Below are 144179 nucleotides of genomic sequence, written 5' to 3'. Positions count from 1 at the left end.
AAGTGACGGTTGCTATTTTGTCATGTTTGTCCTCCTCGTTGCAGCTTATACAACCCGTGTAGCGCACACACACACACACACACACACACATCTGTTGTTTCCTAATAAGATACAAATCATGTGAGTCTCCATGTCATTAAAAGGAAACAGAAACCCCAGTGTATCATTTTTAGTGGTTTTGGTCACATTGTAGCTCATATTAATACAAACCCTGTTTCCATGTGAATTGTGAAATTGTGTTTGATGTAAATATAAACGGAATATAATGATTTGCAAATCATATTCAGTTTAATATGCTAGAAAGACAACATATTTGATGTTCAAACTGATAAACATTTTTTTTTTGCAAATAACCATTAACTTTTGAATTTGATGCCAAATAAATACTGATATAGTTGAGGAATGCTCATCAAACAGTTATTTGGAACATCCCACAGGTGTGCAGGCTAATCGGGAACAGGTGAGTGCCATGATTGGGTATAAAAACAGCTTCCCAAAAAATGCTCAGTCTTTCACAAGAAAGGATGGGGCGAGGTACACCCCTTTGTCCACAACTGCGTGAGCAAATAGTCAAACAGTTTAAGAACAACGTTTCTCAAAGTGCAATTGTAAGAAATTTAGGGATTTCAACATCTACGGTCCATAATATCATCAAAAGGTTCAGAGAATCTGGAGAAATCACTCCACGTAAGCGACATGGCCGGAAACCAACATTGAATGACCGTGACCTTCGATCCCTCAGACGGCACTGTATCAAAAACCGACATCAATCTCTAAAGGATATCACCACATGGGCTCAGGAACACTTCAGGAAACCACTGTCACTAAATACAGTTCGTCGCTACATCTGTAAGTGCAAGTTAAAGCTCTACTATGCAAAGCGAAAGCCATTTATCAACAACATCCAGAAACGCCGCCGGCTTCTATGGGCCCGAGATCATCTAAGATGGACTGATGCAAAGTGGAAAAATGTTCTGTGGTCTGACTAGTCCACATTTCAAATTGTTTTTAGAAATATTCGACATTGTATCATCCGGACCAAAGGGGAAGCGAACAATCCAGAATGTTATCGACGCAAAGTTCAAAAGCCAGCATCTGTGATGGTATGGGGGTGCATTAGTAACCAAGGCATGGGTAACTTACACATCCGTGAAGGCACATGCTGAAAGGTACATACAGGTTTTGGAACAACATATGCTACCATCTAAGTGCCGTCTTTTTCAAGTACGCCCCTGCTTATTTCAGCAAGACAATGCCAAGCCACATCCAGCACATATTACAACAGCGTGGCTTCGTAAAAAAAGAGTGCGGGTACTTTCCTGGCCCACCTGCAGTCCAGACTTGTCTCCATTAAAAAAGTGTGGCGCATTATGAAGCGTAAAATACGACAACGGCAAACCCCGGACTGTTGAACGAGTGAAGCTCTACATAAAACAAGATTGGGAAAAAAATTCCACTTTCAAAGCTTCAACAATTAGCTTCCTCAGTTCCCAAACGTTTATTGAGTGTTGTTAAAAAAATAGGTGATGTAACACAGTGGTGGACATGCCCTTTCCCAACTACTTTGGCACATGTTGCAGCCATGAAATTCTAAATTAAGTATTATTTGCAAACAAAAATAAAGTTTAGGAGTTTGAACATCAAATATCTTGTCCATGTAGTGCATTCAATCGAATATGGGTTGAAAATGATTTGCAAATCATTGTATTCCGTTTATATTTACATCTAACACAAATTCCCAACTCATATGGAAACAGGGTTTGTATAAATATGCATATATATATACATACATACATACACTTATAAAAGTCTTTAAATTTTTTTGCGGCTCCAGACCAATTAGTTTTTTGTATTAGTGGTCCAATATGGCTCTTTTAACCTCTTGGGTTGCCGACCCCTGCGTCAGTGTGATATTAAAGTTCCCTGAATCTCTATGTAGGCTGATATAGTCTATGGTGCTGATCTATACTGACATCTAGTGGTTGCATGTGTTTATTTGCTTAATGTCTGCAAGGTTTATTTAATTTTTACAGCACAGACTGTCAGAGAGGAGGGTGAAGTCAAGTCCCTGCTTAGGATGCATCTTAAGTCTGGGGAAAGGTCAACATAAACGGGTGGATCCTGGTCATCCAAGGAGAACTTTAGAGCAGATCATCCTACCGCCAAGTTCTACTGGACCTTTGATGACTTAGCAGTGTTAGAATATTTGCCAGAGGAAGGTTTATATATATATATATATATATATATATATATATATATATATATATATATACACATAAATGTACTACTTCTCTCGACCGCATGTAACCATGTATTAGATCAGACTCGTGTTTACAATTTTACATTTCAACATATTTGAAAATGAGTAGGAAGAAGCAAATCCCATATTTAATCCTCCCCCTTCTTCATATATTTCACTATTTACAGAACTTCTCCATTTTTAAAATTAAGTTCACTTCCTGTTTGAAAGAAGGGAAGGTGTTGGGAAAAGAAAATATTCGTAATAACTTATTGGCGATATCCTGCTAGGTTTTGAAAATTAATTTGTAACGATAATGTGTTGCTGTGATGGTTTTTGTAATATAATATGTAATATTGTGATTTTTTTGTTTTTACAAAATGTGTCAAAATGTAGGGCTTCACGGTGGCAGAAGGGTTAGTGCGTCTGCCTCACAATACGAAGGTCCTGCAGTCCTGGGTTCAAATCCAGGCTCTCGATCTTTCTGTGTGGAGTTTGCATGTTCTCCCCGTGAATGCGTGGGTTCCCTCTGGGTACTCCGGCTTCCTCCCACTTCCAAAGACATGCACCTGGGGATAGGTTGATTGGCAACACTAAATTGGCTCTAGTGTGTGAATGTGAGTGTGAATGTTGTCTGTCTATCTGTGTTGGCCCTGCGATGAGGTGGTGACTTGTCCAGGGTGTACCCCGCCTTCCGCCCGATTGTAGCTGAGATAGGCGCCAGGGCCCCCCGCGACCCCAAAAGGGAATAAGCGGTAGAAAATGGATGGATGGATGGTGTCAAAATGTATCCAAACATGTGGCAGATTATTAAAAAATGCAGAGTTATTACACAATAACGTGAACATGCATTACATTACATGCAAAACATTTTCCAAACACCCATTACTTATTTCATTATTATTGATGCACACATGTCAATATGTATATTATTCTTGGCCCCATTCAATGCAACTTTTTTGGCCTCCTCTAGGTGGTGCTACAGGTCCATGACTAAGACATCTAACCAGGTTCTTCCTCCTCTCCACATCTCTGGCTCACATGTGCACTTCCATACTTCCTTTCTGTTTGCCACAGAAATGAAGATAAACTATTATTAATCACCTTGAGAGCCCCTCCTTAAAAGATAATGATCAGGTTAAAAACTTGGGGATAATAATGAACTCAAACTACAACTTTAACAGCCACATTCAGTCAATGATATCATCATCTTGTTACCACCTGAAAAACATTGCCAGAATCAGACAAATATTGTCTAAATCACAGTCATGCAGTGACCGATTGTGCCTGATTAGCACTACATAACAAGTCAACATCAAAAAAGGCGACTTTTGTGCTTTCATGCACAGTATAAAATGTTTGGTGGACAAAATTAGACAAAGGTGCGGCATAAAACGCGTCTATGTGGCAACGTCGGAGTAAGTTACACATGTAAACAAACTGTTGAGTCACAGTCCACACAACGGTGAGTTCAAGGGCCGCTGAGATTAGTAGGACAAGACGGCGCTCGCCAAATAGTCATCAGTAAAGCAAAAACACAAACAAATTAAACAGTGGGCTTTCTAAGGAAGGTTTGTGTCGTGTTTGTCCTCCTAAGAAACCATAAAATATATTTTTCACCCCATTTTTTTTTCTATTTCCACACTAGAGATGCGCGGATCTGATTATATCATCCGCAACCACATCACTAAAGTTGTCATCCACCCGCCATCCATCCAAACCAACATTTTAACAAAACCGCAACCGCCCGCCCGTTGTTATATTTCAGGGGTCGGCAACTTTTATCACTCAAAGAGCTATTCTGACCCGTTTCACAGAGTAAAGAAGACAATAGGGGCCGCAACCATTCTCGCGAATATCTACTGGTGCTCATCCAGATAACGAAAATAAGGGCAGGCTATGAAGCCATTGCCTTTGACGCTTTCTACAACATGTACAAACTGCTTGTCAGTCCAGGAACATGTTGTATGCTGCATCCGCAGATACACGTACACGATTGAAAGGCATACTGGGTGATACAGAGTACACTGATGGTTGTGATATAAACAACTTTAACACTCTTACTAATATGCGCCACACTGTGAAGCCACACCAAACAAGAATGACAAACACATTTTAGGAGAACATCCTCACAGTAACACAACATAAACGCAACACAACAAATACCCAGAATCCTTTGCTTCCATGTCTTCTCCTGACTATATTTTACACCGCCGCGCCCCTAACCCCGCCCACCTTACCGACGCACGGGGGGTGCTAGGGGGGTGTATATAATTGCCTATCCGCGCATCTCTAGTATGGAAATAGAAAAAAAAATGGGGTGAAAAATATATTTCTTGGGAATTGTGTGCTTTACTTCAACAATTCTAAAAAAAAAAATCCAGGATTTCAGTTCAACCTCAGCATCGGAGCATTCACATGCAATTCCTTCAGGAATTGCCTCATCACGTTGTTGTTTTGCAAAACCTATTTATTTCTCTATTATTCTGAAATATTTCAACTGAAATACTCTTATTGTTTTATAATGTGCAACACCTCGCTATATAAGTGAAGTGGATTTGGATCAATTAAGGAAAGGCCCTCTGTCACGTCTATGGGATCATGTTTTGTTTTGGTCATGTTCGGTTTTGTTTTTTGGACAATCAGTTCCTGTTTTCCCACTTCCTGGTTTGTTTGGTTACCATAGCAACTCAGTTTTCACCTTGTCCTCATGTCACGCCCCTGTCCTCATGTCTCACACCTGTTTGCACTAATCACCTGTATTATTTAAACCTGTAGTTGCCAAATGGTCAGCCTGGCGACTTTACCTCAACTCCCTTCATGCCATGCCATGCCTGTTAATCATTCTGTCCATACCACATACGTTTTTGGTTTATTTAATGCCACAGTTAGTGTCTTTTGTTTTTTTTTGTCCATAGTTCTGCCTTTGTGCTTTGTTTGTTTTCATAGTCTAGTTTTGTACCGCCATTGTGCGCGCCTTTTGTTTGCCTTTTTGTAGTTTGTTAGTGTAATAAATTAATTTGTACCTTCATTCACGCCTTGCTCGTGCCAACTTTCCTTTGCCTCGGAAAAAAAACAAACATCCTATAGTCTAAGTCTTGACACCATCCACAGACTCTGAAACTGTGAAAGCATGCATCATAGATGAGGTGATAAACTAAGACAAAATGTAAACAGAAAACTAAGACACTTGTTTTAAAAATGCAGAAGACTGCCTTGAGAATATTATACAACGGGTAAATAGTTGAACGTGTCCGTCAGATCTATAGATTTTAAAGAGAAACAATGAAAAAGCTTTGTTTGCTTTCTCATTCCTTTCCATTGTGTTCATTTATTGTTTTTCATTAACCCCCCAGTTACTGAAAGCGTCTGGCCCAGCCGGTGTTTTTCATTTTCAATTTGTGATTGAATAGCCCTGTTTCACATCATGCAGGCCAGGCCAAAAATTAAAATCCAATTAGCTTTTATCACAGCCATAAAATGAGTCATATTGAGTCCAGTGCTGTTTAAGTTCTGTACCCATGAGGACTATGAACATTTGACACTGAGAACAGTCTGGATCTAAATGTAAGGCCATAGAGTGTTTGCATTCCTTAAAATGCAGTATCTCCTAAAAAATGCGTTTTGTGTATTTTCCCAGCTGTAATTTCCTTCATAATAACATTGTTGCCCTTGTGTGGATACACACTGTATTAATTGTAAGTCCAACTAGAAAGAAGTGCGGAAAAGTAATAACAATAATAATAATAATAATAATAATAGACTAGATTTAACATATTTTTCGGACTATAAAGCTCACTTAAAATCCCATCATTTTCGCAAAAACCCACAGTGCGCCTTATAACCCACATAATATACGGAAACATTTTGGTTGTGCTTGCCTACCTCCAAACTAGTTTATTTGGTAGATGATGATCTATTAGTGTTTCCACATATGTGTTTGACACAACATTCAACACCGATTTGGAGTTGTTGTTTTTTTAAGTGTTACCAGTAGATGGCAGTCACACATAAGGAATATGTGTAGACTGCAATATGTGACGCCAGTAAACAAAATTAAAAGTTAACATACAAACCCCGTTTCCATATGAGTTGGGAAATTGTGTTAGATGTAAATATAAACGGAATACAATGATATGCAAATCATTTTCAACCAATATTCAATTGAGTGCACTACAAAGACAAGATATTTGATGTTCAAACTCATAAACAATTTTTTTTTTTTTGCAAATAATAATTAACTTAGAATTTCATGGCTGCAACACGTGCCAAAGTAGTTGGGAAAGGGCATGTTCACCACTGTGTCACATCACCTTTTCTTTTAACAACACTCAATAAATGTTTGGGAACCTACTCAGTGGCCTAGTGGTTAGAGTGTCCGCCCTGAGATCGGTAGGTTGGGAGTTCAAACCCCGGCCGAGTCATACCAAAGACTATAAAAAAAAATGGGAACCATTGCCTCCCTGCTTGACACTCAGCATCAAGGGTTGGAATTGGGGGTTAAATCACCATAAATGATTCCCGGGCGCGGCACCGCTGCTGCCCACTGCTCCCCTCACTTCGCCAGGGGGTGATCAAGGGGATGGGTCAAATGCAGAGGACAAATTTCACCACACCTAGTGTGTGTGTGACAATCATTGGTACTTTAATTTTAACTGAGGAAACTAATTGTTGAAGCTTTGAAAGTGGAATTATTTCCCTTTCTTGTTTTATGTAGAGCTTCACTCGTTCAACAGTCCGGGGTCTCTGATGTCGTATTTTACGCTTCATAATGCGCCACACATTTTCGATGGGGGACAGGTCTGGAATGCAGGCGAGCCAGGAAAGTACCCGCACTCTTTTTTTGTGAAACCACGCTGTTGTAACACGTGCTGAATGTGGCTTGGCATAGTTTTGCTGAAATAAGCAGGGGCGTCCATGAAAAAGACGGCGCTTAGATGGCAGAATATGTTGTTCAAAAAGCTGTATGTACCTTTCAGCATTAATGGTGCCTTCACAGATGTGTAAGTTACCCATGCCTTGGGCACTAATGCACCCCCATACCATTACACATGCTGGCTTTTTAACTTTGCGTCAATAACAGTCTGGATGGTTCGCTTCCCCTTTGGTCCGGATGACACAATGTCGAATATTTCCAAAAACAATTTAAAATGTGGACTCGTCAGACCACAGAACACTTTTCCACTTTGCATCAGTCCATTTTAGATGACCTCGGGCCCAGAGAAGCCGGCGGCGTTTCTGGATGTTGTTGATAAATGCTTAAATGTTTAAGCTCTACTTTGCAAAGTAGAGCTTAAACTTGCACTTGCAGATGTAGCGACGAACTATATTTAGAGACAGTGGTTTTCTGAAGTGGTGATATCCTTTAAAGATTAATGTAGGTTCTTGATACAGTGCCGTCTGAGGGATCGAAGGTCACGGTAATTCAATGTTGTTTTCCGGCCATGCCGCTTACGTGGAGTGATTTCTCCAGATTCTCTGAACCTTTTGAGGGTATTATGGACCGTAGATAATATTATGGACCGTAGATGTTGAAATCCCTATATTTCTTGCAATTACACTTTGAGAAACGTTGTTCTTAAACTGTTTGACTATTTGCTCACGCAGTTGTGGACAAAGGGGTGTACCTCGCCCCATTCTTTCTTGTGAAAGACTGAGCATTTTTTGGGAAGCTGTTTTTATACCTGATCATGGCACCCACTTGTTCCCAATTATCCTGCACACCTGTGGAATGTTCCCAAAAAATGTTTTTCCAATATTATGTAAAACCATTTTTTTTTACCTTCTGGTACCTGCTGATCTGTATTTCGGATCTGCATAAATTCTGAAAATGTGCGCGAGTCCACCCTTGTAGTCCGTGTCGACACCGTATCTGATATACTTCTTGTTATGGGACATTCATCCTTCGCTGTTTCTATTTCTAATGAAAATTACGTAAAGTTCTAACTTATATCTGTCAGTAGACTCGCTATGGAAGCACTAAAAACTACCGGTGTAGTGAGTTTACATTATTCACCCAAGGAACTTCGGTCGGTCGGAGACTCTACTCCGTTATTGATTTAAGTAAAGTCTGAATGTCATGAAAATAGTTAGCTCCATCTTTTGACACTTCTGCCACTCCCGTCCTTGCACGCTACACCGTTACGACAAAGATGACGGGGAGAAGACGCTGTCGAAGGTGAGCCACGTGAATAAGACCGCCCACAAAACGGCGCATCCTGAAGCGACTGTCAGAAAATGACTTGAAGACGATCTGTAAAACATAATCCATGCAACATTTTGACTAAAGAACCAACATTACATGTTATGTAAACCACAAGGAAGTGTTTTACAATGAGAAAAATAATAACAATAATATGACACCTTTAATAAGCCTTATAATCCAGTGCACCTTTGGTTTGAAAATAGACCTGACTAGACCAGTGCGCCTTACGGTCTGGAAAATACGGTATGTAAATCGCTTTACAGTGACAACCCATAATTCATTCACTCGATGATGGTGGTAAGCTACATTTATAGCCACAGCTGCTGTTCTGGGAAAGTTAAGTTAAAGTACCAATGATTGTCACACACACACTAGGTGTGGCAAAATTATTCTCTGCATTTAACCCATCACCCTTGATGACCCCCTGGGAGGTGAGGGGAGCAGTGGGCAGCAGCAGTGCCGCGACCGGGAATAATTTATGGTGAATTAACCCCCAATTCCAACCCTTAATGCTAAGTGCCAAGAAAGACTGACAAACATAGCACCAAACATTCATACCCAAGTGGTGGCAATGGGCGCAAGGTGGGTAAAATACCCTAGATTGCCAAAAGTATTTTGGCCACCTTCCCTGACTCACATATAAACTTGAAGTGCCAACCCATTCCTAACCCATAGGGTTCAATATAATGTCAGTTTAACATTTGCAGCTATTACAGCTCCAACTCTTCTGGGAAGGCTGTCCACAAGGTTGCGGAGTGTGTTTATTGGATTTTTCCACCATTCTTCCAAAAGCGCATTGGTGAGGTCACACACTGACGTTGGTCGAGAAGGCCTGGCTCTCAGTCTCCGTTCTGATTCATCCCAAAGGTGTTCTAAAGGGAGCAGGTCAGGACTTTGTGCAGGCCAGTCAAGTTCATCGACACCAGACTCTGTCATCCATGTCTTTCAATCAATCAATCAATGTTTACTTATATAGCCCTAAATCACTAGTGTCTCAAAGGGCTGCACAAACCACCACGACATCCTCGGTAGGCCCACATAAGGGCAAGGAAAACTCACACCCAGTGGGACGTCGGTGACAATGATGACTATGAGAACCTTGGAGAGGAGGAAAGCAATGGATGTCGAGCGGGTCTAACATGATACTGTGAAAGTTCAATCCACAATGGATCCAACACAGTCGCGAGAGTCCAGTCCAAAGCGGATCCAACACAGCAGCGAGAGTCCCGTTCACAGCGGAGCCAGCAGGAAACCATCCCAAGTGGAGGCGGATCAGCAGCGCAGAGATGTCCCCAGCCGATACACAGGCAAGCAGTACATGGCTACCGGATCGGACCGGACCCCTCCACAAGGGAGAGTGGGACATAGAAGAAAAAGAAAAGAAACGGCAGATCAACTGGTCTAAAAAGGGAGTCTATTTAAAGGCTAGAGTATACAAATGAGTTTTAAGGTGAGACTTAAATGCTTCTACTGAGGTGGCATCTCGAACTGTTACCGGGAGGGCTTTCCAGAGTACTGGAGCCCGAACGGAAAACGCTCTATAGCCCGCAGACTTTTTTTGGGCTTTGGGAATCACTAATAAGCCGGAGTCCTTTGAAGGCAGATTTCTTGCCGGGACATATGGTACAATACAATCGGCAAGATAGGATGGAGCTAGACCGTGTAGTATTTTATACGTAAGTAGTAACACCTTAAAGTCACATCTTAAGTGCACAGGAAGCCAGTGCAGGTGAGCCAGTACAGGTGTAATGTGATCAAACTTTCTTGTTCTTTATGGACCTTGCTCTGTGCACTGGTGCACAGTCATGTTGAAAGAGGAAGGGGCCCGCTCAAAACTGTTCCCACATCGTTGGGAGCATGGAATTGTCCAAAATGTTTTGGTATCCTGGAGCATTCAAGGGGGCCAAGCCCAACCCCTGAAAAATAACCCCCACACCATAATTCTTCCTCCACCAAATTTTATACTCGACACAATGCAGTCCAAAATGTACCGTTCCCCTGGCAACCTCCAAACCCAGACTCATCACTCAGATTTCCAGATGGAAAGGCGTGATTCATCACTCCAGAGAACACCTCTCTACTGCTCTAGAGTCCAGTGGCGACGTGCTTTACACCACTGCATCCCACGCTTTGAATTGGACTTGGTGATGTATGGCTTGGATGCAGCTGATCGGCCATGGAAACCCATTCCGTGAAGCTCTCTGCGTACTGTACGTGGGCTAATTGGAAGGTCACATAATGTTTGGAGCTCTGTAGCAACTGACTATGCAGAAACTCGGCGATCTCTTTGCACTATGCGCTTCAGCATTCGCTGACCTCTGTCCGTCCTACCACTTCATGGCTTAGTTGCTGTTGTTCCCAAACTTTTCACTTTTCTTATATTAAAGCCGACAGTTGACTTTGGAATATTTAGGACCGAGGAAATTCCACGACTGAATTTGTTGCACAGGTGGCATCCGGAGACAGTTCCACGCTGGAAATCACTGAGCTCCTGAGAGCGGCCCATTCTTTCACCATTGTTTGTAGAAACAGTCTCCATGCCTAAGTGCTTGATCTTATACACCTGTGCCCGGGCCAAGTGATTAGGACACCTGATTTTGATCATTTGGATGGGTGGCCAAACACTTTTGGCAATATAGTGTATCTTGCCCAAGTCCACAACGAAGGATGGTAGCTAGATTCGAACTAAAAGCCCTCAAGTTTCTGGACAACCAGTCTACTATATGAGCCACTGCGGCATCATAGGCGTAGTGCTATTTAAATCCTTGTTGTAATACATATAGGAAATATGTATGTTCAAGCGAAGGATGAATGGCAATGTACAAACTGTTTAGGATATAAACAACATTGTGGGGGGGAGGGTGTGATCAGCGCGCATGCAGGAGCAAAGGTCACCGCCTCTGTCAATGGTGTGGAAGTCGTTTCCTATCCGTTCCACGTTTACCACGTCACAGATTAGATCACCACGTACCACCTGTGAAATCTAATCACCTGCCAGCTGTGTCTCGCCGTTCAGCACATGACCCGCCCCTGGCCAATGGTGCTCCGCTCTCAACACCATTGACAGAGGCGGTGACCTTTGCTCCTGCAGGCGCCCCGATCACACCCTCCCCCCACAGACATACTGTTCGACGTTTATCCAGGAACACATACATGTCTAGGAGGCATTAAGCAGGGAAACAGAACAGTGTTGTACAGTAAGTACAGTAATGTTTCGAGCAGAACATGTCACAAAATAGGCTGCAGAAAATGTAGTTTTCTGGGATGAGGGGAGGACAGAAAAGATGACGTTCTATGCGGAGAGGCTCGCTGTGCAACACTTGGTGTAAGGAGGGGGCTGAGCAGAATATGACACTTAAAGCATGGGAAATGTCTGCACGGTCCCTGGTGTAAGGCCACTGTCGAAACATCTTGGAACTCCAGAGTTCCTACAAGGTCACATCCTCTGTCTTTATTAGGATCATATGACCCACTGTATTTTTTTAATTACTATTCAAAGAAAGTTAAAAAAATACATAAAAATTTGATTTTTTTTTTTAAATATTATATATGTATTTGTAATAATTTATAATAATATGTTGTCTGATTTTTGGGTATTTCCTCCATTAAGATGAATACTGTAGTTGGTGATATATTTATTGACTTCAATATTGCTGTTTAGCAATCCTTTTGTTGTTGAATGTTGATGATTTTATTTTAATGACATCTTCAATACAGTACCGTATTTTTCGGACCATAAAGCGCACTTAAAATCCTTTCATTTTCTCAACACTCGACAGTGCGCCTTAGAACCAGGTGCGCCTAATGTACGGAATAATTTTGGTTGTGCTTACCGACCTCAAAGCTATTTCATTTGGTACGTGGTGTAATGATAAGTGTGATCAGTAGATGACAGTCACACATAAGAGATACGTGTAGACTGCAATATGACTCAAGTAAACAACATTTTATATGTTCCATGGAAAATATAAAACATTACTCACGGCGCTCAATAATCCAGATTCTTCTTTCTCTTGTATTACCACTCGCACCGCTCCGTTAGCTCCACTGCTAATGTTACCCTGTGGAGAGGCACAGCCGGCGAACGAGCAGCGGGGCAGGGCACGCTGGAGCCCGGCCCAAGATGGCGGCAAGGAGGCGGAGAATGCAGCCGAGCAGAGAGGCGGGGCGTGCCGGGATAAGAGGGGAGAAGGAGGAGAGATCGGGGCAGAAGGAGGAGGAGAGCCCGCAGCAGAAACTGAGTACCGAAAGCAACAAAGAGCAGACGAGGACGACGACGGCGGCTGAAAAGCGGACCGTGAGCGAGCAGTGAATAGGAGCAGCTGAAAAGCGATCCGACCTGAAGACAAAGCATGATTGAAAAGTAAAGCAAGTCAAACCTGCTCGAAAGCAATGTCCTTCCTTGATGGTCCGTGGAACCCGCACGACGACGGCAAGAGTCAGTCACACACCCGTATCGCTACCTCTCTGCTCGGAGAGGGCGTGTGACGTGGCACGCACAATAGTATGTGACGAATGTAAGAAGGTGCGCTTGTTTTAACTCTCTGTCGAAAGCAGAGACAAGAAAGAGTTAGAAGAGCCTGTACTGTAATGCCCGGAGCTAAAAGCAACTGCGTGAGGACGTATACTCGAATATACCGATATCGCCTTTTTCTATATTGCACAGAGACAAAACCGCGATATATCGACCACATCGATATATCGCCCTGCCCTACGTCAAAATAACATCTCGTGACAACCTCTGAGGAAGGCAACAGTTGTAGCCGAAACCATCAGGTATGGAAAAACAAATTGCATAATTATTTTAAGACCTAATGAACCTATTTGGAATAAGTCAACAGTTCATAAAAAAAAAAAAAAAGTTGCCAGTTCATTGTAAAGCAACGGTGTGACTGCATGGGCCAATCAGAGGCTATATTGAATTGTTGTCACGACGACTCCGGACGAAAGCGTGAGGTAGGAACATGATTTAGTCCTCAAGAAATCAAAGTAGTACAAAAACAGTAAGCGAGCCGACAGAACAACGTGCCTGATCGCACTCGAAGCTAAACCAACACTTAGCATAGACTATGGACCAGGATCATTCATGAAACTGTGACATGAAACAGGGTTTACATAGCAAGGCCTGAAGCAAACAACTAGAGACAAGGCAAAACTCACGTAACAGGGGCATACAGACTTAGTGTGGCGAACAAGGTGAATAAATAGCTCTCTGATTAGTGGTTGACAGCAGGACCACTAATCAGAGGCAGGTGAACCCAATTAATGCCCCCTGGTGACCAAAATACTGTAAACCCAGGTTTGCACAAAACAGGAACTAAGGAAGTCTAAAACTAAGAGAACATAATCAAAACATGATCCGGACCACGGATCATGACAACACATTCACGTTATATTCAGTAATTAATAATAATTACCGAGTAACTGAATAATGTCCTTTGTCAGATGCTCATAATTACTAATCATGCTACATGCTCACCCTAATTTTGGCAAAACAAACAAGCACCGCAAAACATTTGTGCTTATTCTGATCATTTTGAGCATCTGACAAAGGTCAGTTACGTTTAAATGATGTGTTCAATGTGGTGTTGTAAAATGTGTTTAGTGTAAAATTTGAATAGCCTAAATACAAAAAAGTTAAAAGGAAAACAAATAATACATTGTGGAGATTTCTGTCTTCCGGGTTCCTCGGACCACCAATCACCGACATGACAGCTCCTTTTCAGGGTTTAGAACACCAACACAATCAAGTCTTTTTGTTTCGGCTTTTCGGCAAGTGTCTCTTCCTCTGTCTCTCTCTCGTTCGCGCACTAGCTCCACCTCCCACTCCTCTCTCCTCCCCAGCTGTTGCCTTTTAACAGAGCGGCAGGTGATTAGATAAGCAGGCCCAGGTGGGCCCTGTCGCCGATCTCGCTGCAGGTCCACAGGCCACGCCCCCTCCACATACATAATTTATATAATAATACTCCGACGTCCTACGTGGTTAATCGTTAAAAAGGAAACAAATTGGTTTTATTAAACCAGGCATCGTCTAAAACATTGGTTCCCAACCTTTTTTCAGGGATGTACCCCCTGAGAACATTTTTTCAAGTACCCCCTAATCAGAGCAAAGCATTTTTGGTTGAAAAAAAGAGATAAAGAAGTAAAAAACAGCACTATGTCATCAGTTTCTGATTTATTGAATTATATAACAGTGCAAAATATTGCTCATTTGAAGTGGTCTTTCTTGAACTATTTGGAAAAAAAGATGACAATTCGGCATATTTGCCAACATTAACACCTACGAATTTGGGAGATGGGTGGGTGTGGGGGGAGGAGTTATGGTGGGCGGGGTTTGGTGGTAACGGGGGTGTATATAGTAGCGTCCCGGAAGAGTTAGGGCTGCAAGGCATTCTGGTTATTTGTTCTGTTGTGTTTATGTTGTGTTACGGTGCGGATGTTCTCCTGAAATGTGTTAGTCATTCTTGTTTGGTGTGGGTTCACAGTGTGGTGCATATTTGTAACAGTGTTAAAGTTGTTTATACCAGTAGTGCTCAACCTGTTTTCAGTGGTGTACCCCCTGTGAACATGTTTTTAATTCAAGTACCCCCTAATCAGAGCAAAGTATTTTTGGTTGGAAAAAAAGAGATTAAGAAGTAAAAAACAGTTCTATGTCATCAGTTTCTGATTTAATAAATTGTATAACAGTGCAAAATATTGCTCATTTGTAGTGGTCTTTCTTGAACTATTTGGAAAAAAAGATGACAATTCGGCATATTTGCCAACATTAACACCTACGAATTTGGGAGATGGGTGGGTGTGGGGGGAGGAGTTATGGTGGGCGGGGTTTGGTGGTAACGGGGGTGTATATTGTAGCGTACTGTTGTATTTATGTTGTGTTACAGTGCGGATGTTCTCCCAAAATGTGTTTAGTCATTCTTGTTTGGTGTGGGTTCACAGTGTGGTGCATATTTGTAACAGTGTTAAAGTTGTTTATACCAGTAGTTCTCAATCTGTTTTCAGTGATGTACCCCCTGTGAACATCTTTTTAATTGAAGTACCCCCTAATCAGAGCAAAGCATTTTTGGTTGGAAAAAAAGAGATAAAGAAGTAAAAAACAGCACTATGTCATCAGTTTCTGATTTATTGAATTATATAACAGTGCAAAATATTGCTCATTTGTAGTGGTCTTTCTTGAACTATTTGGAAAAAAAGATGACAATTCGGCATATTTGCCAACATTAACACCTACGAATTTGGGAGATGGGTGGGTGTAGGGGAGGAGTTATGGTGGGCGGAGTTTGGTGGTAACGGGGGTGTATATTGTAGCGTTCTGTTGTGTTTATGTTGTGTTACGGTGCGGATGTTCTCCCGAAATGTGTTAGTCATTCTTGTGTGGTGTGGGTTCACAGTGTGGTGCATATTTCTAACAGTGTTAAAGTTGTTTATACCAGTAGTGCTCAACCTGTTTTCAGTGGTGTACCCCCTGTGAACATGTTTTTAATTCAAGTACCCCCTAATCAGAGCAAATAATTTTTGGTTGGAAAAAAAAGAGATTAAGAAGTAAAAAACAGTTCTATGTCATCAGTTTCTGATTTATTAAATTGTATAACAGTGCAAAATATTGCTCATTTGTAGTGGTCTTTCTTGAACTATTTGGAAAAAAAGATGACAATTCGGCATATTTGCCAACATTAACACCTACAAATTTGGGAGATGGGTAGGTGTGGGGGGTGAAGTTATGGTGGGCGGGGTTTGGTGGTAACGGGGGTGTATATTGTAGCGTTCTGTTGTGTTTATGTTGTGTTACAGTTCGGATGTTCTCCCGAAATGTGTTAGTCATTCTTGTTTGGTGTGGGTTCACAGTGTGGTTTATTAAATTGTATAACAGTGCAAAATATTGCTCATTTGTAGTGGTCTTTCATGAACTATTTGGAAAAAAAGATGACAATTCGGCATATTTGCCAACATTAACACCTACGAATTTGGGAGATGGGTGGGTGTGGGGGGAGGAGTTATGGTGGGCGGGGTTTGGTGGTAACGGGGGTGTATATTGTAGCGTTCTGTTGTGTTTATGTTGTGTTACAGTTCGGATGTTCTCCCGAAATGTGTTAGTCATTCTTGTTTGGTGTGGGTTCACAGTGTGGTGCATATTTGTAACAGTGTTAAAGTTGTTTATACCAGTAGTTCTCAACCTGTTTTCAGTGGTGTACCCCCTGTGAACATGTTTTTAATTCAAGTACCCCCTAATCAGAGCAAAGCATTTTTGGTTGGAAAAAAAGAGATAAAGAAGAAAAAATCAGCACTATGTCATCAGTTTCTGATCTATTAAATTATATAACGGTGCAAAATATTGCTCATTTGTAGTGGTCTTTCTTGAACTATTTGGAAAAAAAGATGACAATTCGGCATATTTGCCAACATTAACACCTACGAATTTGGGAGATGGGTGGGTGTGGGGGGAGGAGTTATGGTGGGCGGGGTTTGGTGGTAACGGGGGTGTATATTGTAGCGTTCTGTTGTGTTACAGTGCGGATGTTCTCCCGAAATGTGTTAGTCATTCTTGTTTGGTGTGGGTTCACAGTGTGGTTTATTAAATTGTATAACAGTGCAAAATATTGCTCATTTGTAGTGGTCTTTCTTGAACTACTGGGGGAAAAAGACAGAAAAATAAGTGAAAACTTGTTGAAAAATAAACAAGTGATTCAATCATTAATAAAGATTTCTACACATAGAAGTAATCATCAATTTAAAGTGCCCTCTTTAGGGATCGTAATAGAGATCCTTCTGGATTCATCAACTTAATTCTAAAGATTTCTTTACAAAAAATAAATCTTTAACATCAATATTTATGGAACATGTCCACAAAAAATCTAGCTGTCAGCACTGAATATTGCATTGTTGCATTTCTTTTCACAGTTTATGAACTCACATTCATATTTTGTTGAAATATTATTGAATAAATATATTTATAAAGGATTTTTGAATTGTTGCTATTTTTAGAATATTTAAAAAAAAAATCTCACGTACCCTTTGGCATACCTTCAAGTACCCCCAGGGGTACACGTACCCCCATTTGAGAACCACTGGTCTAGAACACTAAAAAACAAAAACATTGACGTTGGCAATGAAAACTACTAATACTTTTTTAAGGGGGGGCCCAGAATTCCTGGCACCGGCCCTGTCTAGACCACAGGAAAGTATTTTAAATGTAGATTATAATCATTTTAGGTCCCTTCTAATGACAACTGATAATAACCTTTTTTATTCAACAGTGGCCAGGAAATGCTCACTCGTTGTATTTTACAGTGATTACTGATGGAAAATCTCTCAGAAATGATAGAATGCAATTTATTTCTCTAAGGCAGCAAGAATACAAATGAATACATAATGTTTTTTTTCGACAATTGTTGCCACTGATTAGATCTTGAAACCGCAAGAGACGAATGGGCCGTAAGTATATGCACATTACACGACCTGTAAATCTTCCTTTTCCCGCTGTGTTAAGAACTGTAAAGCCTTTGCAAATAAACATCTCAGTGGAAACAATTCCTGGTGCTGTGGGAAGAGCCATTTAATTTCCTCTTGCATTACCGTGGGCTGCGAGCGCTGAGAAACCAGACACTTCTTAGTCACCCGACCTTGTGTCAGCAGGTCATTGAAGCCAAATTGATAAGAAAGCATAACGGAAGTCTTGTGTAATATTTGACGATTTGAGTAGGTAACATAGCAAATCTGAGACATTTAATCCAAAACCATTTAAATTACGGTGTTGCATGTTGACACACACAGTACCGTATTTTTCCGGACCATAGGGCGCACCGGATGATAAGGCGCAGTGCCGATGAATGGTCTATTTTTTATCTTTTTTTCATATATATAGGGCATGAAATGCAATGGTGGTTCTTTGGTCAAAATGTTGCATTGATTACTTTTTATAGATCATTGATGTACAAACCCCGTTTCCATATGAGTTGGGAAATTGTGTTAGATGTAAATATAAACGGAATACAATGATTTGCAAATCCTTTTCAACCCATATTCAATTGAATGCACTACAAAGACAAGATATTTGATGTTCAAACTCATAAACTACATTTTTTTTTGCATATAATAACTAACTTAGAATTGCATGGCTGCAACACGTGCCAAAGTAGTTGGGAAAGGGCATGTTCACCACTGTGTTAAATCACCTTTTCTGTTAACAACACTCAATAAACGTTTGGGAACTGAGGAAACTAATTGTTGAAGCTTTGAAAGTGGAATTCTTTCCCGTTCTTTTTTTAAGTAGCGCTTCATTCGTTCAACTGGGTTAAACGCTTCATAATGCGCCACACATTTTCCATGTGAGAAAGGTCTGGACTGCAGAGGGGCCAGGAAAGTACCCGCACTCTATTTTTACGAAGCCACGCTGTTGTAACACGTGCTGAATGTGGCGTGGCATAGTCTTGCTGAAATAAGCAGGGGCGTCCATGAAAAAGACGGCGCTTAGATGGCAGGATATGTTGTTCCAAAAACCTGAATGTACCTTTCAGCATTAATGGTGCCTTCACAGATGTGTAAATTACCCATGCCTTGGGCAGATGCCAGCTTTTGAACTTTGCGTCGATAACAGTCTGGATGGTTCGCTTACCCTTTGGACACGATGTCAAATATTTCCAAAAACAATTTGAAATGTGGACTCGTCAGACCACAGAACACATTTCCACTTCAGTCCATCTTATATGATCTCGGGCCCAGAGAAGCCGGCGGCGTTTCTGGATGTTGTTGATAAAAGGCTTTCACTTTGCATAATAGAGCTTTATCAGTATTTATTGACACCTTTTCCAACTTATTGGTCACGTGTTGCTGGTATCAAATTCGAAAGTTAATGATTATTTGCACACAAAGAAAAAAAAAGTGTATCAGTTTTAAAATCAAATATGTTGTCCTTGTAGCATATTCAACTGAATAGGGCAGGGGTAGGGAACCAATGGCTCTAGAGCCAGATGCGGCTCTTTTGATGATTGCATCTGGCGCTCCGTAAATCTTAGCTGACATTGCTTAACACGATAAGTAATGATTAATTCCGCTGGTAATCACAGTGTTAAAAATAACATTCAGAATATAAAACATTCTCATACATTTAAATCCACCCATCTGTTTTCTACCGCATCTGTTCAAGCAGTCGGATTAATGGTAAGAAGCATTTTATTTATCAACAGTGAGCTTTCGAATAAAACACCTGCTGCCAATCAGCATGTTTATATTTATGGGCTCGAAGATTGACTATTGTTTAGAACTGTACATGCAAGACTGCTTCATTCTCCTCTCTCGGTGATATTAAAATCATCTTACCTGCTCGTTGCTCTCCTGGTTCCTGCATCTTGGGGTCGCTACGACTGCTGCCATGCGAGTTTGTGACATATTATACTCTATAAATGTTGGTCTTACTTAAAAATGCCGTTGTATTCAGTGTTAAAAAATATTGTATGGCTCTTGCGGAAATACATTTTAAATAATTTGCTTAAATGCCTCTCTCAGTCCAAAAGGTTCCCGACCCTTGCCCTAGGGTAACAACGTTAACTTATGTTTCAAAATTCTTCACAAGGAACTTTAGTTATTAGAGTTCCGGTCAGAAAGTTTTTCATCACAGTGCAGCCTACACATATCTCTTATGTGTGACTGCCATCTACTGGTTACACTTATTTCAACATGTACCAAAAAAACCAAAAAAAAACCTTTGAGGTCGGTAAGGACAACCAAAATTATTCCGTACATTGGGCGCAGCGGGTTATAAGGTGCTCTGTTCGAGTTTTGAGTAAATGAAAGGATTTTAAGTGCACCTTATAGTCCGAAAAATACGGCAACTAAAGAAGTCGAACAAATGACGACTGTGTAAAGTTCTTACTTATATCTGCCATGAAAGCGCTAAAACATACCCGTGTAGTGAGTTTACATGATTCACGCAAGGAACTTAAGTGATTAGAGTTCCGGTCAGACGGTTTTTCATCATAGCGCAACCTACATGTCTCTCTTATGTTTGACTGCCATCTACTGGTCAGACTTATTTCAACAAGTACCAAAAAAAACAACCTTTTGAGGTCGGTAAGCACAACCAAAAGTATTCCATACATTTGGCGCACCAGTTTATAAGGTGCATTGTCGAGTTTTGAGAAAATGAAAGGATTTTAAGTGCGCCTTATAGTCCGAAAAATATGACAACTAAAGAAGTTGAACAAATGACGACTGAGTAAAGTTCTTACTTATATCTGCCGTGAAAGCGCTAAAACATACCCTTGTAGTGAGTTTACATGATTCACCCAAGGAACTTTAGTTATTAGAGTTCCGGTCAGACGGTTTTTCATCATAATGCAGCCTACACGTATCTCTAATGTGTGACTGCCATCTACTGGTCACACTTATTTCAACATGTACCAAAAAAAAAAAAAAAAACCTCTGAGGTCGGTAAGCACAACCAAAATTATTCCGTACATTGGGCGCACCGGGTTATAAGGTGCACTGTGGAGTTTTGAAAAAATGGAAGGATTTTAAGTGCGCCTTATAGTCCGAAAAATATGACAACTAAAGAAGTTGAACAAATGACGACTGAGTAAAGTTCTTACTTATATCTATCATGAAAGCGCTAAAACATACCGCGCTAAAACATACCTGTGTAGTGAGTTTACATGATTCACCCAAGGAACTTTAGTTATTAGAGTTCCGGTCGGACGGTTTTTCATCATAGTGCAGTACATGTCTCTCTTATGTTTGACTGCCATCTACTGGTCACACTTATTTCAACATGTACCAAAAAAAAAACAAAAAAAAACTTTGATGTCGGTAAGCACAACCAAAATTATTCTGTACATTGGGCGCATTGGGTTATAGGGCACATTGTGGAGTTTTGAGAAAATGAAAGGATTTTAACTGCGCCTTATAGTCCGAAAAAAGAAGTTGAACAAATAACGACTGTGTAAAGTTCTTACTTATATCTGCCATGAAAGCGCTAAAACATACCCGTGTAGTGAGTTTACTTGATTCACGCAAGGAACTTTAGTTATTAGAGTTCTGGTCAGACGGTATTTCATCATAGTGCAGCCTACATGTCTCTCTTATGTTTGACTGCCATCTACCGGTCAGACTTATTCCAACATGTACCAAAAAAAAAAAACCTTTTGAGGTCGGTAAGCACAACCAAAATGATTCCATACATTTGGCGCACCAGTTTATAAGGTGCACTGTCGAGTTTTGAGGAAATGAGAGGATTTTAAGTGCGCCTTATAGTCCGAAAAATATGACAACCAAAGAAGTTGAACAAATGACGACTGAGTAAAGTTCTTACTTGTATCTATCATGAAAGCGCTAAAACATACCTGTGTAGTGAGTTTACATGATTCACCCAAGGAACTTTAGTTATTAGAGTTCTGGTCAGACGGTTTTTCATCATAGTGCAGCTTACATGTCTCTCTCATGTTTGACTGCCATCTACTGGTCACACTTATTTCAACATGTACCAAAAAAAAAAAAAACTTTGCTGTCGGTAAGCACAACCAAAATTATTCCGTACATTGGGCGCACCGGTGTACAAGGTGCACTGTCAAGTTTTGAAAAAATGAAAGGATTTTGGGTGCGCTTTATAGTCCGAAAAATACGGCAACTAAAGAAGTTGAACAAAAGACGACTGTGTAAAGTTCTTACTTATATCTGCCATAAAAGCGCTAAAACATACCCATGTAGTGAGTTTACATGATTCACGCAAGGAACTTTAGTCATTAGAGTTCCGGTCAGACGGTTTTTCATCATAGTGCAGCCTACATGTCTCTCTTATGTTTGACTGCCATCTACTGGTCACACTTATTTCAACACGTACCAAAACAAAAAAAAACCCTTTGAGTTCGGTAAGCACAACCAAAATTGTTCCGTACATTGGGCGCACCGGGTTATAAGGCGCACTTTGGAGTTTTGAGGGGAAAAAAAATATTTTAAGTGCACTTTATAGTCCGTAAAATACGGCAACTAATGAAGTTGAACAAATGACGACTATGTACGGTTCTTACTTATATCTATCATGAAAGCGCTAAAACACACCCGTGTTGTGAGTTTACATGATTCACCCAAGGAACTTTAGTTATTAGGGTTCTGGTCAGACGGTTTTTCATCATAGCGCAGCCCACATTTCTCTTATGTTTGACTGCCATCTACTGGTCAGACTTGTTTCAACATGTACCAAAAAAAAAAAAAAAACCTTTTGAGGTCGGTAAGCACAACCAAAATTATTCCATACATTTGGCGCACCAGTTTATAAGGTGCATTGTCGAGTTTTGAGAAAATGAAAGGATTTTAAGTGCACCTTAAAGTCCGAAAAATATGACAACTAAAGAAGTTGAACAAATGACGACTGAGTAAAGTTCTTACTTATATCTATCATGAAAGCGCTAAAACATACCTGTGTAGTGAGTTTACATGATTCACCCAAGGAACTTCAGTTATTAGAGTTCTGGTCAGACGGTTTTTCATCATAGTGCAATCTACATGTCTCTCTTATGTTTGACTGCCATCTACTGGTCACACTTATTTCAACATGTACCAAAAAAAAACTTTGATGTCGGTAAGCACAACCAAAATTATTCTGTACATTGGGCGCACTGGGTTATAGGGCACATTGTGGAGTTTTGAGAAAATGAAAGGATTTTAACTGCGCCTTATAGTCCGAAAAAAGAAGTTGAACAAATAACGACTGTGTAAAGTTCTTACTTATATCTGCCATGAAAGCGCTAAAACATACCCGTGTAGTGAGTTTACTTGATTCACGCAAGGAAATTTAGTCATTAGAGTTCCGGTCAAGCTTTTCTTTTCATCATAGTGTAGCCTACACTTATCTCTTATGTTTGACTGCCATCTACTGGTCAGACTTATCATTACACCATGTACCAGACAAAATAGCTTCGAGGTGGGTCAGCTTAACCAAACGTATTACTTAAATTAGGTGCACTGTCAAAATATGAGGAAAAAAGGATTTTAAGTGCGCTTTATAGTCCGTAAAAAATACAGTAGTTTTGTCATTCTGTGAATCTGGACGGACATCGTTCGCAATCTATGTCTTTTGAAAACTAAGAGACTTTTCTTTTTATTAGTGTTCCTGCAAAAGGATAACTATTCAGCGAAAATACCTGAGAAAATACAAAAAAAGCCAGGACATTTATAGTTTTTGGCCTAACCGTGCCTTAGTAATTCTTGTAAGCGTCAGTAAATGCGGCATAAATGAGGAAACACTTAGCACATGTTGACGGTTCATTACTCTTCCTCGTATTCCACATGTTCAATGGCCTGCAAGCTGCACGCACACACATTTGTAACAGTTGTTGACGTGTAGGTCACAGTAACCGTTGTCATGGCTGCAGGGGGCAAGACCTTAATGCCCCATTAAGGGGTCAATGTTTTTGTATCTGGACTATTTAAATGCAGGGTAAAGTGTGTTATTAGCTGTCACTTTAGTGATGGATGCAGACATGGGAAATCTGCAATCTGAGTCCAGTTTCACTGCAGCTGTGCTCAAAAAAATAATCCAAAGCATGTTTTATTATGTACTTTCATTCATACGGTGGGGCAAAAAAGTATTTAGTCAGCCAGCGATTGTGCAAGTTCTCCCACTTAAAATGATAACAGAGGTCTGTAATGTTCATCATAGGTACACTTCAACTGTGAGAGACAGAATGTGAAAAAAAAATCCAGGAATTCACATTGTAGGAATTTTAAAGAATTTATTTGTAAATTATGGTGGAAAATAAGTATTTGGTCAACCATTCAAAGCTCTCACTGATGGAAGGAGGTTTTGGCTCAAAATCTCACGATACATGGCCCCATTCATTCTTTCCTTAACATGGATCAATCGTCCTGTCCCCTTAGCAGAAAAACAGCCCCAAAGCATGATGTTTCCACCCCCATGCTTCACAGTAGGTATGGTGTTCTTGGAATGCAACTCAGTATGCTTCTTCCTCCAAACACGACGAGTTGAGTTTAAACCAAAAAGTTCTATTTTGGTTTCATCTGACCACATGACATTCTCCCAATCCTCTGCTGTATCATCCATGTATCCATTTTGGTATAAACTCAACTCGCATTTTTGGGGGAAATATATATGATAAAATCCAACACCAAGAATAGACATTTGAAAGGCAGGTTGTCGACCCCCAATGTAGTGAATGGGCGCTCTCTATTTCTCCCACAAAACTTTAACCATCCAAAACCCGCCCAACAATATTCTTTATACATATTGTGACCTGTATATTAACGGTTGTTAGGGATTTTATTATAAGCGCCAACACAGACATACTATTTTTTATTTTACAAACAGCTAAGTGGCCCTCTACTGCTTTAACTGTGAGCCAGTAGCGATGTCCTGCTGACCCCCCGCCTCATCCCGTCTCAGCTCATCAAAGTTATTGTTATGATCCGCTGCGTGGATCATATTCTGTTTGGGTTTTTCGGGTCACAGTGCGACATATATATGTTTTTTTCCTTCTTCATTATGCATTTTTGGCTGGTGCGACGTACACTCCAGAGTGATTTATAATCCGAAAAATACGATATATTTGACAGAAACAAAAGCAAAAGAAATAAAAAATATTCCATCTTTGACGCGAGATCAGGGTTTGCTTAAAGGGGAACATTATCACAATTTCAAAAGGGTTGAAAACAATAAAAATCAGTTCCCAGTGGTTTGTTGTCTTTTTTGAAGTTTTTTTTTGAAGTCCCCGAATATCCCTTAAAAAAGCTTTAAAGTGCTTGATTTTCGCTATTTGCGATGCGACTATCCATTTCCTTGTGACGTCATACAGTGCTGCCAATGTAAACAAACAACAGCGAATACCACAGCAAGATATAGCGACATTAGCTCGGATTCATACTCGGATTTCAGCGGTTTAAGCGATTCAACAGATTACGCATGTATTGAAACGGACGGTTGGAGTATGAAAATATTGAAGAAGATACTGAAGCTATTGAGCGAATAGCTATTGATGCTATTCATAGCCATAGCATGGCCGAATAGCTGCGTTAGCATTGCCGGTAAAATGTGCGGACCAAACGATCAGGACTTTCGCATCTTGTGACACTGGAGCAACTTAAATCCTTCGATTGGTAAGTGTTTTTTTCGCATTAAATGTGGGTGGAAGGAAACGTAATATAGTTGCAAATGCATCTGCAGGTTATCCATACATCTCTGTGCCATGTCTACTTCAGCACAGCCGGTAAATAGCATGTTAGCATCGATTAGCTGGCAGTCAACATCAACAAAACTCACCTTTGTGATTTCGTTGACTTTATAGTTGCAAATACATCTGTAGGTTATCCATACATCTCTGTGCCATGTCTGTTTTAGCACCGCCGGTAAATAGCATGTTAGCGTCGATTAGCGTAGCATGTTAGCATCGATTAGCTGGCAGTCACGCCGCGACCAAATATGTCTGATTAGCACATAAGTCAACATCAACAAAACTCACCTTTGTGATTTCTTTGACTTTATTGTTGCAAATGCATCTGCAGGTTATCCATACATCTCTGTGCCATGTCTGTCATCCCCGGTAAAATGTGGAGACACTCTGGTACATTCAATGGGGGTCTGGCGGCAGACACTTTCGCATCTTCGGGCCTGTGGTGCAACTTGAATCCCTCCCTGTTAGTGTTGTTACACCCTCCGACAACACACCGACAAGGCATGATGTCTCCAAAGTTCCTAAAAATTGTTGAAAAAACGGAAAATAACAGAGCTGAGACCCGGTGTTTGTAATGTTTTGAAAATGAAAATGGCGATAAACAGGAAGGCGTTTAATTCGCCAAAATTCACCCATTTAGAGTTCGGAAATCAGTTAAAAAAACACATGGTCTTTTTTCTGCACCATCAAGGTATATATTGACGCTTACATAGGTCTGGTGATAATGTTCCACTTTAAAAGGGTGAAGATAATGCAAACGGTTTTTCATCAGGCCGTTCTCAAGCTTCACTTACATAAAGAGGTGTTCAAATGTAAACATTGCCTCTCCTTTGTCCAGACTGCTGCACACATTCCAGTCTGATTGGCTTAACTTTTGGCTCACCGCCCAGAGAGTCGCTCCTTAAAAGCCCCCCGTGTGTTGAAAGCCGGGGTTAGAAAGCAAGATCAACTTTCAGGCTCACATTGGACTTAAACGCTGAATATTAAACCACCGTGTCTGAAGGTTCTGCAAAATGTGTAAAGGATTAGCTGCCCTGCCCCAAACCTGCCTTGTAAGGTGAGACCCACTGCTTTTTTTTTTTTTTTTTAATCCGACTTGATTTGTTATTTCATCATATTTATCTGACATGGAACCTGATTCTAGAAATATATTTGTTATAATTAAGATTTTTTGGATTAGAACACCTGATATCAATATTTCATGACTGAAAATGCAGATTGCGTGATTAAACTAAAGCGCTATATTTCATGTTGCTGCTTGTATTTTTTATTGCAAATACTTCTCGGTGTTTTAGGCTGTTCAAGGTAGAAATAGTCGCCAATATTACTAAGGGCTGTCAAAAATAAGGAGTAAACTCATGTGATTTATCCCAAAAAATAAGTAACGCATTAGTCATGTGTACACGCAGTTTAAACACGTAATTTTCACCATGCATGCGCTTTTGAAGACAAAACGGTTACCAAATTTGAAAAAACGACGAGCATTCGGGTTAAGTTACGTTAGCTACCTCTCTTTGTTTATAATGTACATTTTATACTGGCATTTTTTTTTTATTTTTTTGCTGCAGCTGTTACATATACTGTAATACTGTACATGGTAATTGGGATTTGGATATATTATGGAAAAATATAATACATTATATTATATTATATAAAACTATAATATAACATTTTTATTATCCATCCATCCATCCATTTTCTACCGCTTATTCCCTTTTGGGGTCGCGGGGGGCGCTGGCGCCTATCTCAGCTACAATCGGGCGGAAGGCAGGGTACACCCTGGACAAGTCGCCACCTCATCGCAGGGCCAACACAGATAGACAGACAACATTCACACTCACATTCACACACTAGGGCCAATTTAGTGTTGCCAATCAACCTATCCCCAGGTGCATGTTTTTATAATTTAATATAATATTTTGTTATAGAAAAATATATAATAATAATAATAATAAAATGTATTTTTTTATTGCTACTATGGTAAAAAAAAATGTTGTCTACTTAACACCTTCATTATCCTTTCTATCCTTTGAAACTGAGCTATTGTGTGGAACAATTTCCTTTGTGGATTAATAAAGTTTTTCTTTGTCTAAAAGTAAAGTGTATTCAAATAAAAAAAAAATCCTGAATGACATTCCGACAGCGTCGAATTTGTGTCCAAATATTGGAGTTTTTAAAAAAAATTTTAAAGGATATTTTAATTATGCTTGGGAGAAATAACTTCAGATTATTCATGATTAATGATTTATCTGATTAAGAAAATGTGTCATTCAACAGCAATAATGCATTAAGTTTACTTTGATTTGCAAAAATTTTAATGACACTATTTTGGAAAAAATTGGGGATGTTTATTTTTGTATTTTCCAGGTAGGTGAGATTTATTGCATGAAACATAGATTACATAAACAGACTGGAGTCTTCAGGACAGTTTCTAGGACTTCTCGTGAGAGAGAAAAGAAGCTATTATCTTTCTCCCCCCCCCCCCCCCCCCCCCCGCTCTGCTTCGTGTCTTGCAGGGCAAAAGAAGAGATCAAGTCAAAATTGGGAGTTCTGCTGCAAAAGCCCGAAAATGCCATTGACCTCATCATCCCCTATCCGGAGAAAACCGAGAAGAAGCCGGAGAAGCTGCAGAAGTAAGTCTGTCTTGCATGGCGAAAAGAAAACACAGCGGTTTTACCGTGTGGTAAATTTAGTCATTTATGGCAAGGTAGCCAGCAACAACAACAGATAAAAAAATCATATAAAAAATGTAAATAAAATAAAAATGAGGGAAGGGATTATTATTGTTTTTATTTACTTGGCATTAAATAGAACTACATGATTATGATAGAAGAGCTGAAAATGTAGGAAGGCTTACTTTATTTTATTAATATGCTTTATTGAGTGTTGTCAAACCCAACGCATTGATAGAGATGTCCGATAATATCGGGCTCCCGATATTATCGGACTATAAATGCTTTAAAATGTAATATCGGAAATTATCGGTATCAGCTTCAAAAAGTAAAATTTAAGACTTTTTAAAACGCCGCTGTACGGAGTCGTACGCGGACGTAGGGGAGGAGTACTGAGCGCCAAAAAACCTTAAAGGCACCGCCAATCACATAATATCTACGGCTTTTCTTCACACACACAAGTGAATGCAAGGCATACTTGGTCAACAGCCATACAGGTCACACTGAGGGTGGCCGTATAAACAACTTTAACACTGTTACAAATATGCGCCACACTGTGAACCCACACCAAACAAGAATGACAAACACATTTCGGGAGAACATCCGCACCGTAACACAACATAAACACAACAAAACAAGTACCCAGAATCCGTTGCAGCATTAACTCTTCTGGGACGCTACAATATACACCCCCTACTCCCAATTCCGCCCACCTCAACCTCCTCATGCTCTCTCAGGGAGAGCATGTACCAAATTCCAAGCTGCTGTTTTGAGGCGTGTTAAAAGAAAATAATGCACTTTGTGACTTCAATAATAAATATGGCAGTGCCATGTTGGCATTTTTTTTTCCATAACTTGAGTTGATTTATTTTGGAAAACCTTGTTACATTGTTTAATGCATCCAGCGGGGGCATCACAACAAAATTAGGCAAAATAGTGTGTTAATTCCACGACTGTACGTATTGGTATCGGTTGATATCGGAATCGGTAATTAGGAATTGGCCAATAACTTTAAATTTTCCTGAAGGAATCAATAAAGTACTATCTATCTATCTATCTATCTATATCGGATATCGGCAAAAAAGCCAATATCTGACATCTCTAATTCAAAGTTATTTCTCATATTATTGTTCCATCCTTAAGTATATATCTAGGGATTTCTCCCCCCCCCCCCCAAAAAAGGGCATTATTTTTTAGTTAATTTTGAAAGAATGTAAATAAACAATTTTTGGTTTTCCAGTGAAAAAAGAAGCAATTGTAAAAAATGGGAAAGTTGAAAAAAAACAAAACTGTGAAACACAAAAAAAATAACGTTTTACGCAAATATGAAGACTGGCATTGAAAATATGTCCATCCATCCATTGTCTACCGCTTATTCCCTTTGTGTTCGCTGGTGCCTATCTCAGCCACAATTGGGCCGAAGGCGGTGTACATCCTGGACAAGTCGCCACCTCATCGCGGGGCCAACACAGATAGACGGACAAGTGAAGTATATTTATATAGCGCTTTTTCTCTAGTGACTCAAAGCGCTTTACATAGTGAAACCCAATATCTAAGTTACATTTAAACCAGTGTGGGTGGCACTGGGAGCAGGTGGGTAAAGTGTCTTGCCCAAGGACACAACAGAAGTGACAAGGATGGCGGAAGCGGGTTTCGAACCCGCAACCCTCAAGTTGCCGGCACGGCCGCTCTACCAACCGAGCTACACCGACAACATTCATGAACATATGTCATGATACAAAAAATATCCATCCATTTTATACCGCTTGTCCCTTTTGGGGTCGCCGGAGCCTATCTCAGCTGCTTTTGGACGGAAGGCGGGGTACACCCTGGACAAGTCGCCACCTCATCGCAGACCACCATGTATATATATTTTTTCTATTTTTCTATTCGTTGGTTGACAAAACAACTTTTTCGACGATTCAAATTTTTCTTCCCCATTCCAAATCTTACTACCAGTGTTTAGGCTCCATAAAGACTGAGTGGTTGGGGAAAAAAAGATTAAAAAAGATTGGCTGGCAGATATCACCCAAAAATTAACATAAAGAAGGGGGTATGGCTCGGTTGGTAGAGTGGCCGTGCCAGCAACTTGAGGGTTGCAGGTTCGATTCCCGCTTCCGCCCTCCTGGTCACTGCCGTTGTGTCCTTGGGCAAGACACTTTACCCACCTGCTCCCAATGCCACCCACGCTGGTTTAAATGTGATTTAGATATTGGGTTTCACTATGTAAAGCGCTTTGAGTCACTAGAGAAAAGCGCTATATAAATATAATTCACTTCACTTCACAAGATAAACAAAAAGCCTTTAATAAGTTCTGAGGAAAAAATAAGTAGTAACTACGAAAAATGGAACAAGACAGTCTCCAGGAGGGAAAACAAATAACAACAAAGGGTGAAAAGACAAGGCAGTCTAGTCAAAATATCAGACTCAGAAATACGTTAAAGGCCTACAGAAACCCACTACTACCGACCACCCAGTCTGATAGTTTATATATCAATGATGAAATATTAACATTGCAACACATGCCAATACGGCCTTTTTAGTTGACTAAATTACCATTTTAAATTTCCCGCAGAGTTTCTTGTTGTGGTGGTGCTGGACATATTAGCCCAGCACCACTTACGGCTAAAAGTCGTCTCTTTTTATCGCACAATTACACAAATTATCTCAGGATTCTAAGAACATTATTGTCATATTGAGTGAAAAAATACATTTTGCATTTGCAAGATTTAAAAAAGCATATGTTTCGAGTAAAACTCCCAAAGATGCATTATTTCAGGCATTATTAGCCATTTTTCATGTGTGGTGTAGGAGTTATGTTTAAATAACTGTCATATTGAGTGTTACAGTATACAGTCATATCGAGTAAAACCTAAATTTTGTATTTGCAAACCGTAGAAAAACAACTGTATCTAGTGAAACTCACATTTATTCAATATCACAGGCATTTTTAGACATTTTGTACGTTTGGATAAGGAATTATGTTGGAATACATTTTTATTCTAAGCACATTACTGTCAAACTTAGTAGAACAATTACTTTTGTTTTTGCAAACCTTACCAAATGTTTTGATTTTCAGGAAAACTTTCAAAGATACATTTCTTCAGGCATTATTAGACATGTTGCATGTATATTTTTGGAGTTATGTTATGTTGCTGAATCCTTTGCAATTTGTTCAATTAATAATGGAGAAGTCAAAGGAGAAAGATGGAGGTGGGAAGCTTTTAGCCTTTAGCCACACAAACACACGGTGATTCCTTGTTTGAAATTCCCGGAGGTGACGCTTTACTATGGATCAGAGCGGTCAAGCGAACATGGATCAGGACTACATGTCAACCGGTGAGAAAATTGTGGAAATAAGTCGTCTCTTACCGGAGATCAGCGGAGCCAGCGTCCTCCTGCTGCCGTGACTTCTCTCAGAGACTCTGGCGTCAAAACACCCGTGGGCACACCCCTCCAACTTTATTATATACTTTAACTCACTAAAACACTAGCAACACAATAGGCAGATAAAAGATTTCCCAGAATTATCCTAGTAAATGTGTTTAAAAACATCTGAATCGCTCTGATTTTTTTTTTTCTATTTTCTAGACCTTCACTCTAAATTTCCTCATCCACGAATCTTTCCTCCTCGCTCAAATTAATGGGGAAATTGTCGCTTCCTCGGTCCGAATAGCTCTTGCTGCTGGAGGCTCACATTATAAACAATGTTCAGACGTGAGGAGCCTTCACGCCGGTGACGTCATCGTCTGCTACTTTCAGTAAAGGCAAGGCTTTTTTATCAGCGACCAAAAGTTGCGAACTTTATCGTCGATGTTTTCTACTAAATCCTTTCAGCAAAAATATGGCAATATCGCGAAATGATCAAGTATGACACATAGAATGGAACTGCTATCCCCGTTTAAATAAGAAAATCTCATTTCGGTAGGCCTTTAATGATCCCTTAGGGCAGTGGTCCCCAACCACCGGCCGTGGCCCGATTGGTACCGGGCCGCAGAATAATTTTTTATTCATTTTTATTAAATAAAAAAAAATATTATTATTTTTTTAATTAAATCAACAAAAAAAACAATATACTCTTACAATTTGTGCACCAACCACAATAACCTCCCTTTTTCATGACAAAAACGTCCCTTTTTCATGACAAAGAAAGAAAAAAAATAATAATAAAATTGCCCCCCAACCAACCCCCCCGGGCCGCAGGACAAATTATTAAGCCTTGACCGGTCCGCGGATACAAAAAGGTTGGGGACCACTGCCTTAGGGGAAATTAAGATTTTCAGCACAATCGCATTCAAGATCAGGCAAACATTACAGGGAAACAGAACAGGATCACTGACGGGTCTGCCAACTGAGGCCAAGAAAAAAAAACCGCATAGCCATAGCACACATAAACATGTGTAAGAGGGAAACATCAAAGAACACAAAGGACATAAAAGACATTAAAAGAGCAAAGCTGATGCAACTAGCCACTTCTACATACAGCCACAAAAGTAAAACAATACAATAAAACAAACATATACACGCCATCCTCTGCTGGGGTGGGGGGAGCATAGCTAGAAACAGGAGCAGACCCAACAAAGCAACCAACTCCAGCCTCGGTCGCCCACCAACTCTCAGCCAATTTCCAGTCGGCATGGATGAGCTAGGATACGTCCAAGGAGACCGAGGTGTCCGTTACCTTCTCATTAAGCCAAGACGCCGTGAAACTTGTCCGTCCCGGCGCTCACCGCCAGCTCGGCAGTCATGTCTCCTCCAGTCTCTCCAAACGGACTCTGGACCCAGCAGCTGGTGTCCATGGTCAAAAAGCTCCCGGGAGGCAGATCCAGAAGTTCCCAAAAAAGCACTGCAGAAGTCATGAAAGTGCCACTCCAAAGGGTCCCGAACCAAAAGGCAAAAAAAAAACACATAAAAACAAGAAACATGAAATCCTACGTGGATTAATGAGCAAAAAAAGGCAAGAATAGTCACCTTAAATACGAAAAATAACATATTTGCTATTATTCTTCTATCCCCACTTGCCAGTAAGAGAAGTAGCCCACTTTTATCTTTTGTTAAAGGGGAACATTATCACCAGACCTATGTAAGCGTCAATATATACCTTGATGGTGCAGAAAAAAGACCATATATTTTTTGAACCGATTTCCGAACTCTAAATGGGTGAATTTTGGCGAATTAAACGCCTTTCTGTTTATCGCGCTGGAGTGGATGACGTCAGAATGTGACGTCGCTGAGGTTATACAGCCGCCATTTTAATTTTCAACCCATTGTAAACATTGGGTCTCAGCTCTGTTATTTTCCGTTTTTTCGACTATTTTTTGGAACCTTGGAGACATCGTGCCTTGCCGGTGTGTTGTCGGAGGGTGTAACAACACTAACAGGGAGGGATTCAAGTTGCACCACTGGCCCGAAGATGTGAAAGTGTCTGCCGCCAGACCCCCATTGAATGTACCAAAGTGTCTCCACATTTGACCGGCGATGACAGACATGGCACAGAGATGTATGGATAACCTGCAGATGTATTTGCAACGATAAAGTCAACGAAATCACAAGGGTGAGTTTTGTTGATGTTGACTTATTTGCTAATCAGACATATTTGGTCACGGCGTGACTGTCAGCTAATCGATGCTAACATGCTACGCTAATCGACGCTAACATGCTATTTACCGGCGGTGCTAAAGCAGACATGGCACAGAGATGTATGGATAACCTGCAGATGCATTTGCAATGATAAAGTCACAGAAATGACAAAGGTGAGTTTTGTTGATGTTGACTGCCAGCTAATCGATGTTAACATGCTATTTACCGGCGGTGCTAAAGCAGACATGGCACAGAGATGTATGGATAACCTGCAGATGCATTTGCAACTATATTACGTTTCCTCGAACTCACATTTAATGCGAAAAAAACACTTACCAATCGACGGATTTAAGTTGCTCTAGTGTCACGAGATGCGAAAGTCCTGATCGTTTGGTCCGCACATTTTACCGGTGATGCTAACGCAGCTATTCGGCCATGCTATGGCTATGAATAGCGTCAATAGCTATTCGCTCAATAGCTTCAGTTTGTTTTTCAATACTTTCATACTCCAACCATCCGTTTCAATACATGCGTAATCTGTTGAATCGCTTAAGCCGCTGAAATCCGAGTCTGAATCCGAGCTAATGTCGCTATATCTTGCTGTGCTATTCGCCATTGTTTGTTTACATTGGCAGCACTGTATGACGTCACAGGGAATAGGATAGTCGCATCGCAAATAGCGAAAATCAAGCACTTTAAAGCTTTTTTTAGGGATATTCGGGGACCGGTATAATTTTGAAAAAAAATTCAAAAAATACAACATGCCACTGGGAACTGATTTTTATTGTTTTTAACCCTTTTGAAATTGTGATAATGTTCCCCTTTAATTAAATCTGTACAGCGGATATGGGCCGTTTACATCAACAATAGGATTTGCCTGAGTGGCTGGACAGAAGAAAAAAAATAAAAAAAACAGGCCAAAGACAGGGAACTGAGCGAAGCAAGCGATGTGTCTGGTGAGCTTTAAGAATGGCACTAATTGCTGATTGTCTCCACCTGCCTGGCTGCTCTGGTCCCAGCTGCAGGGCAAGCTGCCTGAAAAAAAAAAAAAAAAAAAAAACAGGAAATCAACTAAATAAGACAGAGAAAAATATTTAAAAAATATAACATGTAAGTCATGTGAGATGTGAGTGGAAAAAACAATTCAAAGAAGGCAAAAATCACAAGAATGTGTTTGAACCCACTGACTGAAACTGTACTGAACAGGAGCAGATGTAATCAGTTGTGAGCAGCTGACTTCCAGGCAAAAAGAATCTCAGATTAAATGGTTCAAAGGTTTGATTTAGCAAGGCTCTGAAGATGAGATTTGCAGCAACACGAGCTCCTTTTTGATTGTTCTGATCGATTGTCACTTCTCTGCTCTGGTAGGACTAATCAACCTTTTTCACAACCTTACAGCAATATATATATATATTGGGGGAAAGATCGATTTGAATACGATGTGCGATTCAGAATCGATTCTCATTATTAAAAAATCTATTTTTTTATTGTTTATAAATCCAACAAACTATTACACAGCAATACCATAACAATGCAATCCAATTCCAAAACCAAACCTGAGCCAGCAACACTCAGAAATGCAATAAGCAGAGCAATTGAGAGAAGACACAAACACGACACAGAACAAAACAAAAGTAGTGAAACAAAAATGAATATTATCAACAACAGTATCAATATTACTTATAATTTCAGCATAGCAGTGATTAAAAATCCCTCATTGACATTATCATTAGATATTTATAAAAATAATAAAAAAAGAACAATAGTGTCACAGTGGCTTACACTTGCATCACATCTCATAAGCTTGACAACACACGGTGTCCAATGTTTTCACAAAGATAAAATAAGTCATATTTTTGGTTCGTTTAATAGTTAAAACAAATTTACATTATTGCAATCAGTTGATAAAACATTGTCCTTTACTATTATAAAAGCTTTTTTTTAAAAAATCTAATACTCTGCTTGCGTGTCAGCAGACTGGGGTAGATCCTGCTGAAATCCTATGTATTGAATGAATACAGAATCGTTTAGAATCAGAAAAATATCGTTTTTGAATCGAGAATCGAGTCGAATCGGAAAAAATCGATATATAATCGAATCGTGACCCCAAGAATCGATATCGAATCAAATCGTGGATCACCCAAAGATTCACAGCCCTATATATATATATATATATATATATATACTTTTTCAATTATTTTTTTTTACTTTTAATTAGTAAATTAAAATGCGTCAAACATGTTTTATATCCTTGTTTCTTCAAAATAGCCGCCCTTTACTCTTGATTACTGCTTTGCACACTCTTGGCATTCTCTCGATGAGCTTCAAACACACCTGTGAAGGGAAAACCATTTCAGGTGACTACCTCTTGAAGCTCATCGAGAGAATCCCAAGAGTGCGCGAAAAAGTAATCAGAGCAAATGGTGGCTGTTTTGAAGAAACCAGAATATAAAACATGTTTTCATTTATTTCTCCTTTTTTTTGGGTTAAGTACATAACTCCACATGTGTTCATACATAGTTTTGATGCCTTCAGTGACAATATACAATGTAAATCAGGGGTCTCAGACACGCGGCCCGCGAGATGTTATTTTGCGGCCCCCACCTTATTATGAAAGTTTAATGTTAGGGCGGCCCGCAAGTTTTATATGAATGGCACTTCCAACGTTCTGGATTGCCTACCCCTGCATTAGTGGAAAAGCGGCAAATGAGTGAAAGCGACAGACACGTTGCCATGGAGACGAGGGGTTTTCTTACGTGCCTGGCTGCAGTTACACTGCAACACCTGTCCGGCAGTAATAACAGTCCCCGATAACCTGGACCAATTCAAACCGTTATTTGTTTTTTATATAATGTTTATTTTGCATTTCCTCACACTGTGAACACCACATACAAACCCCGTTTCCATATGAGTTGGGAAATTGTGTTAGATGTAAATATAAACGGAATACAATGATTTGCAAATCATTTTCAACCCATATTCAGTTGAATATGCTACAAAGACAACATATTTGATGTTCAAACTGATAAAAAAAATTTTTTTGCAAATAATCATTAACTTTAGAATTTGATGCCAGTAACACGTGACAAAGAAGTTGGGAAAGGTGGCAATAAATACTGATAAAGTTGAGGAATACTCATCAAACACTTATATGGAACATCCCACAGGTGTGCAGGCTAATTGGGAACAGGTGGGTGCCATGATTGGGTATAAAAACAGCTTCCATGAAATGCTTAGTCATTCACAAACAAGGATGGGGTGAGGGTCACCAATTTGTAAGCAAATTGTCGGACAGTTTTAGAACAACATTTCTCAACGAGCTATTGCAAGGAATTTAGGGATTTTACCATCTACGGTGCGTAAAATCATCAAAAGTTCAGAGAATCTGGAGAAATCACTACAGGTAAGCGATGATATTACGGACCTTTGATCCCTCAGGCGGTACTGCATCAAAATCCAACATACGTGTGTAAAGGATATCACCACATGGGCTCAGGAACACTTCATAAAACCACTGTCAGTAACCACAGTTGGTCGCTACATCTGTAAGTGCAAGTTAAAACTCTACTATGCAAAGCGAAAGCCATTTATCAACAACACAAAGGAACACCGCCGGCTTCGCTGGGCCCGAGCTCATCTAAGATGGACTGATGCAAAGTGGAAAAGTGTTCTGTGGTCTGACGAGTGCACATTTCAAATTATATTTGGAAACAGAGGATGTGGTTTCCTCCAGAACAAAGAGGAAAATAACCATCCGGATTGTTATTGACGCAAAGTTCAAAAGCCAGCATCTGTGATGGTATGGGGGTGTATTAGTGCCCAAGACATGGGTAACTTACACATCTGTGAAGGCACCATTAATGCTGAATGGTCCATGCAGGTTTTGGAGCAACATATGTTGTCATCCAAGCAATGTTATCATGGGGTTCTGTCAATCATCAGGAGAAAATCTCCTGATGATTGAGGGAGTCCTTCATGAAACAGTTCTGTAGAGATGAAGTAGTCTTGTGATTTTTCCCACACATACATATATATATATATATATAGCAATAAATATTGTCTTACAATACATGAAAAGTACTTCATAGCCTTTATTTTGCTTAACTAAAAAATATCAAAATACCCATTGCAATTTTGATTTGTCTTTGGGCCCTCAGTAGAAGACCCCTGTTCTGAACCTTTTTTGACACAAACTGAAAACAGAATGATGCATAACCTTTGACATTAAAAACAAAATTCTCTGTTCAGATGATTTCCTGCAGTGTGGTTGACATGAAGTATTTTGTGTACAGGCCTTCACCTGAAGAAGCTGCTCAGTGGCGTGAGGGTCTTGACCAAGTCCTGAACAACAACTGTAGGTCTACTTCCTTTGCTATTTTACTCACAATTTGTCTTTGCTTAAGTTATAAATTTAGTCTTTATTTGAAGGAACAATGCAAAGAAACTTTTAGCTCAAAGACATACACTGTATTGCCAAAAGTATTTGGCCACCCATCCAAATGATGAGAATCAGGTGTCCTAACCACTTGGCCTGGTGTATAAAATTAAGCACTTAGGCATGAAGTCTTTCTACGAAAATTTGTGAAAGAATGTGTGATTTCCAGCGTGGGACTGTCGTGGGATGCCACCTGTGCAACAAATCCAGTCGTGAAATTTCCTCGCTCCTAAATATTCCAAAGTCAACTTTATTACAAGAAAAGTGAAGAGTTTGGGAACAACAGCAACTCAGCCACCAAGTGGTCGTCCACGTAAACTGACAGAGAGGGGTCAGCGGATGCTGAAACGCGTAGTGCAAAGACTTTCTGCACAGTTTCTACAGAGCTCCAAACTTCATGTGACCTTCAATTAGCCCACGTACAGTACGCAGAGTTTTATAAAATGTGTTTCCATGACCGTGCAACTGCATCTAAGCCATAAATCACCAAGTCCAATGCAAAGTGTCGGATGCAGTGCTGTAAAGCAAGTCACAACTGGACTCTAGAGCAGTGGAGACGCCTTCTTTGGAGTGATGAATCACACTTTTCAATCAATCAATCAATGTTTACTTATATAGCCCTAAATCACTAGTGTCTCAAAGGGCTGCACAAACCACCACGACATCCTCGGTAGGCCCACATAAGGGCAAGGAAAACTCACACCCAGTGGGACATTGGTGACAATAATGACCCAGTGGGACGTCAGTGACAATGATGACTATGGATAACACAAGGACAATACATGCTCTTGTTCACATCTTTCATCATTTGTAAAAACAACCATCACAGCTTACAACAACATTTTTCTCATGCATAAATATGATGATCATCATCATCGTCGGCGATCACTCGAGACGAGTAAGATTGTCCTCCTGTCGGTGGGTCTGGTCATCTGTGGGTCCTCAGGTGGCTGTAGAGGCCGATCCTGGATGCGTGGGTGGTTGACTGGGTAGTGGTTGTGGTGTGAGGAGCTGTGTTGGTGGTGGATCTCTCCTTTCTCTCCGCCTCTTGGTTTCTGCGGCACGGTGGAGGTCCTTCTCTAGGTGAGTTGTGCCTTCCTGGACCATCTTGCTCCACATGTTCCTCTGGTGGGCTACCCCCTCCCAGTTGCTGAGGCTGAAGTGACACTTTCTCAGGTGGATTTTGATGTTATCCTTGTACCTCTTCTTCTGCTCTCTCTGGGTACGTTTTCCTTCCTTTAGCTGGCCATACAGCATTTGCTTTGGAAGGCGGTTGTCAGGCATGCGTATGACATGGCCTGTCCATCTCAGTTGATGTCGGATGATGGTTGTGGTGATGGTGGAGATGTTGGCTTCTTTCAGAACACTGATGTTTGTACGCCTCTCCTCCCAACCGATCCTGAGGATCTTCCGGAGACATCGTCGGTGGTACTGCTCCAGGGCCTTCAGATGTCTGCTGTTGGTGGTCCAGCTGTCGGCTCCATAGAGCAGCGTGGGCAGAACTACTGCTTGATAGACAAGTAGCTTTGTCTTTGTCTGGATGTCTCGGTTTTCAAAAACCCTCTTCCGCAGCCTGGCAAAGGCTGCGCTGGCACACCCGATGCGGTGGTGAATAGAGAGAAGGCTGCCGAGGTAGGCAAATTGATCCACATTATCCAGGATGTTGTCTCCCACATGAATTGTGGGGGGTTGTCGGAGTGTGTCAGGAGCTGGTTGGTATAGGATTTGGGTCTTTTTTATGTTTATGTCAAGTCCCAGGAGTCTGTAAGCTCTGGCAAAGGCGTTTAAGATGTCCTGGAGGTCCGCTTCGGAGTGTGCAACTAGGGCATTGTCATTGGCATACTGGAGCTCCATGATGGAGGATGTGAACACCTTGCTTTTTGCCCTGAATCTGTTTATGTTAAATAGCCCTCCCTCAGTCCTGTATATGAGCTTGACTCCCTCAGGTAGGTTCTGGCTGGTGAGGTGGAGGGTACACATTAAGTGGACATGTCAAACATAGTGGCCACCTTAGTGACCGTGTGAGCAGCTTTGATTGCTCCAAAGCCACTTTTCAACTTCAATTGTGAATAGAGATGTCCGATAATGGCTTTTTTGCCGATATCCGATATTGTCCAAGTCTTTTGATTACCGATTCCGATATCAACCGATACCGATATGTACAGTCGTGGAATTAACACATTATTATGCCTAATTTTATTGCGATGCCTCGCTGGATGCATTAAACACTGTGACAAGTTTTTCCAAAATAAATCAACTCAAGTTATGGAACATATTGCCAACATGGCACTGCCATATTTATTATTGAAGTCACAAAGTGCATTTTTTTTTTTTTAACATGCCTCAAAACAGCAGCTTGGAATTTGGGACATGCTCTCCCTGAGAGAGAATGAGGAGGTTGAGGTGGGCAGGGTTGGAAGTATGGGAGGTGTATATTGTAGCATCCCATAAGAGTTAGTGCTCCAAGGGATTCTGGTTTGTTCTGTTGTGTTTATGTTTTGTTACGGTGTGGATGTTCTCCCGAAATGTGTTTGTCATTCTTGTTTGGTGTGGGGTCACGGTGGGGCGCATATTTGTAACATTGTTAAAGTTGTTTATACGGCCACCCTCAGTGTGACCTGTATGACTGTTGACCAAGTATGCATTGTATTTACTTGTGTGTGTGAAGAAAAGGTGTAGATATTATGTGATTGGGCCGGCACGCAAAGGCAGTGCCTTTAAGGTTTATTGGCGCTCTGTACTTCTCCCTACGTCCTTATACACAATGGCGTTTTAAAAGGTCATAAATTTAACTTTTTGAAACTGATACCAATAATTTTGAAACATTATTGGTAATTTTTAAAGCATTTATCGGCCGATATTATCGGACATCTCTAATTGTGAATGAACACTAATATGTTTGACTTTTCAAGTTTGTTGTGAGGTCATTCCATTCCTTTATCGCTTTATATGAAAAGGCTGATTGCACAAAATAGTACGCTACACTGCCCCCTGGTGGAGGCTTGTGTGTTTCTAGTTGTCACAGCAGATGTAAACCGGACAAAGTGCTTAAGTGGCGCTGGTGCAGTGTTATTTAGGATTCAATGGGCCATTCGTATTGATTCTAATCTTTGAATGCTGGTAAAATTCACCAATCTATATTTTTGGAGAACTAAACAGTGATGGTGGTGTTGTGATTTTCGGTCAAGGCTTTTTGAGCGATTGTTTGTGCAAGGATTCAAGTGGCCGCAGTGTCATTTTGCTTGCCTGGGACAAACATGTTATACAATAATAAAAAATTTGAGATCTCCAATAATATCGATAAATGCTCAAAAATGTAATATCGGAAATTATCGGTATCGGTTTTATAAAGTAAATTGTATGATTTTTTAAAACGCCGCTGTACGGAGTGGTACACGGACGTAGAGAGAAGTACAGAGCGCCAATAAACCTTAAAGGCACTGCCTTTGCGTGCCGGCCCAATCACATAATATCTACGTCTTTTCATCACACACACAAGTAAATGCAATCATACTTGGTCAACAGCCATACAGGTCACACTGAGGGTGGCCGTATAAACAACTTTAACACTGTTAGAAATATGCGCTACACTGTGAACCTACACCAAACAAGAATGACAAACACATTTCGGGAGAACATCCACACCGTAACACAACATAAACACAACAGAAGAAATGCCCACAACCCCTTACAGCACTAACTCTTCCCGGACGCTACAATATAAATGATAAATGGGTTGTACTTGTATAGCGCTTTTCTACCTTCAAAGTACTCAAAGCGCTTTGACACTACTTCCACATTTACCCATTGACACACACATTCACACACTGATGGAGGGAGCTGCCATGCAAGGCGCTAACCAGCACCAATCAGGAGCAAGGGTGAAGTGTCTTGCTCAAGGACACAACCGACGTGACGGGGTTGGTACTAGGTGGGGATTGAAGCAGGAACCCTCGGGTGGCGCATGGCCACTCTTCCACTGCGCCACGCCGTCCCAATATACACCCCCTAATACCCCCCCAACTCAACCTCCTCATGCTCTCTCAGGGAGAGCATTTCCCAAATTCCAAGCTGTTTTGAGGCATGTTAAAAAAAAAAAAAGCACTTTGTGACTTCAATAATAAATATGGCAGTGCCGTGTTGGCATTTTTTTCCATAACTTGAGTTGATTTATTTTGGAAAAACCTTGTTAGATTGTTTAATGCATCCAGCGGGGCATCACAACAAAATTAGGCATAATAGTATGTTAAAGGGGAACATTATCACCAAACCTATGCAAGCGTCAATACATACCTTGATGTTGCAGAAAAAAGACCATGTATTTTTTAACCGATTTACGAACTCTAAATGGGTGAATTTTGGCAAATTAAACGCCTTTCTGTTTATCGGTCTTGTAGCGATGACGTCAGAATGCGACGTCACCGAGGTAACACAGCCGCCATTTTCATTTTCACATTACAAACACCGGGTCTCAGCTCTGTTATTTTCCGTTTTTTTCGACTATTTTTCGGAACCTTGGAGACATCATGCCTCGTCGGTGTGTTGTCGGAGGGTGTAACAACACTAACAGGGAGGGATTCAAGTTGCACCACTGGCAAGAAATCTTCCGCCAGACCCCCATTGAATGTGCCAGAGTGTCTCCACATTTTACCGGCAGTGCTAAGACAGACATGGCACAGAGATGTATGGATAACCTGCAGATGCATTTGCAACGATAAAGTCAACAAAATCACAAAGGTGAGTTTTGTTGATGTTGTTGACTTATGTGCTAATCAGACATATTTGGTCACGGCATGACTGCCAGCTAATCGATGCTAACATGCTACGCTAATTGATGCTAACATGCTATTTACGCTAGCTGTATGTACATTTGAAAGTAGATACCCACATTTAATGCAAAACAAACACTTACCAATCGACGGATTTAAGTTGCTCCAGTGTCACAAGATGCGAAAGTCCTGATCGTTTGGTCCGCACATTTTACCACCGATGCTAATAAGGCAGCCATGCTATGGGCCACTTCATTAGGTACACCCACGCTATGGCCGAATAGCGTCAATAGCTTCAATTTCTTCTTCTATTTCGTTTTCGCTATCTGCCTCCATACTCCGACCATCTGTTTCAATACAAGCGTAATCTGTTGAATCGCTTAAGCCGCTGAGATCCGAGTCTGAATCCAAGCTAATGTCGCTATATCTTGCTGTGGTAACCGCCATCTTGTTTGTATTGACAGCCCTGCATGACGTCACAGGGAAATGGAAAGTGGTTTTGAAGAAAGCGAAAATAAGGCACTTTAAAGCTTTATTTAGGGATATTCCGGGAGGTGTAAAATTTTGAAAAAAAACTTCGAAAAATAAAACAAAGCACTGCGAACTGATTTTTATTGTTTTTAACCCTTTTGAAATTGTGATAATGTTCCCCTTTAATACCACGACTGTACATATCGGTATCGGTTGATATCGGAATCGGTAATTAAGAGTTGGACAATATCGGAATATCAGCAAAAAAGCCATTATCGGACAGTTCTAACAAAAACGAGACATAATAATTCCTTTAACATTGCCTTTAAGTCTAGTTTATTACCATAGGTGTCATAAGAAAATAAAAACATTTGAAAGTTTGTTCAAGTGTTCCATTTAACTCATTTTTTTCATGCCACTTTTATATCGTTTATTAAACTTTTTTATCCCCTTAATCTTATGGATTTTACAGTCCCCCCCCCCCAAAAAAAATGCTGACAGCAATGACACTGATGATCGATAATGTTTTGCAGCAGCAGTAAACACTCCTGCTAGTACTTCACTTAAGTGCTCCCTGTGCATCAATCCATCCATCCATCCATTTTCTACCGCTTATTCCCTAAACAAGCTAAATGCAGACAGTGGAACTCTGCGGGTGGCGGAAGAATGTTCAGTCTGCACTGACCGCAGCGGCGAGAAGAATGTTTCCTCCATGTTTGCATGCTTAAATGCATTTGTATACGCACTTTTATTTATGAGCCCGCTTTTGTTTCTATTAACCACATTTTTCAAAGTCGTGACTCTCTAAAACGTACTGGAATTTGCAGAAATTCAAGTTGACGTAAAGGCATTCCGGCCCCAAAAGTGTTTGTGCATGTAGGAAAGCTGAGTCAGAGTATATGAGTCCTCCAACAGGACATTGACCCGAAACACAAGACCAAAAAATATTCAAGACTCTCGCCTCCTTATGGACTTAACCCCACTTACACAATTTTTTACAACATATCTCTGAATCGTATACAGTGCCGATTTTAGTATGATTAAACACACAGTCACTCAATCTAGGTGCTTTTATCCGCTAGTAGTGTTTCAAAATAAAATAAAACATTCAAACCTAGTTGTCGCATATCAGAATCCGAATTTCTTTAATAATCTTCAAGGGGAAATTAAGATTTTTAGTACAATCCCATTCAAGAGCAGACAAACATTACAAGGAGGCAGAACAGGATCGCTGACGGATCTGCCCCTTACAAAAAAAGGGAGAAACAGGTTGTGAGGAGGCGTGGCCTGCACCCCTGCAGCGAGGCGACAGGTGCGTAAACGGCCCACCTGGGCGCAGTTGTCTGATAACCTGTCACTCTACAAAAGGACGTTGTGGGAGAAGTTGGAGCTAATGAGAGAGAGAACCCGAGAACGAGCGAAAGCAAAAGCGAGACGGAGACGTGGAAGGCTGAAAAGCAACCCAAAGAGCGCGACTTTCATCAGAAAAGCGGAAGGGCACGAAAAGAAGAGTTTATTGCAAAATAAACAACATCTCCAAACTGTCATGTTTGTCATCGGTGGTCCGAGAAACCCGGAGGTGCGAGTCCTCCACACAGGTGAACAATGTTGGGGTGAGAAAAAAAAAAAATCATTCTAAGGCTGGGTCCTTGAAGAAGGGGTCCAGACTGAGGCCAAGGGGAAAAAAACTCATGGCCATAGCACACATAAACATGTGTGTATGAGGGAAACATCATATAACACAAAGGACATTAAAGGCATTACTGAAACCCACAACTACCGACCACGCAGTCTGATAGTTTATATATCAATGATGAAATATTAACATTGCAACACATGCCAATACGGCCTTTTTAGTTTACTAAATTGCAATTTTAAATTTCCCGCGGAGTTTCCTGTTGAAAACGTCGCGGAATGATGACACGTGTTTGTGACGTTATTGGTTGGAGGGAAGATATTAGCCCAGCACCACTTAGGGCTAAAAGTCGTCTCTTTTCATCGCATAATTACACAGTAATTTGGACATCTGTGTTGTTGAATCTTTTGCTATTTGTTCAATTAATAATGGAGAAGTCAAAGTAGAAAGATGGAGGTGGGAAGCTTTTAGCCTTTAGCCACACAAACACACGGTATTTCCTTGTTTAAAATTCCCGGAGGTGAAGCTTTACTATGGATCAGAGCGGTCAAGCGAACATGGATTTTGACTACTCGTCAACCGTTAGTTTTCGGTGAGAAAATTCTGGTAATAAGTCGCCTCTTACCGGAGATCAGCAGAGCTTCTGTCTGATTGCAGCTTCGTGAGAGACTGGCGTCAACACACCTGTGGCCGCACCCCTCTGGCTATCAGGTGCTCTTTAACATACTAAAACACTAGCAACACAATAGAGAAGGGATTTCCCAGAATTATCCTAGTATATGTGTCTAAAAACATCTGAATCACTCCCAGAGCAATCGCCTTTTTTCTTTTTTTTTCTTGTCCTTCACTCTAAATTTCCTCATCCACGAATCTTTCATCCTCGCTCAAATTAATGGGGAAATTGTCGCTTTCTCGGTCCGAATAGCTCTTGCTGCTGGAGGCTCACATTATAAACAATGTGAGGAGCGAGGAGCCCTACAACTCGTGACGTCACGCGCATATCGTCTGCTACATCCGGTAAAGGCAAGGCTTTTTTATTAGCGACCAAAAGTTGCGAACTTTATCGTCGATGTTCTTTACTAAATCATTTCAGCAAAAATATGGCAATATCGCGAAATGATCAAGTATGACACATAGAATGGACCTGCTATCCCCGTTTAAATAAGAAAATCTCATTTCAGTAGGCCTTTAAAGTCATTAAAAGAGCAGAGCTTTTTTGGGGGGGGGTTGTACTTGTATAGTGCTTTTCTACCCCTTTTTAAGGAGCCCAATGCGTATTTCCACATTCGCCCATTCATGCAAGGCGCTCATCAGGACCCATCAGGAGCAAGGGTGAAGTGTCTTCCCCAAGACACAACGGACGTGACTAGGATGGTAGATTGTGGGGATTGAACCAATAACCCTGATATTGCTGTCACAGCCACTCTACCAACTTCGCCACGCCGTCCCAGAGCTGATGCAACCTGCCACTTCTACACACAGCCACAAAAGTAAAACAACACGAAAATTATATAAACTGTGGTGGCCTCTGCGGTGTTCCACGCCATCGTCTGCTGGTGTGGAGGGAGCATAGCCAGAGACAGGAGCAGACCCAACAAAGCAACCAAGAGAGCCGACTCCAGCCTTGGCCGCCCACACAATATACACTTACAATTAGCGCACCAACCCCATAAACCTCCCTTTTTCATGACAAAAACGTCCCTTTTTCATGACAAAGAAAAAAAAAAAGAAAAAAGGTTGGGAACCACTGGTTTAGGGAACTAAGAGTTCCTGCTTTGTTCGCCGAAGAAAGAAAACATACTTTTTGATTAGGCAGTTACGGTGGAAGAGGGGTTAGTGCGTCTGCCTCACAATACGAAGGTCCTGCAGTCCTGGGTTCAAATCCAGGCTGGGGATCTTTCTGTGTAGAGTTTGCATGTTCTCCCCGTGAATGCGTGGGTTCCCTCCGGGTACTCCGGCTTCCTCCCACTTCCAAAGACATGCACCTGGGGATAGGTTGATTGGCAACACTAAATTGGCCCTAGTGTGTGAATGTGAGTGTGAAGGTTGTCTGTCTATCTGTGTTGGCCCTGCGATGAAGTGGCGACTTGTCCAGGGTGTACCCCGCCTTCCGCCCGATTGTAGCTGAGATAGGCGCCAGCGCCCCCCGCGACCCCGCAAGGGAATAAGCGGTAGAAAATGGATGGATGGAGTTAAAGGGATCTTAAGTTTTCGTGGAATTTTGCCTATAATTCGCAATCTTTAAGGGACAAACACTTTTAATGCATTCTAACTCGAAAGGTAAATAAAAGTCTACTAACAAAGTTAAAATTTTGATGATTACGGTTTATGAAAACTTTGCATCGAAAATGGAAGGTTACAAATACGGTATGCTATGATGATCAAAATTATAACAATTTTATTTTTGAGGACCAGTCAGACAATTTAAATAAATAAATGATAAATGGGTTGTACTTGTATAGCGCTTTTCTACCTTCAAGGTACTCAAAGCGCTTTGACACTACTTCCACATTTACCCATTCACACACACATTCACACACTGATGGAGGGAGCTGCCATGCAAGGCACTAACCAGCACCCATCAGGAGCAAGGGTGAAGTGCCTTGCTCAGGACACAACGGACGTGACGAGGTTGGTACTAGGTGGGATTTGAACCAGGGACCCTCGGGTTGCGCACGGCCACTCTCCCACTGCGCCACGCCGTCCCTTTAGAGTAATTTAGAGTGAAAAGCAAATTTTATGAGGCGGCGACTTGTCCAGGGTGATCCCCGCTTTCCGCCTAATTGTAGCTGAGGTAGAAACCAGCGCTCCAAAGGGAATATGCGGTAGAAAATGAATGGATAAATGGATAAGTTTTTGGGGAATTTTGCCTATAAATCACAATCTTTCTGAGGGATGAACACATATGTCTCTTTTAATGCATTCTAACTCGAAACGTAAATAAAAGTCTGCCAACAATGTTAAAATGGTTAAAATTTTGATGATTACGGCTTATGAAAACTTTGCATTGAAAATCTCAGAAATTGTAAGGTTTCAAAAACGGTATGCTATGATGATCAAAATTATAACAATTTTATTTTTGAGGACCAGTCAGACAATTTAGATTGAAAAGCAAATTTTATGAGGTGGCGACTTGTCCAGGGTGTACCCCGCTTTCCGCCCGATTGTAGCTGAGATAGAAACCAGCGCCCCCCGCGACCCCAAAGGTAGAAATTGGATGGATGGATTTTCACTTGCATACAAAATATTCGAACTTGGATTGTTTCCCTGGCTTCGAGACTCTCCTGAAGGACAGTGCGGTGAAGACACAACAAACTCCCTTCTTGTTTCTCATGGACACACACCTGTTGTTGTTGACTTTGGACTTATCGGCTGCACGACATCAAGGCCGCGGAACAGAGACACACTGCAGGCTTACACACACACGTGCATCCACAAAACAAATATACGTTGTTGCAAAGTTTGGGCCGTCGAGCCGTTTAATTTTGCCTTATTAAGGCAAGGCTTTTTCATGTTTTTGGACTTCAGGCTCTTGTATCCAGTTTTAAAACCAGGGAGGAGGAAACAAAATTTTAATTGATCATTTAATTGATTGATGTATTGACTATCGGCTAAATCCTACAATTGTATCCATTTTTAATCCCTAAGGACATCACATTGAATGTGTTTTAAATGACATTCGATACTTTTTAATGCCCCGTGGAAGCCCTGATACTGACTGAGACAAAATCTGGTTGCAGGAAAACATGCCACTTTTCTCTGACTACAATTGAACATTCGCCAACCAAAAATGCAAACTTTTGACCACTGTTAGAACAATTATGTGTAAGTTGTCACACAACTCTCATGCTTAAAGGCAGTTGCTATAGTTATCATCAATTGTGCTGAAGTTGTACTTTTCTATCTGCGCAAAGGGACAATTTGCAATCTTGGATTGCAGTCGTCTCTTATCAGTGTTTGTGTCCAGAACATCGAATAATCATATGTTGTGTCTAACTGGTGCTGCTGAAATTACCTCCCTTCCTTCAGAAGCAGCCTCAGTGATGTAACCAGGGACCTCTCAAATAAATAGAGGAACACGTAGGTCTGGACCTTAGACCGTGCTGGGAGATTGTAACTGAGTGTGCAGTCCCAAACGTATCTCCTCATTGAGCCAAAGTAAACTCTGTCCCTGCACTATTCCTTGCTTGAACCCGGATTTCTGGGTACAACTCTGTTTTATTTGCACAAAGATTGATCGGCTTTTGCTTTCCAGCAAAAGGCCCTTCTTTTCAGAGTCCGTATCTCTCTTTCTCTCTGGCTCCCACTCTAATTCCAACTCCGTGTCTCAACCCGGCTGCTGCTAATAAAGGCGATAGGTGATTAGGCAAGAAGGCCCACCTGGGCCATCTACTCACCTGTCCCTGTCTTCGAGGCCGGTCCTGACACACCCCATTCCTCGGCAGGCCCGCAGGCCATGCCCCCTCCACGGTCACGATATGTAGGTGTTCTTAAGCCCATTAATCTATCCATCAATATTCTACTGCTTCCTATTAATTTATGATTAATTATAATAATTATATTAAATATTCTATCCATACATTTTCTACCGCTTGTCCCTCTCGGGGTTCGCTGGGGGCGCTGGAGCCTATCTCAGCTGCATTCGGGCGTAAGGCAGGGTGCGACTTTTAATATTAACATTAATAAATAATTTTCTACAGGTCTTCTACATCCACTTCAGAAGAGAATGCAGATGTTTTCCCCTTTTTTTTGGGGTGTGTCATCATTGCATGTGTGTATGTGCTTCTCTTTGTGGATCCTTGGTTGGAAATCCAAGCTATTTTAACCCAAGCCAGCCATTTAAGATTGGCTGATTAAAGCCCAAGGGCATAACAGTAGGCCTGTCATCTATCTACTGCACAAATTTGATCGGACAATGGAACCTTTTATGGGCAATACAGCGGTCCCTCATTTATCGCAGTTAACCGGTACCAGACATGGTGTGGGATTATCAATAATAAATCCCCAAAATAGTTTGAGCATAAAATGACTGTTTAAAAAATATATTTAGAAGGTGGTAAACATTATTAGAGCCCTCTAAACATGAAATAACATCCATATAGACACTCCCGTCACCAGATAAAAGCAGCCTTGAGAGTGTTCCACTGTAGATTACAGTATTGTATTTTTCGGACTATAAGGCGCACTTAAAATCCTTTCATTTCTCCAAAATAAACAGTGCGCCTTACAACCCGGGGCGCCTAATGCACGGCATAATTCCGGTTGTGCTTACCAACCTCGAAGCAATTTTATTTGGTAAATAGTGTAATGATAAGTGTGACCAGTAGATGGCAGTCATACATAAGAGATACGTGTAAACCGCAAGATGACGCCAGTAAACAACACCAACACTTTTAAATGTTCCGTTGAGAATATAGAACATTACACACGGCGCTCAAAAATCTGTCAAAATGGTTTTAGTACGACTTCGGTAGGCTATGAAGCCGCACCGCTTGATGGATTGGAGTATTATTGTGGTGCGTGCAAAAGGAACATAAAATGGCACGTATTATCTGGCGTTTTGTTTTGCGATAATATGCAAAACCAACTTTTCTTATCTTCTGGTACCTGTTGATGTGTATTTGGAATCTGCATAAGTACTAAAAATGTGCGCGCTTCCGCCATTGTAGTCCGTGTCGACCCAGTTGTCTTCTTCTTTTTCTCTATCTTCTTTATGTGGTATTCATCTTCCGTTGTTGCCATTTCTAATATAACGTAGTGAAAAGTTCTTACTTATATCTGTCAGTAGACTAGCTATCAAAGTGCTAAAAACTGTAGTGGGTTTATATAATTCACCCACGGAACTTTAGATACACTTAATAATGTGAGAGTCCAGTCCATAGTGGGGACCGCCAATGAATCCCCTTGCATGTAGACACATCAGTAGCACAGAGACATCACCAACTAGTGCATAGAGCAGTGGTCCATCCCGGGTCCCAACTTGGAACAGCTCTTTGGAAAAAGATCTATGGCCACCTGATAACCTCTCCATGCAGGAGTGGGAGGCAGAGACAGAACAGAAAATCAATATTGTAATCAATGTCTATTTATATAGCCCTAAATCACAAGTGTCTCAAAGGGCTGCACAAGCCACAAGGACATCCTCGGTTCAGATCCCACATCAGGGCAAGGAAATAATCAACCCGGAGGGATGACAATGAGAAACCTTGGAGAGGACCGCCGTTGGGGGCGACCCCCACAGCCCCTCTAGGGTGACCGGTGCAATGGACGTTGAGTGGATCTAGCATAATATTATGAAAGCCCAGTCCATAGTAGCTCTAACATAATAGTGAGAGTCCAGTCCATAGTGGGGCCAGCAGGAGACCATCCCGAGTGGAGACAGGTCAGTGAGACGTCCCATACCGATGCACAGGCGAGCGGTCCACACCTTCATCCATGGCCACCGAAAGTGTGACTACAATCTGGCGAGTTTTTCGGATTTAGGGGCATGTAAACAGTGAAAGCTAGCACCGTATTTGCGTATGATGCCGCCTAGAGGTAGCATGTAGATGCTGAACTGCGCAGGGCCAAGAATCGAACCCCGTGGAACTACTGTGTGACTCTGAGGTCACATTGTTATGAGAAACGCACTGCATCCTGTCAGTAAGATAGGAGTTAAACCAAGAAAAGTCTGACATACCAATACATGTTTTGATACGTTCTAATAAAATATTACGATGCAGCAACATGGCTGACGCATCAGCATCCATACTATACTATCAATGGGGGCATCGTTAAGATTTTGGTGAGGTTATTGATAAAGCCCACATAATTTGGGAATGGTGCCATTACCGAAGGTCAGCAAGAGTCGTAGTTGTGACAGCATTAATGTGGCGAATGCTAAAGCAGTGGTTATTAATAGTTTGTTGGCGCTCAGTCAGAACATCGAATTTTATAAGGTAGTTATCAGACATTACTTTAGTATACAGGAGTACCATAACTTTGGAGGTGGTGAAAGATCTATCGTATTACTGTTGCGATGCGTGTGTTAAGTTATTATTTGTGTAAGACCACAGCTATCAATTATAGTCTGGAGCGCCACGCACGGAGGATCTGACGGGGTATTCGTATGGAAATTAAAATCCATCCATTTACTTCCGCTTGTCTCTTTCAGGGTTGCGGGGGGTGCTGCAGTCTATCCCAGTTGTACTGGGCGGTATAGCTCGGTTGATAGAGTGGCCGTGCCAGCAACTTCAGGGTTGCCGGTTCGATTACGGCTTCCGCCATCCTAGTCACTGCCGTTGTGTCCTTGGGCAGTGACTTTACCCACCTGCTCCCAGTACCACCCACACTGGTTTAAATGTAACGTAGATATTGGGTTTAACTATGTAAAGCGCTTTGAGTCACTATAGATAAGTGCTATATAAATATAATTCACTTCACTACTCGAGCGGAAGGCGGGATACACCCTAAATCCCCCATTATAATTATATTATCTGCGTGCTTTACTAGATCAACAACAAACTGTAAATTTGCTTATAAAGTCCGAATAGGGCCCAGTGGGGGGTTAGATAGTTGATGTTTTGTTATGCTGTGTAGTATACATATACTGTGTGTTTACACACACCTGTAGGACCGAGGATTCGCTCTCCATTTTCTGTCTTTGCAGCGCGATTGCCTCTTTGCTCATATTTGTACATAACTGCAAGTTTGCACACCCATTTTGAACACGCTAAATATAAATGCCTGCGATGAGGTGGCGGCTTGTCCAGGGTGTAATCCACTTTCCGCCCGATTGGAGCTGAGATAGGCCACAGCGCCCCCCGCGACCCTGAAGGGAATATGCGGTAGAAAATGGATGGATGGATAAACATAAATGGAAACCAGGGGTCGCAGAGCAGTTTCATTATTGATTAATCGCATTGCGAGCGCTAAATGATTATATTTACAAAACTGTGAACAGTTGTGAATGAAAGCATTCACACTGACCGATTGTATATGGAAAATAACTTCTCATTGTACCCAAAGATTTCATACTGGACTTGATATTGATCTGCAGGAAACGACTTGTACATCTCTAATGTCTCTTTGATCTCTCCATCAGATGGTCTCGCTACCTTCCGTAGCTTTCTGCGATCTGAGTTCAGCGATGAGAACATCGAGTTCTGGATGGCCTGTGAGGACTTCAAGAAGACAAAGAACCCAGTGAAAATGGCGGCCAAGGCCAAAATGATCTATGAAGACTACATCCAGTTTGAGGGACCCAAAGAGGTCAGAGTCTCGAATTTTTCATGGGAGGTCATTGAAAACAATGCAGATGCAGGTTGCATTAAGCAACAAGTAACACAACGTATTTTAACTTTTATATATAATTAGCATAAATTTGAAAGCCATATTAGTGAGTGGTAACAACTGACAATGTTTGGAATAGAAAGGTAAATCCCATACATTTGGTTGAAAAAAGGGTTAACAAACTGTCAATTCCCCTTAACCAGACCGCAGTTTGCTATGAAACCATCTGTTTTCAGCATTAAGTTTCATAAACAGAACATTTTACAGACCGGAATCATGTCAAACAGGTGATTAGAACCATCACCGTACGTGTAGACACATGGGGATTTTTTAACCAAAGCTTTTCATTTGGCCTGTCGAACATCGCCCAAATAGACCTAATGAAACCATTGAAACTACGCCTGATTACGTCTGCAGTACTCCAACCACCCTGTAGGGGGCAACAGCGAGGCATATGTGCCACAATGAAGTAGCAGTTGGGTGAGTAGAAGAAGAAGAAGACTACTCATTTAACCCTGGATAAAAAATCTAAATAATTGGCAAAAATCAGACTTTTAACAACGACTGGACGACAAAGTATGAATGTTCTGCCCTGAGTAAGTGATCGAGTCATTGTTTCCTGGCGGAACTTTTAAGGGACGGACACAATAGTAGAAATCCCTACTCAGTGGCCTAGTGGTTAGAGTGTCCGCCCTGAGATCGGTAGGTCGTGAGTTCAAACTCTGGCAGAGTCGTACCAAAGACTATAAAAAATGGGACCCATTACTTCCCTGCTTGGCAGTCAGCATCAAAAGTTGGAATTGGGGGTTAAATCACCAAAAATGATTCCCGGGCGTGGCACTGCTGCGGCTCACTGCTCCCCTCACCTCCCAGGGGGTGAACAAGGGGATGGGTCAAATTTCACCACGCCTAGTGTGTGTGTGACCATCATTGGTTCTTCAACTTTTAACATCGACTTTGTGATGTCTTTTGTATTTTTGGTCATGTACTTATTTGTCTGTGAGTAACTCTGGACGATCCAGATATCGTTTAATACACGTAGCGTTAATTTGGCCAGTGGAGGGCGATAATGCTACACCCTAGGTTTTGATTCATTGATTGAAACTTGTATTAGTAGATTGCACAGTACAGTACATGTTCCGTACAATTGACCAATAAATGGTAACACCCGAATAAGTTTTTCAACTTGTTTAAGTCGGGGTCCACGTAAATGAATTCATGGTACAAATATATACTATCAGCATAACACAGTCATCAGGCAAGTTAATCATCAGAGTATGAATTATTTACATTATTTACAATTCGGGGGAGGGGTGTGGATGGGGGAGGATGTTAGTCTAGGGCAGGGGGTCGGCAACCCGCGGCTCTTTGATCACTCTGATGTGGCTCAGCTGCTAAATTGCCGACCCCAACAACTATTCCGTGAGGTTTCCGGATTTTAGTGCCTCTCTCAGAAATCACCCGGGGATAACATTCTCCAATTTTCACCTGGACTACAATACTGAGGGTGTGCAGTGATGGCAATGTCTTTAACCTCCTCTACAACATGTCGTTGCGCCCGCTTTTACATCACGCCATCTGCGTGTCGACTGGTCAGCCTCTGTTAACACACGAAAGCGACTGCATCGCATACTTAGTCAACAGCCATACAGGTTACACTGAGGGTTGTAATATAAACCACTTAACACTCTTACTAAAATGCGCCACACTGTGAACTCACATCAAACAAGAATGACAAACACATATCGGGAGAACATCGGCAACACAACATAAACGCAAAAGAACAAATACCCAGAATTGCATGCATCCCTATTCTTCCGGGCTACATTAGCTCCAAACCCCGACCCCTCCAACCCCGCCGACCTCAACCGACGCACAGAGGGGGGTTTGGTGCTAGCGGGTGTATAATGTAGCCCGGAAGAGTGGGATGCATGGGATTCTGGGTATTTGTTCTTTTGTGTTTATGTTGTGTTACGGTGCCGATGTTCTCTCAAAATGTGTTTGTCATTCTTTTTTGGTGTGGGTTCACGGTGTGGCGCATATTAGTAAGAGTGTTAAAGTTGTTTATATCACAACCCTCAGTGTAACTTGTATAGCTGTTGAACAAGTATGTGTTGCAATCGTTTGCGTGTCAGCAGAAGCCACGTACGACATGTGACTGGGCTGGCAATGTGTTTATTTTGCAATGAAGTGGACAGTTTCAGAGGAATAGAACCCACTTAAGCACTTTCAGACATTTTTATCACTTGAATGACCGACTGGTTGTGCGTGAGCTGTGCTGCTGTCAACAATCATACTAGTTTGCTACTTTTATGTGCTTTTTAAATTGTTTTAAGGGTTTTTACAGTCACCTTTTTTTAGTCTTTTTACACCACTTATTTATATTTGTATTGTTTCATTGTTTCATTCTGGATCCATAGCACAAAGTGATCTCAGGTCTCTCACAGTGCTAAGCTAACGATCCGCTTAAGTCCTGCCTCCACTCAACTCCACATAAAGTTGAAAAACTGGCCAGAAAGTGATCGAGCTCGATGGGAGAATTTTACCGCTATATAGAAAACCCAAAACCAGTGAAGCTGGCACGTTGTGGAAATCATAAATAAAAACAGAATACAATGATTTGCAAATCCTTTTTTAACTTATACTCAATTGAATAGACTTCAAAGACAAGGTACTTAATGTTTGGAACTGAAAAACTTAGATATTTTTTGCAAATATTAGCTTATCTGGAATTAGATGCATGCAACATGTTTCAAAAATTCTGCCACAAGTGACAAAAAAGACTGAGGAAGTTGAGGAACGCTCATCAAACACTTATTTGGAACATCCCACAGGTGAACAGGCTAATTGGGAAATGGTGGGTGCCATGATTGGGTATAAATGCAGCTTCCATGAAATGCTCAGTCGTTCACAAACAAGGATGGGGCAAGGGTCACCACTTTGTGAACAAATGTGTGAGCAAAGTGTCGACCGGTTTAAGAACAACATGTCTCAACGAGCTATTGCAACACATTTATTGATTTCACTATCTACAGTCTGTACTATCATCAAAAGGTTCAGAGAATCTGGAAAAATCATTGCAAAAACCAACATTGTACGCCCCCTCCAGCTCCATGCGGACCTGACTCAGCAATGTTGTGACCCTCTTAAACAGGACAATACTGTCATCTACTGTACATAGAATAGAATAGAATGTATTTTATTGATCCCTGGGGGAAATTCAGCACCACAGTTCTCTTACAATAAACAATGCTAATAATAAATAATATAATATATATAATATATTATACATATAATATATAATATATGAATACTATAAATATATTCTACATTTAAGTGCAGTCAAGGAACATGCATTAGGGAGTCTATTCTGAAGCCCACAATAAAGAGACGTAACTTAATCACGTCGCCTGGTTGGACTCCAACCCAATATATTCCACCGTCGACGAGCATAATTAAGAAATACGCTTGCAATTTCCAAAACGAATGGAAACAAGAATTTCAGTTTATCCAGGAGAGTTCGAAGGCGGTACTGCATCAACAACCAACATCAGTGTGTAAAGGATATCACCACATGGACTCAGGAACACTTCATAAAACCACTGTCAGCAACTGCAGTTTGTCGCTACATCTGTAAGTGCAAGTTAAAACTCTACTATGCAAAGCCAAAGCCATTTATCAACAACACCCAGAAACGCTGCCGGCTTCGCTGGGCCAGAGCTCATCTACAATGGATGATGCAAACTAGAAACGTCCAGTCCACATTTCAAATTGTTTTTGGAAACTATGGACGCCGTGTCCTCTGGACTAAAGAGGAAAAAAACCAGGCGGAGGCGTGGTTGGGGGGGCGTGGTTGGGGCGGGGAACGTGGTTAAGAGGGGAGGGGTATAATTCACCAACTTGAGTATTTCATTAATATTTTATATATATATATATATATATATATATATATATATATATATATAATGTATGAAATACTTGACTTTCAGTGAATTCTAGCAACAAATATTAATTCTATTGTATATCTAAATAAAATAAATAGTTGAATTTCCGACGGCACCTATCAAATACACAGTAATCAATCAATCAATCAATCAATGTTTATTTATATAGCCCCAAATCACAAATGTCTCAAAGGACTGCACAAATCATTACGACTACAACATCCTCGGAAGAACCCACAAAAGGGCAAGGAAAACTCACACCCAGTGGGCAGGGAGAATTCACATTCAGTGGGACGCCAGCGACAATGCTGACTATGAGAAACCTTGGAGAGGACCTCAGATGTGGGCAACCCCCCCCCTCTAGGGGACCGAAAGCAATGGATGTCGAGCGGGTCTAACATGATACTGTGAAAGATCAATCCATAGTGGCTCCAAGACAGCAGTGAGAGTCCCGTCCACAGGAAACCATCTCAAGCGGATCAGCAGCGTAGAGATGTCCCCAACCGATACAGGCGAGCGGTCCATCCTGGGTCCCGACGAGCGGTCCATCCTGGGTCTCGACTCTGGACAGTCAGTACTTCATCCATGGTCATCGGACCGGACCCCCTCCACAAGGGAGGGGGGGACATAGGAGAAAGAAAAGAAGCGGCAGATCAACTGGTCTAAAAAGGAGGTCTATTTAAAGGCTAGAGTATACAAATGAGTTTTAAGATGAGACTTAAATGCTTCTACTGAGGTAGCATCTCGAACTGTTACCGGGAGGGCATTCCAGAGTACTGGAGCCCGAACGGAAAACGCTCTATAGCCCGCAGACTTTTTTTGAGCTCTAGGAATCACTAATAAGCCGGAGTCTTTTGAACGCAGATTTCTTGCCGGGACATACGGTACAATACAATCGGCAAGATAGGCTGGAGCTAGACCGTGTAGTATTTTATACGTAAGTAGTAAAACCTTAAAGTCACATCTTAAGTGCACAGGAAGCCAGTGCAGGTGAGCCAGTACAGGCGTAATGTGATCAAACTTTCTTGTTCTTGTCAAAAGTCTAGCAGCCGCATTTTGTACCAACTGTAATCTTTTAATGCTAGACATTGGGAGACCCGAAAATAATACGTTACAGTAATCGAGACGAGACGTAACAAACGCATGGATAATGATCTCGGCGTCTTTAGTGGACAAAATGGAGCGAATTTTAGCGATATTACGGAGATGAAAGAAGGCCGTTTTAGTAACGCTTTTAATGTGTGACTCAAAGGAGAGAGTTGGGTCGAAGATAATACCCAGATTTTTTACAGAGTCACCTTGTTTTATTATTTGGTTGTCAAATGTTAAAGTTGTATTATTAAATAGAGGTCGGTGTCTAGCAGGACCGATAATCAGCATTTCCGTTTTTTTGGCATTAAGTTGCAAAAAGTTAGCGGACATCCATTGTTTAATTTCATTAAGACACGCTTCCAACTGACTACAGTCCGGCGTGTTGGTCAGCTTTAGGGGCATGTAAAGTTGGGTGTCATCAGCATAACAGTGAAAGCTAATACCGTATTTGCGTATGACGTCACCTAGCGGCAGCATGTAGATGCTGAAGAGTACAGGGCCAAGGACTGAACCCTGGGGAACTCCACACGTTACCTTAACATAGTCCGAGGTCACACTGTTATAGGAGACGCACTGCATCCTATCAGTAAGATAAGAGTTAAACCATGACAGGGCTGAGTCTGAAATACCAATTCGTATTTTGATACGCTCTAATAAAATATTATGATCGACGGTATCGAAAGCAGTAATAAATACACAGTTGTTGTACTAACTGTACTGTGCTTGCTGGTTACTAAAAAACAACAACAACACTTACCTTTCACTATTTGAGTAACCTTTGTTCTGCCATTTGCGTACTGGCGAGCGATCTCTGAATCCGGGAACATATGCTTCACGGATTTGTTGTAGATATCCGCAAATGATAACGGGATGTTGCTTCCAGCTATTAGCATGGCCATTTTTGTCCCAGCATAAGTTACACCGTCGGGTCTCCGTTTTAAGAGGTGGCCCATACTACTGGGTTGTGAACGATGCTGCGCTGCGGATGCTTTGTGCTTCGGTGACCATTCATGACTGAGTATATCCGTTCGCCACCATGTTCAATGAAGAAGTCTGTTCTACAAAATAAACAGGCAACATACCCCTATTCCTTCGAACTCTCCTGGATAAACTGAAATTCTTGTTTCCATTCGTTTTGGAACTTGCAAGCGTATTTCTTCATTTTGCTCGTCGACGGTGTAATATATTGGGTTGGAGTCTAACCAGGCGACGTGATTAAGTTACGTCTCTTTATTGTGGGCTTCAGAACAGACTCCCTAATGCATGTTCCTTGACTGCACTTAAATGTAGAATATATGTAGAATATATTTATATTATTCATATATAATATATTATATGTGTAATATATTATATTATTTGTATTATCATTGTTTATTGTGAGTGAAATATGGTGCTGAATTTGCCCCAGGGATCAATAAAGTACATTCTATTCTATTCTATGTACAGTAGATGGGAGTATTGTCCTGTTTAAGAGGGTCACAACATTGCTGAGTCAGGTCTGCATGGAGCTGGAGGGGGCGTGGCCTCCAGCTGCGCCTGAATTTCGGGAGATTTCCGGGAGAAAATTTGTCCCGGGAGGTATTTGGGAGAAGCGCTGGATTACGGGAGTCTCCCGGAAAATTTTGGAGTGTTGGCAAGTATGCAAAGTACAGTACATATTCCGTACAATTGACCACTAGATGGTAACACCCGAATAAGTTTTTCAACTTCTTTAAGTCGGGGTTCACGTTAATCAATTCATGGTAGCCGCCTTAATCTGCCAACCTGGCGTATGTCGTACGGCATGCTTCTAAATCCTGATGTCCCCCTGGTCGTAGCACCTGTGGTTTTATTTTTTAACAAAAATATACACAATACTGAACTTGGACCTCATTCTTCCCTAAATAATTCATTAATTCCCACCATCATCACAAACAGAACGATACAGATCACATTCACACAACACTGTAAATATCAAAAACCTTAAACAACTTTCAAAACATCACTCCTCATTCGTTAGTAAGTAAGTAAGTAATTAAATATTATTTATAAAGCCCTTTTTGAAAGATAAAATAACAAAGCCCTGGACAAAACGGAAGTGAAGTAAAACAACAATTCAATTAAAACAACAGGGGCAACGTCATAAAAATTGATAGTTAAAAGCTAAAAGCTTTACTAAAATGAGAAGTTTCTTAAAAGTTTCAACACAGTCAAGATCAAGTAGGGACTGGTGCAAATTGTTCCAGAGTCTGGGAGCTATAGCCTGGAATGTCAGATCTCCAAAGGTTTCAAAACGACTTTTTGGGATCTTTAGAAGACCCTGGCCTGAAGACTCCCTGAAGAGTAGGGGCATAGCAAGTCAGTGATGTACTGAGGGCCCCTACCATGCAATACTCAGAAAGTCAGCATTAAAATCTGAAACTCAAAGTGGATTTTATCTGGAAGGTAATGAAGACTGGATAGAATCGGGGTGATATGGGCTGTTCTGGGTGCACCGGTCAAAAGTCTGGCAGCCGCATTTTGTACAGTCTGAAGTCTCTTTAGCTTTGACTTGTTGAAAAGCCTGAAAAGAGAAATGCAATAGTCAATACGAGACGAAATTAACGCGTGAATGATCAATTCGAGATCCAATTTTGACAACAGATACAGTGTGAAGCGACTGGGATGGGAAACTGGGAATCAGTACCTCCAAATCCGAGTCAAAAGGGTAGAGTGTCATCTCCGGGTTGGGGAGGAGATCTTGCCCCAAGTGGAGGACTTCAAGTACCCCGTAGTCTTGTTCACGAGTGAGGGAAGAGTGGATGGTGAAATCGACAGGGGGATCGGTGCAACGTCTTCAGTAATGCTGACGCTGTATCGATCCGTTGTGGTGAAGAAGGTTCTGAGCCGGAAGGCAAAGCTCTCAATTTACCGGTCGATCTACGCTCCCATCCTCACCTATGGTCATGAGCTTTGGGTTATGACCGAAAAGACAAGATCACGGGTACAAGCGACGGAAATGAGTTTCCTCCGCATGGCGGCGGGGTTCTCCCATAGAGATAGGGTGAGAAGCTCCACATCGAGAGGAGCCAGATGAGGTGGTTCGGGCATCTGGACAGGATGCCACTCGAACGCCTCCTTGGGAGGTGTTTGGTAAGAGGTCATGGGGAAGACCTAGGACACGTTGGGAAGACTATGTCTCCCGGCTGGCCTGGGAATGCCTCGGGATCCCCTGGGGGGAGCTGGGCGAAGTGGCTGGGGAGAGGGAAGTCTGGGCTGCTACGACCTGAAGAAGATCGATGGATCGACTACAGATACAGTCACAAATACACAGAACCTATTAACATGTCACTTTCAAACATTCATTCTCTGGTCAATAAGTATTTTATTATTAATGATTTCATTTAAGACCACGGACTAGACTGCTTGCTTTTCACAAAGGTATGGCTGGGTACGGATGCACCAGTTGTTCTCACTGAGGCCTCTCCATCCAACTTTGCTTCTTCAGTCAGAGGTGGTATGAAGGGAGGTGGCACAGCATCAATAGCCTCACATTCCCTAACATCATGTTTTAGATCATGTTTTAGACATTGTTTCAGGGGATTTTTTTTTAAATATGTTAGATTTGATGGATTTTACCCAACATGTCACACAGCCAACTCACAACTGAGGACACACTCAGGATTTGTTCATTACCAGTGGCGGGCCGTGAGTTTCCCACCTAGGCCTTCAGTGATGTTCGACTTCAATGATTACCTCGCAAAATACCATCACTTATGTCACCACATGACCATTGCCGGAGAAATACTCCACAGAAACACACTTACTGTGCATTGAACCACATCAACAGTATACAAAACGGGTTATTTCCTGGCGCATTAAAAAACCAATTAAATCGCATCAGCAATTAAAACATCTTATGTGGTAATGTCAAAATTAAAATAGCAAAAAAAATATTAGTAGGACCTATTTGACACAGCTTAAGCCAGTGGTCCCCCTCCTCGTTGGCTTATTCGAGTATTTCATCGCCAGAACAGCTGAGCTAGCTTCCGGGGTTGGTCGACATCGTCTCACAAGATGTAATTTGTCTTTAAATATCCTTCTTGAAAATGGCCTTGCAAATATATATCTGCCACCTAGTTTTGTTTTCCTTCTTTGCTTGCAAACCCGGTCTGGCTTCGGCTCAACGCTTCCTGCTTTCTGCTTCCTGCTGAAATTGAAATTTGTTAATGGATACTCACTTTGGAATGACAGGTGAGTATCCAATCACAGTCTCGTTAACATCAGGCTACTTAGATAAGCTACTGTCAACAATTTGTGATCTGATTGGCTATCGTGACTGTCTATCAATTCTATGTGTTCTCAAAATAATCCGCTAATGGTCCCGATGATTATCCAATCACAGGACGCGTAAATGTCACTGTAAAGGTTGCCCTCTAGTGGGTTCTTTGGATCACCACACACTGCCAGGAGAGCCCAGAATTCAGGCTATAACACGGTTTTATTTTCATAAATGTTCATAGGGTTTTGCTTTCCAGCATACTGTCTTTCTCTCCTGCTTCCGCTCAGCAGCACCTCCAACTCCAACAATGTCTCTAATCCTGATTATGCTGACGACACACAGTTGTAAATTTCCGTGCCTCCTGATGACCAATTGATACTCTTATTAATTGCATTTCAGATATTAAGTCCTGGATGGCATATATATTTTTACAGCTTAACCAGGACAAGACTGACGTTTTAGTCATTGGCCCCGAGAGAAACACATATCAAATCTACAATCATTGTCTATAACTCCGCTCATACCATTTCCGGTATGAGTGGACGCTGGCATGTATGTTGCCACTGCTCACCGGCAGACTTTAATGATTCTAAGGGTTCATGGTCTTAAGGTTTTTATGTGACTATTTGCTTCCGCACACTTGCGAGAGGCATACCAGCTTCTCTGGCACTGTCTCCCCGGCACTTTAGTCCATCTGTATTTGGGCAAACGCCGGTAGCTTTGTGAGCTAACTGGTCCCTGACTCATCATGTGGTCCTAGCACATTCTCACCAGGTCTGGGCTCATCTGGATACTCCTGTCATCCTGCCATCATCCTGTGGCAGGACTACTCCATTACTCAGTCGCTGACCTTCTCAGGGTTCCCTGGAATATACCGCAGCTTCCACCATTGGAGCTAGATCAGACATCACTCGCCTCTTCTGCGCAATGTACACTGTGGGTTCCGCAGACATATACAGCATAACCACTCCAGTAAAATCTGGCAACAGCTCGGGATTGGCAGCTGAAGGTTGACCTAGAGAGACAGCTCAAGTTCCCAGAGAACATTGCGGTGACCACACTCAGGCCAGACATAGTCCCGGTGTCCAAAACAACGGGGCAAGTGGTCCTGCTGGAGCTGACTGTCCTCTGGGAAGACCAAATCGAGGAGGCCTTTGAGAGGAAGAGGGCCAAGTATGTGGAGTTGGCAGGCAAATGCCGAAGCAGGGGATGGAGGACCCGATGCAACCCAATCAAGGTTGGGTGCAGAGGGTTTGTCGGCCAGTCTCTCATCAAGTCAGTCAAGATGTTGGGATTGAAGGGAACTGCAGAACAGGAAAGCCATCAGAGACATCACCGATGCAGCAGAAAATGCATCAAGATGGCTGTGGATCAACCTGGGGGATCTATGGGCTACTCAAGCTACTTAAACATACAGATTAGCCCCGGTTGGGTCACCTGGGCGAGGGTGTCTGTTTTGAGACCCGAAACACCCAATGAACCTAGGATGCAACACAGATGATGTGTCTCAGTTGCACCAAGAGTGTTTGTTAGAACAAGAATTGCCAACAAGCCGGTAGCTCTAAACGTAGAGCATAGACTGAAACTATCTGAATTGGACCAAAACGCCAAAGTTGGAGGACAGCCAGGTATCAAACTGCTCAAAGTCTTTTGACTACATGTGCCTGGAAGCTTACAAACGGTGGTCCACTTTCACTGCTACCCTTCCAATTGTCATCTTTGAAGTCTCTTACGGTATTGAAATTGATTTTTTGTTTTTGAACATTCATTAGTAGATTGCACAGTACAGTACATATTCCGTACAATTGACCACTAAATGGTAAGATTTTCAACTTGTTTAAGTCGGGGTCCACGTTCACCAATTCATGGTACTAATATATACTATCAGCATAATAATGTATATACTCATCAGAGTATATAAATTGAGTTATTTACATTATTTACAATCCGGGGGGTGGGATGTGAAGGAGGTCGGGGTGTGGGGGTTAGGACTGGTTGATAACAGCACTTCTATCATCAACAATTATATCATCTGAGAAATGGACATTGAAACAGTGTCGGTCTGACTTCGTAGGATATGTACAGCGAGCAGTGAACATAGTGAGCTCAGATAGCATAAGAACAAGTATATACATTTGATTATTTACAATCCAGGTCCAGGGAGGTGGGACGTGGTGGAGGAAGGTTGTTAGTCTGGGGTTGCAGTTGCATGGAGGTGGTGTTTTAGTGTGTTTTGAAGGAGGATAGAGATGCACTTTCTTTTACACCTGTTGGGAGTGCATTCTGTTAGGGTAATCGAGTATATATGTTATCACACAACTTTAGTATGCTTAAAGTCAGTTGCTATAGTTATTAGCCAATGTGTTTAAGCTGTACTATTTCTATCTGTGCAAGGACAAAAACTTCTTGTCTGAGGGGTGGCCTCAGCCGCAGATGTTATGTTTGTTTTAGCCCACTAACAGCCAAGGACTTCAAGGACCTCAACGAAGATAAGACGACAGCACGCAGACAAAGCAGAGACGAGGCAGAATCACAAGGCTCTAGCACATTCAGTCGCGTATTGTGCGTCGTGGACCTGCTTTGCATGTTATATGTGACCACTCCTTTTAGAGGCGGACTCAGTGATGTTGACTGTGGAAGTACTGAATAAATAGAGGGACGCGGGAGCTGAGCCTTAGAGCGTAGGGCGAGACCGTGACTAAGTGTGCAGCGCCATGTGTTCTCCTCATGAGCTAAATTAAACTCTGTCTCTCCATGGTTCCTTGCTTCTTGTCTGTTTAATAGATGTCATCAGTGTTTGAACCTTACACATTCCATATTGATGTGGCATAGAAGGAGAATGAGTTAAGACCTTTGTTCGATCGGAATCTGGGTTTGACGTGGTTTGTGGACCTCCCCCTGGTGTTGTGGTTATGGAAGTAGTTTTAGTAATAACTTTAGTGTATTTTATTCTTCCAACATGAGAATAAATTGTTAATATTCTGCATAACACTGCTTTATACATAACATGCATGCAAGTTTGATTAAGGACTCCAAACTGCCCATTGGTGACAACATACTGTATATGTTTCTCTGCCACAGGTAAACATTGACCACTTCACCAAGGATGTGACTTTGAGGAATTTGGTCGATCTCTCTCCGGAAACCTTCGACCTGGCCCAAAAGAGGATCTACTCCCTGATGGAAAAAGACTCCTTTGGGCGCTTTTTAAAATCCGAGCAGTACCAGGAGCTCTTGGTAAACTAAACCTGAGCAGGAAACTGAGCAGCTGGGTCGGGAGTTAAGGTTCTGGTAAACCCCAAATTACATTAATTTGACAATGATAAAACAACTTCAGCTGAAATTGCACACTTTCCAATCATTTAGCTGTAACATGCTGAAACTTAATCCAAATTCTACAGAAAAGACACTATGCAGACGCTCCCCTACTTCCGTGGTACCGAATGTGTTCAGAGAGAAAAGCTAAGTCAAGGTCCCAGTAACTTTTGTGCATTCTGTTTATGCTTCAACTGCTACTGTTTATGTTCGCTGCTGAGAAAGACAAAATAAAGCTTAGTCTGGGTTGCAGCAAAACGTCGACTCACTTAAGGCGGAAGTCATATTACACAGCAGCAGTCTGTTTATACTGGATGTCCGATGTCTGTGAGCAGAGGCGTGTCTGTATTGGAAATAGGCCATCCACCTCTCCACACAACATATTCCCAATCGTCATAAAAAATAATAAGCAAGCTGCTCAGACTGAATTTGATTATTCACCAAATTTTGTCCCGTGTGCTACCTAACAACTTTGGTTGAGTAATAATTTAGACAAGGCTCATGTCAAAGGTTCACGTCGAAGACGTCTGACGACCTTGGTCTGTTCAAGAGTGTCTAAGGAAGGATAAATTCACTTATTCAAACATGAATACCAATGATAGCAAGACAAAATTACATTAAAAAATAAATTTTGCAATTTATTAAAGGGAAATGTGACCACAGAAACACTCACTTATGCACAGAGATACTGTATTTAGAGGTCTTTACTTGCTTCAAGAAAACATATATATCAACTTTCATACGCTACGTGTGTTGTATATAGCATAGTGACTAACAGAAATAAACTGTACGGACAAAAGTCTTGGGACAATATTTTACTTAAGTGCGGGCTAGTTCCAACTGGATCGAGTATTTATCTCATCAAATACACTTTTTACACTGAGGGTCACCTTTTTTTTTTTACAATATGCCAATGAAAAACTTACATATTTAGGCTGCCTTCATAATTCTATGATTGGGACTGAGAAATGTTGGGTACAGCCCTTTTTTGAGCTTCCATTATCTTTCGGTGTGCAATGTAATTAGGGCGTTTTGGGGCGAGATTGGTGTGGAAGAACACACCACCATAAAACACAGATTTGGCCACATGAATATATTTTGGAATGGACACACATTCTCACAAATTCCACAATTCTTGTAGAACGTTTTTCCCCGTGGATAGAAGCTGTTTTAGCTGCAAAGGGGCGGTTAAAATGAGTAATTTTCTTTTTTGTTTGCGTGCAAGCATGGTGTCCCGATACTTTTGTCCTTATCTTATTTTAACATGCCGTAGTTGACCAACATATATGTATGTACACGTATGTATACATGTATGTATGTACATGTATTTATATATACGTATACACACACATATACACACACACACATATATATATATGTGTGTGTATGTGTACATATATATATATACGTATATATACACGCATATGTGTACATATATGTATATAGGTACATATATATATACGTACACACATAAATATACATATAAATATATATATACATACATACATAGAAATATATATATATACATACATGCATATATACATACATACATACATACATACATACATACATACAAATATATATATATATACATACATGCACATATACATACATACATACAAAAAAAAAAAAAAATATATATATATATATATATATATATATATATATATATATATATATATATATATATATATATATGTATATATATACAAAAAAGGCCTAAAGTTTGGACACACCTTCTCATTCACAACACAACTGATGGTCCCAACCCCATTAAAAAAGCAAAAAATTCCACTAATCAACCCTGACAAGGCACACCTGTGAAGTGAAAAACCATTTCAGGTAACTACCTCTTGAAGCTCATCGAGAGAATGCCAAAAGTGTGCAAAGCAGTAATCGGAGCAAAGGGTGGCTATTTTGAAGAAACTAGAATACATTTCAACTTTTGTTGTTAAGTACATAACTCCACATTTGTTAAATCATAGTTTTGATGCCTTCAGTGACTATCTACAATATAGTCATGAAAATAAAGACAACGCATTTATTGAGATGGTGTGTCCAAACTTTAGGATTTTACTGTTAAAATATATATATATATATATATATACATATATATACTATTTTTTTCCCCACTATGGGCTGCATACTGAAATATTTAAGGATTCTGGGACCTTTTTTAAAAAAATTATTTTAAAACAGGCCCTATTTAGACCTCTTTTGTGTAAACTAAAATAATCATGTTTTGTTTTTGTTGATGTTGTTTTTAAACAGTGATGGCAAAATCAGGTCCCCTATGTATTGACATGTATAAATAATCAAACGTGACTCTGCAAATGACGCTGTATCATTATGAACAGTGTATTACTTTTCACTCGCTCACCTCTCACAACACTGCCAACTTAAGACGCTCACTTCCTTTCTGTTCGGTCTCCAACAGGAGCCGGCCTTTTTAGAACGCTCGGTGGTCGGGCTCCTCGGCCACTAAACTGCAAGTTGCTAAGATGGGAGGTTGCGTAGGAGGGATTCACAGAATATAAAATGCGGTGAGATATGTTTTTTTTTATATAATAGTTTACAAAAACCTGATGCAGTGGTTTTCCCATGTTTTTTTTTATTGATGTGAAGGAAAGCTGCAAAAATAAACAATAGAGTATTTCCGTTTTGCAACAGCAAATCCTGCCCATTTTTGTCAATGCAAAGTACTTATGAGATCCCATTAATTATAACACAGAAATAAAATAGATATTTAAATGATGACACATACAATACAATAAGCATTTCTGCAAAATAATACTCTGTAGCGTTAACATTTTACAAGTATAAGATGATTTTTGGTTCATTTATTCCACATAATGTAAACAATGGTGGCTTTAATGTTTGTGTGCAATGTGACTTCACAAAATGTGGTGATATGTATTATTGTATTTTTTCACAAACACATGTATGCCGTGAATTAACACAATATCATCAGCTACATATTCAGTCATTTTTCTGTTGGAAGTGTTGCTGTTTGTGGCAAAGATTGACCAGTCTGTTGTCATGAAAAAAAAATAAAGAGAGAAAAACGATGAGGGCAGGCCTGGGCAATTATTTTGACTCGGGGGCCACATTTGGAGAGAAAAATGTGTCGGGGGGCCGGTATATCTATTTTTAGGAACACTATTGCAAAAAAATCACAATAATGTCTAATTGAATGGTAAAAACTTTATGACACACCGCCTTAAAAAAACGTAATGGAATTTTCCATTTTTCTATGAACGATATAACACTGAATATTGACAAAATCTGAATGTTGCACCCTGTTTCGATCGACATATTTAACAATCTAGTGAAATGCAACAAACAGTGAAATATGAACGCAAAGGGTACAAAACAAACCCACCTACAATCTGATATATCTGATCCATCACTAAGTATTTAAAAATTTGTTGTAAAAATCTCCTTCCGCGTCTGTGGAAACGCTCCCCACCTACACTGCTTGGTGCCTAGTCTGAGCTGCTGTGACGTTGATGACCATAGTTACTAATTAGACTACCATAGTAACTAATTAGATTACCATAGTAACTGGTAAATCATCCAAAAGCGCAGATTCCAACCATTGAAATATTTTGTATACTCAAGCCTTACGGTCATTAGAAAACATCACTGCACATTTTAATGGCAGCTACACTTTCCATCTTAAAGATCTAAAAAAAAAATTTGGGGAATGTCCGGCGGGCCAGATTGAAAAGCTTAACGGGCCGCATGTGGCCCCCTGGCCTTAATTTGCCCAGGTCTGGGTTAGGGACTCGAACTATGCTGGATATGTTACACAGTCTTGTATGCATGTCTTGTCTTGACCACATAAAAATATAATTACTGCACACTACTCTGAATTTATTTGTATTTGTAAACACTTTGTCCACTTTAAATGTTTTCATCATACAATTCTTGTAGTTGGTGTTGCGTTAGGACCATATGTTCCTAGGACGGAATTTAAGTTGCTGGTCAATCCCAAGTTCTTTTGATGACACATAAGCTGATTTTAAATGATAACCCAGAACAGAATAGGTATTTTGCAATTTATTCCAAAGCTTTGGAGAGACCAACCTAAAAAAAACATTCAATTCGCGTCGCGTAGTTGATCTGAAAACACTATGGAAGTGTTGTCTTTGTCAATATGCAAATAGCCCCCACCCTTCAGAGCGAATGCACATATCTATAGTTTTCCTCAGCTGGGAACAGGAAGAAATAGGAAAAAGGAGTATTGCTACTCCTGCATTCCAAGCTCAAGGTAGTCCACAGTGTACCATCGGTCATGAGATAAAGAAAGGATGGAACACTAGCTATTTCAAATATGACTAAAGAAAAGAAATTACCCTGAAATATGGATACATGTAGATATCTATCTCCGTCATTGGTCACAACGGTTAAGCACATTTTTAGGGGACACAATAGTTCACACACCTTTTTGTTTTCAAAAGGCCTTTTTTGTCCGTTAGTTGGCAACATTATTCCAAAAATGTATGGGCGGACTTTTATGAAATTTTCCGGAAAGTAGAAGTGATTAGGTTAAGGGGTTGATCCAGATCATTTCTACTACGTTACCTTAGGTCAGGGGTCGGCAACCCGAAATTTTGAAAGAGCCATATTGGACCAAAAATACAAAAAACTAGTCTGTCTGGAGCAACAAAAAATGAAAAGTCCTATAAAAGTGTTATTATAGCTAATATAGACACTTAGATCATGTGTTGTCTTTATTATATTAGCCTACTATCAAAATTACTTTAAAAATCTTATATAGGTGTTGTAATGAAGGCAACACATGACGAAAGTGTCTATATGGGCTATATTAGCCTACTATCAAAATCAATTTAAAAGTCTTATTATATAAGTGTTATAAGGAAGGCATAACTATAATAGCCTACTATCAAAATAACTATGTGTCGCAGGCTGAAGCAAAATCTTCATTGACAGAAATGTAATATTTATTCTACACATTTTTACAACATCGGAAACAATTCGCAAATCAGAGGCTACTCAGAAGGTGAGATAACTCCTGGAAATTACAGGCTTTTAATGGCAAAATGTATAGATGTGTGTGTCCAAGTTAAAAGAAAATGCAGGCTGTCTTCTTTTAATAGATGTATTACAATGTATGGCAAGCCAAGTAATGTTTGCTGTGGTCTGGAACAACATGGCACACAAACAACTATGAGAAATGCAGCCAATATTACATACAGATATGGTGTCATGAGACATAATTAAAGGGTATTCAATGATCTCAAATATACCTAAAAACAAGGCATAATATTGCAATATGTACATATAGCTAGCCTAAATAGCATGTTAGCATCGATTAGCTTGCAGTCAGGGATTGACCAAATATGCCTGATTAGCACTCCAGCAGATCAATAAAATCAACAAAACTCAACTCTGTGCATTCACACACAGCATAAAACGTTTGGTGGACAAAATGAGACAAAGAAGGTGTGGCAGCGTCGGAGAAAGTTGTACATGCAAACAAACCACGATGAGTTCAAGGATCACTGAAATTAGAATGCCAAACACTCACATCAGTGCAGCATGTATAACATAAACAGTGGGATTTTCAACAATTTGGAAGGGTTGTGTCATGTTTGTTCTCCTACAGAAAATACATTAAAACAAAATTAATATTTTTTCTTTCATCTTTTTCCATTTTCACACATTTCTGAAAGAAGTCTAGGGAGCCACTAGGGTGGCGCTAAAGAGCCACGGGCTGCTGACCCACGCCTTAGGTTTATGTTATGTGTGTTTGTGTGTTCTTGTATTTCTGCACTTCTTGAGACATCAACAAGGAAAAGTACCTTCCAAATGAGGACCGGTGAACAAGTTAGGACCGAAACCATGGTCCCAATACGGAAAAACATTGCATTTAATAGACAATGCCTCATTTGCACCCCTGGTGGTGAAATCTATCAACATTAGGGTGGTCCTAAAAAGGAGGGATTTTTCAAATCGACTGTGTGTCGGTTTTAAAAGTGCTCCCCCTCTGGTCAACATATGAAATAACAAGTGTGTGTAAGAAATTGAAATGTGCCCCCTTTGGCCAAAATGTATTTTATAAAAAGATACGTATACAGTGACATACTGTTATTACTTGGAGTAAATAATGAAGATTAAAAAACAATTAAACACAAAATGAAAATAAAACAATTACTAAAAGCTTAATTTTTTTTGCATGGTATGTGTATATTATTAAAATTTTACATACAAATCTTTGTACATCTAGAAAGGGTGGACCTAAACAGCTCTGCATTTTTCGGAGGTCTCAAGAAGGTATAAAATACAAAAATGTGTGTGTGTTCTTGTATTTCTACCCTTCTTGAGACATCAACAAGAAAAAGCACCTTCCATATGAGGACCGGTGAACAAGTTAGTACATAAATCATGATCCCAATATGGAAAACCATTGTATCTAATAGAGAATGTCTCATTTGCAACCTGGTGGTAAATCTACCAAAATTAGGGTGGTCCCAAAAAGGAGGGATTTTTCTAATTGACTTGGTGTCGGTTTTAAAAGTGCTCCCCCTCTGGTCAACATATGAAATAACAAGTGTGTGTAAGAAATTGAAATGTGCCCCCTTTGGCCACAATTTATTTTATAAAAAGATATGTATACAAAGACATACTGTAATTACTTGAAGTAAATAATGAAGATTAAAAAACAATTAAACACAAAATAAAAATAAAACAATTACTAAAAGCTTAACTTTTTTATATTTGCATGGTATGTTAAAATTTTACATACAAATCTTTGTACATCTAGAAAGGGTGGTCCCAAAAAGGAGGGATTTTTCAAATTGACTGGGTGTCGGTTTTAAAAGTGCTCCCCCTCTGGTCAACATATGAAATAACAAGTGTGTGTAAGAAATTGAATTGCGTCCCCTTTGGCCAAAATGCATTAAAAATAAATAAATATGTATATAGAGACATACTCTAATAACTTGAAGTAAATCATGAAGATCAAAAAAGAATTACAAAACTAAAAGCTTTCCTGTTTTTATATTTGCATAGTATGTATATACCGTATTTCCTTGAATAGCCGCCAGGTATATAGTATGCGCCTGCCTAGAATTACTGCCGGGTCAAACTCGTTTCGCAAAATATTATTTTTATTAACCCATGTCTAGAATTTCTGCCCGGTCAAACTCGTTTCGCCAAATAATTAGCATATGCCTAGAATTTCCACAGGGTCAAACTCGTCACGTCACGAGTGAAACTTCACCTGTCACCATTTTCAAAATGGAGGAGGCTGATTTCAATTATTTTAAATCATATAAAGGGAAGAAGATTAAGAGCTATTCAGTAGGATTTAAGGTCCAGGCTATTGAATATGCTAAAAATAACAGTAAGCAGCTATGTTTTATTAATATACCGTAGCTGTGTGTGTCAAATATGAGTCATTAAATGACTCCCGCCTCCTGGTGGTAGAGGGCGCTAGTGATCCTTCTTGCGACAACTCGGCTGCAGAAGAAGTGACAACAAGCAGTAAGAGTGAGCAGCGATCGTTTATTTTTTTCTCTCGCTTGCACTTTTAACATGGAGGATTACATATCTAAAATAAAACAGTTTTCTAAACTGGACTTTTAATCGAAGCAGGAGGTAATAGAGGAAGATCTCCATCGAGACAAAGAGACTTTTAAAACTGAAGAAAGATGAGGAAGACTTCTATAAACAAGTTATCGATGCTTTTGATCAGAAGGAGCTGCGCATGGACTTCATTAATAAGTAAAGGTAAGACCATAATAACATTTTTTTTAATTAAATGTGCTTTTCATGATGGTATCCTTACATCACACTCAAATTTATAAGCGCAGGCCTAAATTTACCGGATGCCTTTGGTAAGCGCCGGAGTGAGAAGAGGTTTTAAATTATTTAGCAATTCAAGGAAATACGGTATTGTTAATGTTGTAAATACAAATCTTTATATATCTAGAAAGGGTGGTCCTAACGAGGTAGGCATTTTTCGGAGGTCTCAAAAAGGTGACGAACACAAGAATGTGTGCGCTAGCGACCCAGCCTCCTGTCGTATAAGAGAGTGGAATTGCATCACTGTTTGCTTATCGCATCTTCCCAAGTACTCAAATATCCTTTACAGTACAAAAAGGTATGCGGACTGTAATTAAAAACAGGTTGTCGGGGGGGCTTTGCTTCCCCGTTTTTTTGTCCTAACATGGTGTGTGTGAACTCTGCTCACAATACATCGTGTGCTGAGCCAACTACGTACAAATCAGCAAGCAATGTTGAACTCATTGCGTTTATTCAGCAAAGGAAAGAACGATGGCGTTATTATATTACGTCTTTCAAAAAAGTACATTTGTTTGGAGTGCTCTCGTGCAAATGTCCGCGGAGTGAAAAACAGAACGGAAACAGATGTGAGTGAGGGAGAGCCTGCCAACACAAACACAGTCGGGAGGCTTTCATGCTCACATCCGTTGCTTTTTCTTACAAATAGTTGGAGAGGCTCAGTGGCCTTTAAGTCCCAAAGAGGATTAACGACATTTCTGACGAATGTTGACTTTGACGTGCTTCATTCATGTCGGATTAGGTCTCCGATGAGCTTTTCACAGGACAAATATTTTCATTTCGTAAACATATTAAATGTCCTTCACACAATAGAAAAAAACGGATCAAAAGCTGGCATCCCTTTTATTATTGAGGAAGTTTGAGCTGTTTATCCAATGCTGAATCGGGATCCAGTACTCTGGAATGCCCTCCCGGTAACAGTTCGAGATGCCACCTCAGTAGAAGCATTTAAGTCTCACCTTAAAACTCATTTGTATACTCTAGCCTTTAAATAGACTCCCTTTTTAGACCAGTTGATCTGCCGTTTCTTTTCTTTTTCTTCTATGTCCCACTCTCCCTTGTGGAGGGGGTCCGGTCCGATCCGGTGGCCATGTACTGCTTGCCTGTGTATCGGCTGGGGACATCTCTGCGCTGCTGATCCGCCTCCGCTTGGGATGGTTTCCTGCTGGCTCCGCTGTGAACGGGACTCTCGCTGCTGTGTTGGATCCGCTTTGGACTGGACTCTCGCGACTGGACTCTCGCGACTGTGTTGGATCCATTGTGGATTGAACTTTCACAGTATCATGTTAGACCCGCTCGACATCCATTGCTTTCCTCCTCTCCAAGGTTCTCATAGTCATCATTGTCACCGACGTCCCACTGGGTGTGAGTTTTCCTTGCCCTTATGTGGGCCTACCGAGGATGTCGTGGTGGTTTGTGCAGCCCTTTGAGACACTAGTGATTTAGGGCTATATAAGTAAACATTGATTGATTGATTGATTGATTGAATCATTGATTTGTTTAATCAAGTATCTCCAGGGCACTTAAATACATATTAATAGAGACGATAAATGCTTTATGGGAAATTATCGGTATCGGTTTCAAAAAGTATAATTTATGACTTTTTAAAACGCCGCTGTACGGAGTGGTACACGGACGTAGGGAGAAGTTCAGAGCAGTTGCGTCTCCCAGTCATACTTGCCAACCCTCCCGATTTTTCCAGTAAACTCCCGAATTTCAGTACCCCTCCCGAAAATCTCCTGGAGCAACCATTCTCCCGAATTTCTCCCGAATTCCACCCAGACAACAATATTGGGGGCGTGCATTAAAGGCACAGCCTTTGCGTGCCGGACCGATCACATAATACCTACGGCGAATGCAAAGCATACATGGTCAACAGCCATACAGGTCACACTGAGGGTGGCCGTATAAACAACTTTAACACTGTTAGAAATATGCACCACACTGTGAACCCACACCAAACAAAAATGACAAACACATTTCGGGAGAACATCCGTACCGTAACACAACATAAACACAACAGAAAAAATACCCAGAACCCCTTGCAGAACTAACTCTTTCGGGATGCTACGATATACACCCACACCTTAATCCCGTCCGCCCCAACCCTACCCACCTCAACCTCCTCATGCTCTCTCAGGGAGAGCGTGTCCCAGATTTCAGGCTGCCGTTTTGAGGCATGTTAAAAAAAAAAAATAATGCGCCTTGTGACGTCCATAATAAATATGGCAGTGCCATGTTGGCATTTTCTTTCCATAACTTGAGTTGATTTATTTTAGAAAACCTTGTAACATTATTTAATGCATCCAGCGGGGCATCACAACAAAATTAGGCATAATAATGTGTTAATTCCACGACTGTATATATTGGTATAGGTTGATATTGGTAATTAAGAGTTGAACAATATCGGAATATTGGACTTCTGCAAAAAAGTCGATTTATTTATTTTGAAATGCTTTTTTTTTTTAATAGTTTTTTTTTGTTTTCCTTTTTGTACTATATATACACATTTCCTGGACCCCACTAGTGTGGTGATAGGCACCACAACCATGCAATTTACACGATTGTTACATTTACACATCTCTGATAAAGGATAGTCATCAGCAATTCCGAACATTTTTTTGCTGATATGACATCAAGTCTTATTGTGGCGGTCCGCTCCCTGTACGATCAGTGCCAGAGCTTGGTCCGCATTGCCGGCAGTAAGTCGGACACGTTTCCAGTGAGGGTTGGACTCCGCCACGGCTGCCCTTTGTCACCGATTCTGTTCATAACTTTTATGGACAGAATTTCTAGGCGCAGTCAAGGCGTTGAGGGGTTCCGGTTTGGTGACCGCAGGATTAGGTCTCTGCTTTTTGCAGATGATGTGGTCCTGATGGCTTCATCTGACCGGGATCTTCAGCTCTCACTGGATCGGTTCGCAGCCGAGTGTGAAGCGACCGGAATGAGAATCAGCACCTCCAAGTCCGAGTCCATGGTTCTCGCCCGGAAAAGGGTGGAGTGCCATCTCCGGGTTGGGGAGGAGACCCTGCCCCAAGTGGAGGAGTTCAAGTACCTAGGAGTCTTGTTCACGAGTGGGGGAAGAGTGGATCGTGAGATCGACAGGCGGATTGGTGCGGCGTCTTCAGTAATGCGGACGTTGTACCGATCCATTGTGGTGAAGAAGGAGCTGAGCCGGAAGGCAAAGCTCTCAATTTACCGGTCGATCTAGGTTCCCATCCTCACCTATGGTCATGAGCTTTGGGTCATGACTGAAAGGATAAGATCACGGGTACAAGCGGCCGAAATGCGTTTCCTCCGCCGTGTGGCGGGGCTCTCCCTTAGAGATAGGGTGAGAAGCTCTGCCATCCGGGAGGAACTCAAAGTAAAGCCGCTGCTCCTTCACATCGAGAGGAGCCAGATGAGGTGGTTCGGACATCTGGTCAGGATGCCACCCGAACGCCTCCCTAGGGAGGTGTTTAGGGCACGTCCAACCGGTAGGAGGCCACGGGGAAGACCAAGGACATGTTGGGAAGACTATGTCTCCCGGCTGGCCTGGGAACGCCTCGGGATCCCCCGGGAAGAGCTAGACGAAGTGGCTGTGGAGAGGGAAGTCTGGGCTTCCCTGCTTAGGCTGTTGCCCCCGCGACCCGACCTCGGATAAGCGGAAGAAGATGGATGGATGGATGACATCAAGTAAAATAGAGGTTTGGCAAATTAATAACATACTATCAATATAAAATTATTGGACATCTCTGCATATTATTATTATTATTATTATTATTATTATTATTATTACCAAACAAATACATAGTGTAATTAGATGAATAAGAGGGTTGCTGCGGATTTATCTCGATTAATTAAAAATGTTTTATGTATCGTATTTTTTTTAACCATAGTGCGCACCGGATTATAAGGCGCACTGCTGATGAGTGGGTCTACAAAAGGCGCACCGGATTATAAAGTTCAATGATGCACTTCAGGTGGGGTCCCACTCCCATATGGTGCCCTTAAGCAGGCAGTGCAGCAGTGCTGTCACAGCAGAGAACTGGGGCAAGAAACGCTGGTAGTAGGTTGCCCCTCCCGAAGAAAGACGATATCTGGGTAGGAGAGTGGAGGTCCAGCAGTGGCGAGATGGCTTCAGTGTGTATCACGATTGGAATAATGCCATCCCTGGAGAGGCAGAAATTCTAGCTCCTCAGCCCTTAACATACATTTCTCAGCATTAAGCATGACTCCATGCTGTCTGACGAGGCACATCTGGTGACCTGTGGCGTGGTCAGAAGTGCCACAATTTGTGCAGCACAAGGTCCTCTTTCCCTGCCTGTCCACCCCCTGGACGCCTTAACTGGCCAATGGTTTCCTGGGCGGGAAAACTAAATCAATCAATCAATCAATGTTTACTTATATAGCCCTAAATCACTAGTGTCTCAAAGGGCTGCACAAACCACCACGACATCCTCGGTAGGCCCACATAAGGGCAAGGAAAACTCACACCCAGTGGGACATCGGTGACAATAATGACCCAGTGGGACAATGATGACTATGAGAACCTTGGAGAGGAGGAAAGCAATGGATGTCGAGCGGGTCTAACATGATACTGTGAAAGTTCAATCCACAATGGATCCAACACAGTCGCGAGAGTCCAGTCCAAAGCGGATCCAACACAGCAGCGGGAGTCCCATTCACAGCGGAGCCAGCAGGAAACCATCCCAAGCGGAGGCGGATCAGCAGCGCAGAGATGTCCCCAGCCGATACACAGGCAAGCAGTACATGGCCACCGGATCGGTAAATCAGTTTGAAATTTATTTTGAAAGAGGCAGAAAGGCAAGAAAAGGAGGTGAGTATAGCTCCTAGGACTTTTAGATTCATTAAATGCCTCTGAATAATTAGATTAAACATTTTAATTGAGTCCCAGCCCTATATGGACCATTTCATTTCAGAGTCCACCTGCTGTGATTTTATTTAACACAATATTATTATTTATACACCTACAGTGGTCACAGACAGGTTGCTTTTGTGTTTCTATATTTTTTTTTTTTTCTGAAAAATCCCACTTAATACACTTTGGGTAACACTTTGGGCTCCAGTACTCTGGAATGCCCTCCCGGTAACAGTTCGAGATGCTACCTCAGTAGAAGCATTTAAGTCTCACCTTAAAACTCATCTAGCCTTTAAATAGACCTCCTTTTTAGACCAGTTGATCTGTCGCTTCTTTTCTTTCTCCTATGTCCCCCCCCTCCCTTGTGGAGGGGGTCCGGTCCGATGACCATGGATGAAGTACTGGCTGTCCAGAGTCGAGACCCAGGATGGACCGCTCGTCGGGACCCAGGATGGACCGCTCGCCTGTATCGGTTGGGGACATCTCTACGCTGCTGATCCGCCTCCGCTTGGGATGGTTTCCTGTGGACGGGACTCTCGCTGCTGTCTTGGATCCGCTTGAACTGAACTCTCGCGGCTGTGTTGGAGCCACTATGGATTGAACTTTCACAGTATCATGTTAGACCCGCTCGACATCCATTGCTTTCGGTCCCCTAGAGGGGGGGTGGGGGGGGTTGCCCACATCTGAGGTCCTCTCCAAGGTTTCTCATAGTCAGCATTGTCACTGGCGTCCCACTGGATGTGAATTCTCCCTGCCCACTGGGTGTGAGTTTTCCTTGCCCTTTTGTGGGTTCTTCCGAGGATGTCGTAGTCGTAATGATTTGTGCAGTCCTTTGAGACATTTGTGATTTGGGGCTATATAAATAAACATTGATTGATTGATGATTGAACATGTTATGGTTTAAACAGGGGAGCTGACGGCAGACTGACACTGGGTAACAGTAATGTCCAAAGATGTATTTTATATGTATAAACCATATATAGATAAATGTATATACTAAAACAATAGAAAATAAACTAAGGAAATGGAGTGTGAACTAGATCCAAAAGGGAATGGGTGACGGAGTATGTGAAGTATTTAGCTGATGTGTGTGTTACCAAATGTTGTAAAGAGACGACAGAACACGGAAGTCCGTGGGGCAGCCAGAGGATCTGTCACTTGTATGCGGTGCACTTGCTGCGCGGAGTTGCCACTTCGTGGATGCACACGACCAATCAAGCAGGAGTGCAGGTAAGAATTTGATTTTAATCAATCAATCCCCTCTCTAGGGGACCGAAAGCAATGGATGTCGAGCGGGTCTAACATGATACTGTGAAAGTTCAATCCATAGTGGCTCCAACACAGCCGCGAGAGTTCAGTTCAGGCGGATCCAAGACAGCAGCGAGAGTCCCGTCCACAGGAAACCATCTCAAGCGGATCAGCAGCGTAGAGATGTCCCCAACCGATACAGGCGAGCGGTCCATCCTGGGTCCCGACGAGCGGTCCATCCTGGGTCTCGACTCTGGACAGCCAGTACTTCATCCATGGTCATCGGACCGGACCCCCTCCACAGGGGAGGGGGGGACATAGGAGAAAGAAAAGAAGCGGCAGATCAACTGGTCTAAAAAGGAGGTCTATTTAAAGGCTAGAGTATACAGATGAGTTTTAAGGTGAGACTTAAATGCTTCTAATATAATAAAACAAAAGAACACTAGTACAAAATGGAAAATAAAGCGCGTGCCTACGCACGGGAAGCTAAAGCTAAACTTAGCAGGATACAGAAAGTCCAAAAGGTGACGTGCCGAACGCACGCGAAGCTAAGACGGAACTGAGCACAACAAAAGCAGGGATAAGCAGAGAATACATACGTGTCGTGTTGCATAAAGCAAACAATGAGCCGAGGCCGAACTAAGGAATAACGCAGGCTTATATACTCAAATAATAATTGCCATCAGGTGTGCGACAAAGGAATAGCAGCAGGGACAACATAAGAAACCATGGCAACGAGCTACATCAGGAAGTGCACAAACACAGGAATCGGCCAAGTCTAAAACTAAACATGAACAAAGACATAAACGACAAAACAATAACAGGATCCAGGGCAAACGAGAGGCGTCGAGAGGAACGTGTCCAAGTGGGAGTTCGAGAATCTAAAAGGGCAGTCCGGGAGGCAAGGGGAACAACAGGAGAACACGGTGAGCGACTGGTACAGAAGACTATACTCCGGCGAGTGATGGCAGGTTGTCCAGGCTTAAGAAGGCAGATTGCTCATCAAGGACAGGTGTGTTGATTGCTGGAAAATGATTGCACCTGGTGGCTGCTGCATGGCGCGTCCTTTGATATACGCGGCCGTGGGCGTGTCCCAAGGAGCGCACAGACAGATGAGTGACGTTGGCAGGAGTCCGAGCCGTGACACAACAGTCAGGATTTGTTTATTTTTGTGAGGCGTGGCCTGCAGACCTGCAGCGAGGCGGGGTGCGCCGGGGCCGGCTCCGAGATCCTTGACAGGTGCGTAGATGACCCACCTTGGCACGTTGGGCTAATCACCTGTCACTCTGTAAAAGGGGAGCAGCTGAGAAGGTGAACTGCAACCCATGACACAGAGAAGCATTCCAGACAGAGTAGACGAGGAAATCCAGGCGTATAGAGGCCTTCCTCGCATCCACATGCAGGCCAACATTGCCATTTGGTGTTTTGGTAAGAGAGACATTCTGCCCCTCCTATCTGATCTTGCTCAAACCTGTGTGTCCAAACTAATTCCACACCAAGTGAACGTTTTTTTTTCGACCGCTAGCGACATGATTAGCGAACAGAGTTTCAGACTTGATCCTGAAAAAGCAGACATGCTAATTTTTTTTTAAGAAAAATTGTTGATTGATGACTGTGGCATTCTTAGTGTCATAGTGTGTGTAGTTAGTATGTTCTAATAGCAGCAAAGGTGCACGTTTTGGAGAGCTGCATTTTTTTCAGTTTTGTGCCCAAGGGACTGATTTTATTTAACATTATATTATTATTTATACACCTACAGTGATCACAGAGAGTTTGTTTTGGTTTTTCTTTATATATTTGTTCTTCTGAAAAATCCCACTTAATATACTTTGGTTAACAACAGTCAGGATTGATTTATTTTTTGTGAGGCGTGGCCTGCAAACCTGCAGCGAGGCAGCAGGTGTGTAGATCACCCACCTGGGCGTGTTTGGCTAATAACCTGCCACTCTAAAAAAGGGCAGCAGCCGAGAAGGATGATATGGGAGAAGTTGGAGTTGATGAGAGAGCGAAAACCCTAGAACGAGCACAAGCGAGAGCGTGACGATGACGCAAAAGCAACCGAAAGAGCGAGATGGGCATGAGAGTCGAGTGCTGAAAAGCAGAAGAGCAAGAGAAGAAGATTTATTAAAAAAATAAATCATTGTTCACTACGACAAACAAGCCTCTCTTGTCTCTCCTTGATGGTCCGAAGAACCCGGTGGTGCAAAACCTCCAACCTGGCCGGACCACTAGAGGCGGGGGAAGATGACCCCCTGACGGGTCTTGAAGACACGAGGAGGCCCGCCAACAGTGCATGCCAGATTATGCAGCTGTTGGCGGACCGGGCAGGGGTGAGCTACAAATGGCCCCCCACTGAGCAAGAAGACGAAATAGAAGATGACAAAATGGAAAAAGAAGATGAAATAGAAGAAGACGAAGAAGACGAAGAAATAGAAGAAGAAAAAGAAGAAGAAATAGTTCACCCCCCGGGGAGGCTGAGAGGAGCAGTGAGTGATGGTATGGGGGTGCATTAGTGCCCAAGGCATGGGTAACTTACACATCTGTGAAGGCACCATTAATGCTGAAAGGTACATACAGGTTTTGGAACAACATATATTGCCATCCAAGCAAAGTTATTATGGACGCCCCTGCTTATTTCAGCAAGACAGCAGCATGGCTGCATAGTAAGAGTGCAATTATTAGACCAGACCTGAAAATCTGTGGCGCATTATGAAGCGTAAAATACGACAACCGAGACCCCCGACTTAAGCTGTACATCAAGCAAGAATGGGAAATGATTCTACCTGGAAAGCTTCATAAATTGGTCTCGTCAGTTCCCAAACATTTACTGAGTCTTGTTGAAAGGAAATGCCATGTAACACAGTGGTAAAAATGCCCATAAGCCAACTTTTTTGCAATGTGTTGCTGCCATTAAATTCTACATTAATGATAATTTTCCCCAAAAAATAAGTGTCTCGGTTCGAACATTAAATATCTTGTCTTTGCAGACTGTTCAATTGAATATAAGTTGAAAAGGATTAGCAAAAAATTGTATTCTGTTTTTATTTACAATTTACACAACATGTCAACTTCACTGGTTTTGGGTTTTGTAAAATCACTGTCAATAATGGCTGAAGTTTTTGTTTACAAAAATGTGCTTTTGTGCACATCCATTACCAGTAATGGATGTGCACAGAAGCACATTTTTGTAATTAAAACTAAAGGCAGCAAGAAATGGTTGCATTTTCTTGTATATACAGTATTCACATAATTAACACAAATGTTTTTTATATGAGGTGGCGACTTGTCCAGGGTGTACCCCGCCTTCCGCCCGATTGTAGCTGAGATAGGCGCCAGCGCCCCCCGCGATCCTGAACGGGAATAAGCGGCAGAAAATGGATGGATGGATGGGTTTTTTATATATATATATTTATGTAGCAATGGTATACACTTACAGTAGTAAATCATAGTAAATGTGTGCAAAAAAGTGAAGTGAAGTATATTTATATAGCGCTTTTCTCGAGTGACTCAAAGCTCTTTACATAGTGAAACCCAATATCTAAGTTACATTTAAACCAGTGTGGGTGGCACTGGGAGCAGGTGGGTAAAGTGTCTTGCCCAAGGACACAACTTCAGTGACTAGGATGGCTGAAGAGGGAATCGAACCTGGAACCCTCAAGTTGCTGGCACGGCCACTCTACCAACCGAGCTACGCCGCCCAAGTGAAATAAATTATAGTTTCATAGCGCTTTTTCTCGTGTGACTCAAAGCACTTCACATTAAGAAACCCGTTATGTACAACAGTGGTCCCCAACCACCGGGCCGCAGAAGAATATTTTATTCATTTTTATTTTTAAAAATAAATAAAAATAAAAAAATCCATCCATCCATCCATTTTCTACAGCTTATTCCCTTTCGGGGTCGCGGGGGGCGCTGGCGCCTATCTCAGCTACAATCGGGCGGAAGGCGGGGTACACACTGGACAAGTCGCCACCTCATCACAGGGCCAACACAGATAGACAGACAACATTCACACTCACATTCACACACTAGGGCCAATTTAGTGTTGCCAATCAACCTATCCCCAGGTGCATGTCTTTGGAGGTGGGAGGAAGCCGGAGTACCCGGAGGGAACCCACGCAGTCACGGGGAGAACATGCAAACTCCACACAGAAAGATCCCGAGCCTGGATTTGAACCCAGAACTGCAGGACCTTCGTATTGTGAGGCAGACGCACTAACCCCTCTGCCACCGTGCAAAAATATATATTTTAATTTTTTTGTTTTTTTTGTTTATTAAATCAACATAAAGAACACAATATACACTTACAATTAGTGCACTAACCACAAAAACCTCCCTTTTTCATGACAAAGAAAAAAAAAAAAGGATTCCCCCCCCCACCCCCGGGCCGCAGGACAAATTGTTAAGCGTTGACCGGTCCGCGGATACAAAAAGGTTGGAGACCACTGATCTACAACATGTAGGCTACAATTCACCAGTGTGGGTGAAGTGTCTTGACCAAGGGCGGTGATTAGGACGGATTTGAACCAGAAACCCTCAAGTTTCGGGCCGAGCACTCTACCATCTGAGCCACGCCACCGTATAAATACAAATGATAGAATAGTCTTCAAGGGTCAAGGAACTTGGTCCTCACTCTTCTGACCCTCTTTCCCTCTGCCTCATTAGAGACAGTGAGGTAATTGTTTAGTGTGGAGGGTTACACTTCCTGGCCTCGATTATGTCTAGCATTAAACGATTACAGTTGGTACAAAATGCGGCTGCTAGACTTTTGACGAGAACAAAAAATTTTGATCATATTAGGCCTGTACTGGCTCACCTGCACTGGCTTCCTGTGCACTTAAGATTTTGCTACTTACGTATAAAATACCACACGGTCTAGGTCCATCCTATCTTGCCGATATTGTACCATATGTGTTCAAAGAACTATGGCTTATTAGTGATTCCTAGTGCCCAAAAGAAGTCTGCGGGCTATAGAGCGTTTCTATTCGGGCTCCAGTCCTCTGGAATGCCCTCCCGGTAACAGTTAGAGAACCATTTAAGTACCAACTTAAAACTCATTTGTATACTCTAGCCTTTAAATAGACCCCTCTTTTAGACCAGTTGATCTGCCATATCTTTTCTTTCCTCTTCTGCTAGAGAAGTTATTAGGTGACCAGAGATGTTCAAAGTCAGGACCCGGGGTGGATCACTCATCAATCAATCAATCAATCAATCAATGTTTACTTATATAGCCCTAAATCACGAGTGTCTCAAAGGGCTGCACAAACCACTACGACATCCTCGGTAGGCCCACATAAGGGCAAGGAAAACTCACACCCAGTGGGACGTCGGTGACAATGATGACTATGAGAACCTTGGAGAGGAGGAAAGCAATGGATGTCGAGCGGGTCTAACATGATACTGTGAAAGTTCAATCCATAATGGATCCAAAACAGTCGCAAGAGTCCAGTCCAAAGCGGATCCAACACAGCAGCGAGAGTCCCGTTCACAGCGGATCCATCAGTGCATGAGTTGGAGACGTCTCAAAACTGCTGACATGTCTCCACTCAAGATGATCCCCTGGACTGGACTCTCACACTATTAACTAGATCCACTCGACGTACATTTTATTGGTCGCCCAGGGGGGGCGGTCCCCACATCTGTGGTCCCCTCCAAGGTTTCTCATCGTATCCCATTGGGTTGAGTTTTTTCTTGCCCTGATGTGGGATCTGACGTTGTGGCTTGTGCAGCCCTTTGAGACACTTGTGATTAAGGGTTATAGAAATTAACTTTGATTGATGATTGAGTGGTTTAGTGAAACGGCGCAAAAAAATTGTTCTCATGCGGGGTATCCTTACTGGCCTCACATTAATTGTGGAGAACAAAGCAAGCAGTTGGCCAGAAGTGCACTCAATAAACATGCAGGTCTTTTCATTCGGATAACACAAAATATTTTTCTTGACTTGTTGAGCGTGCGTTTGAATACACCTTCATCAAGAAGGGCATTTGCGTATATGCTAGCAGAAATGTGGGGAAAGGCTGGTTGTCTTTTTATTTCGTAGTCAGATTTTAGAACAGCTAAAGTGTGAGCCTTTTACACAGACCTTGAATTTGGAATGTAGGAATGAAGACATAACAATCTGTTATCTCAACTGTCCGAGGTAGGGAGGAGAAGAAGAGGGGCGGGTGAGAGTGAGTGAGGAGGGAGAAACTGCCATTTTAGGATTAGATCAATTCGGACCGTGCCTTTGAAATGTTGTATCTAGATTGATCTCCCAATGCGCTTTGGTTATAAAATATCAAAATGAGCAACCTTTGTTTCTGATTGATTTAAAACCAGCTTATGTGTCATAAAAGAACCTGGGGGCGTTGACCGAAGGAAGAACGGGTCAGAACGCAACACTGAAATCTTGCTGGTTGCAAAATATCAGTTCAGTTTTGAGTTAGCAAACACCCATATGTTGGGTCACGGTTGTGCTGCCAGGCCGTTTTAGAACATCCATGAATCTGTTCTGGTCGCAACAAACAGCTCGGATGTTTAAATAACATTTACCTTTTAAGTTTGTGGCGTTCTACTACCGGCTTTTGTAGACTTTCTCACTCTGGATCCTGTTCTCAAAAACTAACTATTTGTAACTAACTATTGCATCCAAGAGCGTGCCAATGAATCAATAAATCATCTGCAATCAACACATCTGTAGCTGATGAGAAGCCCTGCCTTCATAAGCCGGCACAACCTGCGATCCCGCGCCAGAATGTAGTTTGCTGTTCAGTACAGTGAGCCAATACGTCAAGCTCTATGCACACTCTCTGTGTTTTCTCCCCCATCATGTTCATTTGTCTCACGTCCTCCTTGTCGCCTCTCCACCTACTCAGTGGCCTAATGGTTAGAGTGTCCACCCTGAGATCAGTAGGTTGTGAGTTCAAATCCCGGCCGAGTCATAGCCAAGACTATAAAAATGGGACCCATTACCTCCCTGCTTAGCACTCAGCATTAAGGGTTGGAATTGGGGATTAAATCACCATAAATGATTCCCGGGCGGGGTACCGCTGCTGCCCACTGCTCCCCTCGCCTCCCAGGGGGTGATCAAGGGTAATGGGTCAAATGCAGAGAATAATTTCGCCACACCTAGTGTGTGTGACAATCATTGGTACTTTAACTTTAACTTTAACAACCTGCCTTCGTTCCCACGTCACAAGCTTTGTGTCTCTTCTCCCCGCGTTCCCTTTGGTTCCTTGGCTGCATCTTGGGTCTCGACCTCCCGCCTGGACACGGACTTTGACGCCTCTCTCTTCCGTTCGACCTCACGTCTGCTCACGGACCTCCGAGCCAGCCCTGCCCCTCTTGGACTTCCGCCTCTCGCTCAACACTACGGGTAACACACTAGAGTTGATTCCCACACATAGTCGCACACCACACACATAGTTTGGATTAATTACATGTCTCATTTTTGTTGTAAGTTATACACCTGAATGGTGCTTAGGGCACATCCAACCGTTAGGAGGCCACAGGGAAGACCCAGGATACTTTGAGAAGACTATGTCCCCCGGCTGGCCTGGAAACATCTCGGGATCCTTCGGGAAGAGCTGGACGGCGTGGCTGGGGAGAGGAAAGTCTGGGCTTCCCTGCTTAGGCTGCTGCCCCCGCGACCGGACCTTGGATAAGGGGAAAAGGATGGATGGATGGTATATGAATTAATAGAGTTAAACGACGCCCCTCCTGTCTGTGCCGTCTTCTTCCCCTGTACAACCGTAACAGAAACGATACAATACTTTAAAACCGTTCCAGCCTGAATTTGTTTCCATGTGGACAGTGTCAGGCTTTCCCCTGACAGTTTGTCTATATTTTAGTATTTTTCCTCTGCATTTGTCTTTCCTCTGTGTTTAGTATCTCCTGTCTTTAGTTCCTGTCTAGTGCTCTTATTTTGTCAGCTTCCTGTATTGTTCCCTGAGTGCTGTGTTCCTCCTCAGCTGCGGCTGATTGGCAGCTGGCCACACCTGTTGCCAATCAGCCTGCTCCTATTTGTACCTGCTTTGTCTTTTGTCAGTTGCTGGATCATTGTATTGTCTTGTCGATGTCACGTCTAGTCGCTCTTGTGATGTGTTATCGCTCCTGTCGTGTCGTACCTTGTCTTTGTAGCGTAGCGGTAAGCTATATTCAGTTGATGTATGTAGCTTACTGTTTTTTGTTCCCTGCTTCCGTTTTATTTTTCATTATACAAGCACGACTCCTGTTTGCCTGTTCGCTACCCGCTAGCTTCCACGCTAAGCTCCTGTTCGTTATTTTCTAGCTCCCAGGCTAGCTCCTTTTGTTTGATTACCCGCCTCGTGCGCGCATTGTGTTTGAACCCTTTTGGTTTTGTTTTTGTCTTAGTATTTAATTAAATCATGTTTTCACATTCCATGCCTGCCTCCATCTCTGCATCTTGGGGTTCGTCAACAATTAATCCTGACAGACAGGGGCTTTGATTTTCATAATTTTAAATTTCTACAAAGAACAATAAGACGACTTAAATTGCTTTGGGCCGAGACATTAGACCGGTTGTAATTGTCTTTTGGTTAGTATGTCCATTTTTTCGATTTTGGTTCCACTTGCAATGTGTTTGGGAGACACAGAAAAGTGTGAAAAACCCACTTTAAAACATGAAGGGTAGGTGTGATAGTTTGAAAATGACTGATCTACTTTTTTATCTCATGTTTTGTCCATTTTCAGAAATATCTATTTTAGTTGCTTTCAGCGTTCTCAAACCTTGAGTTCTGGTTCCTGTGATGCTGCAAATGTGCAACAGACAGGTGGCCCTGCTTGTGCCTGCGTCTACGTGCTTCCTCGCATGGATGATCACATTATATGGCCAGATCCTGTCAGGATTTCATTAGCAGACCTTACAGCTGCTGGATGTTCGGGAGGCAGGAGAGAACATTGACTGATAAGCAGGTTAATGGTGAATGAAGCTGTTCTCAGGCTGAGGCTGATCGAGCATATCTAATATGGCTGCAGGCAAACAAAGGTGCACATATTACAACCATCTGCCTTTCCATATATTGTATATCAGTGACATATAACAATAACAAATGTTAATATTCTCAAATGTGTGGAAGTGTGCTTTGCATGTTGTATTTTTAAGCGTGGAAATATTCTCAAAGCCTGATGGATATTGTTTTGGCGAATATACTGTATGTACATTTTATGTTCTGTCCGGGTGTTGTTGACAACTCAAAATGTGTAAGAACTCTTTTGCCAAGTTGGTTGAAAAAAAATTGCAAACCTCCCACCCTTTAAGTGTATCTACAAACCCCGTTTCCATATGGGGTGAGAAAATGTGTTAGATGTAAATATAAACAGAATACAATGATTTGCAAATCATTTTCAATCCATATTCAGTTGAATATGCGACAAAGACAACATATTTGATGTTCAAACTGATAAACATTTTTTATTTTTTTTGCAAATAATCATTAACTTTAGAACTTAATGCCAGCAACACGTGACAAAGAAGTTGGGAAAGGTGGCAATAAATACTGATAAAGTTGAGGAATGCTCATCAAACACTTATTTGGAACATCCCACAGGTGTGCAGGCTAATTGGAAACAGATGGGTGCCATGATTGGGTATCAAAACAGCTTCCCAAAAAATGCTCAGTCTTTCACAAGAAAGGATGAGATGAGGTACACCCCTTTGTCCACAACTGCGTGAGCAAATATTCAAACAGTTTAAGAATAATGTTTCTCAAAGTGCAATTGCAAGAAATTTAGGGATTTCAACATAATATCATCAAAAGGTACAGAGAATCTGCAGAAATCACTCCACGTAAGCGGCATGGCCAACATTGAATGACCGTGACCTTCGATCCCTCAGACGGCACTGTATTAAAAACCGACATCAATCTCTAAAGTATGTCACCAAATGGGCTCAGGAACACTTCAGAAAACCACTGTCAATAACTACAGTGTGTCGCAAAATCTGTAAGTGCAAGTAAAAACTCTACTATGCAAAGCGAAAGCCATTTATCAACAACACCCGAAAAGGCAGCTGCATTTGCTGCGCCCGAGTTCATCTAAGAGACTGATGCAAAGTGGAAACTTGTTCTGTGGTCTGACGAGTCCACATTTCAAATTGGTTTTATAAACTGTGGACGTCGTGTCCTCCGGACCAAAGAGGCAAAGAACCATCCGGATTGTTATAGGCGCAAAGTTGAAAAGCCAGCATCCGTGATGGTATGGGGGTGTATTCGTCACCAAGGCATGTGTAACTTACACATCTGTGAAGGCACCATTAATGCTGAAAGGTACATACAGGTTTGGGAGCAACATATGTTGCCTTCCAAGCAATGTTATCATGGACGCCCCTGCTTATTTCAGCAAGACAATGCCAAGCCATAGTAAAAGAGTGTGTGCACTAAACTGGACTGCCTGTAGTCCAAACCTGGCTCCCATTGAAAATGTGTGCCGCATTATAAAGCCTAAAATACCACAACGAAGACCCCGGACTGTTGAACAACTTAAGCTGTACTTAAAGCAAGTATGGGGAAGATTTTTACCTGACAAGCCTAAAAAATTGGTCTCCTCAGTTCCCAAACGTTTACTGAGTGTTGTTTAAAGGAAAGGCCATGTAACACAGTGGTAAAAATGCCCCTGTGCTAACTTAAATTAAATTCTAAAAGAATGATAATTTGCAAAACAAAATTAAGTTTCTCAGTTTGAACACTGAATATCTTGTCTTTAAAGTCTATTCAATTGAATATAAGTTGAAAAGGATTCGCAAATCTTTGTATTTTGTTTTTATTTACGATGTACACAACGTGCCAACTTTACCGGTTTTGGGTTTAGTAAATTGCGCTGTCCTGTGAAGCTGCATGGTCTTCTTTTGATAAATCCGTATGAACACAACAAAGTCATGACAGTCTAAGTCTTGATAAATTTGCCTAGTTCAACACCGATTGTAGGAAGAGGCAGAAGTTTGGATGTCATAGATGGATGTTTCCAAAGTAAAAGTATATATTTTGGAGCTCAGCACCCCCCCCCTCTTGAACCAGAGTTTTCCACTCTCGTCACAAGCAGAGAAAACACCACCCAGCAGCTGCGTGACCTTATAAGTGAGTTAAGGACACAGAGTCAATAGCCAGTCGCTTGTTTAACGGTGTTCATTTTGTTGAATTGTAAATTAACTCACTTGTAGTCCTCGTCTTTTGACAAAAATGTATTTTAGTTTTAGTCATATGTTAGTCATCTAAATGTATTTAATTGTAGTGTTGTTTAGTTGACAAAAATTACAGAAAATGCCATTAAAGGCCTACTGAAATGAGATTTTCTTATTTAAACGGGGATAGCAGGTCCATTCTGTGTGTCATACTTGATCATTTCGCCATATTTTTGCTGAAAGGATTTAGTAGAGAACATCGACGATAAAGTTCGCAACTTTTGGTCACTATTAAAAAAGCCTTGCCTTTACCAAAAGTAGCAGACGATGTGCACGTGACATCACAGGTTGTGGAGCTCCTCACATCGAAACATTGTTTATAATCATGGCCACCAGCAGCGAGAGCGATTCGGACCGAGAAAGCGACGATTCCCCCATTAATTTGAGAAAGGATGAAAGATTATTGGATGAGGAAAGTGAGAGTGAAGGATTAGAAAGAAAAAAAAAGACAGGGGTAGCGTTTAAAATGTTATTAGACATATTTAGTAGGATAATTCTGGAAAATCCTTTATCTGCTTATTGTGTTACTAGTGTTGTAGTGAGATTAGGACGGCATGGCGTCCTAATCTCAGAAACCTGAGGGTTGCAGGTTCGCTTTCCACCTATTGACATCCAAATCGCTGCCGTTGTGTCCTTGGGCAGGACACTTCACCTTTGCCCCCAGTGCCGCTCACACTGGTGAATGAATGATGAATGAGTGATTGGTGGTGGTCAGAGGGGCCGTAGGCGCAAACTGGCAGCCACGCTTCCGTCAGTCTACCCCAGGGCAGCTGTGGCTACAGATGTAGCTTACCACCACCAGTTGTGAATGAATGATGGGTTCCCACTTCTCTGTGAGCGCTTTGAGTGTCTAACAATAGAAAAGCGCGATATAAATTTAATCCATTATTATTATTATTATTATTATTATACTGTTGTAACTGAAAGTCGGAGGGGTTTGGCCACGGGTGCGGTGACCGCCAGTCTCTCTGAGGGAAACCACGTTTCTCGACGAGGTGAAGCGAAGGCAGCCGGTCAGGCCGAGCTGAGCTTTTTTTCCCCCTCCTCCACGGCGGAAGCATCCCAGATTCGGGGGCGGCCGGTCGGAGGAGGCAAAACAGTCCGCAGCTGCTTCTTTGACAGATGCACGAGGAACGACGCAAGCTCCGCTCATGTTTACGGTAAGAGCCGACTTATTACCACAATTTTCTCGCCGAAACCTGCCGGTTGACATGTGGTCGGGAACCATGTTCGCTTGACCGCTCTGTTCTATAGTAAAGATTCACCTTCGGGAATGTAAACAAGGAAACACCGGCTGCGTTTGTGTTGCTAAAGGCAGCCCAAATACACTGCTTCCCACCTACAGTACATCTTTCTTCTTTGACGTCTCCATTATTAATTGAACAAATTGCAAAAGATTCAGCAACGCAGATGTCCAGAATACTGTGTAATTATGCGATTAAAGCAGACGACTTATAGCAGGGATCGGGCTGGAAAAAAAATGTCCGCTACAATCCGTGACGTCATCATATCGCGACGTTTTCAACAGGATACTTTGCGCGAAATTTTAAATAGCAATTTAGTCAACTAAAAAGGCCGTATTGGCATGTGTTGCAATGTTAATATTTCATCATTGATTATTAAACTATCAGACTGCGTGGTCGGTAGTAGTGGGTTTTAGTAGGCCTTTAAGTATAAAGGATAACACACGCCCCCCGCGACCCCGAAAGGGAATAAGCGGTAGAAAATGGATGGATGGATAACAAATTTTTGAATGTGTCTTATAGCCACAAGTTATTGATATACTCATGGCGGACAGGTGTTAATTTAGTTTTTGAGATGTTCTGCAATAAGTACATTTCACATTAACCTCCCATCCATCCATTTTTCCACCGCTTGTCTCTTCTGGGGTCTCGGGGGGGTACTGGAGCCTATCTCAGCTGCATTCGGGCGGTAAGCGGGGTACACCCTGACCTTACTTTGTGTTATTATTTTAGCTCAGGGGTCTCAGACGTTATTTTGCGGCCCGCACCTTGATATGTAAATTTAGTGTTAGTGTGGCCCGCAAGGTTTATATGAATGGCGCTTGACAGCGTCATATTTACCAACCTTCCCGAATTTTCCGGGATGCTCTGGAATTTCAAGGCAATCATTCAAGGGTAATCTGTCAGTTTTTACCCAAACAACAATGTTCAATGGGTGCCGTGTTGACACTGCCTTTGACGCCCTCTACATCTTGTACTAACACGATGTCCATTTCAGACATTTCTGTATTCGGCTTTTATGAACACAAGTCACAGTATCTACCTTTTCATCAAACATACAGCATACAGTCTCAGCCACATGTTCTGTAAGGTTTCTGCAGACATATGTCAGTGACTCCAAGGCATACTTACAGGTCACACTGACAGTGGCTGTATAAACAAGTTTATCACTGTTACAAATATGCGCCACACTGTGAACCCACACCAAACAAGAATGACAAACACATTTCGGGAGAACATCCGCAGTGCAACACAACATAAACACAAAATAACAAATACCCAGAATCCCATGCAGCCCTTACTCTTACGGGCTACCGTTAAACCCCGCCTCCCAACTCTGATTAGGGGGTACTTGAATAAAAAACATGCTCACAGGGGGTACATCACTGAAAAAAGGTTGAGAACCACTGTTGTAGAGGACGTTAAAGGCAGTGCAGTAACGGCAGCCCTTAATAATGTCGGCCCGGTGAAAATTGGGACAAATTGGGGAGAAAGGTTGCACCTGTAGATTGTCAGGAGGTGCACTGAAATTCGGGAGTCCCCCGGAAAAAATCGTGAGGGTTGGCAAGTATGTTGCTAGGGCGGGAAAGCCATTCATAGAAGGTGAATTCATTAAAAAGTGCATGTTAGATTTTTTACGAAATCTTTTCCTGCGGCCCAGCCTCACCCAGTTTCTGCATCCAGTGGCCCCCAGGTAAATTTAGTTTGAGACCCCTGTTTTAACTGAAATTAAGCATTTTTGTCCAAATGTTGCATAATATATGACTAAAATAAAAAAATACGAATAAACAAACTACAGGTAAAGTTCAATATAAGACAGTCCGATACAAAGCGCTCTTCTATAAAATGATCTTGCAAACCCTGCCGATTTTTCCTGGAGACTCCCGAATTTCAGTGCCCCTCCCGAATTGCTCCCGTTTTTCACCCGGACAACAATATTGAGGGCGTGCCGTGATGGCACTGCCTTTAACGTCCTCTACAACCTGTTGTCGCGGCCACTTTTTCTCTGTCACGTGTTGTATGCGGCTTCTACAGACACACGTGAGTGACTGCAAGGCATACTTGGTCAACAGCCATACAGGTCACACTGAGGGTGGCCGTATAAGCCAGTGGTTCTCAAATGGGGGTACGCGTACCCCTAGGGGTACTTGAATATATGCCAAGGGGTACGTGAGATTTTTAAAAAATATTCTAAAAATAGCAACAATTCAAAAATCCTTTATAAATATATTTATTGAACAATACTTCAACAAAATATGAATGTAAGTTCATAATATTCAGTGTTGACAGCTACTCCTTCATCAAGAAGGCCCAGCAGAGGATGTACTTCCTGCGGCAGCTGAGGGGAACCTGCATCCATCAGATGGCGATGAGTCCGCCTACAGGAGAGAGGTGGACCGGCTGGCGTCCTGGTGCAGCCTCAACAACTTGGAGCTGAACGCCCAGAAAACAGTGGGGGATGATCATGGACTTCAGGAAAGTCACAGCCCCACCATACCCCCTCACCCTGATTGACTCTCCCACCCCCGTCTCCATTGTGGACTCCTTCCGTTTCTTGGGCACCACCATCACCCAGGACCTCAAGTGGGAGCCAACCATCAGCTCCCTCATCAAGAAGGCCCAGCAGAGGATGTACTTCCTGCAGCAGCTGAGGGGAACCTGCATCCATCAGATGACGAAGAGTCCGCCTACAGGAGAGAGGTGGACCGGCTGGCGTCCTGGTGCAGTCTCAACAACCTGGAGCTGAACGCCCAGAAAACAGTGGAGATGATCATGGACTTCAGGAATTCACAGCCCCACCATCCCCCCTCACCCTGATTGACTCTCCCACCCCCGTCTCCATTATGGACTCCTTCCATTTCTTGGGCACCACCATCACCCAAGACCTCAAGTGGGAGCCGACCATCAACTCCGTCATCAAGAAGGCCCAGCAGAGGATGAACTTCCTGCGGAAGCTGAATAAACTTAAGGTGCCGACCAAAATGCGAGTGCATCCTCACCTCCTCCATCACCCTGTGGTTCCCCGGGGCCACAGTCCAGGATAAGCATCGGCTGCAGCCCATCGTACATGCTGTTGAGAAGATGATTGGCTGCAAGCTCCCATCCCTCCAGGACCTTTTCTCCTCCAGGACCAGGTGGCGTGTGGGTTGGATCACAGCTGACTATTCTCACCCTGGACACAAACTATTCTCCCCTCTCCCCTCAGGCAGGAGACTACGGTCCATCCAGACCCACACCTCCCGCCACCTGAACCGTTTTTTCCCATCTGCCATCAGGCACAAGATCTGATAGCTCACTTACAGCTCATCTTATTACCTATTCTGTCTTATATGTCTTCTATGTTGCACGATTGCACCAAGAAAAATTCCTAGTTTGTGAACTCGTTCTCAAAGAATGGCTATAAAACTATTCTGATTCTGATTCTGATCGTATGAGAACAAAGGAGCATTCTGTAAAGTTTTAATTTAGGTGTTTTAACAAGTTGGACATTTATTCTGTATTTGGTTTATAGTCATATCAAATAAAGATGCATTAAATAGACAAATGCAACTTGAATGACAACATTATATTTTGTAACATACCAAACAGTGTCATTTCTCTTAATATCTCATTGACAAAATTATTCAACCCCTTGAAGATCATAACTCTTAAGAACAGAATTTGAATAAGGTCTTTTCAATCAGGTGTTGAAAACACCTGTAGATGTGATTAGAACCATAACGAGCAACAATTAAACTGATTGAAAAAGACTGTGACGCTCAGCTTCTTGTAGATGGTCAATGGTGTATTTGCAACATGGTGAAGTCCAGGGAGTTGTCAAAGAAGTCAAGAGAGGAGGTAATTTCTATTCATAAGAAAGGATATGGATATAAGAAAATAGCAGAGACATTACACATTCCAAGAGACACAGTTGGGAGCATAATTTGCAAGTTTAAAGCTAAAGGCAGAGTGGAAACACTACCTGGGCGTGGTAGAAAGAGGATGCTGTCCGGTATTTGGAGCGTACAGTGGTGAAAAACCCCCGGGTAGCAGCTGAGGAACTACAACAGGACATTGCAGAGGGGGGAACCCAGGTTTCGTCCCAGACAATAAGGCGCGCACTACGAGATGAAGGCCTGCATGCCAGAACTCCCAGGCGCACCCCACTTCTGACTACCAGGCACAAGAAAAATAGGCTCCAGTATGCCGAAAATCATCTGGACAAACCCCAAAGGTTTTAGGAAACTGTTCTATGGAGTGGTGAGACAAAAGTGGAAGTCTTTGGGCCTATGAATCAAAGTTATGTCTGGAGAAGAAAAAATGAAGCTTACAAAGAGAAGAACACCTTGCCTACTGTTAAGCGTGGTGGGGGGTCAATCATGCTCTGGGGCTGTTTCTCTGCCTCAGGTACCGGGAATCTCCAGCGCGTTCAAGGCATTATGAATTCTATTTCCTAGCAGGATATATTAGCTGCAAATGTCATGAAGTCAGTGACGAAGCTGAGGTTTGGGAGACGTTGGACCTTCCAACAGGACAAGGATCCCAAGCATACCTCCAAATCAACATCAGAGTGGTTGCAGAAGAAGGGCTGGAAGACTCTGGAGTGGCCTTCACAGTCGCCAGACCTAAATCCTCTAGAAAAGCTGTGGTGGGACTTGAAGAAGGCAGTTGCAGCACGCAAGCCCAAGAATATGAATGAACTGGAGGCCTTTGCCCAAGAGGAATGGGCTAAAATACCTGTAGATGCTTGCAAGAAGCTTGTGTCCGCTTATGTATCACCTTTGAAGGATGTCATTACTGCCAAGGCTGTCCTTTGTCACCGATTCTGTTCATAACTTTTATGGACAGAATTTCTAGGCGCAGTCAAGGCGTTGAGGGGTTCCGGTTTGGTGACCGCAGGATTAGGTCTCTGCTTTTTGCAGATGATGTGGTCCTGATGGCTTCATCTGACCGGGATCTTCAGCTCTCGCTGGATCGTTTCGCAGCCGAGTGTGAAGCGACCGGAATGAGAATCAGCACCTCCAAGTCCGAGTCCATGGTTCTCGCCCGGAAAAGGGTGGAGTGCCATCTCCGGGTTGGGGAGGAGACCCTGCCCCAAGTGGAGGAGTTCAAGTACCTAGGAGTCTTGTTCACGAGTGAGGGAAGAGTGGATCGTGAGATCGACAGGCGGATCGGTGCGGCGTCTTCAGTAATGCGGACGTTGTACCGGTCCGTTGTGGTGAAGAAGGAGCTGAGCCGGAAGGTAAAGCTCTCAATTTACCGGTCGATCTACGTTCCCATCCTCACCTATGGTCATGAGCTTTGGGTCATGACCGAAAGGATAAGATCACGGGTACAAGCGGCCGAAATGAGTTTCCTCCGCCGTGTGGCGGGGCTCTCCCTTAGAGATAGGGTGAGAAGCTCTGCCATCCGGGAGGAACTCAAAGTAAAGCCGCTGCTCCTCCACATCGAGAGGAGCCAGATGAGGTGGTTCGGGCATCTGGTCAGGATGCCACCCGAACGCCTCCCTAGGGAGGTGTTTAGGGCACGTCCAACCGGTAGGAGGCCACGGGGAAGACCCAGGACACGTTGGGAAGACTATGTCTCCCGGCTGGCCTGGGAACGCCTCGGGATCCCCCGGGAAGAGCTAGACGAAGTGGCTGGGGAGAGGGAAGTCTGGGTTTCCCTGCTTAGGCTGTTGCCCCCGTGACCCGACCTCGGATAAGCGGAAGATGATGGATGGATGGATGATGGATGGATGTATATATTATAAATATTGCCAGTCAAAATGTACTTGTGCTCAGCTGGGAAAATAATTATATATACTTATTATGTCATCATTTTACTTAATATTATGAACAGTTTCAGGCATATTAAATAATCATGCTAATATTAAAAATGTAACATAATAGAATGTGGGGTTATAAAAGGCATCCGGTGCTATCAGACCGGGCGGAAGCGGAAATAGTCGTCACATACCACCTGGAGCACCTGTCAGCCACAGCTTTTTTTGCTACGAAGCCACTTCATGGAAGGATTTTTTGACTGTTTTGTGGACTCACCATTAGGCTGTGGAGAACCGGGACAACAGAGACTCTTGCCAGGAAGACTTTGAGTTGGATGTACCGTGAGTATGGAGCTGAGGCTTCCAAACATTTGATCGTTTGTTATGGGGGATTAGTTTGTGGCATATTAAATATAAGCCCGGTTGTGTCGTGGCTAATAGTATACATATGTCTTGTGTTTATTTACGGTTTTAGTCGTTAACAGTTGAATATCAGGTCTCACCCGTGACTCCTTAAATTGCGTAGTGGCAGCGACACCCGGAGAACTTGGGTGCGTTTGTTACAGCCTAAGGCAGCGGAGCACCTCAGGAAGTCCCTGAAGGGTTTAAATAATATGTTGAACATGCTCGAGGGCAGGGGTGGCAAACGTACGGCCCGCGGGCCGGATCAGGCCCGCGAACAGTTTTATCCGGCCCGCGGGATGATTATGACGATTGGTCTACATTTTTTAATGAAAGAAACTGCAGTTTTAAATGTGTCCACTGGATGCCGCAATAGCAATTTTTTTGTATCTTTGTAGATGATGTAAAAAAAAATTAAAATAAACCACATTATGTTAGTGCACTAGTCGTGGAAAATGAGCAAAGTACATGAATAACTTGCTGTAATTATCCATCCATCCATTTTCTACCGCTTATTCCCTTTGGGGTGGCGGGGGGCGCTGGTGCCTATCTCAGCTACAATCGGGCGGAAGGCGGGGTACACCCTGGACAAGTCGCCTCCTCATCGCAGGGCCTGTTGTAATAAGATTTTGATATTTTTATTTTTTATTTTTTTAGGGACAGCGTGGTGCAGTGGCCGTGCGCAACCCGAGGGTCCCTGGTTCAAATCCCACCTAGTGCCAACCTCGTCACGTCCGTTGTGTCCTGAGCAAGACACTTCACCCTTGCTCCTGATGGGTGCTGGTTTGGGGCCTTGCATGGCAGCTCCCTCCATCAGTGTGTGAATGGGTAAATGTGGAAGTAGTGTCAAAGCGCTTTGAGTACCTTGAAGGTAGAAAAGCGCTATACAAGTGAAACCCATTTATCATTTATCATTTTATTTTGATGGATTGAATATTAACACCAATGAGTTGACTGATGAACATTATCACATAATTTATTCAGAAAGTATAAATAAAAACAAATAAAAATATAACACAAACATATAAGTGTATAAAAAACCCAACAACATTATGATTTGTACATTTTCAGAATGTGCTTATTCTATTTTTAAACAAAGAAAACAATCTTAAGTTGTCTTTATTTTTAAGTTATTTTACCAGTCCAGTCTACTTGAAAGTAGATTTTTCTCCATGTGGCCCCCCATCTAAAATGAGTTTGACACCCCTGATCTTAACAGATAACAGGGCATATGACGCCAAAACAGCAATTGCAACATAAATAAAATATTATCATATGAATTATTCAGAAAGTATAAATAACGACAAAAAAAAAAGATAGCGTAGAATTAACCGCAACATGTAAGTGTAAATAACCCCGACAAAATTATGATTTGTACATTTTCAGAATGTACTCGTTCTATTTTTAAACAAAGAAAACAATCCGAAGTTGTCTTTATTTTTAAGTTATCGTGCCGTGATTTTACCAGTCCGGCCCGCTTGGGAGTAGATTTTTCTCCATGTGGCCCCCGATTTAAAACGAGTTTGACACCCCTGCTCTAGGGTCTTCCAGTCATTAAGGTCTGCTTTATGTCAGGCTCCTAATTGTGGGGCTAAGACAAAGACCGAAGTGACCCCCACCAGGAATACGCATGCTCCCGTGCCTTTAGCTCGGCAAGGGGATTGAATATGCACTGTCGCAGGGCACATCCTAGACTGTATTTTGACAAATTAAGGGAGCATGCCAAATCCATCAGGTGGACAAAGGCCGAAACACTAATGGTAAAGGAATTGACGGCGACCTATGGTAGAAGCAATACATTGTTAACCAAAGTTAACCAAATTGAATGTCTCCGGAGGTTCACTGTAACCCAACTACAAAATAAAGTTAAATACCACTAGCTCACCCGAGCAGTGTCTAATCCCAGCGGAATGGGGTCAAACATAACATCACTCAATGTTAGGGAGACGGCACCGAGGGATCTACCTACCTCTAGAGTCCCGCCGCCCCCAGCATAGATATAGACACTCCCAGAGATAGTGACGAGTTGCACTTTACTGAGGCCACAAGAAAAGTGCTTCACAAGCACGGTACTAAACATCGTAGTTTACCTCACAAAGGGAGAAGGGCCATTGCTGTACAGGGAACAGCACAACCCACCATAGTAGATACTAGGGATGTGGGAAAAAAATCGATTCGAATCATTGTGCGATTCAGAATTGATTGTCATTTAATTCTATTTATTTATTTATAATCATAGTTGATTTTACGTTATTGTGTATCGATGTGTGTTGAATTGCAACAATATCATTTAAAGCCCTTTGAAGGCGACATATCACCACCGGTGTTTTTCGTTTGCCAAGTATCAATCCGCCGTCGCAATTAATAGATCCTGAGGAAAATCGATAGTTTGGCAAATGTCCAAAGTGATTTCAAGATAGCATTATTAAAACATAATTAAAACGCTCTTTTGCCATTTTTAAGCATTGTTTTTTGCTCGTTCTTTTATTCAAACACCGGCCCAGTGTTTGGATCCTTCGCTGTACAGAGCTATTTTAGACTACAAAACAAAAGGTATTTATTCAGCGGCCATCTCCAAAATAGAAAAGAAGGAAATTCGCCGAAAGGCTGCAAAGTATAATGTTGAAGGTGAGTGGCATTTTCAGAAATTTTTATATTCAAGAGATTTGAAGAAGTCAATGGCACAGGCCTTCGTAGCGTCCCAGAAAGTGTTCAGTACAGACTCGTCGACTAAAAATTATTCATATATATATATATCTCCGGGTTGGGGAGGAGACCCTGCCCCAAGTGGAGGAGTTCAAGTACCTAGGAGTCTTGTTCACGAGTGACGGAAGAGTGGATCGTGAGATCGACAGGCGGATCGGTGCGGCGTCTTCAGTAATGCGGACGTTGTACCGATCCGTTGTGGTGAAGAAGGAGCTGAGCCGGAAGGCAAAGCTCTCAATTTACCGGTCGATCTACGTTCCCATCCTCACCTATGGTCATGAGCTTTGGGTCATGACCGAAAGGATAAGATCACGGGTACAAGCGGCCGAAATGAGTTTCCTCCGCCGTGTGGCGGGGCTCTCCCTTAGAGATAGGGTGAGAAGCTCTGCCATCCGGGAGGAACTCAAAGTAAAGCCGCTGCTCCTTCACATCGAGAGGAGCCAGATGAGGTGGTTCGGGCATCTGGTCAGGATGCCACCCGAACGCCTCCCTAGGGAGGTGTTTAGGGCACGTCCAACCGGTAGGAGGCCACGGGGAAGACCCAGGACACGTTGGGAAGACTATGTCTCCCGGCTGGCTTGGGAACGCCTCGGGATCCCCCGGGAAGAGCTAGACGAAGTGGCTGGGGAAAGGGAAGTCTGGGTTTCCCTGCTTAGGTTGTTGCCCCCGCGACCCGACCTCGGATAAGCGGAAGAAGATGGATGGATATATATATATGAGGTGGCGACTTGTCCAGGGTGTACCCGCCTTCCGCCCGATTGTAGCTGAGATAGGCGCCAGCGCCCCCCGCGACCCCAAAAGGGAATACATATATATATGTATTGTCCACAGGTCTTATCAGTCTGCCAGAGCGTGTGTACAGTCCATCTTTTGCAGGAGGTGGTGTCACGCCAAATTTCTTCCCCCCTACAAAAACCTTCACCCCGGAAGAAACTGCTTGAAGGACCCCAATGAGGGTGGAAGGACCTTAAAGCAGCCCACACAGCTGCCTGTTTTAAAAGCATTATAATTGGCTGATTGTCATAGGTGAAAAATAACGGTGAGGAAGAAATATTAGCATTCCAGCATGCTAACCTTTCAAGCTATTTTTGCTTTACGAATTTTGCAGCTGTAACCCTCAAGACTCATATAACTTGTCACGCCCTCATTGGGGTCCTTCAGGAATTGGAGGGGCTGTCACGCCAAATTTCTTCCAGGGGGAAGGTTACTGTAGGGGGGGAAGAAATTTGGCGTGACAGTGGACGGGCATTGAGTATTGGTGAAACAGTGTCAGTAGTAATGACAGGGGTAGAGTTGGTGTGTCTCCAGTTGGCTCAGGAACATGTTGCAGGTGACGACGGTTGCGCCTCAGTGTCGCCCCCTGTTGAGTCTCGATGTATGATCTTGGAGTTGCGCAGTCAGCGGTGATGACAGCGGGTGTTCTCCAGGTATGCTGATTGTCCAGTTTGATGCGGACAGGATCACCAGGTCTCAGCAATGGCTCCATGTCGGAGGTTGAAGTAGAACGCGTGTTTCTCCTTCTCCTTTGCATCTTTGCCCGTGACGGTTTTCAGGTTAGGCCGTCGAGGAAGTCGTTTTTTCTCAAGTGTTGGAAGTGTTGTTATATTCCTGCCCATAAGCTGTTCAGCTGGGCTTACACCAGTGGAAGTGCAGGGTGTAGAGCGGTAGCACGTAGAGGATCTTTTAGTTTTAGTATAGTCTTTGCGATTTGGACTCCTCTCTCAGCATGTCCGTTTCCTTGTGGATGATGGGGACTTGAGGTAATGTGCTCAAAGTCGTACTCTCTAGCAAACTCTCGGAACTCCTCAAATGTGAACTGGGGCCCATTGTCAGAAATTACTTGGTCTGGGCAACCGAATCTGGCGAATACTGCTTTTAGCTTTAACACCACCAGTGAGGCAGTGGTTGTAGGCATGTGGAGTATCTCGAGGAACCTGGAGAAGTAGATTGACACGACGAGGTAAGTATGTTTGTTATGATCACATGAGTAAATTGCAATTCTCTTCTAGGGCCGGTCAGGCAGAGGGTCGAGATGAGGGGCTCTTTGCACTGTGTTGGTCTCATCTCATGACAAACCTGACAGGTCTGGATTTTCTGATTGATTTCAGCTGAGATGCCAGGCCCCCACACTGAAGTGTTAGCCCGCTCTTTGCATTTTGACAGTCCCTGATGTCCATTATGGATTCGATCCAGGACATCTGCTCTTAGAGAGCTTGGGATTATCATGCAATATCCTCTAGTGATGATTCCGTTGTACTCCGACAGTTCACTCCTTATAGGGTAATAGTCTCTGATGGCTAGTGGAACATCAGCCACATAGTCCGGCCATCCTGACTGGGACACATTTAAGCACCATCTGCAAGTTGCTGTCAGCTGCTGTGGCTGCTCGTATGGTCCCAAGATTTTGTGGTGTTGCTGGCATGTTGTCAACAACGGCTGCAATATAACATTCAGATCCGAGTGAGTGTCGGTCACCTCTGTCACGTTCTGGAGTGGACTATGCGACGGGGTGTCTGCTACAGTCAAGGTCTTTCCTGGTGCATATTCAGCGGTTGGCTTGAATCTCATTAGTCTCGTTAACAGTCTCTGGCACCGTATCGGAACTTTATCCAAAACCTTCTTGTTCATTAGTGGCACCAAGGGCTTGTGATCAGTGACTAGCCTAAAGTTCTCAAGGCCCACAAGGTACTTTCGAACCTTTCACATGCCCAGAAGCTTGCCAGGCACTCATTTTCGATCTGGGCGTATCTGGTTTCCGCCTCAGACAGACGAGGTGAGCAATAAGCGGACTGGCTTCCAGTCTCCATCGCGTAGTTGCAGCAACACTCTGGCGATGTCGTAGCTACTAGCATCAGCCGACACTGTTGGTAAATACACGTCGTAGAACTTTAGAACTAGAGAAGTAGACAGGATGTCCTTGATTCACTGGAACGCCTCCTGCCGTGCATGGTCCCACATCCATTCGGTTTGGGATCTCAACAGTTCATAAAGTCGCTGATCTACCGTTGACAGATTTGGGATATATTTTCCCAGGAACGTGAACATTCCAAGGACAGGTCTGAGTTCCTGTACGTTCGGTGGTGGTGGTAGCTCTTTGATGGCTTTGACTTTATTGGGATCCGTTTCACACCTGTTTTGTAGGACACCTGGCAAGGAAGCTAAGCTACTTCTGTGTGAACACACACTTGTCTCTGTTTAGCTTTAGGCCAGCTGACTTGACTCTCTCCAGCACCTTTGTTAGATGCTGGTCGTAATGTTCTGGAATGTTTCCATACACCAGGATGTCATCCATGTAAACAGCTACTCCATCCAAGCCATTCAGAGTCTCGGACATTTTCCGTTGGAATATTTCTGGAGCGCTTGTGATGCCGAATGGGAGCCGCTTAAAAGAGTATCTCCCGAAGGGTGTTATGAAGGTGGTTAACTTACTGGTTTCAGGATCTAGGGGTAAATAACAAAACCCTAAAGTAGCAACCAGTGATGTAAACATTGTAGCCCCACTCAGCTTTGCAGTTATTTCATCAGCAGTTGGGAGGACTACCTCTCTCTCTCCTTACAGAATAGTTTAGACTCTTTAGGTCCACGCAGATGCGCACTTTGTTGTTTTTTCTTGCAACTGGCACCATCGGTGCACACCAGTTTGTAGGCTCAGTCACCTTTTCAATTACAGCATTTTTCTCCATACGCGGTTGCTCCTCTTTGACCTTCTGTATGAAAGGCAGTGGTACCCTGCGGGCTGTATACACTGCATATGGCTCAGCGTTATCCTTCAACAGTATTTTGACTGCTTAGAGCGATATAGATTAGATTAGATTAGATTAGATAGTACTTTATTCATTCCGTCAGGAGAGTTCCTTCAGGAAAATTACAATTTTCAGCACAATCCCATTCAAGATCAGATAAACATTACAGGGAGACAGAACAGGATATATGTTGGCGCTAGAGTTTTTCCGACAAGTTTGGCATCTGATCGCATGTTCTTTCTGACATGTGTTTATGTTATTCCCCTGGGACTGTAAAAAAAAAACATGCAAACCAGTAATACATTTGCAGATACAGAACTTGCACGCTGTGACAATAAATGGTATTGTATAATTGTGTTATCAGTCATTTTTAAAGATGTTATAATTGTTTACTTAACTTCCCTGTCATTGTATTTTAAATCCACTTTCACATCCTTCATATTATTTTATTAGAAGACACTATTTAAAAGTAGTATTGTGTGTGTCCTGTGATGGATTTGTTACCTGCCCAGGATGTTTTACTACCTTGCCCAATATTTGCTGGGATAGGCTGCAGCACCACCTGTGACCCTGATTAGGGGTAAGTGGTGCCTCAGGTAAGGATGCACAATGGTTATTACAGGAAATCTTACACAATAATCTCTTGTTGTGATAATATTTTCTTTGCCTGTGTCTCCATTTTTGTATTTTATTTTGCTACAGGTTTCTCTGCAAATCATTTTACATCATACAACTTTCCTTCAGGAAATTTTAAATAATTCATGGAGTTGCAGCTGAACATGGAGCCTCCATGGCTACTTTTTATTTATACAATTCATCTTTAAAGGGGAACATTATCACAATTTCAGAAGGTTAAAACCAATAAAAATCAGTTCCCAGTGGCTTATTTTATTTTTCGAGGTTTTTCTCAAAATTTTACCCATCACGCAATATCCCGAAAAACGGCTTCAAAGTGCCTGATTTACACCATCGCTATATCCACTCGTCTATTGTCCTGTGACGTCACTGCATGAAGCCACCAAAAGCAAACATGGCGGATAGCACAGAAAGGTATAGCATACTAACTCAGATTCGGACTCGGATTTCGGGGCCGTAAGCGATTCAACAGATTACGCATGTATTGAAACGGATAGTTGGAGTGTGGAGGCAGGTACCGAAAATGAAATTAAAGAAGAAACAGAAGCTTTTGAGCCATATCATGACAGACAGCAGCACGGGAGGAAGCGTGGACGAATTCGGCGATCGCTTTCCAACCAACGATTGGTATGTGTTTGTTTGGCATTAAATGTGGGTGGAAGGAAGGCTGGATGCAAATATAGCTACAAATGAGGCATAATGATGCAATATGTACATACAGCTAGCCTAAATAGCATGCTAGCATCGATTAGCTTGCAGTCATGCCGTGACCAAATATGTCTGATTAGCACACTACACATAAGTCAATAACATCAACAAAACTCACCTTTGTGATTTCGTTGACTTTATCGTTGGAAATGCATCTGCTTTGAGTGTCGCAGGATATCCACACATTCTTGCCATCTAGGATAGCTGTCGTCGGTAAAGTGTGCAGAACAAACGAGGGACTTTCGCATCTTTTGACCACTGTTGCAACTTGAATCCGTCTCTGTTCGTGTTGTTACACCCTCCGACAACACACCGCGACGAGGCATGATGTCTCCAAGGTACCGGAAAACAGACGAAAAATCGGAAAATAACAAGGGTTGATTTGACTTGGTGCTTGTAATGTGTGTGAAAAAATGTCGGGGTCGCTTCACGATGTGACGTCACGGGTGAAAGGTCATCGCTCCGACAGGCGAACAATTGAAAGGCGTTTAAATCGCCAAATTCACCCTTTTAGAGTTCGGAAATCGGTTACAAAAACATATGGTCTTTTTTCTGCAACATCAAAGTATATATTGACGCTAACATAGGTCTGGTGATAATATTCCCCTTTAACATTGGGTGTCTCAACATGATAGCAAACCCATCCGTCTGTAGCAACCTTCACAAGAAAACGTTTCTTTTTGGTTGATATCATTTCCAATGTATTTCTTAGAAGACAAACTGTACTACATCGGCGTGACCAGATCCTCCAAAACTAAGGTTGTGTGTGGACAGAAAGAGGTCAATGATGTCTTCACTGAGTTCCATGCCAGTGCCATTGGAGCCCACACGGGACAAAAAAAGACCCCAGACGCCATTTCCAGGCAATATTTCAGGCCTGGAATGGCCACGGATATTGATAAATGGCTAATTCAATGATACTTGAAGCAAATCCTACTAGCAGTTTCCTTTATAACGCAGTTTTATAACTGGTCCTTATGTTATTTCACAGAGTATGAAATGACAGTCACCAAATGTTGCCAGCTGATGGTAACGTTGTTCATATGAATTGTGTTCTTTACAGGTGGTCGATTGTATGGTTTGCCAGGCCAGCCAGCCCATAATAAAAAAGGAGGTGGAATACACACCTATAAAGGTAAATATATTTTATATATATATTTTCTTCCATGGCTTTGCTCTGAGTCCGAGGGTCACAGAGGAAGATGTAAAAACAAGTCAATTGAAATATAAGAGGAGGGTTAATTACTACTACACAACAGCATGTTAACATATTAAAATACATTTTGCTATTTGTATTTATTTATGCCCAATAAATTATTAAACTGTCTCCAATGATCCTGCTCCTAATCTGATGCTCTTTATTCTACTTTTTTTAGGTCAAACACCCATTTGAACTTATAGGCATGGACCTGGTGGTAAAATTAACCAAGACAAAAAATGACAATCAATATATCTGTGTCATGATTGATTATTTTACTAAATAGCCACAGGCTTGTCAACTAAAATCCAAAAATGCGCCAAAGGTGACTGAATGCATTATAAAAAAAAATTAATCAGTTTGAGGCACCAAAAAGGATATTGACGGACCAAGGCACAGAATGTGTTAATGCGGTAAATATGGAAACCACGACAACTATTTGACTGAATTCATGTGTACATTGTAACAGCTTCCAAATATTAGTGTTGCCACATTCATTTTTAAATAGAAACTTTTCTGTGGTTAATACAAAATGCTACATATCCTGCAAAAATGCTCCCTTTCATAATCTTGCACCTACCAAACAAAATATATAATCCAAGCTATTTTTTTTACTGTGTAAAATGCATGTGCACTCTACATTTAATAGATAGATGGATAGATAGTACTTTATTTATTCCGTCAGGAGAGTTCCTTCAGGAAAATTACAATTTTCAGCACAATCCCATTCAAGATCAGACAAACATTACAGGGAGACAGAACAGGATCACTGACGGGTCTGCCGGCTTCCAGCGCCCATTACAAAAAAGATGACATACAGGTAAACAAGGGGGGTGGGGACGGGGGGGGGGAGAAAAAAATAGAAGATTAAAATAAAATTAAAAAATCGGTCTTAGCCTAGGCCCTGGAGTGGGGGTGCAGACTGAGGCCAAGGAAAAAAACAAACAAAACAAAAAAAACAACAACAACTCATAGCCATAGTACACATCCCTCTTCCATGTGTGTAAGAGGGAAACATCAAACATCAAAGAACACATAGGACATTAAAGACATTAAAGCAGCAGATACAACCAGACACTTCTACATACAGCTATGAATAAAAAGTAAAATAAACATATCCACTGTGGTGGTCTCTGTTACAGATTAACAGGAGCGTGTGTGTGCCAAACTGGGCATCCTGCAGAGCCTCTGTGCCCCCTACCATCCTCAGACTAATGCTTTGGTGGAGAGGATGAATGGGACCATCCAAAGGTGAAGGAAATTTTTTGGGGTCAATCTATTCATTAAATATGATCTATGTGGTCTTCAGTTTACGCTATTACAATTCAATTGTGGGGGTTTTGTCGAATGCAAATTGTAATTTAAAATTTGAATATGTTTTATTTCCAAGGCACTCAGCAGACTTGAGGGCACAAAACCAGAAACTTGGGAGGAATATCTAGATGCCATTATGTTTGGGCTCCGAACCAAAAAGCAAATTACGACGTTTTACTCCCCTTTTTTTTTATGTTTGGGAGAGAGGTCCGCTACCCATCAGAGGTCCCTGAACACTACAGGGTTAGTGAAGAAATCCTACCATGATTTAGTTACCAGTTTCAATGGAAAATCTGCTCTGTAAATGCAACCGGAAACAGTGTTAATGCAAAGGCAAACAAGCTACACTGTCTCCTGTGAAAAACATTTGAAAAAAAATCCTGCAAAATACTTTTTTGTTCACAGTTGGACAGCAGTGTTGAGGCCATTGTGAGAAAGGAAGCTCTGGGGGAGGACATAGAGCGGCTGGAGTGCGTGAGGGATATTGTGCTCATCAATGTGGCAAAGCAGCAGGAGAGCACCAGGCGGAGGCTGACAACAGGTGCACCTAAGGCATATCTTAAAGTTGGAGAGCAGGTCTGGCGGCAGAACGTCAGGAACCAGCAGAGGAAGGCTGGGAAGTTGGAGGCAAACTTCCTGGGCTCTTATACAATAACAGCAGTGGTGGGTGAAAGTGCAGATCTGAAAGGAAAAAATGGTGCAGTTTTCCGCAAGGTGAACATTGACCACCTCATCAAGGTGAGGCATTAAGTGCCGCGTATACCTCATAAAATAGAATCTTCCACAACCCCTTCTACACCACCTCAGACACCCGCTGCTTCATATACAGCCAAGACACACCGCCCCACCGTCATTTGTTTGAAGATACACCGCCCCACCGTCATTTGTCTGGCCAAATCCACCATAAAAGCTCCTCCACCTCCACCAGCCTCCTCACTTCCAGCTGCAGCAGCCTCCTCACCTCCAGCTGCACAAGCCTCCTCACATCCAGCTGCACCAGCCTCTTCACCTCCACCTCCACCAGCCTCCTCACCTCCACCACACTCCTCACTTCCACCTCCACCAGCCTCCTCACTTCCACCTCCACCAGCCACCTCACCTCCTGCTGCACCAGCCTCCTCACCTCCAGCTGCACCAGCCTCCTCACCTCCAGCTGCACCAGCCTCTTCACCCCCAGCTGCACCAGCCTCCTCAACTCCACCTCCACCAGCCTCTTCACCTCCAGCTGCATCATCCTCCTCACCTCCACCTCCACCAGCCTCCTCATCTCCACCTCCTCCAGCCTCCTCACCTCCAGCTGCACCAGCCTCTTCACCTCCAGCTTCACGAGCCTCTTCACCTCCACCTCCACCAGCCTCCTCACCTCCAGCTGCATCAGCATCCTCACCTCCACCAGCCTCCTCACCTCCAACTGCACCAGCATCCTCACTTCCACCTCCACCAGCCTCCTCACCTCCAGTTGCACCAGCCTCTTCACCTCCAGCTGCACCAGCCTCTTCACCTCCAGCTGCACCAGCCTCTTCACCTCTAGCTGCACCAGCCTCTTCACCTCCAGCTGCACCAGCCTCTTCACCTCCAGCTGCACCAGCCTCCTCACCTCCAGCTGCACCAGCCTCCTCACCTCCAGCTGCACCAGCCTCCTCACCTCCACCTCCACCAGCCTCTTCACCTCCAGCTGCACCAGCCTCTTCACCTCCAGCTGCACCAGCCTCTTCACCTCCAGCTGCACCAGCCTCTTCACCTCCAGCTGCACCAGCCTCTTCACCTCCAGCTGCACCAGCCTCTTCACCTCCAGCTGCACCAGCCTCCTCACCTCCACCTCCACCAGCCTCCTCACCTCCACCTCCCCCAGCCTCCTCACCTCCAGCTTCACCAGCCTCCTCACCTCCACCAGCCTCCTCTCCTCCAGCTGCACCAGCCTCTTCACCTCCACCAGCCTCTTCACCTCCACCAGCCTCCTCACCTCCACCTCCACCAGCCTCCTCACCTCCAGCTGCTTGTTTTGGAGAGGTAGAGAGAAAAAACTCCAAAATACAAAAAATCATCCAATCATCCAATTTAGACTCTTAACCTGCCTAGCCCATGCTAGCATTACAACTTCCTGATACAATCTGGGATTCATGTTAACGCAAAGAAATGCTGTGGTTTTATTATTGAAAAATCATATGCCAGGAAGTTGATCTGTAACTTTGAACCTTAGGACATTGGAGGAGTCTCCCTCCACATGTTGGTCGAATCTGACAAAGCCAAATACCTGGGAGTTCACATCTCCCCTCTGATTGGCATCTGTCGTCCTGACACCCGAGGAGACTTGGGCGGCCTACTCAACAAAATGTCAAATAGTCACCTGCGACCTTCCCAGAAGGTCCAAGTTCTGAATGTACATGCGCTACCCAAGCTATTGTACAGTGCTATTAACTCCGATAACACACTAGTCAAATGTGACAGGGACATTTGTACTGCAATTAAAAGGTGGCTTAATTTTCCACCCGACACAACTAATGGCTTACTCTGTGGTAGAAGGCAAGACAGGGGCCTGGCTAGCTGCAAGCTAGAGGCCACGGTGGCGATAGCTCAACTAAAGGGCAAATGCAAATCCCTGGGCTCAGACGACTCAAAGGTTGTTATAATCTCAGCAAATCTCTTGTCAATCCCCAACCTGGTGAGGAGTTGGGAACGCGTCACAGGCAAGAAACACGCAGGGCCAAAGGTGACGGTATCGGACATTTAGATTTCTAAAGTCTCCAACCAAGCTTGGTGTAAGGCTGAGTCCGCAAGATGGTGCAAGCTCCAAACTCAGGGGGTTGGCCAATTGGTATTCCAGGATGATAAAATCAGTAACAATTGGCTCGTACATGATGGCCAAAGATATCTCAGTGAATCAGATCAGATGGGCCAACTTCTGGTACAAGGGGAATGACGCACTAACCAAATCATGCAGACTCTGCGGCCACGGCCAAGGGTCTATCAATCAATCAATCAATCAATGTTTATTTATATAGCCCCAAATCACAAATGTCTCAAAGGACTGCACAAATCATTACGAGTACAACATCCTCGGAAGAACCCACTAAAGGGCAAGGAAAACTCACACCCAGTGGGCAGGGAGAATTCACATCCAGTGGGACGCCAATGACAATGCGGACTATGAGAAACCTTGGAGAGGACCTCAGATGTGGGCAACCCCCCCCCTCTAGGGGACCGAAAGCAATGGATGTCGAGCGGGTCTAACATGATACTGTGAAAGTTCAATCCATAGTGGCTCCAACACAGCCGCGAGAGTTCAGTTCAAGCGGATCCAAGACAGCAGCGAGAGTCCTGTCCACAAGAGACCATCTCAAGCGGAGGCGGATCAGCAGCGTAGAGATGTCCCCAACCGATACAGGCGAGCGGTCCATCCTGGGTCCCGACGAGCGGTCCATCCTGGGTCTCGACTCTGGACAGCCAGTACTTCATCCATGGTCATCGGACCGGACCCCCTCCACAAGGGAGGGGGGGACATAGGAGAAAGTAAAGAAGCGGCAGATCAACTGGTCTAAAAAGGAGGTCTATTTAAAGGCTAGAGTATACAGATGAGTTTTAAGGTGAGACTTAAATGCTTCTACTGAGTCTATCCGACATATGGTCTCTAGCTGTTCAAGCTTCAAAACCATAGAATGGAGAACCATAACAACATATGTAAACTGCTTGTCTCCCAAGGCACGAAAGCAGGTGGGAGCGTGGAGGGTGAAAAAAGTTTCTACAACCAGATGGGAGTCCCCAATCATCTTCTGACCAAAGGGGGTCGGGTGATGTTAATAGATGTGACTATCAGGTACGAGAAAGTCCTGGATACCCTGGAAAATGCAGAAATTGAGAAACAAAGGAAATACCACTACCTGATCGACCTGATCAAACAAAAGAACAAGAGTGTTACCTATGTGTGCATACACGGTTTACCAATGGGCAAATGGCATAAAGGTATCAAGTCCTTGTGGAAATTGGTCTGGCTAAGACCAATCGCTGCAAGTTTAAACTTGTCGCTTAATAATAAATAAATGATAAATGGGTTGTACTTGTATAGCGCTTTTTCTACCTTCAAGGAACTCAAAGCGCTTTGACACTACTTCCACATTTACCCATTTACACACACATTCACACACTGATGGAGGGAGCTGCCATGCAAGGCGCCAACCAGCACCCATCAGGAGCAAGGGTGAAGTGTCTTGCTCAGGACACAACGGACGTGACGAGGTTGGTACTAGGTGGGATTTGAACCAGGGACCCTCGGGTTGCGCACGGCCACTCTTCCACTGCGCCACGCCGTCCCCAATAATAATAATCCATCCATCCATCCATTTACTACCGCTTATTCCCTTTGGGGTTGCGGGGGGCGCTGGCGCCTATCTCAGCTACAATCGGGCGGAAGGCGGTGTACACCCTGCACAAGTTGCCACCTCATCGCAGGGCTAACACAAACAGACAGACTACATTCACACTCACATTCACACACTAGGGCCAATTTAGTGTTACCAATCAACCTATCACCAGGTGCATGTTTTTGGAAGTGGGAGGAAGCCGGAGTACCCGGAGGGAACCCATGCAGTCACGGGGAGAACATGCAAACTCCACATAGAAAGATCCCGAGCCTGGATTTGAACCCAGGACTGCAGGAACTTCAATAATAATAATACATTTTACGAATAAGACGCCTTTCTAGGCACTCAAGGACACCGTACAAAATCCAAACTAAATCAAATTGGATGAAAAGGACAACAACAACAAAGATAGCTAAGATAAGATGATTACAGTGAAAAAGCATTCACGAATAGGTGTGTTTTGAGTCTTGATTTGAAGAGGGATATTGAGTCTAAATTACAAAGGTCTGGTGATAGAGAGTTCCAAAGATGTGGGGCAGAACAGCTGAAAGCTCGGGCACCCATGGTGGACAGTTTAAATAATGGGACAGTGAGATGGATGGATGAAGAAGATCTTAGGGATCGTGAGGGCGTGGCGACATGGAGCAGGTCAGAGAGATCTGACAGAGAGAGGTTATGGATGCCTTTGAAAGTGAGGAAAATTATTTTAAAGTGTATACTATGTTTGATTGGTAGCCAGTGGAGATGCTGCAGAAAATGGGTGATGTGCTGAATTGGCTTAAACGACCCTGATGCTTGCAGTAAAGTCTGTGAAACTTTTCAAAAGATTGGTGATGGTTATGGTGCGGACGACCTAACAACCTGACGACCTGACTCAACCCTACGACATACTGGACATGGCCCAAACATTTGATTGATTGATTGATTGATACTTTTATTAGTAGATTGCACAGTTGAGTACTTCTGCGTTCAAAAGACTCCGGCTTATTAGTGATTCCTAGAGCCCAAAAAAAGTCTGCGGGCTATAGAGCGTTTTCCGTTCGGGCTCCAGTACTCTGGAATGCCCTCCCGGTAACAGTTCGAGATGCTACCCCAGTAGAAGCATTTAAGTCTCACCTTAAAACTCATCTGTATACTCTAGCCTTTAAATAGACCTCTTTTTTAGACCAGTTGATCTGCCGCTTCTTTTCTTTCTCCTATGTCCCCCCCTCCCTTGTGGAGGGGGTCCGGTCTAATGACCATGGATGAAGTACTGGCTGTCCAGAGTCGAGACCCAGGATGGACCGCTCGTCGGGACCCAGGATGGACCGCTCGCCTGTATCGGTTGGGGACATCTCTACGCTGCTGATCCGCCTCCGCTTGAGATGATTTCCTGTGGACGGGACTCTGGCTGCTGTCTTGGATCCGCTTGAACTGAACTCTCGCGGCTGTGTTGGAGCCACTATGGATTGAACTTTCACAGTATCATGTTAGACCCGCTCGACATCCATTGCTTTCGGTCCCCTAGAGGGGGGGGGGGGTTGCCCACATCTGAGGTCCTCTCCAAGGTTTCTCATAGTCAGCATTGTCACTGGCGTCCCACTGGATGTGAATTCTCCCTGCCCACTGGGTGTGAGTTTTCCTTGCCCTTTTGTGGGCTCTTCCGAGGATGTTGTAGTCGTAATGATTTGTGCAGTCCTTTGAGACATTTGTGATTTGGGGCTATATAAATAAACATTGATTGATTGAGTACATATTCCGTACAATGGGCCTCTAAATGGTGACACCCGAATAAGTTTTTCAACTTGTTTAAGTCGGGGTCCAGAGTGTAGGGTACTTGCAGGGTGGCTTGCCTCTCATTTTACGGTGGAGTAGCAAATACTGGAAAGAAGTCTCAGAACCATGGGTGGCTCCAGCTTACTCTGGCATGGAGGATACCTGGGGTTATGTGTCCGGCGCCTGGCTTTGGTCAGGTGAAGGCGCATCGCAACTGATCACCAGCCCCAGAAGTTGCCCCCAGGGCCTCGGACGGCTACGGCCCACCCAAGCAAGCCAGAAGTTGAAGCTTGCTCCCGCCAATTCAAGTTGTTTCATTCCGTTGCAAGATAGGTGCAGCCCGCCGGGATGCGCTGCCGCCGGACTGAAGCCCGCCATGCTTAACGCGTCAAGGGCAAGTCATAGTCGCCCAAGGTCCTGGGACAACAGGCGTCCCACCCTTTGGTTCAGGCTGGAGCCTGCCGTCGGACACGGAGCCGGCGTACCCACCAGTAGCCTATTTTAAAACAAGTTGGTAAGGTGTGGTAATATCAACACATTTATCCCCAAGCAAATATAAGCTTTTCTTAACTTAGAAATATCAAAGTTTGTTGTTTAGAAGTGTATATTTGTGACGTGATTTGTAATGTGAAGAAAGCAATGTCTTCCTTTGTGTGCAAGTGCGTGATGGCTGTGGCAGTAAACCTGTTGTAGTTAAACTCTGTGATTGTTATGAAGTTTTATAGTTACAATTATGTCACAATATGTGTAACTGTAAGGGATTTATGATAGTGATAAAATAGAAAACAAAGCGTTCGAGAAAGCAGTGATATTACAACAAAGCAGTACAGTATAAACATGTAAAATGAAGAGGTTTGTTAAAGCAACAGTTCCACTAAGTGATGATTATACGTAAGAAAAATATATATAACGATTAACCCTCCATCTTATATGGATTTGTTTTGTCATTACAAAAGTACAGATTTAATTGTTCGAAGATGTGGATAAACATGTGCTTTTAATCACATCCAAACGGTGTCAGTAATGTCATTTCAATTCCACATAAGAGAAATGCAAATGAGTAGAACCCCATCCATCCATCCATTTTCTACCGCTTATTCCCTTTCGGGGTCGCGGGGAACAATTTATAAATTGTTTGATAAAAGAGACAGGCCACAGCCTGCGACGAGTACTCAAATCAAGCACTTTGGGTCTTCTTTCTATTCATCTAAATCAGACACCATTTTGAACACTGGGACCAGCCTGGTCAGCGCGAGACCTGTAACAGCAACACTATATAGATCATCCTTCACCAGAGGTAAATTACATTGTCAGGTGGGGAGAGAGCTCCATTTTGTGTGCGCCATTGTGGAGATAGGTGGATCGATCCAAAATTCAATTCTATTGATAAGGGTAGGATCAGTATTGTATTGTTACCAGCGCGAAATGATCAATATTTTTATGTTTTTCCAATGTCTATTTTTACAAATGCAGTACATATAATTGTGAGGGGTTTGTTATATTTACATATTAGTATAATAAAGTACTTTGCACCACAGGTATTGGTGTTATTTTGATGTTAAAATGTGTCATGTCTGTGATCATGTTTTAGTTTAAGTCATGTTTGGTTTTTGGACACTCAGTTCCTGCTTTTTCACTCCTGTTTTGTCACCATAGCAACCATTAGATAGATATATAGATAGATAGTACTTTATTGATTCCTTCAGGAGAGTTCCTTCAGGAAAATTAAAATTCCAGCAGCAGTGTACAGAGTTGAGATCAATTAAAACAAAAGTAAAAAAGTAAATAATGGGGGTTTAAAAGGAAACAAAATAGAGAAATATTACAAAAAAAATAAAAACAATGGGAATAACAATATAACAGTAAAATAAGAATATAACAAGACAAAGTAGGCAGTAGTGACCATGTTATGAAAACGTATTGCACTGTTAATGTTTTGCATCCCCTGTCATCTTAATACCCCCTGTCCCCCGTCCCAGAGAGGAGTTGTACAGTCTAATGGCGTGTGGGACAAAGGAGTTTTTGAGTCTATTAGTCCTGCACTTGGGATGAAGCAGTCTAGCACTGAACAGGCTCCTCTGGCTACTGATAACGCTATGCAGAGGGTGACTGGCATCATCCAGGATGCTCACTAGTTTGTCCACAGTCCTCTTCTCTGCCACCGTCACCAGTGAGTCCAGTTTCATTCCGATTGTAGAACCGGCCCGCCTGATCGGTTTCTCAAGTCGTGAATTAGTTTCACCTGTTTAACATTTTGAGTCACGCACCTGTTTTCACTAATCACCACAGCATTATTTAAACCTGTAGTTGCCAGGTAGTCAGCCTGGCGACATCACCTCCTTCACACCATCTATCACCTTCCATGCAGATGATCCAGGTTACTTTCTTGATCAAAGTAAGTTTTTTGTTATTCATGCCATAGTGCTAGTTTTTGTTTTACCACAATAGTTTTGCCTTAGTGCAAGTTTTGTTTTCATAGTCAAGTTTGCATACCTCCTCTGTGAGCGCTTTGTTTGTTCTTTTTTTTTGATTAAATTAAAAGATGTCCTTACCTTCATGCCGTGTCCACTCCAATTTGTTTTCCACGGGAAAACAAACCCCACCAAAGTCCTCGATTTGACAAAATGTATATAATAAAGAAGCAACAATTGTCTTTTGTTGTGCTTAACTACATTATTTATATATTGTTAAATTGTGCACATATATGTTGATTTCAAAGCGTGTTGCATTGTAATTGTCATGACCAACAACATATTTCACGGATATATTTTAAGTTGTAAGAAGAATTGGTATTGGCAACGCTGGCCCTGTACAATATTGTTTGATACTACAATAATTTTGCTGGTCTTCTTATGTCACAAGGAGGGCTCTGTCACCAACATCTAAAGTCCATCAATTCATCCATTTTCTACCACATGCCCCTCTCAGGTTCACGGGGGTGGTTGGAGCTTATCCAGTTGCATTCGGGCGGAAAGCGGGGTACACACTGGACAAGTTGCCATACCTCATTGCAGACTTCTAAAGTCTCTTCTCATTTTCTTTCCTATAGAGCACCGTTTAACTTCCAGGATGACATTGAAGAGGTAAATATAGTCCTCACTGCTCATTTCAACAGATCTCTTCTCTATTGGAGTATAAAAAACCCTGTATTGTCTTTGTGTTTGCAGAAGATGCTTATGAGGCAGTTTGTGCTCATGAAGCAAATGAATGAAGTTCCCAGGCATAGCTCTGTGCATCAATGGCGTCTGGCGAAAAGAAACTTCCACCAAGAGTCAGTACGAGATATTCATGGTATAAATATGTCAATGACTTGCTCGGAAAGAGAGAGAATATATGTGTAAAGGTTCCAGAGAATGGAAATAAGGATGGCCAAGAGGATGATCCATCTTGAATCGGGGATCATGTTTAACAGTACATGAAACAAAAGATGGCTGTTGCTAAATAGTAATTGGTTGATTTGTGCAAGACTGGATCAGAGCAGGGTTGCTCTCTCTGAACCAGATGGACAAAGAAGTCTGGGAGGAACTGGGTGAAGAGTTCCGGCTTTCACAGCTACTCAAGGGAGGAGGGTAATGAGATTTATTTTCTGCCCTTGCTGAATGTTCTGGAACAATTCACTTTCTCCTTTTGTCTCTTTGTTTCAATAAAAAGGTCACACTGGATGGTCTCCAAATGTTCCTCTCAGTCATCTATCCCAAAACAGAGCAATCATTTGAGAACTTCCTCCAGTATCTGCTTCATGAGTTGCCGAAGTTGTTCAGCAGGTTCAAGGGAGTAATGCTGCTCGCCGAGTTGTGACACCTAACAGTTCACCTGGTGATAAAGGTGGCGAATCATGCCATAAGGGTTTTCCTTGGTCACGAGGAGACACCTGCTGATTGGCACACAGGCCTGCACTCCAGTGCAATGTATTTGACCAGAAGGGCTGAGACTGCCAGATTGGACTTTGGCAGAATGCTGGAAGATGCTCTGACTTGGTGTACCTGCCTCAATCAGCACATCCACAAATACCATCTCCTCTACATCTGCTCATTGATGGCCTGGAAAATGGTGGAAAGCATTTTCACAAGGTTTGCTCAGTGCTCTGCAAGCTTTCCCCTGCTGGACTTTGACCAAAGCATTCTCACTTCACGAGACAGCATCCTAAGGGCTACGAAGAACATGGACTACATCACAACCATCATGAAGTCCTGCTCTCCAGTGACTCTTTCTATGAACAACAGTTGCTATTGGTGAGTAGTGTGCTTTTTTTCTCAAAAAAATAAAGTGCTTTTTTTAAATGACTATAAATGATTGTTAGTCTTTGTCTTTGCAGAAGAAATCCGACCCTGACTGGAAGGATAGACCGAAGATCGACAATTTTACTATTACTTCTACTCTCAGGAGATACTGAACTAAACCCTGAACCAGTAACCACCCGGGTAATGTTGTCCCGGCTGGCGAAGCCTAGCAGTGTTGTTGTTAACGTCGCCAAAGAAGCTAACTTAGCTACAGGACCTCGTCGGAGCTATGCTAAAAACATTAGCTCTACACCTACGCCAGCCCTCACTTGCTCATCACCACCCGAGCTCACCTGCGTTCCAGCGGTCGGCGGCACGACGGAGGACTTCACCCCGACAGAAGACAGCCTAGACACCGGTGAGGACAGTGGCTTGGCGGCGGACGGCGAAACGGCTTTTGACGACACCCCGGTCGCCATTAAAGACGGCAGTGCGGATATCCTTCCAACCTCTCCCCAAACCCCGAGGGTCATCACCGCGTCACCTGGAACCCCCGCGGCCTACACAGGATTCAGGGGATTCTTTGTACATCCCTGGACATTGTTCTCAACCTCAACGAAACCTGCGAAAACCACGTCCACCCCCACCATCCCTACCTGGGCCCCCCCTCTTCAACACCGCCCCTCCCCCATCACCTGGCTACCAAACAATGGGCCTCCCTCCCCTTTCCCCAAGCCTCTCCATACAAACAGTGAATTGGACTGCAATACATCTTCAATAACAACCAACATCCCTCCATCTTCTGGACAATAGCTCTCCCCAGCGGACTCTGATGTTCTTTTTGATTCCAGTGGGCTACACATCATCCACCTTAAAGTGAACAGCCTCTCTGTAACTAAACTCGACCAAATCAGAGAAATGTTCCTCAACAATAAGGAAAAAATCCTGTGTTTATCCGAAACTAAATTAGATCAAAGTGTTTCTGACTCAGAGATACATATACAAAACTTCTCGGTTATCCGAAAAGGACAGGAATAAACATGGTGGTGGTGTTTGTACGTATATACATTCACCAGGATTTAAAATGCATAACTCGCACTGATCTTAACCACAATGCCCTTGAATCTGTGTGGGCAGAAGTCAGATTTAAAAACGCTAAGCCGGTACTGATAGGAGCTGTATACACCCCACCTAATCAGAGTGATTTCTATGGTGCTCTTGAGGAGTGCTTAGCTGGGGTAGACAACGTGGAGAAAACTATAACTGGAGATCTGAACACAGATATTCAACGCAAAGACGCGCCTGTCTTCAAATCTTACATCACATTTTGTAGTCTCCACGGTCTGTCCCAGCTAATAACACTACCCACAAGGGTGTGTGATTCCAACCAATCAACCGTAGATCTCATTCTCACATCAAGCCGGCCTAGCACAAAAAAATAGTGGGGTCATGATCAGTGGTCTTAGCGACCACTATCTAACCTTCTGCATCCACAAAATAACTAAACCCAAAGACAATGGCCATATAACAGCTCAATCCAGATCCCTCAAAACATACTCCAGTGATAATTCCAACCTTAAATAAGGTGAGTGGGACTGGTCCCCTGTGCTCACGAGCAACATGGTCAATAATGCTTGGGATCGCTTTAAAACAGCGTTCCTTGCGATACTAAATTATATGGCTCCCATCCGAACAGTCAGGACCATGGATAAATCCGGTCCTTTTGACTGCGATAAAAGACAGACAGAAAATACACAGAATATCAAAAAAGAAAAACCGAAGTAGACAAACAACCCAACAATAACCTCAAATCACTCCTTACAACACTCAAAAAGCAATGCAATGACCTAAGAAATAAGGCAAAAAACCTAACTAAATCCTTAAAAAAAATTACATTAACGACAAAATAGAGGAAAACACAAATAAGACACGTGAGCTCTGGAAAATCCTCAATAACCAGCTTCCTGGCTGCTGCCAGAAACTTAAAACCAGACTCACCAACATCAACATCTACAAGGGCGACTCCCTCATTACGGACAAAACGGAGGTAGCAAGCAGACTCAACACCTTTTTCACCAACATAGCCACAACACGAGTTAACAAGCTGTCCCACCACTCTGGTCGCTTTGATGTGAAACTTAAAACCTTTATTTAACCAGATAAGAAACCCAGTGAGATCAAGATCTCTTTCACAAGGGTGACCTGGCAAAGAAGTCAACAGCACATGTCACAAGGCAGTTTCAAAAAAGTAACACATTAAGACATACATTTTAAAATACATCAATCAATCAATCAATCAATCAATGTTTACTTATATAGCCCTAAATCACTAGTGTCTCAAAGGGCTGCACAGACCACCACGACATCCTCGGTAGGCCCACATAAGGGCAAGGAAAACTCACACCCAGTGGGACATTGGTGACAATAATGACCCAGTGGGACGTCGGTGACAATGATGACTATGAGAACCTTAGAGAGGAGGAAAGCAATGGATGTCGAGCGGGTCTAACATGATACTGTGAAAGTTCAATCCACAATGGATCCAACACAGTCGCGAGAGTCCAGTCCAAAGAGGATCCAAGACACAGCAGCGAGAGTCCCGTTCACAGCGGAGCTAGCAGGAAACCATCCCGAGCGGAGGCGGACCAGCAGCGCAGAGATGTCCCCAGCCGATACACAGGCGAGCAGTACATGGCCACCGGATCGGACCGGACCCCTTCCACACGGGAGAGTGGGACATAGAAGAAAAAGAAAAGAAACGGCAGATCAACTGGTCTAAAAAGGGAGTCTATTTAAAGGCTAGAGTATACAAATGAGTTTTAAGGTGAGACTTAAATGCTTCTACTGAGGTGGCATCTCGAACTGTTACCGGGAGGGTATTCCAGAGTACTGGAGCCCGAACGGAAAATGCTCTATAGCCCGCAGACTTTTTGGGGGCTTTGGGAATCACTAATAAGCCGGAGTCCTTTGAACGCAGATTTCTTGCCGGGACATATGGTACAATACAATCGGCAAGATAAGATGGAGCTAGACTGTGTAGTATTTTATACGTAAGTAGTAAAACCTTAAAGTCACATCTTAAGTGCACAGGAAGCCAGTGCAGGTGAGCCAGTACAGGCGTAATGTGATCAAACTTTCTTGTTCTTGTCAAAAGTCTAGCAGCCGCATTTTGTACCAACTGTAATCTTTTAATGCTAGACATGAGGAGACCCGATACATAAAGGAGAAGTGTAAAACAATAAAGATTTACAGATTTTAAAAACACAGGCACTGTGCAAAAGTCTCTTGCTCTCTGTCCCCCAGGACAGAAAGGAAGTCTCCAAGTGTAGAACACATTAAAGGCTACTACCGAAAGCTAGGAGTATTCAACAACGATTTCAAACTAGAAATGGTCTCAGCTGACGGGGAGCTCCACCAAAACAAGGCCACTGGCCTTGACAATATCCATCCATCCATCCATCCATCTTCTTCCGCTTATCAGAGGTCGGGTTGCGGGGGCAGCAGCCTAAGCAGGGAAGCCCAGACTTCCCTCTCTCCAGCCACTTCGTCTAGCTCTTCCCGGGGGATCCCGAGGCGTTCCCAGGCCAGCCGGGAGACATAGTCTTCCCAACGTGTCCTGGGTCTTCCCCGTGGCCTCCTACCGGTTGGACGTGCCCTAAACACCTCCCTCGGGAGGCGTTCGGGTGGCATCCTGACCAGATGCCCGAACCACCTCATCTGGCTCCTCTCGATGTGGAGGAGCAGCGGCTTTACTTTGAGTTCCTCCCGGATGACAGAGCTTCTCACCCTATCTCTAAGGGAGAGCCCCACCACACGGCGGAGGAAACTCATTTCGGCCGCTTGTACCCGTGATCTTATCCTTTCGGTCATGACCCAAAGCTCATGACCATAGGTGAGGATGGGAACGTAGATCGACCGGTAAATTGAGAGCTTTGCCTTCCGGCTCAGCTCCTTCTTCACCACAACAGATCGGTACAACGTCCGCATTACTGAAGACGCCGCACCGATCCGCCTGTCGATCTCACGATCCACTCTTCCCCCACTCGTGAACAAGACTCCTAGGTACTTGAACTCCTCCACTTGGGGCAGGGTCTCCTCCCCAACCCGGAGATGGCACTCCACCCTTTTCTGGGAGAGAACCATGGACTCGGATTTGGAGGTGCTGATTCTCATTCCGGCCGCTTCACACTCGGCTGCGAACCGATCCAGTGAGAGCTGAAGATCCCGGCCAGATGAAGCCAACAGGACCACATTGTCTGCAAAAAGCAGAGACCTAATCCCGCGGCCACCAAACCGGAACCCCTCAATGCCTTGACTGCGCCAAGGAAGCAAATTAGAACCTGGTAACTGCTGACCTGATTCTATTCTCAGTTCAATTTTGAAAGTAATGGAAAAAATAGTTTATGAACAGGTCGATTGATACCTTGCCACTAATAAAATAATGTACATATTCCAATCCGGCTTCAGAACTAACCACTCCACTGACATGTGCCTTCTCTATCTGACCAACCACATCAAACATAAGGTAGACACGGGCAAATACTGCGGCATGGTCATGCTGGACCTTCAGAAGGCTTAAAGCGATCGGATTTGATAAAACCTCATCGAGCTGGATGCAATCTTACTTGGAGGGGAGGAAACAGGGGGTAGAGGTGAACGGCACCGTGTCCCCCTCTTCTTTCTGCTTGCTTCTATAAACGGCAGTATATTTAGCTTCAAAAGTACAAGACTGTGAATCCCCATTTGTCCAAAAAATAGCTGTCTTTGTTGTTCGTTACCAAGGTTGCCATGATTAGAAAACACACTTGTGTATTCAGGAACACAAGTTGTTGACAGAAGTCAGCTACGTACTTGCCAAACCTCCCGAATTTCAGTGCCCCTCCCCGAATTTCTCCCGATTTCTGCCCGGACAACAATATTGGGGGAGTGCTGAAAAGGAACTGTCTTTAGCGTCCTCTACAACCTGTCGTCAGCCTGTCCGCTTTCCCTCCATGCTGGTTCCGTCTCATAAAATATAAGTCCTTTACACACACATGAGTGAATGCAAAGCATACTTCATCAACAGCCATACAGGTCACACTGACGGTGGCCGTATGAACAACTTTATCACTGTTACACATATGCGCCACAATGTGAACCCACACCAAACAAGAATGACAAACACATTTAGGGATAACATCCGCACTGTAACAATCAATCAATCAATCAATGTTTATTTATACAGCCCTAAATCACAAATGTCTCAAAGGACTGTACAAACCATTACGACTACGACATCCTCGGAAGAACCCACATAAGGGCAAGGAAAACTCACACCCAGTGGGCAGGGAGAATTCACACCCAGTGGGACGCCAGTGACAATGCTGACTATGAGAAACCTTGGAGAGGACCTCAAATGTGGGCAACCCCCCCTCTAGGGGACCGAAAGCAATGGATGTCGAGCAGGTCTAACATGATACTGTGAAAGTTCAATCCATAGTGGCTCCAACACAGCCGCGAGAGTTCAGTTCAAAGCGGATCCAGGACAGCAGCGAGAGTCCCGTCCACAGGAAACCATCCCAAGCGGAGGGGGATCAGCAGCGTAGAGATGTCCCCAACCGATACACAGGCGAGCGGTCCGACCTGGGTCCCGACGAGCGGTACATCCTGGGTCTCGACTCTGGACACCCAGTACTTCATCCATGGTCGTCGGACCGGACCCCCTCCACAAGGTAGGGGGGGGGGGGGGACATAGGAGAAAACACAACAGAACAAATACCCAGAAACCCTTCCAGCACTAACTCTTCCGGGACGCTACAATATACACCCCCGCTACCACCAAACCCCGCCCATCTCAACCCCGTCTCAGGGTTGGCAACTATGGTCAGCAATGGAAACTGAAATCAATGGGCTAAAGAAATCAGACCCAGAAATGAACAAAATGATGAAAATACGGTAAATATTCAACATATTACACATTGTTATGAACATGTCTACTACTACACTATATATAGACCTGCACTGTGCGTATAGAACGTCAGACTACACTATATATAGACCTGCACTGTGCCTATAGAACGTCGCTGAATATAAATCCGTTGTTCCACGGCTTGGAACAACGGAATTAAACTTGAAAATGCTGTAATATTTTGCTTCAACACTGTTTAATGCACTGTGATGCAGGCAATGACATGTACACAGAAAAATACATATTTGACCACTTGGTTTTTTGACATTTTAGGGAGAAGCTGAGTGTCCCTTGCTGTCTTAGAGCAGATTTTGGCTAGCAGGGAGTCATTAGTAATTGTGCTAAGGAGTAGCCAGACCCCGGAGACTCTTTTCCGTCATAAAGTCTTCCTGTTTGGAAACAGGAAGACTTTCCTAGGAAATAATGTGAACGGACAAATGGATAAGAAAAATGCATTTTGTTGGCATTGTTTAGTAGAGTCGGGAAATGGGGTTACAAGCTATACTGCACTTTCAGAAAGAAGGTACTTAGATTTTTATTAATTTTTTAATAGAATAGTCTTTCAGGCTGTTCAAAGTTTTTACTGTAAAGTACCATGAGACTAATGAATCAAAAACGGTACGTGCCGTTGTCACGTCGTGACATTGCTAGTTTTCCATGTTTGGCAGCGCACAATCACGGAGTACTTACAAGCAGACAGTGTGTCCACCAAAAAGGGAGCATGGACGCATTTTGGCTTAAAGGGGAACATTATCACCAGACCTATGTAAGCGTCAATTTTTACCTTGAAGGTGCGGAAAAAAGACCTATTGGATAGCAAGGGCCTATCCAATCAATACTACAATTATTATATTGATATCTTTTTATCGTCACAAAATCTGTTTTCCTTTTTTTTTTTTAAAATGTGTATTGTGTTTATAAACTCAGAAAATACGTCGCTGGACACATGAGAACTTTGAATATAACCAATGTATGTTCCTGCAACTACTTGGTATTGGACTGATATCTAAATTTGTGGTATCATACAAAACTAATGTAAAGTATCCAAACAACAAAGGAATAACTGATTATTACATTTTAACAGAAGTGTAGAAAGAAAATGTTGAAACAGAAAGTAAGCAGATATTAACAGTAAATGAACAAGTAGATTTTTATAATCCGTTTTCTACAGCTTGTCCTTTATATTTTGACAAAATAACAGAGTGGAAAATGACAATATGTTACTGCATATGTCAGCAGCTAAACTAGGAGCCTTTGTTTGTTTACTTACTACTAAAAGACAAGTTGCCCTGTATGTTCACTATTTTACTTAAGACAAACTTGCAATAAGAAACATATGTTTAATGTACCGTAAGGTTTTAGTTTTTTTAAACAAGGCCAATAATGCAATTTTTCTTTGGTACCCTTTATTGAGAAAAGTATCGAAATACCGGTACCAAAATATTGGTATCTCATCTCGCAGCTTGTGTTTTTTATTGAGCCTTGGCACAATCTGAAAATGAAATTACAGTCATTCGTTAATTGGTAGCGGAGATGACAAAAGTAGACAAATATCCACGAGGTATGACTATTGTTAATGGATCAAATATTTTCATAGTTCGAGCATAAAACAAATTCAAAACCCTCTAAATACTTTTTGTTTTAAACGCAGCTATAGCCTTCTAAACATGAACACCCACATAGTCACCTTTACACTTGTTTCATACTACATAGCAGCCATAGGTTTTTCTACTTTAGATTACAGTACCGTATTTTCTGGACCATAGGGTGCACCGGTTTATAAGGCGCACTCCCGATGAGCTGGTCTAGTCAGTTCTATTTTCATACAAAAGACACACCGGATTATAGGGCGCATTTAAGGGGTCAAATTATTATTTTTTTTTTTTTAATGTAAAACACTATTTTGTGGTCTACATAACATGCAATTGGGGTTCTTTGGTCAAAATGTTGCATGGATTATGTTTTACAGATCATCTTCAAGTCGCTTTCTGACAGTCGTTTCAGGATGCGCCGTTTTGTGGGCGGTCTTATTTACGTGGCTCACCTTCGGTAGCGTCTTTTCTCCGTCATCTTTGTTGTGGCGGTGTAGCGTGCAAGGACGGGAGTGGAAGAAGTGTCAAAAAATGGAGCTAAATGTTTTAATGACATTCAGACTTTACTTAAATCAATAACTGAGCAGCATCTCCTCATCCGTGGCTCACTAGTGCAACAACAACACCGGAAATGTGTCCCGTGAAAAAACGTCCGACCGGAACTCTCTAATAACTAAAGTTCCTTGGGTGAATTATGTAAACTCACTACACCGGTATGTTTCAGCGATTTCATGGCGAGTATACTGACAAATATAAGTAAGAACTTTACACCACTTTATATTAGAAATGGTTGCTTTTGCATTATATTGCAAAACAAAACACCGGATAATGTCGTAACTAGAGCCCAAAAAAAGTCTGCGGGCTATAGAGCGTTTTCCGTTCGGCCTCCAGTACTCTGGAATGCCCTCCCGGTAACAGTTCGAGATGCTACCTCAGTAGAAGCATTTAAGTCTCACCTTAAAACTCATCTGTATACTCTAGCCTTTAAATACACCTCCTTTTTAGACCAGTTGATCTGCCGCTTCTTTTCTTTCTCCTATGTCCCCCCCTCCCTTGTGGAGGGGGTCCGGTCCGATGACCATGGATGAAGTACTGGCTGTCCAGAGTTGAGACCCAGGATGGACCGCTCACCTGTATCGGTTGGGGACATCTCTACGCTGCTGATCCGCCTCCGCTTGAGATGGTTTCCTGTGGACGGGACTCTCGCTGCTGTCTTGGATCCGCTTGAACTGAACTCTCGCGGCTGTGTTGGAGCCACTATGGATTAAACTTTCACAGTATCATGTTAGACCCGCTCGACATCCATTGCTTTCGGTCCCCTAGAGGGGGGGGTTGCCCACATCTGAGGTCCTCTCCAAGGTTTCTCATAGTCAGCATTGTCACTGGCGTCCCACTGGATGTGAATTCTCCCTGCCCACTGGGTGTGAGTTTTCCTTGCCCTTTTGTGGGTTCTTCCGAGGATGTTGTAGTCGTAATGATTTGTGCAGTCCTTTGAGACATTTGTGATTTGGGGCTATATAAATAAACATTGATTGATTGAACTTATACACACACCATAATAATACTTGTATTAATAATACTTGTATGTTGAAGCAGAGTACAATCCATCAAGCAGTGCAGCTTCATAACTTACCCGAGTCGTACTAAAACATTGATTTTAGAGCGTGGTGTGTAATGATCTATTTCTTCAATGGAACATATAACATTTATTGTGTTGTTTACTTGAGTCATATTGCAGCCTACACGATCTCTCATGTGTGACCGCCATCTACTGGTCACACCTATCATTTCACCATGTGCCAAATAAAATAGCTTTGAGGTCGGTAAGCACAACCACAATTATTCAGTACTTTAGGCGCACCGGGTTATGAGGCGCACTGTAGAGTTTTGAGAAAAAGAAAGGATTTTAAGTACGCCTTATAGTCCGAAAAATACGGTATGTATACAAACCCCGTTTCCATACGAGTTGGGAAATTGTGTTAGATGTAAATATAAACAGAATACAATGATTTGCAAATCCTTTTCAACCCACATTCAGTTGAATGCACTGCAAAGACAAGATATTTGATGTTCAAACTCATAAACTTTAATTTTTTTTACTTAGAATTTCATGGCTGCAACACGTGCCAAAGTAGTTGGGAAAGGACATGTTCACCACTGTGTTACATCCCCTTTTCTTTTAACAACACTCAAAAAATGTTTGGGAACTGAGGAAACTACATGTTGAAGCTTTGAAAGTGGAATTCTTTCCCATTCTTGTTTTATGTAGAGCTTCATTCGTTCATGAGTCCGGGGTCTCCGCTGTAGTATTTTACGCTTCATTATGCGCCACACATTTTCAATGGGAGACAGGTCTGGACTGCAGGCGGGCCAGGAAAGTACCCACACTCTTTTTCTACGAAGCCAGCCACGCTGTTGTAACACGTGTCTTGCTGAAATAAGCAGAGGCGTCCATGATAACATTGCTTGGATGACAACATATGTCGTTCCAAAACCTGTATGGACCTTTCAGCATTAATGGTGCCTTCACAGATGTGTAAGTTACCCATGCCTTGGGCACTAATACACCCCCATACCATCACAGATGCTGGCTCCGAATGGTTATTTCCCTCTTTGTTCTGGAGGACACCACGTTCTGTGTTTCCAAATATAATTTGAAATGTGGACTCGTCAGACCACAGAACACCTTTCCACTTTGCATCAGTCCATCTTAGGTAAGCTCGGGCCCAGCCAAGCCGGCGGCGTTTCAGGATATTGTTGATAAATGAGTTTGGCTTTGCATAGTAGAGTTTTAACTTGCATTTACAGATGTAGCGACCAACTGTAGTTACTGCCAGTGGTTTTATGAAGTGTTCCTGAGCCCGTGTGGTGATATCCTTTACACACGGATGTGGGTTTTTGATGCAGTACTGCCTGAGGGATCAAAAAACCGTAATATCATCGCTTACGTGGAGTGATTTCTCCAGATTCTCTGAACTTTTTGATGATTTTACGGACCGTGGATGGTAAAATCCCTAAATTCCTTGCAATAGCTCGTTGAGAAATGTTGTTCTAAAACTGTTCGACAATTTGCTTACAAAGTGGTGACCCTCACCCCATCCTTGTTTGTGAATTACTTAACATTTAATGGAAGCTGCTTTTATACCCAATCATGGCACCCAACTGTTCCCCATTAGCCTGCACACCTGTGGGATGTACCATATAAGTTTCTGATGAGCATTCCTCAACTTTATCAGTATTTATTGCTACCTTTCCCAACTTCTTTGTCACGTGTTGCTGGCATAAAATCCTAAAGTTGATTATTTGCAAAAAAAAATAAATGTTTATCAGTTTAAACATCTTTGAATATGAGTTGAAAATTATTCGCAAATCATTGTATTCCATTTATATTTACGTCTAACACAATTTCCCAACTCATACGGAAACGGGGTTTGTATATAAATGTCCTGACGCCAAATCCTCAGTCAGTCCAGTTTAGACATTACACGAGTCCCACTAATTCCCCCATGTTTGATATGTTAGATCCCTGTCCCAGCTGAATTTGGTTAAAAAATGAAAAGAATCCAACATAAATTAATGACTTAATTCACTGTATCTTTGATCACAGAAAGTTCCTACGTAAACATCCGTTGAAAAAAATTTCAAGTCAGACTTCTGAAAAACATGACGTCTGGTTCTGCAAACGAGGTCATGGAAGGAACAGGTCAGTTCTCAACTGGTTCCCGTAAGAGCAATGCTCCCCAACACACACACACACTTACGCACTCACACACACAATAGCTGTCCGGCATTGGTCACAAAGCCCAGAGGGGCCATCCAATAGTGCATTGAGACACGTAGCAGAAAAGCAGAGCATGAGAATGTATATCCTGCTCGGTGTAAACAGTTGTTGGGTCTTCCGTGCTTCTTTTCCAATGCTGGACCACACTGTCTAATGAGAATGACTACTTAACGCAGCCAATGTGTTCTGACAAAATAAATATCTTTGTTCTTGTTTACTGACCTTAGTACAGTGCTGACATTGTCTACTTGCCGCTCTGTCCCCCGGGACGAATGCGGTCGTTTGACTTCCGATGGTACATTCCATTGATGCTACATTGAATTATAATCAGTCTCTAACATTGTCATTGCAATCCTGCATCAAATCACGTCTTATGAAGTTATTTTTAAAGAAGAAGAAAAAAAAATTAACTCGCCAAAAATGTAACAAAAAATCTTTATACTAAGACTAAATTCCTAATCCATCCACCCATCTTTTTCCACTCATCCAAGGTTGGGTTGCGGGGGCAGCAGCCTAAGCAGGGAAGGCCAGACTTCCCTCTCCCGATATGACATTCTTTCAGTATACAGCTGTACTGTTATGTTTGACTAAAGGGGAGGTGACGGCAAACGGACACCAGGTGGCAGTATGTCCAAAGAGTTATTAATATATATATATATATATATATATATATATATCTATATTAACAAAAGTATATATGTAATAATCAATCAACAGAAAACATACTAAGTAAATGGAGCGTGGCAAAAACTCTAGAGTGTATGGTGTTATTCTAAGTGTGTAAATTAACTGAAGTGTGTTTTACCAAGTGGAGGAATTCAAGTACCTAGGAGTCTTGTTCACGAGTGAGGGAAGAGTGGATCGTGAGATCGACAGGCGGATCGGTGCGGCGTCTTCAGTAATGCGGACGTTGTACCGATCCGTTGTGGTGAAGAAGGAGCTGAGCCGGAAGGCAAAGCTCTCAATTTACCGGTCGATCTACATTCCCATCCTCACCTATGGTCATGAGCTTTGGGTCATGACCGAAAGGATAAGATCACGGGTACAAGCGGCCGAAATGAGTTTCCTCCGCCGTGTGGCGGGGCTCTCCCTTAGAGATAGGGTGAGAAGCTCTGCCATCCGGGAGGAACTCAAAGTAAAGCCGCTGCTCCTTCACATGGAGAGGAGCCAGATGAGGTGGTTCGGGCATCTGGTCAGGATGCCACCCGAACGCCTCCCTAGGGAGGTGTTTAGGGCACGTCCAACCCGTAGGAGGCCACGGGGAAGACCCAGGACACGTTGGGAAGACTACGTCTCCCGGCTGGCCTGGGAACGCCTCGGGATCCCCCGGGAAGAGCTAGACGAAGTGGCTGGGGAGAGGGAAGTCTGGGTTTCCCTGCTTAGGCTGTTGCCCCCGCGACCCGACCTCGGATAAGCGGAAGATGATGGATGGATGGATGGTGTTTTACCCAAGTGTTGACAAAAGAGAACGCGGAAGTCCGTGGGGCAGGCAGAGGGTTCAGGTCAAACGAGCGAGGAGTTGAGGTACAAAGGAGGCAGTCAGAATCCAGAGGGAGATCCAGGGAAAAGAGTGAGACGCACAGCTCACCTTGCGGGCGACGGAGGATTCTGTGGGGACACGGGAGAAGACACTGAGAACACGTAGAGGTACAGGGCACAGGGAGAGCAGGTTTGCATAACGCAGGGTGATTGCTTACGGTACGCATTTGGAACTAAGTTCCCGCCCGGATCCCTGTGTCCACTGGTCTTTTATGCTGCTCATCGTCAGTCACAGGTGTGTCCTGCAGCCGGCTGCGGCGGAGAGTGGGCGCGGTCCGCTTGATGAACGCGGGGGCGTGTCTGGAATGCGCTGTCGGCGGGTCCTCTGGTTGGACCCGGAGCGGAGAGAGACGCAGAATGCGCATGTCCCACAACATGTACCTTGGGATACAAGTTTAATTGAACATGTGGCATAGCTCGTACCTCAAAAAAATCCCCACTACAAATGAGTTGTAATCAATTTAACTTCCATCCATCCATCCATCATCTTCCGCTTATCCGAGGTCGGGTCGCGGGGGCAACAGCCTAAGCAGGGAAACCCAGACTTCCCTCTCCCCAGCCACTTCGTCTAGCTCTTCCCCGGGGATCCCGAGGCGTTCCCAGGCCAGCCGGGAGACATAGTCTTCCCAACGTGTCCTGGGTCTTCCCCGTGGCCTCCTACCGGTTGGACGTGCCCTAAACACCTCCCTAGGGAGGCGTTCGGGTGGCATCCTGACCAGATGCCCGAACCACCTCATCTGGCTCCTCTCGATGTGGAGGAGCAGCGGCTTTACTTTGAGTTCCTCCCGGATGGCAGAGCTTCTCACCCTATCTCTAAGGGAGAGCCCCGCCACACGGCGGAGGAAACTCATTTCGGCCGCTTGTACCCGTGATCTTATCCTTTCGGTCATGACCCAAAGCTCATGACCATAGGTGAGGATGGGAACGTAGATCGACCGGTAAATTGAGAGCTTTGCCTTCCGGCTCAGCTCCTTCTTCACCACAACGGATCGGTACAACGTCCGCATTACTGAAGACGCCGCACCGATCCGTCTGTCGATCTCACGATCCACTCTTCCCTCACTCGTGAACAAGACTCCTAGGTACTTGAACTCCTCCACTTGGGGCAGGGTCTCCTCCCCAACCCGGAGATGGCACTCCACCCTTTTCCGGGCGAGAACCATGGACTCGGACTTGGAGGTGCTGATTCTCATTCCGGTCGCTTCACACAATTTAACTTGTCCCCCCAAAATCACCAAACTTTTAATGCCTATTAAAAAAAGAAAAATAATGTTTGGATAAATATTGTATCAAAAACAATACAATGCATTATACTAAAAACTGCTTGTGGCGGGGTGGAGCCGACGGTCCGACAGAGTGGCAGGGCACGCTGGAGCCCGGCCAAAGATGGCGGCGAGGAGGCGGAGAATGCGAGCGAGCGGCGAGGCGGGGCGTGCCGGTAGCGACGCCACAAGCGAGATCAGGTGCGTGGATCGCGAACCTGGACAATATTCATGAATCCGTTCCAATGTTGGCTTCACGGTGGCAGAGGGGTTAGTGCGGTCCTGGGTTCAAATCCAGGCTCGGGATCTTTCTGTGTGGAGTTTGCATGTTCTCCCCGTGAATGCGTGGGTTCCCTCCGGGTACTCCGGCTTCCTCCCACTTCCAAAGACATGCACCTGGGGATAGGTTGATTGGCAACACTAAATTGGCCCTAGTGTGTGAATGTGAGTGTGAATGTTGTCTGTCTATCTGTGTTGGCCCTGTGATGAGGTGGCGACTTGTCCAGGGTGTACCCCGCCTTCCGCCCGATTGTAGCTGAGATAGGCGCCAGCGCCCCCCGCGACCCCGAAAGGGAATAAGCGGTAGGAAATGGATGGATGGGTTCCAATGTTAAAAGGGGCGGCAGCTGTGAACGTGAGGAGGAGCGGTGGAGAAACGAGAAAGGAATGAGAGGGAGACGCAAGAGAACAAACAGCGCATGCAACAAGGAAGAGAGCGACAGCGAGAGGCAGACGCAAAAGACGTGGACGGCTGGAAAGCGACACGGAGGAGCGAGCACTGAGAGCGTGGATGGCTGAAAAGCAACTCGCAAAAGACTTTTCTTGTTTGAAAAATAAAGAAGTCTACACCGGTGGTCCATGGAACCTTTTTGTTTTAAAGTAATGTACACATTTACCTTGGAGAGCAGTATCCTTATTGAGCTTCCTCTCCGTCAAACACACCATCAGCAGCCTCTCCATATGTCTGTGGATAAATGTCTGCTGTTCATATATGATTAACGTCCTTGGCTGGTGTTTTCAAGTCATCCTGCTTCTGTACGGCGCAGACTGGCAATACTACGCTCGAACTGCTGCACCAGGAGGCTACACGCTTGGTCATATATTTGATGATTTCTGTTTTTAATTCGCCCTTTGATGAGGTGGCAACTTGTCCAGGGTGTACCCCGCCTACCGCCTGAATGCAGCTTTTTTTGATTGATTGATTGAAACTTTTATTAGTAGATTGCACAGTTCAGTACATATTCCGTACAATTGACCACTAAATGGTAACACCTGAATAACTGTTTCGACTTGTTTAAGTCGGGGTCCAGCGGTAGATAATGGATGGATGTCTTCAATTCAATAAATATCATCCACTTTTTCTCAGGAAGCTTGTAATGCCATTTTTTCCTTGCAACCTACAATGGATAATACAGTAGGGAAGGGATTCATATGGCCCCACGGTGGCAGAAGGGTTAGTGCGTCTGCCTCACAATACGAAGTTCCTGCAGTCCCGGGTTCAAATCCAGGCTCGGGATCTTTCTGTGTGGAGTTTGCATGTTCTCCCCGTGAATGCCTGGGTTCTCTCCGGGTACTCCGGCTTCCTCCCACCTCCAAAGACATGCACCTGGGGATAGGTTGATTGGCAACACTAAATTGGCCCTAGTGTGTGAATGTGAGTGTGAATGTTGTCTGTCTATCTGTGTTGGCCCTGCGATGAGGTGGCGACTTGTCCAGGGTGTACCCCGCCTTCTGCCCGATTGTAGCTGAGATAGGCGCCGGAAACCCCAAAGGGGAATAAGCGGTAGAAAATGGATGGGTTTTAAGCAATGTCAGCTAAGATATATCTGAGAGCCAGATGCAGTCATCAAAAGAGCCGCATCTGGCTCTAGAGCCATAGGTTCCCTAGCCCTGGTCTAAAGTATACATACAGCAATGTTAATATTTGGTTACATGTCTCTTGGCAAGTTTCACTGCAATAAGGCGCTTTTCGGGTCTTTCGTAGCCATCCACAAGCTTCTGGTTGAATTTTTGACCACTCTTCTTGACAAAATTGGTGCAGTTCAGCTAAATTTGTTGTTTTTTGGATTTGGACTTGTTTCTTCAGCATTGTACACACGTGTAAGTCAGGACTTTGGGAAGGCCATTCTAAAACCTTAATTCTAGCCTGATTTAGCCATTCCTTCACCACTTTTGACCATACTTGCCAACCTTGAGACCTCCAAATTCAGGATATATATATAAATGAGTATATCCGTTCAGGAACCATGTTCAATAAAGAAGACTAATCTACAAAATTTGCAAGCAGCATACCCCTTCCCCTTCGAGCTGTCCTGGATGGACTGAAATTATTTTTGCCAATCATTTTGGAACTTGAAAGCATACTTCTTACTTGTCGTCTCCATGTCTCTTCTTCGTTCTTCTGCTTTTGGACATAAGTACTTGCCGTAGTTTTGAAGCAATGCTTGATGGGAATCCGGATGTTGTGTGTCAGTGTATTAACGTGCCGGCTGGAATAAACACACGCTGAGAAATAGCTTCGTGCCTGTCTACTTTATGGGTTATTGATAAACCTATGGATAATGGAAACGTATATAATAGTCTCCTTTTCAGGTGAGAGAGGACGGTAAAGGCACGCCCCCATTATTGTTGTCCGGTTGGAAATCGGGAGAATGGTTGCCCCGGTAGATTTTTGGGAGGGGCACTGAAATTCGGGAGTCTCCAGGGAAAATCGGGAGGGTTGGCAAGTATGCTTTTGACGTGTGTTTGGGGGTCATTGTCCTGTTGGAACAACTAACTGCGCCCAAGACCCAACCTCCGGGCTGATGATTTTAGGTTGTCCTGAAGAATTTGGAGGTAATTCTCCGTTTTCATTGTCCCATTTAAAGCATCAGTTCCACTGGCAGCAAAACAGGCACAGAGCATAATACTACCACCACCATGCTTGGGTTCCTGGGATTACAGCCCTGACCTTTTCTTCTCCGAACATATTGCTGGGTATTGTGGCCAAACAGCTCTTTTTTTGTTTCATCTGACCAGAAAACATTCCTCCAGAAGGTCTTATCTTTGTCCATGTGATGTCAGATGAAACAAAAATTGAGCTGAGAAAAGAGCAAAGTGAGTCAACCATCTTCCACAGTTTCTACCTCCATGTGTGTAGTTTGTTGAGTTAGCACAGGAATAATACCTGGACTTAAATGTATTTATTTTGTTCAATACCAGATTGAACCAGGCTGTGACTTCATGTTTATTGGCTTTGTAGATACACCGAGACAAAGTCTAAGTTCATTCTGTTTATCAAACCGCACACATTTTTTTCCCCTCCGAATTTGAAGTGTTTGTCATGATCCGTGGTATGTTTTGTATTTTCTGTTAGGTTTCACAAACAGGAACTAAATGAGTCCAAAACTGAGTTTGGTTTGGTTGCCATGGCTACTTATTGTTTTCACCTGCCTCTGGTGTTTGGGAAGCACACCTGTCTGTAGTGGGAGTGTCCATGTATGAGTGTTTACTATTTTGAATGCCATCCCAGCAGGCAAACCTGACTACTTTCATATATTATTTTATGGGTTTTGAAGACCTCGTCACTGAGCAATTAAAGTCCTTACATGATCTTTATCATAACAACTTTTTACATTTGAATATTAGAAGCCTGAATAAACATCACACTGATTTAGTCTCTCTACTTTCCAATACCAATCAATCAATCAATCAATGTTTACTTATATAGCCCTAAATCACTAGTGTCTCAAAAGGCTGCACAAACACAACACAGACCACTACGACATCCTCGGTAGGCCCACATATGGGCAAGGAAAACTCACACCCAGTGGGACGTCGGTGACAATGATGACTATGAGAACCTTGGAGAGGACGAAAGCAATGGATGTCAAGCGGGTCTAACATGATACTGTGAACGCTAAATCCATACTGGATCCAACACAGCCGTGAGAGTCCAGTCCAAAGCGGATCCAACACAGCAGCGAGAGCCCCGCCCACAGCGGAGCCAGCAGGAAACCATCCCAAGCATAGGCGGATCAGCAGCGCAGAGATGTCCCCAGCCGATACACAGGCAAGCAGTACATGGCCACCGGATCGGACCGGACCCCTTCCACAAGGGAGAGTGGGACATAGGAGAAAAAGAAAAGAAACGGCAGATCAACTGGTCTAAAAAGGGAGTCTATTTAAAGGCTAGAGTATACAAATGAGTTTTAAGGTGAGACTTAAATGCTTCTACTGAGGTAGCATCTCGAACTGTTACCGGGAAGGCATTCCAAAGTACTAGAGCCCGAAATGAAAACGCTCTATAGCCCGCACACTTTTTTTGGGCTTTGGGAATCACTAATAAGCCGGAGTACTTTGAACGCAGATTTCTTGCCAGGACATATGGTACAATATGGGCTGTATGTTTAACTTTATTGCCCGTAGTGAATCGTGGCTCACTGATTCCTCATATATTGATCTGTTTAGACTGGATGGATACAATGTACATGTAAAAAATAGACCCAATGGAATAGGTGGAGGTATGTGCCTCTATGTCCAGAACAATCTTCAAGCCAAAGTATGTAACATCACCCTAGAAGATGATCTCTGTGAATCCTTGTTCATGGAGATCAACAATAAAGGGAAAAGGTTAATTGTTGGAGTACTCTGTCGTCCTCCTGACTCACCTCTTCACACTTTTCTTTCTAAATTGGACGAACTGTTACTCACTCTAAATAAACTAAACAATAACTGCATCCTTCTTGGAGACTTTAATATTGATATTTCCAAGGACAATGGAGCAAAACTGAACTTTATCATTACGTTACATTCCTCTTCCTTCTTCCCCACCATCAATAGGTTCACTCGAGTCACAGATGTCTCAAAAACAATAATCGATAACATTATTACTAACATTCGGAATACAAAACTCGTGACAGGGGTGGTGCAATCCGATATCACAGACCACTTTCCCATAATACTATTCTTTGACTCTGGCAAAACTCCTACCCATCCACCTCCTAAAGGTAAAACCAAAATATTCAACAATACAACTCTACAACACCTAAATAATAACCTGGTTGCCAGGCAATGGGACTCTGTGTTTAATTGCACCTGTCCCGATACTGAATACAAAAATCTGATAAAATAATTCAGGATGAAAAAACTATCAAAAATCATACCTCAGAAAAAAATCCCTGCATTACAAGGGGGATCTTAAAGTCCATCAGACACAAGAATAAACTCTACAAATGTTATATTTCGAACCCTACCACTGTCAAAGAAAAATACACAAATTATAGGAATAAATTAACTCATATTATCAGGAAATGTAAGCGCGACTATTATTCTGAACTATTAAAAGCATCGCGGGGGGATTGTAGGAGAACATGGAACGTGTTGAATAATGTTCTCAACAAGGGCTAGGACCCTGTTGTCCCGGATACAGGGTCAAATAGGGCTGATCTTGCCAATAGTTCTAATACCTTTTTTGCTTCTATTGGGGAAAACCTATCTAGTAAAATAAGTCAACCTCCAGGATATTCATTTAAATAATTTTTATTAGGCAGCTACCCTAGCTCCTTTTTCATGCAGCCAACCGACATCAATGAGCTTTATACGATCATTATGCACCTAAAGTTGTCACATACAGCTGGAGTGGATGGGATATGTAGCAAAATCTTGAAAGCCATAGCACATGTGATCACAAATCCTCTTTGTCACTGTATAAACCTGCCACTTAGTACTGGTATTGTACCTAAAATGTCCAAAGTGGCAAAAGTAATCCCAATTTTTAATTCAGGTGATAAAAATAATATGAACATTTATAGGCCAATTTCAATCTTACCAACATTTTCAAAAATATTTGAGAACGTGGTCTATAACCGACTGAATGGCTTTCTAGAAAAACTAGATATCCTTGTCCCCTCCCATTCTGGTTTTCGTAAAAAAAAGCACCACCTGTATGGCTATACTTGACCTCTTGGAAAAGGTCAATGACTGTATTGAAAAAGGAAAATGCGGTATTGGCATTTTTTTTGGATCCGTCCAAAGCCCTTGACACAATGGGCTTTTTTTGTATTAGCTATACCACTATGGTGTGAGAGGGGTACCTCTTGATTGGTTCCGTTCTTACCTATACAGAAGGCAACAATGTGTATGCGTCAATGATCACAACTCACCCTGTATGACCATACATTATGGGGTTCCCCAGGGATCCATCTTGGGGCCTCTCCTTTTTATCCTATACATAAATGATTTTGTAAACTCCGAAACTTTCCATAAAATATTTTTTGCCGACGATACAAATTTGTTTACCTCACACAGGAGCCTACACGATCTACAAGAAACTGTCAATTCAGAGCTTGTGAAAGTGCGTCGGTAAGGTGGGCGGGGGTATCAAATATATTCAGGTAGTGTCATGAATACAAAGGATTATGGGTATTAGTTGTGTTGCGTTTATGTTGTGTTACTGTGAGGATGTTCTCCCGAAATGTGTTTGTCAATCTTTTTGGGTGTGGCTTCACAGCGTGGCGCATATTAGTAAGTGTTAAAGTTGTTTATATCACAACCATCAGTGTACTCTGTATCACCCAGTATGCCTTTCAATCTTGTACGTGTTATTGCGGAAGCTGCACACAACGTGTTACTGGACCAACAATCGGTTCGTACATGTTGTTGAAGGTGTCAAAGGTAATAGCTTCACAGCACGCCCGTATTGTTGTCATCAGGATTAACTATATTGAATAGTCGCGAGACCGTTAGCGGCTCCAATTGATTAAATTACTCTATGAAACAGGTTTAAATAGTTCTGTGAGCGATAAAGGTGGACAATCTCTGATGTAATTCAGCGGGCGGGTACGGTCCTAATAAAATGTTGGTTCGGGTGGACGGCGGGTGGATGACGATTTTGGTGATGCGGATAATATAATTGCCTATCCGCGCATCTCTACTGTGCACTGCCATATCAACATCAATGGGCCAGGAAATACAGAGAGTAAACTCCACAAAACTCCTGGGGGTCATCATTGACGAATACCTCAATTTCAAATGTCACATTAGCCATATGTTAAACAAATTATCCAAATATGGTGGCCTGTTCTTTCACCTTTGTCATTATCTTCCTCTTTGTGCTCTACTTACCTTATACAAAACTTTCATTGAACCACATCTAAACTATCAATCAATCAATCAATCAATGTTTACTTATATAGCCCTAAATCACTAGTGTCTCAAAGGGCTGCACAAACCACTACGATATCCTCGGTAGGCCCACATAAGGGCAAGGAAAACTCACACCCAGTGGGACATCGGTGACAATAATGACCCAGTGGGACGTCGGTGACAATGATGACTATGAGAACATGATACTGTGAAAGATCAATCCATAATGGATCCAACACAGTCGCGAGAGTCCAGTCCAAAGCGGATCCAACACAGCAGAGAGAGTCCCGTACACAGCGGAGCCAGCAGGAAACCATCCCAAGCGGAGGCGGATCAGCAGCACAGAGATGTCCCCAGCCGATACACAGGCGAGCAGTACATGGCCACCGGATCGGACCGGACTCCCTCCACAAAGGAGAGTGGGACATAGAAGAAAAAGAAAAGAAACGGCAGATCAACTGGTCTAAAAAGGGAGTCTATTTAAAGGCTAGAGTATACAAATGAGTTTTAAGGTGAGACTTAAATGCTTCTACTGAGGTAGCATCTCGAACTGTTACCGGGAGGGCATTCCAGAGTACTGGAGCCCGAAATGAAAAAGCTCTACAGCCCGCAGACTTTTTTTGGGCTTTGGGGATCACTAATAAGCCGGAGTCCTTTGAACGCAGATTTCTTGCCGGGACATATGGTACAATAGAATCGGCAAGATAGGATGGAGCTAGACCGTGTAGTATTTTATACGTAAGTAGTAAAACCTTAAAGTCACATCTTAAGTGCACAGGAAGCCAGTGCAGGTGAGCCAGTACAGGCGTAATGTGATCAAACTTTCTTGTTCTTGTCAAAAGTCTAGCAGCCGCATTTTGTACCAACTGTAATCTTTTAATGCTAGACATGGGGAGACCCGAAAATAATACGTTACAGTAATCGAGGCGAGACGTAACATACGCATGGATAATGATCTCAGCGTCTTTAGTGGACAGAATGGAGCGAATTTTAGCGATATTGCGGAGATGAAAGAAGGCCGTTTTAGTAACGCTTTTAATGTGTACTGTAATATCATCTGGTGTAACACGTTCCCTTCACAAATTGGATTCCATGCAAAAGAAAATCATAGGGGCCCTGCCACGGTCCAAGTTTAATGCCCCCACTCGACATCTATTTCATAAATATCATCTCTTAAGACTGACAGAGTTCAATATTTATCCAAATGCTTGTTTAACCTATCAAGTCATTTACAGGCTGAATCTTAGGGTCTGTAGCTCGGTTCCTATCTACCATCCCTAGCATGCCCACAACACTCGTAACTTTGACCTGATATCAGGTAAACATGGTCTACTGGCTTGTATCGCTCACAGTGTCGTATGCAGGGGACCAAAGATTTGGAACCAGCTTAATGAGAGCCTGAAGATGCTGTATCCATTCTCCAACTTCAAAAAGAATCTGAAAACTTACCTATTAACCACCTACCTTCAGAGGTGGATAGTAACGCGCTACATTTACTCCGTTACATTTACTTGAGTAACTTTTGGGATAAATTGTACTTCTACGAGTAGTTTTTATGCAACATACTTTTACTTTTACTTGAGTATATTTATAGAGAAGAAACGCTACTTTTACTCCGTTCCATTTATCTACATTCAGCTAGCTACTCGCTACTTTTTTTTTATCGATCTATTAATGTTTGTTTTGGTTAATGACAGAGCTTCAAAGTAGAATCTACACACGCCTGCGTTTTACCGATCACATGCAATCACTAGTGACCTTGGACCAATCAAACAGAGCCAGGCGGTCACATGACCCGACTTAAACAATTTCAAAAACGTATTGGGGTGTTACCATTTAGTGGTCAATTGTATAGAATATGTACTGTACTGTGCAATCTAATTATAAAAGTTTCAATCCATCAATCAAAAGTGTAAAGGAAAAAAGACACTTTTTATTTCAACCGTACTTCCCGTCAAAAGCCTAAAGACTGATCGCACAGTTCCTGTTTTCACAATAAAAGCGCCGCTCCATCGGGCCTGCGCTAACAAAATAAGAGTCTCCGAAAGCCAGAGCAAACAAGCTAGCAAGCTACGGAGTTTGCCGCCAATGTATTTCTTGTAGAGTGTATAAAAACGAATATGGAAGCTGGACAAATAAGATGCCAAAAACCAACGACTTTCATGTGGTATTAGACAGAAAAGAGGAACTTTTTTTCCCCTCCATTTGAAAACGTGGACGTCTGATTCCAATCAATGCAAGTCATCAGAATCAGGTAATACACCAACTTATATTCTTGTCTTCATGAAAGATAGGAATCTGTATGTTAAACATGCTTGTATATTCATTAAAACACCTTTAACATGTCAACAAAAACGGCAAAATAAATAAATATAAATTATATACTTATATATAAAGGTATGTGAATATATATATATATATATATATATATATATATATATGTATAAATGATTTGTGTGTACCTATCTTTAATGCCTCATGTGGGGTAGACTACTGTTGGGTTTTGCATGGTTGAATGAATGTATGTATGTATGTGTATGCTTGCTTTAGTACTATTATCTTCTGTTTCTCAAATAGCGTTTTTGTTTTTTGTTGTTGTGCTTGCTACCAGTCCTCTGGACCCCCTGTCAAAAGCTTCTTCTAACTTATTTGGGGGACCCTTTCACGTACCAACATATTTAAATGATGACATTCACCACTATTGTAATTGTTATGTGGTATTGTGAATAAACTGGAAACTTAAACAGAGGCATTATTTAGGCCTGACTTTGCCAGTCAGTCAGCCTGGCGTCATTGTTTGATTCATGCCTTGCCACGTAGACGTTTTTTGTTCATGCCACAGTTAGTGAGTTTTGCTTCGTCCATAGTCCATGCTAAGTGTTAGCTTCTGTTTCCTGCACTAAGTTTTTGTGCTTTAGCTCCAAGTGAGATCGGCCAATGTGCCTTCGTCTTGTGTTCCTTTTTCTTTGTGCCTCTTTGAGAGTTGGGAATTAAATCCTGTTTTTACCTGCACGCCTTGGCCGGAGGAGTCCGTCTGTCTTCCTGGGAGAACGACCCCGTGGTAAGCTGTGAAAACCACGTCGTGACAGTATTTTGTCAAAAGGATTATTTGTGATTTGTACATTTTCAGAATGTGCTTGTTCTATTCTAAAAAAACAATCTAAAGTTGTCTGTATTTTTTAATTATCATGCCATGATTTTACCAGTCCGACCCAATTGGGAATAGATTTTCCTCCATGTGGCCGCTGAGCTAAAATGATTTTGACACCTCTGTTCTAAACTGTTAAAACAGAACTTTACTGAGTTGGCCCCATTTATGGAGTTTTTGAGGGAAGGACTTTAAACAACTAATTAGACTACTGTCTAGAACAGTGGTTCTTAACCTGGGTTCGATCGAACCCTAGGGGTTCGGTGAGTCGGCCTCAGGGGTTCGGCAGAGCCTACGCCGCTGATTTCAAGACACACACAACTCATTGTGTAAATAAAAACTTCTTCCTATCGCGGTATTACCCCCCAAACAATGTTCCTTTGCGTCGGATGAAAAGAGCACAGCTCCCTTCCCCCGTTCTCACCACATTTTACAGAGGCACTATACAGAGCCTACTGACCAACAGCATCTCTGTCTGGACTGGAGCCTATAGTGCCTCGGACTGGAGCCTACAGTGTCTCAGACTGGAAAACTCTGCAGAGACTGGTGAGGACTGCGGAAAATATCATCAGGACTCCTTTTCCTCCTATCCAGGAAAT

At 42.7% G+C, this 144179-nt stretch overlaps 1 protein-coding gene across 1 annotated transcript; it reads left to right on the top strand.

The window, feature by feature from the left end:
• The first annotated feature begins 28003 nt into the window (after nucleotides 1–28003).
• Nucleotides 28004–69911, top strand: LOC133540970 (regulator of G-protein signaling 5-like). The gene is made up of 4 exons (XM_061884056.1): nucleotides 28004–28251; nucleotides 38163–38224; nucleotides 53265–53431; nucleotides 65810–69911. Exons 1-4 carry the CDS (start codon nucleotides 28004–28006, stop codon nucleotides 65972–65974), a joined length of 642 nt encoding a protein of 213 aa, XP_061740040.1. The 3' UTR covers nucleotides 65975–69911.
• The last annotated feature ends 74268 nt before the right edge of the window (nucleotides 69912–144179 follow it).

Source organism: Nerophis ophidion, linkage group LG22 (genome assembly GCF_033978795.1).
Source record: "Nerophis ophidion isolate RoL-2023_Sa linkage group LG22, RoL_Noph_v1.0, whole genome shotgun sequence".
NCBI lineage: Eukaryota > Metazoa > Chordata > Actinopteri > Syngnathiformes > Syngnathidae > Nerophis > Nerophis ophidion.
Note: the sequence above shows the minus strand (reverse complement) of the source record. Positions and strands in the feature narration are given on the sequence as shown.

Bases quoted from the DNA above. Each gene is read 5' to 3' on its own strand.
- LOC133540970 (XM_061884056.1), top strand. From the start codon at position 28,004: ATGAAACATAGATTACATAAACAGACTGGAGTCTTCAGGACAGTTTCT. The intron at 38,225-53,264 runs GTAGGTCTACTT...TCTCTCCATCAG, and splicing joins CCAAGTCCTGAACAACAACT to ATGGTCTCGCTACCTTCCGT. The intron at 53,432-65,809 runs GTCAGAGTCTCG...TCTCTGCCACAG, and splicing joins AGTTTGAGGGACCCAAAGAG to GTAAACATTGACCACTTCAC.